The following is a 144,179-nucleotide window of genomic DNA, read 5'->3' as shown; positions in this document are numbered from 1 at the left end:
GCATGTATCGAAATTTTTGCAGCATCACAGACCGCATAAAGTTATCTGTCATATGCTAACTAGCTGTCTTGTGACGGTGGAATTGCTTCTGGTTGAAAAATGCGAGAGGTTGTAAATGATCGTTGCAACGCAGTTCCTATTGCACTCGATGATTCATCCACTCCCATGGCTAGATGCACGTGAGGTGATGGGTTGATTAAGAAAGCTGCATCTGCATTGGCGGCACGACCTGTATGAACACCATAGACTGGCCAAGGCGCCATCATATTTTAAGCCAACTGGAAACTTCAGACAGCAGCCTGTTCTGATAAGTATAAACCTGATGTAAACAAACACAAACGCTATGATTGGTCAGAAGCAGTAGCACACGTACAATAGTGTTGTTATGCTCTCGGAAGAAGTCCTACTTAGGTATTAGATATCTTGTTACTGACTTAATGTTAAATGAAAATTTTAAGATATTCTAATGTATTAACTTCCACTGTAGTGTCCTGCCCACTCGTCCCTTATAGGGTGCCTATAGGAAGCTGCTTTCTCGGATAGCTATAAAACAATTCAAGCAAATAACATTAATGTTTTTTTTTACAATAAAGTAGATTGACAATGCTTAACTTTGGTCGCTAGCTATGATTGGCCAGAAGCAGTAGCACACGTACAATAGTGTTGTTATGCTCTCGGAAGAAGTCCTACTTAGGTATTAGATATCTTGTTACTGACTTAATGTTAAATGAAAATTTAAGATATTCTAATGTATTAACTTCCACTGTAGTGTCCTGCCCACTCGTCCCTTATAGGGTGCCTAATAGGAAGCTGCTTTCTCGGATAGCTATAAAACAATTCAAGCAAATAACATTAATGGTTTTTTTACAATAAAGTAGATTGACAATGCTTAACTTTGGTCGCTAGCAAATGGCGAGATGCAAATAATCAGTGTCCTATGCTGTATACAATGGCCATTCTAGTTACCACACAAGGTCATATGAATCACTAACAATGGCTGTTCTAGTGCCACTCTTCTAGTGTGTGGTTTCTATTCCGGGTCTGCTAGTGCCTCGACTAGTGCGCGTCTTCTACTCTCCGCCCGAGGCTGGCAGGAGCGGCGCTTATATTCTCTTCGGCTGGAGGCCACTCGTGTCGTGGTTCGGCCCAAGTCAGTGAACTATTGGCTGACGTCGTCTCACAGCCTTCTCTGCTCTTGCGTTCTTCATCTTCGTATCTTCGTGCCGGCGCTTGTCGTTACGCCAGGACATTCCTCCCCCCCCCCCCCTCCCCCCCAAAGCGACAGACCGTCGTCGAGTAGGGAGTGCGACCACGGCGTGGGAGACAGGAGTGTGGGCGCATCGCTGGATTGGAAGCTGCGATTGCAGGGGACGCCAAGCTTCCGGTCGTACCCTGCCATCCGTCCTTGGCTCTGGCGGAAACGTCCCCCGGGAAACTATAGGGTCGTCCCGCAGTGTCGCAATGACACCCTTCGGCGGCTGCTTTGGCCGAGCTGTCCTCTGGTTCCGTGAATCTGGTGGAAGAGACACTGAAAGATCATCGTGCACATGACAGAGGCGAAGTTGATTTTGATTTTGGCGCTGCAAGCCATCTGGATCTGAAATAAGATACATGCAAGCGTCAAGTGGACGGACGTTCTCGCCTCGCGCCCACCGTCTGCTGCTGCTAAAAACCCTGTACAAGACAATTATCATGCGGCGCGAAACGATGCCTGCGGCCTTCCTTGGGCGCCGGTTGCTGAGGAGGGTGGAGCAGTCCGATGGCGGCGGCCGTGAAGCAGTTCCGCTGGCGATGGTCCACCTCGTGGGTGCGAACGATAGGAGGCGACAAACAGTTGCAATACTTGATCCCTGGTGTGTGCGGAGCGAAGTTTGGCCATCTGCTGCTTGAAGGTTCTGACAAACGTTTCGCTTCGCCGTTTGACTGTGGATGGAACGGTGCACTAGTCAGATGCTGTATGCCATTGGGTTCACAGAATGTTTCAGATTTATATGACGTGAATTGAGGGCTGTTGTCTGACACTATGACTTCAGATAAACCTTCTAGGTAAAAAATAGAGAACAAAACCTGAATTGTGCTACGTGTCGAGTTCATTGACACAGTAGAAGGAAACTTGCTATACGAGTCAACCACAATCACCCAACGAGTGTTCCAAAAAGGTCCCGCAAAGTCTATGTGCACATGTTGCCATGGAGGTTGCGACTTAGGGCAAGCAGAGAATTTTTGTGGCGGAGCGGACTGATTTTCCGCACATGGGTGAGACTGTGACGTCATCTGTTCTATTTGGGTTTCCAAACCCCCAGTGTCCTTGGTGAAGTAACTGCAACACTTCTTTTTGCAAAGCTTTAGGGATCAACACACATGATAGTCCACTGTCATTTTAAACAAGGATCACACCTTTCTGTACAGCGAGGCTATGCCGTATCGGCAAAGTATCGGCGCACGACTGAGTTCTTTGTGCTATTCAGTGAGTGAGGCCAAGATGTGCGGATGTATTTTAGCAAAACGTTCAAATCTGAGTCAGCTTCCGTGGCCTGTACAATTTTCCTATAGTTCAGCGGAAAAGATTGAATCAGTTCAGAATCCTGAGCACAAACGTGACAACAAGATGCATCAGAAGCATCAAAGTTTATATCAGGGCCAATCGGAAGACATGAAAGTGCATGTGTATTACCATGTTGAGCTGTCGGACGGAACACAATCTCGTACTGGTATTGAGACAGCAACAAAGTTCATCCTTGCAATTTTTGAACAGTTCGTACAGGAACCGGTTTCGTCGGATGAAACAAGGACTGCAAAGGCTTGTGATCTGTTACTAAGTATAATTTTCTGCCATACAAATAGTGGTGGAATTTGGTAACACCATACACAATAGCCAAAGCCTCTCTTTCAATTTGTGAATAGTTACACTGAGCTTTAGACAATACTTTTGGTGCGAAAGCGATAGGCCTTCACCAGTTCTGTGCGAAAGCATTGCACCGATTCCGTAAGAGCAAGCATCAGCTTGCAGTACAACTGGCTTGTCGGATCAAAGTGAACTAAGTGTCGATCACTGAGAAATGCATCTTTAAGTTTTTGAAAAGCTACTTGGCACTCATCTGTCCAAACAAAGGGGACATTTTTTCTAAGCAAGCGATGCAATGTAGCCGCGATTTGCGCAGCATTTGGTATGAATCGAATATAACATTTCATTATCCATAAGACTGTGACATTGCGATGAACTGGCAAATCGCGTATGGCAAACAAATGCGACAAAAGAGGATGTACACTTTGACTGTTTGTGACATGACCAAGATACTGCAACTCAGGTTTAAAAAATCACACTTGTCCAGTCTACACTTGATTCATGCATCAGATAACGCACGAAACAAAGCACGTAAATTTGCAATATGTTCTTCATGTGTGCGACCTGCTACGACAATATTGTCTAAATAGTTTGAACAGTTTGGCACTTGTGCAGTCAGCTGTTCCAAATACTGTTGAAAAACAGCGGATGCGGAAGCACTGCCAAAAGGCAAAAGCAAATATTGAAACAAGCCCAAATGAGTATTTACCACACATACTTTTTGAGATTGTTCATCGACCAGTATTTGAAGATACGCGTCACGACACGAAAATCAATTTTTGAAAAATAGCGTCCAACGCCTAATCTGTCCATAAAATCCTCTAGACGTGGCAATGGATAAATGTCAATCTCAGTTTGTCGGTTGACTGTGTACACTTAAAATCAACACAGAGGCGAATGCGACCTGGAGGTTTGGGGAGCAAAACCAATGGACTTGCCCACTGACCAGCTTGTATGGGCGCAATAGCTCCGCTATCTTGCAATTCTTTAAGTTCAGCCGCGACTTTGTCACGTAAAGCAACGGGAAAAGATCTGGCCCGGCAAAATTTCGGCTGAGCATTGTCTTTCAGGGTAATATGTGCAACAAAATTGTTAGTCTTGCCTAAACCTTCAGAAAAGATTTACGGGAATTCTTGTGGCAAGCTAGCTGCACTGTCATTTGCATGGAATGCAAACACTGACAACACATTGCCATGAATGTTAAAGCTAAACAAATCAAAAGAATCAAGACCAAATATGTTCTCACACTCGCGGGATTGTAGTACCGTAAAAGTCACTGTTTTCATACGCGAGCGATATATGGCAGGCAAAGTACACTTTCCGAGACCGGGAATTTCTTGTCCATTACAAGCCGTCAGTTTCATGCTAGTTTTCTACAGGCATGGGGAGCCTAACCGTTCATATGTGTGACGACTGAGCAATGTGACAGAGGCACCCATGTCCAATTGAAATTTCCCACGTTTCCCACAAAGAAGCAAATGAACAAAAAGTTTGTTTGACTAGCGTATCACTGAAGAAACTGCACGCTTGCTAGGTTTGCGAATGCCTTTTTGCAAACTTGGAATATACTGCATTAATGACATGGGCCTTCTGACCAGATTTTTGTGAGTGGGCCGAATTCTTATGTTTGTGCCATTGCAAACATACGGATTGTACACCTTCTTTCCTACTCAAGCATAATACTGAGCTTGTCGGGAGGGGCAGTTTTGGCGTTTGTGCCGTGAATAACACCGAGAACAAGCCTTTATTCTGTTCGCCTGTGTAGCTGCCTGTTAAGCGAACTGCTTATGCGGCGTGGAGAAGTGTTTACTCGGCGTGGCTGGCGCAAGCTGCCGCTAAATGGGCCGATTGCAAACAAGGGACTCAACCCAACAAATAGCTGGCTGCTCAAATTTAGCAACTGACTGGGTACCTGAATTGTACTGATCTAGTATTTGCACTTCCTGCTGAAATGATGAATTGGACTGTTTCAAAATCTTTTGTCTGTGTTTGACTTCAGGTACATTGTACACGATCGCATCACACAACATAACGTCTGAATATAAATCACCGCAAGCATATTTGCATTTGCATGTCCTTGTCATACCCTGCAAATCTGTTACCCACTCGTGATAAGTTTGTTCTGACGTTTTTTGCAGTTAAAGAATTGAACCCTAGCTGCTACCACATGCCCTTGTTGGTCATAATAGTTTGTTAGCGATTCTACAACTTGCTCATACGTCAGGCGTGCAACATTGACTACTAGCTGCTGCGCCATGTTGAGCAGTGTGGAGATTTGCTGCATATAGAACTGAAACATCTGCATTAGCTATGTGGCAGATAACGCTTGCGGCTGTGGCGCCTGAGCAGGGGGCGGGATAGGCGGGGTGGGCATACGACCAACAGACAAGACAAGCAAGCAAAATACGTACAAAAGCAAAGAAAATTTCTGCAACGTCCACCTGAAAACACTGATCGCCAAAAGCGAAAAGAGTCTGTTAAAGCAAGGAAACGCTTCTGCAAAGTACAGACAAGAAAGAATTAAGGCTCCAAAATTCCGTGGCCACCAGGCGCGTTGTTTGTTTGTAACTCCTCATCGCCAATGTGGTGTCCTCCTCACTCATGTCTTATAGGGTGCCTAAAGGATGCTGCTCTCTCGGATAGCTATACAACAATTCAAGCAAATCACATTAATGGTTTTTATTACAATAAAGTAGATTGATAATACTTTGGGTTGCAAGCAAATGGCGACATGCAAATAATCAGTGCCCTTTGCTGTATACAGTGTCCATGCCATTTATCACACAAGGTCATAGGGACCACTAATAATGGCTGTTCTAGTGCCTCTCTTCTAGTGTGTGGTTTCTAGTCCGGGTCTGCTAGTGCCTCTACTATTGTGCGTCTTCTACTGTCCGTCTGAATTGGCAGGAACGACGCTTATATTCTCTTTGGCTAGCGGCAAGACCACCTACAATACATCAGACCACAACACAGAAACCAAGATGGCGGCCGTCTTAGGCCAAGTATTTCAGCGCTACCCTAATACGAATAATTTACAAACTTCATAAATGGAAAGTAGATTCTAAATTGCGTAATAAATGTATTGTTATGTATTTTTCTAACTTCAAACTTAAATAAAAAGTTGTCACTAAAGCCACAAATTACGTAATAAGTACTATGACTAAGTAAAATTATGAGATGCAACTCAAAATCAAATCCAAAAAAACTACTACACAACACATATAAATGGCATATTTGGACACTAATAATAATTTGCAACATCGAAGCTACATAGCAATAATAAATGAAGCGTGTAACTAAAGCTCAAAATTGTATTATATAATATGCAGTTAATTCTAGTCACTGTCATTACGTAATACATTAGAAGTGGTTTGATTTTGAGTACCTGTTGGATTTATTTGCTGCTCAGCTTGGCCACTTTGCGTTTTGTTATTTTTGCTGCAATTTCTTCATGAGTTCCTCTTTTTTGTTTGACTGGTGTTCGAGCAATTTCCTTTGAAACACACTTTTCATTTAACAGTTTTGTGTAATTATTAATACAAATATTTGAAAGCACTTTAATACTTTACTTGATTATTGTCTTTAAAGGAATGCCACATTTGCATACATCACTGAGGTTACTAATGGCATTTTCACACAATTCAGTTCCTAAGGCAAGTACTGCATCTCTCTGATTTTCAAGTTTGAGAAATTCTGGTTCATATGTAATGCTAATCAGAACTTGAAAAAGTTTATATATATTACAACACAAGGAAACCATTATAGAAGAAGGACACTTCAATCCCCCACGATTCAGTTGGTTGAAATAGGAAAGTAGTTCTTTGGTTTCACACTGCAACAAAATTTCATCCTGTGTCTGCAACATTTCTTCACAGTCTGAACATTTTCCACCTTTTTGCAGCGTCTCAAGTACTGTTTTGCTGGTGTAGCTAGCAAAATTTCTAGTGCTGCTACATTTTTAGAATCAAAAACACTGAGAGCAAGGGTAACATTCTGTCTCTCAATAGAAGTTGGATACACTGCCTTTCTCACTAACTTTGGGGCAAGTTTCAACAGTTTATTTTTCTCAGAATGAAACAGGTTATTTAAATCTGAAAACTTTGCTTCACTGACTGTATATTCACACAAAGCATTCCCTTCATCACTGTGTGGAAAGGTATTGATGAAAGCAAATGTATCATCAATATTTGGCATTAAGAAGGATTCATTTTTTCCATTCAACCAGTTATTTCTGATACACTTAAGCGAGTGCACATTGTCAAACAGAAGAAAGAGAAATTTGGATGGAGCGACTGGATTTGTAATACACGGCTGCAAAGTGCCACCACACATAAGCTGATACATTTTTCTATTAGTGCTATGGTTATCTGTTACCAAGCATATAACGTCATACTGAAGATCATGCATTAACTTTAATACATCAATTGTCATTTTCAGTAGAGTATCAGAATTAACATTTTTTACAGGAAAGAGAGCTATTACTTCTTTGTAATCATAATGTAAAGATGATGTCATGAAAACGTGCATTGTACCTGCTGTTGTAGTATCTGAAGTACTCTCAGCAACACCAAGTATCTTTCCTGCCTTATAAGAGAATTTTGAATTAACATAAACTTCATCTAGCATCACTGAAATTACCTTGTCACTTCCCTGAAGAAATTTATTTTTCTCTGGTACTGGTACTGTGTGATAAGAAGGTTGATTAGGAAAGATGGTTGGAATTGCATCATTTGTTAGTTTTGGTATTTTTCGTGGCACACGTATTGGTTCACTATTTTCCACAGGAAAAATGTCTTCCCTAACCACAAACTTAGGCTCAAAATCCTTAATGCATACCACAGCTTAATCGTTCACTTCAAAATTATCTCTATGAATTAGTTTAATCCATTTGTTCCTCAATGCTGTTTCCTTGGGAAACTTAAATGTTGAGGTATCGTATGTTTTGCCGTAATTGGATTTACACCCTGGTACACAACAGCTATGACCCATCGCAAGAACAGTTTACACTTTAAATTATGCCAAACTTACTACAGAATCTAGAAAATAAAGACTAGCATAGCACTTGTGACGACATTCACGGCATATAGCATAAATAACAGCTAGTAATAAATGCTTTCGCTTCTCTTGAACATCACGTATACAATGTTACACACACGCGTTATGGAAACACAAGCACGCTGGTTTGTTTTCCCCCACGATTGCCGCCATATTGTCAACTATCGATATCTGCCTTAAGGTCTGATTTATTGTAGGTGGTCTTACTAGAGGCCGCTCCTGTCTTGGTTCGGTCCTAGTCAGCGAACTATTGGCTGACGTCGTCTCACAGCCTTCTCTGCTCTTGCGTTCTTAATCTTCGTGCCGGCGCTTGTCGTTATGCGGGAACAGCCATCAATGTTTTTCTTAGCTATGTAGTTTTTATTTCAAAAATCGTTTACAGTCACAGGCAGTCGGCCCAACCATTCTCGATCTGATGACAACCCAACTGATGGACAGTCAATGGACCCACCGACAAGATAACTTTCACTCCACCCGACCAGCACACAACAGGGAATTCAATGAAACAACATAGAAGGTATTGCCGCCCACAACCAATTATACATTGAGCTGTCAAACTACACACCATGCTGGACAGCGACAACATGATGAGGAAAATACACTGCCTGAATTTACGTCAACAGCCAGGACAGGTAACCGGAATGTTAACAGCCACAAGGCAGAAGATTCCGCTGGTGTACTTCAATTCAAAATAACCAAGTACAATTAAACTCCAGTGGAGAGTGGCTAAAATTTGCCAACTTGAAAACACACGTTGTTGTTCGCAGTAATGTTCCAACAGCCGACAACGAAATCCAAACGACACAATGTGAAAAGTCGTGACTTGTGGTAGATTAAGTCAAAACTCAACTTTTTTGTCCAGGATCGGTGAGCCATGGACCTCGTAGCAATGGGAACAGCGCGTGGATGCCGCCAGTGGCCTCGGCCAAACTACGCACTGTGGAGAATTCCTCGCAGTCCCACGCAAACCTACCAACTGATCGCACACTGCACAGCTGGAACTATAAGCACCTGGCCAAAGATACGAGGTGCATTCAAGTTCTAAGGCCTCCGATTTTTTTTCTCCAGACTGGAAAGAGATAGAAACATGCGCATTGTTTTAAAATGAGGCCGCGTTCATTGTCAATACGTCCCAGAGATGGCAGCACCGTACGGCAGATGGAATTTTACCGTCCGCGGCGAGAATGAGAACTGTTTTAAATACTTAAAATGGCGACGTTTTCCTTACTTGAACAGCGTGCAATCATTCGTTTTCTGAATTTGCGTGGTGTGAAACTAATTGAAATTATCGACAGTTGAAGGAGACATGTGGTGATGGAGTTATGGATGTGTCAAAAGTGCGTTCGTGGGTGCGACAGTTTAATGAAAGCAGAACATCATGTGACAACAAACCGAAACAACCTCGGGCTCACACAAGCCAGTCTGACGACATGATCGAGAAAGTGGAGAGAACTGTTTTGGGGGATCGCCGAATGACTGTTGAACAGATCGCCTCCAGAGTTGGCATTTCTGTGGGTTCTGTGCACACAATCCTGCATGACGACCTGAAAATACGAAAAGTGTCATCCAGCTGGGTGCCACGAATGCTGACGGATGACCACATGGCTGCCCGTGTGGCTTGTTGCCAAGCAATGTTGACGCTCAACGACAGCATGAATGGGACTTTCTTTTCGTCGGTTGTGACAATGGATGAGACGTGGATGCCATTTTTCAATTCAGAAACAAAGCACCAGTCAGCTCAATGGAAGCACACAGATTCACTGCTAGCAAAAAAATTTCAGGTAACCGCCAGTGCTGAAAAAATGATGGTGTCCATGTTCTGGGACAGCGAGGGCGTAATCCTTACCCATTGCGTTCCAAAGGGCACTACGGTAACAGGTGCATCCTACGAAAATGTTTTGAAGAACAAATTCCTTCCTGCACTGCAACAAAAATGTCCGGGAAGGGCTGCGCGTGTGCTGTTTCACCAAGACAACGCACCCGCACATCGAGCTAACGTTACGCAACAGTTTCTTCGTGATAACAACTTTGAAGTGATTCCTCATGCTCCCTACTCACCTGACCTAGCTCCTAGTGACTTTTGGCTTTTTCCAACAATGAAAGACACTCTCCTTGGCCGCACATTCACCAGCCATGCTGCTAATTCCTCAGCGATTTTCCAGTGGTCAAAACAGACTCCTAAAGAAGCCTTCGCCGCTGCCATGGAATCATGGCGTCAGCGTTGTGAAAAATGTGTACGTCTGCAGGGCGATTATGTCGAGAAGTAATGCCAGTTTCATCGATTTCGGGTGAGTAATTAATTAGAAAAATAATCGGAGGAGGCCTTAGAACTTGAATGTACCTCGTAGTACAAAGTGCGAATATCCATACACACCGCTGCTGCCACTCACGGAGAGAGAGGATAACAGCATAATCGCGACAACCGCCAGAGACTAAACACAGAATAGCAACCAACGCATAACATGAGCCAGCCACGGCTCAACCTCCCCCTCTCAAACTTAACACAGGGAGTGGGAGATCCAACCCCTGAGTTACCTGAACTTAACTTGGCTAAGGTGAACCCAATACTGCTTACCTGAACCGTTCTCCTTGACCAACAGATTTACCAGGCCTAAAATACGCACGATAGTGCAAGGCCCCAGAAAACGAGGAGTAAATTTACTAAGATTCCCGCCACTCACCCACGTCCCCGGGAAATTGCGGACATAAACTTGATCCCCTGGCTTGCCCTTGAAGGTTTCTAATTACGATTATGACGCTCAGCTTGTTGTTATGGGCTCTGAGTATATTACGCCTGGCCTGGTTCCAGTTTTCCTTGATAACACGAGGAATAATATCGGCTGCAATAAGATCTTGAATTCCCCACAAGTTCGAAAGAGGGTAATTAACCAGATAGGAAAGGATCAAGGAGGCGGGCGTAGCTCACAAGGCTTCATGACTGGCGGTATTGAAGGCAAAACTAAGCCAGGGAAGACTGGAGTCCCATTTACTAGGGTTTTTCTGATGATAAATAATCAACGCGGACTTAAGATTTCGGTTAACTGTCTCTGCAAAGGACCCCTGTGGATAATACGGGGTGGTCGTGATATTCTCGACACCATTCAGAAAACAGAAGGCCTTGACAGGAGCCGAGAGAAAAGCAGGAGCCTTATCGCTAACAACCTGCTTGGGTGGGCCAAAAACAATGAAGACATTATTTAAATGATAAATAGTGGTGGCAGCGTTAATGTTATGGCTTGAGAGGTGCTGAGTAAATCTGGAGAACCCATCGATAATAACTAGTACATATCGATGACCCTTCTTAGTACGAGGTAAAGGTCCTAAATAATCAATATAGAGCTTGTGCATAGGACAGGACTCCCGTTCAGAACTCAACTAACCCTGTTGAAGAGCTTTCTAGGGTTTGGCTACATTAAACAATCGGCATTTGGATATCATCTCTCTCACATCCCAGTCCATGGAGGCCCAAGTTAAATGCTCCTTGATTTTTTGGAGACTCTTATAGGTACCTAAATGGCCACCCACCAACAAATCATGAAGAAAACGAAAAATCGGGAGCACCAAAGTTACAGGCAAACAGATCTAGCACTGCTTAGCATTTCCCAGAGAATACCACTCTTAACAACATACCGGTACTCATCCAACAGCTCTCCTGCTAACACACGTTGCTTAATGGGTGCCCAAACAGGGTCCTGATCCTGATGCTGAGCCACATCTTCAAACAAGAGGGGAATTTCACCCAACACCATACAATTAAGACTGTCTCCCTCTACCTGCTGGTTTCTCTGACTAGGTGTAGTTTCGGCGAACATCCAACTGAGGACATCCACAAGGATATTTCCAGAGCCCTTCACATGTTTAACTTCAAACTGAAATGCCGAAATGCATACTGCCCACCTGGCAATACGGCCAGTTTTATGCGGCCTAGCCAACACCCAGCTCAAAGTCTGATTGTCGGTTTCTAATTGGAAAACCCGATGTCCAAGGTAGAAGCAGTACTTCTCTAATGCAAATAAAACGGCCAAAGCTTTGCACTCGTAGACAGAGTACTTGAGTTCGGCATCAGTTAACCGACAAGATGCGTAGGCTAATGGCTGTCTCTGCCCATAAAACTCCTGGAGGACAACAGCTGAAATACCAGCATTAGAAGCATCAGTTTGAACAACAAACCCTTTATTAAAATCGGGTACCCCAAGAACCGGAGGACTGGCTATTGCTGCCTTAATGTGCTCAAAGGCAGCCTCCTGGGTGGGTCCCTATTCAAAACGTGTGCCCTTCCGGCGTAATTGATTTAAGGGTGCCGCCAACTGAGAGCAAAATTGCCATGCCTATGAATTTAGCAATTCCCCGCTTATCAGTAGGCAGAGGCAAAGCCTGTAAGGCTTTAGTTCGCTCTTGGTCAATGCGAATACTCTGACCCGACTGTATATGACCTAAGAAAGCTACCTGTTGCTTGTCTAGCGTCATCTTACTAGGCTTAATGGTCAGCCTGGCTACCTGAAATCTCAAAAGAACTTGCTGGATGTGCTCCAAATAATCATCAAACGAACGACTATAGATAACCAAGTCGTCCAAATAATTATACACACAGACTAACTTCTAGTCGCCTAGGATATTATCCAACAAACGAGTAAGCACAGCCACTCCAGTTGCTAGCCCAAAAGGGACTCTGTTAAACTCAAACAAGGTCCAATCGGTACAAAATGCGGTAACATGTTTACATTCTTCAGCCAATGGAATCTGACAATAGGCCTGATTCAAATCAGTGAGCGTAAACCAATTAGCGCCGGCAAACGAAGTAAAAGAATTATGCAGATCAGGTAGGGGTACGGATTCAAGGACAACCTTAGCGTTTAAACGGCGGTAGTCAAATCACAGGTCTGAAATCGTGCCCCTGATCTTTAGGTACAAGAAATATTGGGGAAGCATAAGCAGATGTAGAAGACCTAATCACTCCTTGTTGGAGCATTTGAGATATTTTAGCCTTGAGTATCTTCACCTTAAGCGGGACTGCCTAACTGGAATATTGTCAGACAGACGGATACGATAATCAAGAACGCTAGTAACACCCAGCTTATCACTAAGGAGCTGAGGAAACCTGTGCAACAAATAGCTTAACTGAGAAGCCTGATGGGGCGAGAGGTGGGCCAGATCAAACTCATTAGCTACGGCCTCAACAGCCAATGCCCCAACAGTTCGATGCACAATAGGTTTAGTGCATTCACAAAGGCCAAACTTGTTTTCAAGAGCGGACTTAAAGGAAAAGGTGTGTCCAGAATAATCCAAGACCAACCAAGTTTTATTCATGAAATCACACCCCAAAATTAGATTAATGGACAGTTGTCTAACCAAGGCTAAGGACATAGGCCAGGAAAAATCGCCAACCGATATACTCCCTCAGACCCAAGCATGCAGAGGCAACACCTGGCCATTGGCCACCTGACATCTCTGCACGGGTGAAGGGACCGACCGAAGTTTCGTAAATTGCCCAAATTCCAAAAATCGCTCAAAGCTCAATAATGAAAAGGAACTACCAGAATGCAAAAGAGCACAAACTGGTTCGCCACCTACCTGAGAATGAACTTAAGGCAAGGGGGGTGATGAGGGAGCGACTACCTGAGTTCGCCAAGGTCTGAAAGCTTGAGCCCAAGTTCATGACACAACCCGGTATTATCTATTGGCTCCGGGTGCACAAGGCCAAACACAAGAGCACACCAAATGAACCATACTGCCACACCTGAAACAACACCAGGGCTCCCTTTTGATAACTTCAGCAGATGTAGATACTCCAGAATCAGTGCCAATGTTCTGCCCCTAAACCTCGTGTCGTACATGGTTCTCAAGTAGTAATGCGGATGCTGCTACGATCACATCACAGAGCTCTTCCCAGGTTGAAGGCTGCTTACAGAAGACAAAATGCAACTTATCTGCTGCACGCATTCCCCTAAGAAGGATACAGACCAATTCTTGTTCACGTAAATCAATAAACAAGGCCAAAGAGGCTGTCTGAACTCTGTTGACACACTGACATAACTGCTCCTCACCCCGCTGCACTTCCCAAATGTAACGACACTCAAGCTGTTTATGAACCCCAGTGGTCAACCTTTGCCTAAATATGAGCTCCCTTAATTGCTGCAAAGAAAACCCCTCCGCCACGGCTTGCGAGAGGAGGTTCTGCAACTCGCCTCTAGCTAACAGGTATGACAAAATTACTTGGTGCGGAATGCGAAAGGCGGTCAAGTGTTGTTCTAGGCGAAGCAATAACCACAATAACTTTTCCACCTGATCAAGTTGCTCCACAACCAATTCAGTAATACCTCGGAAGAAATAGGACAGAGGATTAGGCAACTTGGCAAACATAGCACCTAACTTGACAGAGGATGTAACAGTACCACCCCCCGGGCTGGCTCTCACCCTTTCCCTGACAGCGCAAGTCAATTTCTTCAACCTTCCTCCCATCCAACTCCAAACACATAAGCTTAAACTGTAATACACTCACTAAAGTTCCCAACTCAATGGTTAATTTTTTGTGATGATCTTCCAAATCTCACGTGATTAAATCTGCTATCCAATTAGTTAAATGTATTAACTGTGCCTGCATCCTATCCAGCTGACTGTCTCTAGACTGAGTTCCTTCCAAAAGACCAATGGTGTCCTCAAGGCCTTTAATAGCCTCAAACAAAAATTCAATTGCTGCTCCTGTCTCACCCACCCTGATATGACGTCAACCGGCTGAAGAACGACAGTGTGCAAACAGGCTACCAATTCCAGAACACTGCCCTCAAACGGTTGGTGCCTTATTGCCAACTCGTAAACAAGGTGGTCTTTTCTAAGCAGGCCGATCCCCAGACACTGTCTGACTGCCATTATGATAAGCACCTGAAACAAGTACAGCCAAAACAATATGGTGTCACAGAACACAAACGAAACAAGAGTGAAACTGACACCAACTAGAATGGCAAGCACAAGCGCAACCTTGCTCTGCTACCAGTGAGATGCCCTGCTAAACCCGCAGGACAGGACACGTAGCTTAAATTGTGGAAAGGGGCCAAAATAAGTGGCTGTCAGTTACACTTGAACATACAACTTTATTTATTTGACCAAACATTACAAGAATCAAGAAATTTTTTTTTTAAATTCAGAGCATTAATTTTTGGAACTTAATTACTGGCTTAATGCACCACACAATCTCATGCCTTAAGGCAAGACCACTTTAATTTAAAATCAGCTGAAAGCCAATAACTTAAGACTCAAACCAAAATTAGAAATCTAAAAGGCAGAAGGCCTTATCTTAAATCAGTTCTTCCAATTAGGCTGAAGGCTCAAACAATCTGACAGCTTAAGAGCAAAACAGCTTTGGTTTGAAAATTGGCTTAAGGCCCATCACTTAAGACTCAAACCAAAATAAAATTTTTCAAAGGCCAAAGGCCTTACCTTAAAACACTTTGTTAACTAGGCTGAAGGCCCAAACAATCTTACACCTTAAGGGCAAAACAATCTTAATTTAAAAATTGGCTGGAAGCCATACAAATACAAACAACAAGAACAAATAAGAAAAGGCAGTACACCCTATGGCGCTCAGAAGTTTCCGAGGGTCGGCCTGGAATTCAAACACTAACACTCACTTAGGTGAGACAGGCAGTCGGCCCAACCATTCTCGATCTGATGACAACCCAACCGATGGACAGTCAGTGGTCCCACCGACAAGATAACTTCCGCTCCACCCGACCAGCACACAACAGGGAATTCAATGACACAACATAGAAGGTATTGGCACCCACAACCAATTATACGTTGAGCTGTCAAGCTACACACCATGCTGGACAGCGACAGCACAATGAGGAAAATACACTGCCTGAATTTATGTCAACGGCCAGGACAGGTAACCAGAATGTTAACAGCCACAAGGCAGAAGATTCCACTGGTGTACTTCAATTCAAAATAACCAAGTACAATTAAACTCCACTGGGGGGTAGCTAAAATTTGCCAACTTGAAAACACACATTGTTGTTCACAGGAATGTCCCAAAAGCCAACAATGAAATCCAAATGACGTAATGTGAACAGTCATGGCTTGTGGTAGATTAAGTCAAAACTCAACTTTCATGTCCAGGATCTGTGAGCCATGGACCTCGTAGCAATGGGAACAGCACCACACACTACGACTGCACATGGACCCCACCAGCAGCCTCGGCCAAACTACGTGCAGTGGAGATTTCCTCACTGCTCCATGCCAACCAACCAACTGACTGCACAGCCGGAACTATAAGCTCCAGGCCAAAGACAGTACAAGGAGCAAATATCGATACACACTGCTGCTGCCACTCGCAGAGAGAGAGGATAACAGCATAATCGCAGTAACTGCGGGAGACTAAACACAGAATAGCAACCAAGCTTTAATCCAATGCATAACACTATTAATTTAACAATATTATGAAAAGATTGAGTGCTACTTACCATGTAGAGGAGATGTTTAGTTGCAGACAGGGACAATGGAAAGACTTCTATATAAGCATGTCTGGCCAAAGTGGCAAGAGACAGTACTCTTGTGTGTGTGAATGTGTGATTGTTTTTTACTTTGGAAGAAGGACTTTTGGGCAAATGCTTAAATGTCTTTCCATTGTGCTGTCTGGACCCCAACATCTCTTCTAAGTGAGAGTAGCAATCTATCGTTTCATGAAACTGTCATTATTCCATCTTGGACTTTCCACTTTTTGATATATTATTTCAAATTTATCAGAAATACTAAAAAAAATGCCTTTTTAGTCATTATTGCAATGGGTATAACAGCAGCATCAATAATCAAAAGTAAAAGTTCAGGCATCAACACAGAACATCAAAATATATGGTTGGTAGTGATGGTGAAACTGCTGAAACTGCCCACAGCCAGAGGAAATTCTCTGTGGTGCATGAGAAAATTTGAATTTTCTGCCCAGAACACTTTCAGCTAACCGAAGTTTCAGTTGATCAGCATTCAGGTAATCGATATTCTATTGTGCTGTCAATGATTAATGTGATAGCATATGTTCTTTGGAATATCATCACGTACTGCATTGGTTGAAATTTCTCACTCGCTCACTTGTCGATACTCTCATTACAAATGCTTCAGGTATGTGGAATGAGTCAATTTATACATTAATAGGCAAAATCAATCACAGCTGGCTACTACTGTAAAGAATCCTATACTAACATGTTACTACTAGTGCTAATCTGCTCAAACAGATAGTTGTGATAATTAGAAGAAAAACACCTACTTCGGAAAAGACCACTGCTCTTCCTCAAATACTACTCAGCTGCTGTTATTACCTAATACTTCAACACAGCATTTATGTAATTCCACACAGACCACCATCAGCTGTCTATGTGCTGTCAGAGTCAGGATTTATTAAATACAAAAGTCTAGAATTTACATTTGTGGGACCAAATATTCTGATAAATTGTGGAAGAAGCCTAATGACATATTCATGTATTTAGTTTTTAAATATTGCATTTTGGAGACTTTCAATTACCTGTCTGCTGTTACTGGCCACCTACCATAGACTTTGCACTGGAACATAAAACTCCTTTCTCAGCTATAGAGTCTACATGTAAATTATTTCTAGTTTTAGTATTGTAGTTGTAAATTGTCAAGTTCATCCTGAATTTACTCAGATTGCTTTTAACCACAAATACCACTAGGGAGTTTATGTATTGACATGAAAGTGTAAGACTTCCTAGGTCCCTGAAGGATCTTCTGCAGGCTGTTTGGTTATCAGCTTTACACACAGACTACAGAAGTCTACAATAAGTTGTAGACTTCTGTAGAATAAATGCTTTTTTCACTTCAGCTGCAACACCCCAGAAGATAAATGCCAGAGGATACAATTGAGTTGCATCATACCTGTCTGTTTTTGACAATGCAGCTAAGATATCATACACTTCTGTAGCTTTGTGTCCATTCAGACTGGTAACCACATAGCTGTACTTAATGCTGTCAGCAGTGATACGAGCCAGAATAAATTAACTTTCTAGCTAGGCAAATCATGACACAGGATTGTTGTGCTAAAATGGTGATGGTCTTTGTGGCAATGGGGATCGGAATTCTGCTGAAGATAAATAGAATAATTAGGATATCTGCCTACTGTCCTTCATTATATGGACTAGTAGAGACTTAAAATTACGAGCTGTCTCAGACAGCACACCTCATAACACAGGACAAACACTCTACCAATGGTCTTGCTCGTCATGCGAACAGCATAAAGATGCCATGAATGCAACAACCATAGAGCTGATCTATGGACAAATGTTATGCCTACCAAGATAATTTTTAAGATTATTTGTTTAAAACAGACTACAAATTGAATAAGACTTACAAAAACATGGTTCCTCACAGATATACCATTACAGACAATAGGTTCAGTTTTGTGACAGACAAGCACTCTCAGTTCTACTGTCCAAAGATTCAGTTGTAAACATATGAGGAAGACATGAAAAACTCGCATTACACAGATATTACAGTACATTTCATTTTTCTTTTAATATTGACACTTCCTCCAAAGAACAACAAAAGGTGATTACTGAATTTCACATGGATTTAATCTTCTGCACTCCAATTCCTTCATGCAGCATCTCGAATGAAACCCTTATTAGTGGCTTGGTTAGTAGATCAGCAAACTGGTTGGTCCTGTCACTGTGTTATAATTCAGGATCCCCATTCAAAAATCTTTCCTTGATGTAGAAGTGATGGACTTTTACATGCTTTGATTTTCAATGATATGTTTGGTTTTTGGACAGTTTTACTGTACTTGCAGTGTCAACATACAGTGTAGGAGGTTTCAGTCAATTCATACAACAACTTTTTTAACCAGATCAGCTTCTTTGCTCTTTCACTGGGTAATATTATTTCTGCTTCCATAGTAGATGTTGCCACTGTCATTTGTAACTGACTGGTCCATGATACAGACCCGTGACTAATAGCTGCGACAATACCTGTTGTTGAATGTCTCGTGTCCTTCCCATCAGTGTAATCAGCATCACTGTAGACTTTCAAACTCTCTTTGCTGTTGTACCTAATTCCAAACTCCACTGTATTCTTCAAGTGCCTAAAAATTCATTTTGCATGATTTCAGTCTTGAACTGTAGGTTCTCCCATCCCAGTAGCTGTTTTGTTCACTGTGAAAGCAATATCCGGACATGAGGGTGTAGTCAAAAACATCAGACAACCTACTGCCTCTTGATACAGAATTTTGGCTGTGATCTTCTCTTTGACATTATTTTCTTCAGGTCCAATTGGAGAAGAAACTCCATTAGACTCAGCCATTCCAAATCTTTTTAGAATTTACTTTGTGTAGTCTTCTTGGTTCACTTACTCTTTCTGTTCTCTCATCATGGCTGACAGCTTCTGATTTTTTTTTTCTCATCAGTAGTTTGATTAGGCTGACTCTGTTGAACAGTGTCTTCACCAACAACTTCAAATTCAGCAGCACTAGTGTGCAGATTGTATACAACTTCAGGCTTGAATTTTACATCAGGACTTAGTACACCTTTTCTTGGAGATGGAATCCAGAGCCTAAAGCCATCTCTGTCATTTACATGCCCTACCAGATGTCCTAGCACAACTTTGTCATCAAAATTTGGAACAAAATTCTTATTCACATGCACATAACATTATGTTCCACAGATTCTCAGATGATCCAAGTTGCCTACTGGTCATCCATACCACAGTTCATATGGAGGTTTGTTTTCAGTAGAGGACTTCCTGGTTTAATTTAAAAGATGTACAGCAGTATTGCAAGCTCCTGCCCACAGTTCCTTTGGCAATTTCTTGGTGTTCAACATAGCATGTGCACACTCCACAATAGTGCAGTTTTCTTTTTCAGCAACACCATTTTCTGGTGGTGTGTAAGATGGAGTGATGCAATGCTCTATGGCTCTGCTTACCAGCAATTCTGAGACTTTCTTGTTATCAAACTCTTTTCTTCCATCACACCTGAACTGTTTGACAAAATGACCATTTGTCTGGGCTTCATTGAAGAATTGTTCCAGGACTGAGCTTAAGAAACAAAATTTTATGGAAGTTGCTAAAATAATCTTTTAAACATACATAATAGGGATCTTTTCTGGGAGACTCTTTAGACATAGGTCCACTTACATTTGTTCACCTTTAACCATGAGTTGATTCATTCTATTCCTGAATGGCAGTCTATGCATTTTTTCGAGTGCACATCCATCACAGAATTATTCTTTGCACTCATCCACATCAATGTTCATCTGCTTCAAGACGCATTTCATTTGTTGTTTGTGTTGATGTCCTAATTTCTCATGGTAAACTTGCAGCGCATCTGACGATGTCACCAAATTCACTTGAGCTGGCTATACTGGTTTAATGGCATGTATGTCAAGAGCATAGAGACCATGGCTGACATGACCAGTCATCCTTGTTTGCCCAGTCACTTTGTCTTCAATTTCAACACTTGTGGCATCAAGTCTAGTGCAAAAACCTCTTTTCACAGCTGTTTTGACAGAGAACAAGTGAGCACTCACTTCAGGAACATAGAGTACATCTTTCAACTCAGTGATTTTTCTGGTATTATTCAACTGCATTTGAATTTTCACAGTTCCCTGTCCATGAGCAAACATGCTCACACCTCTTTTCACAATAGAAATCTTTTCAGAGATGGCAAATTTTGTATATGATATGAAATATTGTTTATTTGCAGTGATGTGATTTGCAGCACCACTGTCACAGTACCAACTGCTGATTCCAACACAGATATTGACTGAAGCACAACAAAAAATGCAACATTATTTTCCAAATTCTTTTCAGATTGATTGATGGAAATTTTATCTGTCTTTTTCGTTGGGCACTTTGCTGCCTAGTGGCCTGCCAAGCCCACATCTGTGAACAAGGAAATCTTCATTTCACATGTTCAATATTTTTCTTTTATTTTTCACTATGATATCATCACTTTTATTTCACTGAATTTTCTTTTTAGGGCAACTGTATGTAACGAAAGCAGCTGGTTCAACCATACTTTGATCACGCAATTCAATTGTGCACAATTTTTCAATCAAAATGTTCACACTTTGATTTTCAGATGGAATCGTGTCCTACAGGTCCTTGAAATTGTCATATTCTTTGCCTAGTGTGGAGAAACTTTGACCATTTAAAATTCTTTCAAACAAAACATTTTCAGTGTGCTTCTGCAATTTGTCATTCAAATCCATGAAAAACTTCTGCAGTTTCATGACATGTATGCTAATGTCCTCTTTGGCATCATGTTGAACACAAAAAAATGCTTCTATCGGCATATTCACACATTGTGTACTGCTTCGTTCAAATTGTGCATGTAACTTATACCAAATTTCACTTGCATGGGTGCATGTTAACACGAGCTTGGCAACGGATTTTCCTAATGCACTTGCTAGTGAACTTGCTGCTTTCTCATCATCTTTCAACCATTGCTTATGTGCCACCTTTTTCTCTGCAGTCACATCATGCGGCACTTCATGACACTTGATGCCTTCAAGCACATATGCTCACAACAGCATCAACATGTGCCATTTCCACTTCACCCAATCTTCAGGTACTTCGAGTTTTTCAATTTGTATTTTGTAATCACCAACACTGGCTGCCATTTTCATTGAACACACAAACAATGGGAAAATTCACATTATTTTAGTCACAAGCAAAAACAGCTACTTCGTGGCTGTTCACATGCAGTCTGGGCCCATAATCTTTTAAGATTATTTATTTAAAGCAGACTACAAAGTGCATAAGATTTACAAAAATGGGGTTCCTCATAGATACACCATTTCACACACACATTGTGGCAAAGTCGAGCACCCTTGGTTCTACTGTCCAAAGATTCTATTGTACACATATGACAAAGATATGAAAAAACTTGCATTGTACAGGTATTACAATACATTCCATTTTTCTTTTAATACAGACAATAATGTTTTGACACCATTCCAAATACTGACTGTGGGTTACAGTTACAAATGCAAATACACAGATTTTGTTCTGCAGTATCCACAAATCATAGTGTCAAGAGCCCAATCATTTTTCAAGATTTGTGATCAAGTGAGTGTGTCTATATGCATCATGAAACGACCTGGAAGTCATTACAGCTTTATATCACAGCCACTTTAAAGTCCTCATGTACTGTAAAAAGACCCTTGACATTGGCATATGTGCTTTACCTACCACAATCCCAGTTGATAGGTTAAAACCAGCTCTTACTACAGCAAAACTAACTACAAGAAAGACAAACATGATGCTCTCCTGCTCCTGGCCCTATGATGATGCTAGTACCACACCTTTCTCTCCATCAGCAACACTGGAGTGGCCCAACAGCAGTGCAGTGGTAACACATTCTGAATGTAATATACATTTTAACCCTAAATGCTATTAACAATTTGGGGTATGGTGGGTGTGGGGCATAGTGTTACTGGCAAATTATCCTTGGTTTATTTAAATGTGGACTACAGAATTTCATTGGTGTTGTCGAAGTGTGATAGTTCTTTTCCTTCTTTGGTTGTGAATGGTAATTGTGATTTCCACAGTAAAGTAGTGTTGTGAACTCAGCAACAGTAATAGACATATAGGTATAACTGTAGTATGTTTTAATTTATATGAACAAGGTGTTACCAGACTTAAAATGCCAAGGAAACCTCCAGTGAAAAAAACATTTATATGCCATATTATCGATTACCAAGATGCATTAACAGTTATCACTTAATAGGCCAACATCTGCACAAGATCTTCCAGAACATGGATTTAAACAAAGAATATCTGACTGTATAGCTGTCCACCAGTTCTATGAGATAAATTATTACATTAATTGCAATACAGCATTGTTATTTCCAATAACTGACCCATTGCATTTCTGTATATGTTAGTTTAACTTAAATGATATTTGCTTGTTGTTGTCTATTGCTTAATGACCTAATGACAACAGAATTATTATTATCATTGCCATCATAATCAGAAGACATGCTCAGATGGATCAGTGGAATGAGAACTAGCAACAAAAACCAGTTGAAGTCAATTCAGTACAGCATTTAACCTTTGTTTTATTGAAATGTAATCCAGCCACCTTGTTTTGTTTTGAACTGATTACTTTCTAAGAATCCTATTTACACAAAATGTGGGCATCTGTGACAACATAGCAGTTTTTATGAATCAGTCTATTTCTTTGATCCATCCTATCACAAGCTTTACTCATACATATGAGGTGCATCCAGAAAGTAAGTTCCCAGTGTTGTTTCCTTTAAAGTAGATGTATTTAGCTAGGAAAGTTGCAAATGGACAACAGACCAATGATGTGACAATCAAATGCCAGCCAGCCAGGTCCTGACTGCTGCCAGTACTGTGGCACCAGTGCCCCAAATTGGTGTCTTTTATTCATTCTCCCACCATCTCCAAGGTTCGCTTATTGATAAAGTTCCTTAATGTGCAAAACATAGCACCCATTGAAGTTCATCAATGGCTCTTTCAGGTCTGTGGGTAGAACATCATGAATAAACAGCTGTGCATCACCTGTGTAGGCTTTTTCAAAGGTTACCAAGTGTCCATAATGAAGAGCGGAGTGGGCAACCATCCCTCATCAATTTCCAACTTATTGCTCGTAACACATAATTATGTTCATTTTTAACTAAGTATAAAGTTTTTACTAGTACAACTTTTTTTGGTTTACATTATCTCTTATTACATTATAATTCATGATAAATTTAAGTTATTAGGGCATTTTTGGATAAGCCACTGCTTGACTCCATTTTTAAAAGTATCTCCTGTCAGTATCTTAACTCCATTTTGTAACAATTTATCAAAAACACCTCCTTTGACTTAGGGGCTTTTCCCTGTTAAAGTTAATCTTCTGTTAACCAATGAAAGTCTTTTCTATGCCTTGTTTGATAGTTCTGAATCTCTATGTTTCTCTTTGTGATCTTGGTGTCTTAAAGGCAAAGTTGCGCTCAAGCAGCGGGGGTGTTCGCATCACTGGTGAACTGCTCTACCTGTGCTTGGCCAGAAGAAGAGCTATGAAGCTGTGCTTGGACTGTGGCATGATGCTAAGCAAATTGTCTTGCATCGTTGTTACAGCACAGCAAAACTGTCATGTCCTCACATCACAGAATGGGCAGAAATGGGCAGAAGAAGAAGGCAGACACAGAGGAGAAGCCTTTGACACGGCTACCCACCAGGAATGTGGAACAGAAGCGCGATGAATGTCATACACCTGTCCCCCTCTCTGCACATTCAGTGCAGTAGCGGGTCATTGGCAGAGATGTATGACTTTATATCCAGCTGCTGCAGGGAAGAAGTAGGTGTAGAATCCCTCGACTCAGATGCCATCATCCAGCTGCAGGCAGCAAGTGTGGCCGACCACCACACATTGAAGAGTGCTGTGGCCACCCACAGTGTTGATCCACCTACTGTGAAGAAGATGACCGTGCCAAAACAGCATGAGAAGCAATCCGAGGCCCTGATCAGTGGGCTGCCTTGGATCTGTGATGAGAAGACGGTCCAAGAGGGGCTGTTACATGCTGGATTCTGGGGTGCAACTACTAAGCTGCACAACCAGATGAATAAGAAGAGGTTGCCACTGTACATCATCATAGTGCAAACTGCAATGGATGGCAGTGACATCTTCAGGATGAGTAGGCTCTTAGGCTTTCCTGGGATCATTGAACCTCTCCCCCTAGACATGGACCCTAAGCAACAGTGCTTCAGGTGCCAATCTGAAGTGAATTCACAGCCGTGTGTAAAGAGTGCTGGCACGCATGACACCCGCCCCTGTACCAGATGACGAGAAGAGGTGCCAACTTGTGCTTGCTGTGGTGGGTCCCATGTGGCAAACTGGCGTGGCTGCCCAGCTTTCACCATACAAGGCACAAACCGAGGAGACATGACGATGGTGCCGCAAGCACTGCCGACTTAAGATGCAACCGAAAGGCAGGCAGCTGGAATATTGTGCCAGTGAGAGTGGCATGGAGGACCGGCCGCCAGCAATTGCACAGCAGGCACAGCAAGTGCAGGAAATGCACGCCATGCTGGCAGCCACAACAGGGGAGGTCACTGCGGCCTTCAAAGCCGCCATGTACGCAGGGAGGGTAGTTTTTAAGGCCACCCTGTCTGCAGAGCCGGAGGAGGCATGCAGTCAACTGCAGCAATTGCACTCGCAGCTGGGACACAACAGCTGTGCAGATGTCACAGGTGAAAAGATGACACCTGCTGCTGCTCTCCTTATGGAGCACCCACTCTCCTTATGGAGCAGCCGGTGGAAAACTACATCGCAATGGACACACCAAAGAAGAACACGGGTGCCGCCACAGGAACACCGAAACCCATCAGTTCCAAGCAGCTCTGCTCCAATGAGTGGGCTAGTAGGGGGATCAGGACGCTCAAGGGCTTGGGCTACATCATCCACAACACAGAGAAGGCCCAACTGCAAACCTCACTGAGCCTGTCAGCACAGCCAATGAGTGAGGAGCGGTGCCGCTATGTAACCACACATCTCCGAGCGCTTGGCTTCGATGCTCAATCACCAGATGCTGATGGGCGACCTGGGCCTTCCCCCGTGTCAAGCCACCACTGATGCAACACGGCAGGGGGCTCTCACAGCCTAAACCGCAGCACATCATGCTGCAGCACCATCATGGACTGATCTCTTATGATGAACATATGGCTTGACATGGTATCCACTTGCATGATAGCCACTCCTAACTTAACCCATCCTTGCATGAGCTATCACAGTCAGCAAGACATCTGCTACTGCTCTTACTACCCAACCTAACTATCCCAAAGGTTTTTCCCCTTGGTGCTTGCCTTGGCACTTTTTTCCCTCTGCCCTTCAAATCGCTACCCTTTGTTCGACTTTCGACCCAATCTATCTCCAGATGAGCGTGTATTAATGGTTAACCTTAACCAGATAAAATTTTTTTTTTTTAATTTTAAAAAATGTACATGTCATACACTGTGAGAATATTGTGTCTAATGAATAGGGGTTTGCAATAAGTTCCTGGGCTTACTTTTGCAATGATCCTCAAGGCTTTCTTCTGCAATACAAAAGCCCTTTTCATATTAGTTTGGCATGTCTAACCCATAGTACTATTCCCTAAGACAAGAAAGGGTACACTAATCCATAATATGCAGTCCTTACAGTTTCAGAATTAAGATATGGTGATAATCTTCTTAATACATATAGACTGGGTGTTATTTTTTACAGACATAATCAGCTTGCTGCTTCCATGAAAGTCAGTCATCTTTGCATAAACCCAAGGATTTACAATCTGTACAGTTTTTGGTAGAATTTCATCAATCACAATATTTTGTCTGTTTGGGCCACTTGGTTTAAAATTCATAACACTAGTTTTTTCTGTGTTTACTTTTAGGTTATCTCTCTCAAAGAGAGCTCTTGCCTTTTCAATAAAGCTATGTATCTCTTCAACTAGGTTGGGCTCACTCTCTGTGTAGCAGACACCAGATGTATCATCTGCATACATAGTGATCAATTGCTTATTGTCATGAGAACTTGTAAAATCATTTACATAGCATATGAATAGGACTGGATCTACAATGGAGCCATGAAGAACACCTAAATGTATATTTCTATACTTGACTTTCTCCTCTCCAGTATTTCTCCATTAGTATTTCTCCATGCGCTGCTGTCTACCCTTTACATACGTTTCTAGCAATTGCATGAGTTTTCCAGTGATACCACTATTTGCAATTTTTGAGAAGAGCATGTCATGATGTACTCTATGAAAAGTCCTAGAGAGGTTGAGGAATATTCCTACTGCTTGGGAATTTCCATTTATTTTTTCAAGTTGATGATGCACAAATTGTACTGCTGCTGACAAGGTACTTCGACCTCTTCTGAAACCATGCTGGAAATCACCTAATATGTCAGCATTGTTCTAATGTTCCATGATTTTTTTTTAATTTTATTTACTCTATCAGTTTGCTGAAAGTTGAGATTAGGGCAATGGGTCTGTAGTTCTGTACATGCTTTATTTCCCCCTTTTGTGTATTGGTTCAACTACAGCCAGTTTCAACTTGTCAGGGAACACACCATCCTCAAGAACACAGTTTATTAGATGAACTTGTGGTTTCATTGGTTCATGTTTGCATTTCTTCAATAGATATGGGGAAATTTCATCTAATCCCACTGATTTTTTGTTTCTGAGGCTATCAGTAAGCCGCAGAATGATATATATGTGTACTCCGGGTAGTGTACTGCAGTTCTGGTTGTTACAGGACTCAAATGGGTGCTGCATATCCTGTTTCATAGAGACATCATATTCAATAGTATCATTGAAGCAATTATTAAAAATATTGCTAACTAGAAGGGCATCAGAGATATCATCATTATTCACAGTTAATTGTATATTATTAATTTTAGTTTCTGTTTCATTGTTTCTGATTTTATTTGCAACTGACCAGCAAGTCTTTGAAACATTATCTCAACCTCATATCTGTTGGCTGATTCTTTGTGCTTTTAATATCCTGACTTCTTTGTGGTAGTTATATTTGTACTACTTGTAGAGTACTAGCAAATGCAAATGAACCAAGCACTAAAAATACTTATAGCGAAAGACATTTTACTGCTGAAAATTTAAAACAGTTCTGCTGTAAATTAGAAGAGGTGGAGTGGCAAGTTGAAGATGATACTCCAATCTCTGTACAATTTAACAGGTTTCTAGAAAGTTTCTTACATGTATTTAATGGAATATTTCCACTTAGAGTATCCCACATACAGGTGCCAAATAAGCTAAATTGGATCACCACTGGAATAAAAATATCCAGTTGGAAGAAAAGACAACTGCACAAGGAGTTGAAATACAACAAAGACCCTGTTTTCATCAGTTATGTCAAACAGTATAAAGGCTTATTTAAAAGGCTAGTGAAAGTGGCAAAAGAAATGGTAAATAATAAATACATTTTGGTTCATGAAAACAAATCAAAGGCAGTCTGGTCTGTCATAAAATCAGCACTGGAGATGAGAACTAACAGCCAAGTTATATCCAGAATTAAGGTGGGAAATACAACTATAACAAATCCTCCTCTGGTTTCAGAATCTTTTAACAATTTTTTTAAATGTATCAAAATCAGTTGCAGATGTAAATGGTTATACTGAAAAAGTACGATTAGATCAGAAGGCGGTAGAATGCTTTAACAAATCTAAAAAAATTTCAGCCAAAGATGTAGAGAACACTATATTACAGCTCAAAAAGAAAAATTATGCAGGGTGGGATGACATACCTACTAAAATAGTTAAAGCAGCTGCCAGAATAATAGCTCACCCCCTTTGCTCAATAATCAATAAATCACTTGAAGAAGGCCACTTTCCAGACATCCTGAAGCATGCAGAGGTAAAACCTTTGTTCAAAAAAAGGCTCAAGAGAAGATATGGGGAACTACTGCCCAGTCTCTGTTCCCCCAATGTTCTCAAAAATATTTGAAAAAGTGGTAGTAATGCAAAACAAAATATTTATATAAAAATCAAACATACTGTCAGATAATCAATTCGGCTTTCAGAAAGGCAAAAACACAATAGATGACATAATGAGTTTGTGAAAAAACTTTGTTCAACCTTAGACAAATCTAGCAAAGTTGCAGGATTGTTCTGTGACCTCACAAAAGCATTTGATTATGTAAACCATCAATTACTCCTGTATAAAATGGAAAAATACAGAATTGGATGTCATGTTTTAGAATGGTTCTGGTCATACCTCACAAAGAGAAAACAAAGAGTAGTTATATCATCAAGCAAGGGAAATTTCTTCTCTGAATGGGTGATTATTTTACAAAGCATTCCACAAGACTCAATTCTGGGTCAAATTTTATTCTTACTTTACGTAAATGACTTACCACTAAACATAAATCCACACTCAATTTTGTTTGTTGATGATACGTCTGCCCTCATTGAAAGCAGTCATTCAGAACAAATTTCCTCAACTGTCACAAATCTACAAGACAGTTTAGAAAACTGGTTCCAACTAAATGGGTTAAAACTGAATATTGGGGAAACACATTTACTACAGTTTAAAACTAAAAACTCTAAGATAAATGAAATTCATATTACCTGCAGAAATCAGGAACTGAAAGAATCAGATTGTGTTAAATTTTTAGGAATACATTTAGACCATATGTGTAACGCAAGACCAAAAGAATTTTGTCACCCACTGTTAATAGATCTAAAAATATTAAGTGCCCCCTTTTTGTACATCTATGAACTGATTATTTTTGTATACAGTAACCCTACATTATTCACAGACAACAATTTTAAGCATCAATACAGCACTAGGAATAAGACAGACTTCATGCTTCCTACTCACAGGTTAAAGTTATATGCACAAACCCCAGAATATATGGGCATGAAAATCTACAACATGCTAAAAAAGAAACAAATAAATAGCATGGAGCTAGGGCAACTGAAAGCGAAGCTCCACAAGTTATTAGTGGAGAAATTTTATTACTCTGTAGAAGAATTTATGAATGATGATTTAGAAGTCTGAGCAAGGAAACATCACCTGTAAATTAAGCTTAGCAGTTTTGTGTCAAATAAATGATTGTAAAAATATGTACACTGCGTAAAAGCTGTTGTTATATATTACTTTGTAATACATGTAAACTGGAGTGTTGATGTATTGTTTTTGTAAAACTGTATATACAAACTGTAATTGTAATGTAAAAGTAATGTTGACGAGTCCCCAGTACATCAGATCTGTGATTTGACTTTGTATGTTATGGGATGATAAAAATTCTGATTCTGATTCTTTATATAACTCTTAAGTTAGTCAGTCTGTGTAAGCTATACATTTTTCAAACACCTTATGGGATTTCAGACAGGTAATACTTACAGTTGTAAATGTTACCTGGCTGATTTCCTGTAAGTTGTTTGAAACTTGTATAACCAGGAGAAACTCAGGTCTCACATAAGCTACACATGTTTTCCATTTTTTCTTACAGAACTTTTATTTTAAAAACTAATGGCACAGGTTTTGGTTTTAAAGGTTCATTTTTATGGATACTCACTTTTTTTTAATGAAATGGCTCTATTTTAGTGCTCAGTCAGAATTTCTGTGAACATGTTCCATTTATTGTTTACCTCAATGATAGTAATAACTGATTCCCATGATTTCTGGCTTAAACTATATCTTAGTGTAGCAATGTTGTTTGCAGATAGTATTTGCCTGTGCTCATACGTTTTTCTTGGTTTGAATTTAAAGAAAACAGAAAGTAATTTTAAACAGCTCGGATGAGTCAACGGATACCTCCGCTCAGTCTGAATGGACTTCTGTTAGTTGTGGTGTGCCTCAAGGCTCAATTCTGGGGCCACTGTTGTTTTTGATATTTATAAATGATTTACCATTGTGTGCAAGCCTGCCTTGCAAATTTACTCTTTTTGCAGCCAATACCACCATCTTCATGAGTGGAAAATCAGATGTTAATTTCGAGGAGTCAGTTAACAACATACACTCTGAAGTGATTAACTGGTTCAGTGTTAATGGTCTCTCTCTAAACTCAAGTAAGACAAATTTTATCCAGTTCCATTCAAAAACAAAAAAGTGAGAGAAATAAATGTTGTTGTTGTTGTTGTTGTTGTGGTCTTCAGTCCTGAGACTGGTTTGATGCAGCTCTCCATGCTCCTCTATCCTGTGAAAGCCTCATCTCCTAGTACCTACTGCAACCTACATCCTTCTGAATCTGTTTAGTGTATTCATCTCTTGGTCTCCCTCTACGATTTTTACCCCCCATGCTGCCCTCCAATACCAAATTGGTGATCCCTTGATGCCTCAGAACATGTCCTACCAACCGATCCCTTCTTCTAGTCAAGTTGTGCCACAAACTCCTCTTCTCCCCAATTCTATCCAATACCTCCTCATTAGTTATATGGTCTACCCATCAAATCTTCAGCATTCTTCTGTAGCACCACATTTCGAAAGCTTCTATTCTCTTCTTGTCCAAACTAGTTACCGTCCATGTTTCACTTCCATACATGGCTACGCTCCACACAAATACTTTCAGAAACGACTTCCTGACATTTAAATCTATACTTGATGTTAACAAATTTCTCTTCTTCAGAAACGCTTTCCTTGCCATTGCCAGTCTACATTTTATATCCTCTCTACTTCGACCATCATCAGTTATTTTGCTCCCTAAATAGCAAAACTCCTATACTCCTTTAAGTGTCTCATTTCCTAACCTAATTTCCCCAGCATCACCCGACTTAATTTGACTACATTCCATTATCCTCGTTTTGCTTTTGTTGATGTTCATCTTATACCCTCCTTTCATGACACTGTCCATTCTGTTCAACTGCTCTTCAAAGTCCTTTGCTGTCTCTGACAGAATTACAATGTCATCAGCGAACCTCAAAGTTTTAATTTCTTCTCCATGGATTTTAATACCTACTCCGAATTTTTCTTTTGTTTCCTTCACTGCTTGCTCAATATACAGATTGAATAACATCGGGGAGAGGCTACAACCCTGTCCCACTCCCTTCCCAACCACTGCTTCCCTTTCATGTCCCTCGACTCTTATAACTGCCATCTGCTTTCTGTACAAATTGTAAATAGCCATTCGCTCCCTGTATTTTACCCCTGCCACCTTCACAATTTGAAAAAGAGTATTCCAGTCAACATTGTCAAAAGCTTTCTCTAAGTCTACAAATGCTAGAAACGTAGGTTTGTCTTTCCTTAATCTTTCTTCTAAGATAAGGCGTAAGGTCAGTATTGCCTCACGTGTTCCAACATTTCTACGGAATCCAAACTGATCTTCCCCGAGGTCGGCTTCTACCAGTTTTTCCATTTTTCTGTAGAGAATACGCGTTAGTATTTTGCATCCGTGACTTATTAAACTGATTGTCCGGTAACTTTCACATCTGTCAGCACCTGCTTTCTTTGGAATTGGAATTATTACATTCTTCTTGAAGTCTGAGGGTATTTTGCCTGTCTCATACATCTTGCTCACCAGATGGTAGAGTTTTGTCAGGACTGGCTCTCCCAAGGCCGTCAGTAGTTCTAATGGAATGTTGTCTACTCCTGGGGTCTTGTTTCGACTCAGGTCTTTCTGTGCTCTGTCAAACTCTTCACGCAGTATCATATCTCCCATTTCATCTTCATCTACATCCTCTTCCATTTCTATAATATTGTCCTCAAGAACATCACCCTTGTATAGACCCCCTATATACTCCTTCCACCTTTCTGCTTTCCCTTCTTTGCTTAGAACTGGGTTTCCATCTGAGCTCTTGATATTCATACAAGTGGTTCTCTTTTCTCCAAAGGTCTCTTTAATTTTCCTGTAGGCAGTATCTATCTTACCCCTAGTGAGATAAGCCTCTACATCCTTACATTTGTCCTCTAGCCATCGCTGTTTAGCCATTTTGCACTTCCTGTCGATCTCATTTTTGAGACGTTTGTATTCCTTTTTGCCTGTTTCATTTACTGCATTTTTATATTTTCTCCTTTCGTCAATTAAATTCAATATTTCTTTTGTCAACCAAGGATTTCTAGTAGTCCTCGTCTTTTTACCTACTTGATCCTCTGCTGCTTTCACTATTTCATCCCTCAAAGCTACCCATTCTTCTTCTACTGTATTTCTTTCCCCCATTCTTGTCAATTTTTCCCTTATGCTCTCCCTGAAACTCTGTACAACCTCTGGTTTAGTCAGTTTATCCAGGTCCCATCTCCTTAAATTCCCACCTTTTTGCAGTTTCTTCACTTTTAATTTACAGTTCATAACCAATAGATTGTGGTCAGAGTCCACATCTGCCCCTGGAAATGTCTTACAATTTAAAACCTGGTTCCTAAATCTCTGTCTTACCAGTATGTAATCTATCTGAAACCTGTCAGTATCTCCAGGCATCTTCCATGTATACAGCCTTCTTTTACGATTCTTGAACCAAGTGTTGGCTATGATTAAGTTGTGCTCTGTGCAAAGTTCTACCAGGCGGCTTCCTCTTTCATTTCGGCTTCCTCTTTCATTTCTTAGCCCCAATCCATATCCATCTACTACTTTTTCTTCTCTCCCTTGTCCTACTACCGAATTCCAGTCACCCATGACTATTAAATTTTCATCTCCCTTCACTATCTGAATAATTTCTTTTATTTCATCACATATTTCTTCAATTACTTCGTCATCTGCAGATCTAGTTGGCATATAAACTTGTACTACTGTAGTAGGCGTGGGCTTCGTGTCTATCTGGGCCACAATAATGAATTCACTATGTTGTTTGTAGTAGCTTACCCGCACTCCTATTTTTTTTATTCATTATTAAACCGACTCCTGCATTACCCCTATTTGATTTTGTATTTATAACCCTGTATTCACCTGACTTGAAGTCCTGTTCCTCCTGCCACCGAACTTCACTAATTCCCACTATATCTAACTTTAACCTATCCATCTTCCCTTTTAAATTTTCTAACTTACATGCCCGATTAAGGGATCTGACATTCCACGCTCCGATCTGTAGAACGCCAGTTTTCTTTCTCCTGATAACGACTTCCTCTAGAGTAGTCCCCACCCAGAAATCCGAATGGGGGACTATTTTACCTCTGGAATATTTTACCCAAGAGGATGCCATCATCATTTAATCATACAGTAAAGCTGCATGCCCTTGGGAAAAATTACGGCCGTAGTTTCCCCTTGCTTGCAGCCATTCGCAGTACCAGCACAGTAAGGCTGTTGTGGTTAGTGTTACAAGGCCAGATCAGTCAATCATGCAGACTGGTGCCCCTGCAACTACTGAAAAGGCTGCTGCCCCTCTTCAGGAACCACATGTTTGTCTGGCCTCTCAACAGATAACCCTCCGTTGTGGTTGCACCTACGGTACTGCTATCTGTATCGCTGAGGCACGCAAGCCTCCCCACCAAAGGCAAGGTCCATGGTTCTTTGGGGGGGGGGGGGGGGGGGGGGGGGGGGGGGAGAAATAAATGAAACATGTGGAAATCAACCAATAGAAAGAATGGATGTGTCTAAAATTCTCGGAGTACATATTGATAGCAAAATGAACTGGTCCTTCCATATACAACAGACCCTAAAAAAATTGAGCTCGGCTATGTGTGCTATCAGAATGGTGTCTTCCATTGGAGATTTAACCACTATGAAGTCCGCAAACTACGGGTATTTTCACTCCATTATGTGTTACGGAATTATCTTCTGGGGAAATTTAGCTTTGGCAAAGAAAATTTCTGTGGCCCAGAAAAGGGCTATTAGAATTATGTGCAGAGTACCCCGTAGGACATCATGCTGTAACCTTTTCAAAAAGCTGCAAATAATGACCACTGTAGCCCAGTACATACATTCGCTGATGTGTTTTGTAATTAAGAACCTTGCACAATTTCCATAAAATAAGAACTATCACAAATATAATACCAGAGGGAAAGAAAATCCTCATTGTGAACTTAAGAACCTGACAGTTGTTCAGAGAGGTGTCAAATGGTCAGGAACAAAAATTTTAACCATCTCCCTGACCAGATAAAATGTTTAAGAGAATATGAATCTCTTTTTAAAGCAAAACTAAAGGAATATTTGTTAAATATGTCTGTTTATACGTTAGAAGAGTTTTATGATGCAAAAAGGGAAATAGCATTTAGATAGAATTATCCATCTTGTTAACAAAGAAATGTGCTTGCAATTTTTCTCCAAATTAAAACATGAAATTTTGTAATAACACCTAAAGAAATCTTCTGTTATATGTACAATATCTGTTTTTCCTCTAAACTTTGTATTAACTATATGCAGTTATGTAGAATATTTTTTATATATTTAATGAAGACTGTTTTGTATCTTTTTGTATGTTTGTTGTTTTGTATGTTTGACTCGTTCCACATCTCATGTAACGTGCTCACAATATGAGATCTACGGAACATGAAATAAATAAATAAATTACATTTCAGCACTAGTATTTGGCCTAAATGATCTGAGAGGTGACCATTTATGACATCTGTTGAGATGATATGGTCATAATTTGTGATAACATGATTAATTGAACTACTATGTCTGTTAGCTATTCTGGTGGGTACTAGTCCAAGAAGATCTTTATGCCCATAAGACAGGATACAATCAGTAAAACGTTTCCTATACTGACCATCATGTAAAGTGTTGATGTTCAGATCTCCCAATATGACAAGATTTACACTTCTACAACCTGACATTAATGTACTTAAAACTCCATCAAGTGATTTAGGAAGAAAAGCATCAAAATTTCCACATGGTGATCTATGTGCACCTATGGCATAGAAAGGAACAATGTGATGAGTGAGCTTAAGAATTGCAATTTCAAAATCTTTGTCAGTACAGATATTTTTCCCAAATAGTACTTTTTCTGTGGTTGTGATGAACTTACATTTTTTTGAGTAGATGGCAACACCACCACCTTTATTATGTGTTCTACAGTAGAATGTATCTAGGTTCTAGCATTTTAATTTGCAATATTGAATGTTGTCCACTATTTTCTGGTGTTCTTTAACTACTACTACTACATGTGGAGATGGTCCTGTGATAAAAGATTCAAAAGCACCTGTTTTGTTTTCTAAGCCCGGCACATTATAAGGCAAAAGTTATAAATTATTCTCATGTGGATTGAAGTCTGTTTGAGGCACATATGAAACACATACACTTTCATCTGGTGTTGCACTGGTGGAAAATTTTATTGTCCGAAAAATCATCACTCTTGTCCTGCCGATGTACTGCTGCACTGACCTGGCATTTTGTGGTTGATTCTCTCCAGTATTTGTTATTTTTGTCCTTCAGAGGGATGGCCTTTGTAGCACAACACCGCACATTGAATTTGCTGTTTACTACTTCTTGGTCCATGTTATAACTATGTCCTTCCCTAGTTCAGCTGGTGTGGTAGTGCATCCTTGAGAACAATTGCTTCATGATTATGGAGCTCAGCAGCCAATTTCTTTGATCCTGTGATCCTTGTTGCATGAAATTTTCACTAAACACCTGCTGTTCAAGTTGTGTATCAGGTGAGTGCCAAAAAAAACCTGACATCTGAGCATAAAATGAAACACTTTGGAGTAGCACTGACATTTCTGCAGACCTGATCTTGCTCTCAGCAATTTCCATCTTTTGTGCACCTCAAGAAATTCCTGTCCTCCAGCCAGGTTTTTGTCAACAATGGAGAGCTAAAGATGACTGTCACAAACTGGTTCCATTCACAGGTGGATGATTTCTATGACGCACGAATGCAAAAGTTGATCCCACAGTATGGTAAGTGTCTCATTTCTTTTTGTGGCTATGTCAAAAAATAGCTCAAACATTGCAGTACCTGTCGCCAATAAAATCTTTCATGTAACTGTTTTATCTTTTTTTAAAAAAATAAGGAAACTTACTTTCTGGATGCACCTCGTAGAAATATTCTGTTGAACTTTTTGTTGTTTACCTTTGCTAATTAAGACAGTTTCCACAGCTCATAGTCTTTTAGTTAAGCTCACTGTCTCTGTATTGCAGGACCTGAGTTCAATTCCAACCCTTGTTAAAGATTTTCTCCACTTGGCGACTTGGTGCTTATGTTGTCATAAACTTATCTTCATGAATAAAATGTTGTCAAAGTGGTGTCAAATACAAGGCATTGGCCTAGGTAGCCGAACAGTCCCAAACAGGTTCTATCAGCCACTAATGCCTTATGATCATTTCATTTCATTAACACAGCAGTCTTCCAGTGAAATTATATCTGTTGTAACTTGAACCAATATTTGTTCATTCTTCTTGCAGTTATAGTTGTGTGCTTCTGTGTGATTGTTTACATTATTTTCTGTAAAATAATATTAATCCATGAAACAACAGCCATAAACAGCAATATTTTAGGACTAATTTACATTTTTAGCCCTTTTCTGAAGTCATCATTGCAGATTGTGTAGAGTTTTCTGGAATTTTAACCTCTGACATGGGATTTAATACAATGTGTTGCCAATGTACTCACTTCACTATTGCAGCTCAGAACATATCTGTACATGATTGAGTTGTCATATGCTAAACATAATCACTGGTTTCTGTTTCACCTTGGCAAGATGTGTAACTGGTGCAGAAATCATACTGCAGTTACAAGAGTCAAAGGACACAAAAGGCAGACAGAAAATGAGAAGGGAGAGATACAGAGCCAGAGCCTGTCCCTCCTGTTATTCATTCTCTATTTTGACCAACCAGTAAAGGAAACTAAGCAAAAATTTGTAAAGTGAATTACAGTTCAAGCAGAAGAAGTAACAATTTTACAGTTTGCTGAAGACTTGGTAATTATGTTCGAAATGGAAAGGAATTGGTAGATCAGTTGAAGAGAGTGGATTGTTCCTCAAAAAGCTGTTATAAGATAAAAATAAATAGAAGATAGGTAATTAAGTATAGCTGAATTTAGTTAGATGACTCTCTGGGAATTAGATTAGTAAATAATTCACTGAAAGTAGGAGATGAGATTTACTGTTTGTCCAGCTACATAACCAGCAATGGTAAAACTATATGTAATATGAAATGCAGACTGTCAATCGGTCAATACCAAAAACAGCATTCCTGAAAAGGAGACAATTGTTAACATTAAATGTAAATTAAGTCTTAAAAAGATTTTTTCTGAAAGTATTTGTCTGAAGTGTATCGTATGTGGAAGCAAAACATGGATGATATAAAGTGCAGACAAGAATAGAACAAAAGCTTTCAAAGTGTGATGCTATAGAACATCGTTGAAGATTTGATGCATAGATCAGATAACCAATGAAGAGGTACTGATCTGATGGCAAGGAAAGAGCTTTATGGCACACCTTGACTACCAGAATGCATGGGTTATAGGAACCATCTAGAGGTAGCATGAAGTAATTACCTGGCTGGTGGAGAGTGGAAATGTCAAGAGTATCAGTTGTTGAAGGTGACTGGGGCTGGGGCTGTTTCAAATTAATGTAGGCCACAGTGATTTTATGAGTCATACACATGCTTGGAAACCACTTGGTATTGCAGCCCATAACTGCAACAATGATAAACATTTTTTTCTTTGCAATTTCTCGATTACATGATATAGAAAAATTTCATCAATTGATTCCAAAACACTTGTGACTGTTCTGGGGCAAAATAAGTAAGTTTAGTAGATTTGAATGTAAATTAGTTTCTGGGATAAGTGATTGGCATAAACTACAATTTTGTTTCAGTTAGGCTATACATCTATATATTCTTTGTTCAGTCTGTAATATATATGCTTGGTTAAAAAGACAGTTTGATAAATGTGTTCAACAAAAATAGTTCCTCAGTATCACGAGAAAACAGTATACTTGTAATTATTGATGCCCTCTGACATGAGTGATTGGTGATAAGTTTTCAATCAGACTTAACATTTGAGTACTTATTTCATACTATGGTATCAGGTGTATGTATACTTAAGAATAGAACAGTAAAAGCTGATCAGACTTAGTATTCAACATTTTGTAGGTATTTACCACTTTCTGTTTCCTATTATTTTCACTTTATATTGTAATGAACTTGTCTTTTTCAGAACAGATTTTCTAATGTCTCAGAAATTGTCCAAAAATGGCAAGTGGAAAATCTAAAACTCCAAAAGACACCAAAGTTGACAAGCAAATAGACAGTGAAAGTAAGTAAATACATAGAATACTAATATTTTATGGACTATAAGAAGCTGCAGACTATAAGATGCACCTTAATTTTTGGGTAATTAAAAAAAAATAACATTTTTACCATTTATGTTACTAGATTGCAAAGCTAGACTAAAAAAAATCTTAGTTTGTAAAGCCAAACAGACTTTTAAAGTCCCTGAAAATCATCATCTGAACTTTCTTCTTCTTCTTCTTCTCCTTCTTCTTCCTCTTTGTCATCATTGTTGCCCTCTTCATATATAAGGTCTTCACTGCACTTCTTGAAAGATTTAAAAATAACTCTGACTCTAGACCATGACTGTTTTATCCACTGGTGCACATGTTTGATTGTAAGTCATTTTAAAGCTCCTTTCAGCATGGTGGATTTCATCCATTATCCATTTATTCCATTCCTCTCTCATGTACACTTTAAATGGTTTACTTATTGAGACATCAAGAGGTTGCAGTTGTGAAGTAAGTCCTCCCAGAATAACAGCAAGCTCTGTATTTCCATGTCTCAATTTATCTTCCACAGAATTTTTCAAATGACTATTAAACTGATCTAGCACTAAAAGAGAACTCTTCTTCGATAAAGCACTTTCCTTATCTCTCAGACTATGTTAATCATAATTTTATACCAGTCTTATCTGTAAAACCCTTGTCATGTAGACAACCAACACCAGCAGTATTTCGGAAGGTTTTGGCATTGTTTCGTGCTTGAAAATGATCAGTGGATTAAGTTTAGTACCATTAGCACAACATGAAGTGCCGAGAGTGTAGTGCATTTTTTCATGCCCAATTGTTTTTATAGGTAGAGTGTTAGCACCTTTTGTGACAACAGTTCTGTTACTCGGCACATCAAATGTCAGAGGAGTTCATCCATATTCACTGTTTGGTTAAGTTCCATGTTGGTTTTCTTTTCTTTTTTTATGTTGAATAACAAAATGATGGAAAGATAATATACTCTCTTCATAATCTTGTGGCACTTTATGCAAAATTTTGATTTTGGTTTGCATGCTAAGTCCATGACACTTCATAAACCTTTATTTAACACCAACCAACTTCACCCTTAAAGTCTGTTAAGTTCCACTGTAGTGCTAGCTTACAAGTGTGTACATGAATCATTTTTGTATTAATTACAATTCCATTTTGGTGGTGTCCTTAATGCCATTTTAATATGTCATCTTCTAGTTTTGGTCATTTTGCATTCAGTCCTCTATTTGCACATTTAGTCTTCCTCATTTTTTTAATTCTTCTTTACAAGATTGTCAAGTGTGAATTTTTTTTTTCTGTTGGTGGTGGGCTGAAATGCTGCTCATCTGCTCTGTTTCCATGTTCCCCATAGGCTATTACTTTCAGTTTATAGCCTACATCATCTGAATACCTTTTATTTTTTTTTTCCATTACAAAACTAGCTCCTAACAAAAATGTACTACTGTTACTAATAATACAAATCACTTTGAATTCAAGTTCACTGGCACTGTAGACTGTGTGACGAAGCAAGCTGGGATCCTTTTACTTCCTCTCATGTTTTGCCATCTGCCTCCTTAAATTCATTTTATTTTCTTTGTACCCTAATTACTATTAACACACATGAGTATAATCTGCATTTTCATAAAAGAGAAAGGTTGGCCCTCAGTCTTAAGAAATATAGTACCAGATCTAATTTGTGCTTAGTTTTATGTATGTACTCAATTTACTAATTTATTTTGACTATTCCTAGTTCATATCTTTTGTTATAATTTAATAACTTAAATTCTATTGTTGAATTTTAAAGAAATATAAATTCTGTACTAATTATAAATATGTGGAATAACCACCACTAGGATTGTTCAAGTATTTATTTGACTCTATTCAAAAACATATTAGCAAAGCCACCCCTTAATTAATTCCAAAATAATCACCAGGTTTCTCAAAAGCATTGTTTGCATAAGTATACCGGTATCTATTAATTTCATTATCTGAACAAATAACTTGGCCTAACCTTTGTGGTAGAAAAATTGTTAGAAAGGAGGCATTTTTCAATGTATTCAGTTAATTGAATGAGTGATGTTTTAACTGTAATTTCTGTAAATTAAACATCAAACAATGTGTATCTTCACTATCTATTATTGTGAGAATATATAAAGGCCTGATTATTGGGACCAAGACAGTCAAGCCACGGCCAATTTTCAGACAAGAAACCGGTATTGGTTAGATCAACAACAATGCTTCAAATTAACTGTGAAACAAGTGTAACACAAGTAGGCCATGTGTTAAAACAATGACAGTGTCTGTTCAGTAGTGCCACACATACTGTATTATTCTGCAAGAACTGTGTGTTTAGATTTTTAATGCTTGTAGATGTTCAATGGTAAACTATTGTAGCTGTATGCTGACATTTACCTGCAAACTGGTAATGAGGCTTATCAAAAGTTAACCAATGGTGAACTGGCCATATTAACTGTGTAATATTGGTGGGTTGTGAACAGTGAAAGTAAAGAACTGTGAAAAGCAATTGTGCAACTGTCAGCTACATCATTTACAGTAGTCAGTGTTGACCTTCTGCCCCTCATTTTTCAGCCAGTATAACAACACAGTACATTAACACTGAGGACTATCAATGAAGAAATAAACCAGGTGAACATCACAACTGCAGTGACGCAACATAGGCTAGACAGTGCTCTGGGTTTGTTATATCTGGGTGGGAGGGAAACAGTGTTAGCAAGCATGTGAATCCCCAAAATTCATGTTTGTCACCTCGGTGCACTGTTGCTACCAGTTGAATCCAATGCCAGATAGAGATAGGTTTCCTGTGGCACCGAATATATGGCATTTTGGGTCAATGGTGCAGAGTTTATTTTGTGAGAGTGGCGTGTTTGTAGGTGTGGTTTTGATGTGATCAGTGGTGCTCTCTGGTGGTGTGTTTATGTGTTATGTGATGTTTTTGGTTTAGTTTGCATGTTTATAGGTGGCATATTGTGGTCAGTGGTTCTCTCTGTCAGTGTGTTTATGGGTAGCGTGTTATGTGGCGTATGGGGTTCACTTGTGTTGCGTGCTAACGTTGCATGTGTGTGCTATCGGTGGTGCTGTGCTTTCAGTGGAATATTTTTCAGTGAGTTAATGATTCTGGTTTTGTTATGTCAACGTTATTGTAGTTTTTTTCTGTTCATTGTGTGGGAATTTTGGTAAATTGCTTTGTTTATGTCTTTGGCAGGTATGGATATGACTGACAAGGTCAACAGTTTTTGGATGTCAGCGATGATGGGGGACAGCGTGTTCTTTTCTAATAAAATTTCTTCAGTTGTTTGGCCTGTAGGCTGAAGTCGTGGAGTGTTCAGTGTGTTGTGAGGAAATGGAGATGTCGTAAGGATAACAGGTCACGAGAACTGTTCGATTCCAATTTTGATTTTCTAGGTTTTTTTTATTTTTTATTTTTTTTTTTTAAGGATTGTGGTGGTGGTGAAAGTTTTGCAATTTATAGTGTGGTATCGGCAGTTTACGATCTATATAGGTCAAGGGAAGTATTTGATTCCAATTTTGAATTTCTAGGTGGTTTTTTTTGGTAGGATTAAGTATGGTGGTGGTGAAAGTTTTGAGATTTATAGTGTGGTACTGGTAGTTGCTGTTGGCCTATATAGGTGATTGATTCCAGTGGATTTTTGTGTGTGGTGGAATTTGGGAAGGTTGTGGGGTCTTGTTATTGTAGTGTTTTTTTCGTTTGGTGTAATGGCGTGTGTTTATACTTAATTTGTCCCCACCCAAAAACACCCAATTTCCCACGCTTAGTACCGTTAGTTTCATTAGGTTTTTTTGTGGAAGGTGTATGTGTTGGTTTTTCGATGTATTTTCATGTTTGTTGTCATGTTTTCGTAATGACGTCACAGGCGCCATATTGGAATCATAGTGGATTATCGTTACCGCCATATTTCCGGCATTTTTAATGCTGGTAGTAATTTTAGATCAAACTCTGGACATTTTTATATTAATTTTGAGTATAAGACAGACTTCCCTAACCCCCCCCCCCCCCAACCATGAACCATTTACCTTGCCGTTGGTGGGGAGGCTTGCGCGCCTCAGCAATACAGTTAGCTGTACCGTAGGTGCAAGCACAACAGAGGGGTATCTGTTGAGAGGCCAGACAAACATGTGGTTCCTGAAGAGGGGCAGCACTCTTTTCAGTAGTTGCAGGGGCACCAGTCTGGATGATTGACTGATCTGGCCTTGTAACACTAACCAAAACGCCTTGCTGTGCTGGTACTGCGAACGGCCGAGAGCAAGGGGAAACTACAGCCGTAGTTTTTCCCAAGGTCATGCAGCTTTACTGTATGATTAAATCATGATGGCGTCCTCTTGGGTAAAATATTCCAGAGGTAAAATAGTCCCCCATTCGGATCTCCAGGCAGAGACTACTCAAGAGGACGTCATTATCAGGAGAGAGAAAACTGGCATTTTACGGATCAGAGTGTGGAATGTCAGAACCCATAATCGGGCAGGTAGGTTAGAAAATTTAAAAAGGGAAATGGATAGGTTAAAGTTAGATATAGTGGGAATTAGTGAAGTTCGGTGGCGGGAGGAACAAGACTTTTGGTCAGGTGCATACAGGGTTATAAATACAAAATCAAGTAGAGGTAATGCAGGAGTAGGTTTAATAATGAATTAAAAAAATAGGAGTGCGGGTAAGCTACTACAAGCAACATAGTGAACGCATTATTGTGGCCAAGATAGACACAAAGCCCACGCCTACTACAGTAGTACAAGTTTATATGCCAACTAGCTCTGCAGATGATGAAGAAATTGAAGAAATGTATGATGAGATAAAAGAAATTATTCAGGTAGTGAAGGGAGACGAAAATTTAATAGTCATGGTTGACTGGAATTCGAGAGTAGGACAAGGGAGAGAAGGAAACATAGTAGGTGAATATGGATTGGGGCTAAGAAATGAAAGAGGAAGCCGCCTGGTAGAATTTTGCACAGAGCACAACTTAATCATAGCTAACACTTGGTTCAAGAATCATAAAAGAAGGTTGTATACATGGAAGAATCCTGGAGACACTAAAACATATCAGATAGATTATATAATGGTAAGACAGAGATTTAGGAACCAGGTTTTAAATTGTAAGACATTTCCAGGGGCAGATGTGGACTCTGACCACAATCTATTGGTTATGAACTGTAGATTAAAACTGAAGAAATTGCAAAAAGGTGGGACTTTAAGGAGATGGGACCTGGATAAACTGACTAAACCAGAGGTTGTACAGAGTTTCAGGGACAGCATAAGGGAACAATTGACAGGAATGGGGGAAAGAAATACAGTAGAAGAAGAATGGGTAGCTCTGAGGGATGAAGTAGTGAAGGCAGCAGAGGATCAAGTAGATAAAAAGACGAGGGCTAGTAGAAATCCTTGGGTAACAGAAGAAATATTGCATTTAATTGATGAAAGGAGAAAAGATAAAAATGCAGTAAATGAAGCAGGCAAAAAGGAATACAAACATCTCAAAAATGAGATCGACAGGAAGTGCAAAATGGCTAAGCAGGCATGGCTAGCAGACAAATGTAAGGATGTAGAGACTTATCTCACTAGGGGTAAGATAGATACTGCCTACAGGAAAATTAAAGAGACCTTTGGAGAAAAGAGAACCATTTGCATGAATATCAAGAGCTCAGATGGAAACCCAGTTCTAACCAAAGAAGGGAAAGCAGAAAGGTGGAAGGAGTATATAGAGGGTCTACACAGGGGCGATGTTCTTGAGGACAATACTATGGAAATGGAAGACGTTGTAGGTGAAGATGAAGTGAGAGATATGATACTGCGTGAAGAGTTTGACACAGCACTGAAAGACCTAAGTTGAAACAAGGCCCCGGGAGTAGACAACATTCCATTGGAACAACTGACAGCCTTGGGAGAGCCAGACCTGACAAAACTCTACCGTTTGGTGAGTAAGATGTATGAAACAGGCGAAATTTCCTCAGACTTCAAGAAGAATATAATAATTCCAATCCCAAAGAAAGCAGGTGTTGACAGATGTGAAAATTACCGAACTATCAGTTGAATAAGTCACAGCTTCAAAATACTAACGCAAATTCTTTACAGACAAATGGAAAAACTGGTAGAAGCTGACCTCGGGGAAGATCAGTTTGCATTCCATAGAAATGTTGGAACACGTGAGGCAATACTGACCTTACACCTTATCTTAGAAGAAAGATTAAGGAAAGGCAAACCTACGTTCTAGCATTTGTAGACTTAGAGAGAGCTTTTGACAATGTTGACTGGAATACTCTCTTTCAAATTGTGAAGGTGGCAGGGGTAAAATACAGGGAGCAAAAGGCTATTTACAATTTGTACAGAAAGCAGATGGCAGTTATAAGAGTCGAGGGACATGAAAGGGAAGCAGTGGTTGGGAAGGGAGTGAGACAGGGTTGTAGCCTCTCCCCGATGTTATTCAATCTGTATATTGAGCATGTAGTAAAGGAGACAAAAGAAAAGTTCAGAGTAGGTATTAAAATCCATGGAGAAGAAATAAAAACTTTGAGGTTCGCCGATGACATTGTAATTCTGTCAGAGACAGCAAAGGACTTTGAAGAGCAGTTGAACAGAATGGACAGTGTCATGAAAGGAGGGTATAAGATGAACATCAACAAAAGCAAAACGAGGATAATGGAATGTAGTCAAATTAAGTCGGGTGATGCTGGGGGAATTAGGTTAGGAAATGAGACACTTAAAGGAGTAAAGGAGTTTTGCTATTTGGGGAGCAAAATAACTGATGATGGTTGAAATAGAGAGGATATAAAATGTAGACTGACAATGGCAAGGAAAGCGTTTCTGAAGAAGAGAAATTTGTTAACATCAAATATAGATTTAAGTGTCAGGAAGTCGTTTCTGAAGGTATTTGTATGGAGTGTAGCCATGTATGGAAGTGAAACATGGACGATAACTAGTTTGGACAAGAAGAGAATAGAAGCTTTCGAAATGTGGTGCTACAGAAGAATGCTGAAGATTTGATGGGTAGACCATATAACTAATGAGGAGGTATTGGATAGAATTGGGGAGAAGAGGAGTTTGTGGCACAACTTGACTAGAAGAAGGGATCGGTTGGTAGGACATGTTCTGAGGCATCAAGGGATCACCAATTTGGTACTGGAGGACAGCGTGGAGGGTAAAAATTGTAGAGGGAGACCAAGAGACGAATACACTAAGCAGATTCAAAAGGATGTAGGCTGCAGTAGGTACTGGGAGATGAAAGAGCTTGCACAGGACAGAGTAGCATGGAGAGCTGCATCAAATCAATCTCAGGACTGAAGACCACAACAACAACAACAAGACACACTTTAATTTTAAGGCAATTTTTCGAAGAAAAAATTGCATCTCATGGTCTGCAAAATATGATTTAGCTACTTTAGATAGCAGTGCAAATATGGTATAAATCCAAAATGAGTTGGTTGGAAAGTTAGCTATTGTGTGATGAAAAATCACAGAGAATACTTTAAACATTACCTTTATACTATCATGAGAAATTATTTAACTAAAATGGCACTCCAAATGTAGATTGTCTGAAATTTCTTCTTCTTAGTAAGGCCAATATGTAATAAAAACAGACTTCTTGCAGCCAGGAATGGCCACTTTGCTTCTGCTTTCTATTTCCTTATTTCATCCTTCATTTCATATTTTACTTTCAAGATAGCAGAATTCATTGATTTTGTCTAATTTTTGGTCCCCAATTTTGATGTTAAGTTTATTGCTAATCTAATTTCTGCTACTATTTATTACTTTCATCTTTCTTCTGTTTGCTCTCAGTCCAAACCCTGTTCTCACTAGAGTGTCCATTCTGTTCAATATGTTCTGTACTACTTCTTCACTTTCACTGAGGATAGAAATGTCATCAGCTAATCTTAACGTTGATCTCCCTTCACCATGAAGTTTAACTTTACCATTGAACCTTTATTTTATTTCTATCATTGCTTTTCAGTATGTAGGTTGAACAGTAGGGGCAAAAGAGTATATAAATCGTTGTCTTACATCTTTTTTAATCTGGGCACTTCATTCTTGGTCTTCAGTTCTCATTGTTCCCTCTTGCTTCGTGTAATATTATACATTAGCTATCTTTTCCTATAGCTTATTGTTATTTTTTTGAGAATTTTGAACATCTTCCACAATTTTACATAGTTGAACACTTTTTCCATGTTGACAACTTATCTATTATCAGTCACAGTGTCAGAACTGCCTCTCTGGTGCCCTTGCTTTCTGATAGACAAACTGATCATCTACATCTACATCTGTGCTCTGAAAACCACCGTTAAATGCAAGTCAAAGGGTACATCCCATTGTACTAGTTATCAGGGTTTCTTCCCATTCCATTCACAAATGAAGCACAGGATGAGTGATTGTTTAAATGTCTCTGTGCATGCAGTATTGTTCTGATCTTATACTCACTATCCCTATGTAAGTACATGTAGGAGGTTGTAGTGGGTCATCATTTAAAACCAGTTCTATAAACTTCATTAATAGAGTCTCTTGAGATAGTTTATGTATATCTTCAACAATCTTACAGTTCAGTTCCTCTAGTATCTCTGTGATGCTGTGCCAAGGATCAAAGAAACCTGTGACCATTCATACCATACTATGCTTTTTCATTTTGTTTAGAGCACAATTTTACATTCCAAACATTTAAAGCAAGTTCCTAGTCTTTGCAACACTCTGAAACCTTATTAAGCTCTGACTGAATATTTATGCAACTTCTTTCAGACAGTGCTTCATAATAGATAACTGCATCACTTGCAAAAAGTCTGAGGTTACTGTTAACATTGTCTGCAAGATCATTAATATACAACATGAACTTCCAGGATCCCAACACATTTTGCTGGGCCACACTTAAAGTTACTTCTATATCTGACAATGACTCTTCATCCAAGATAACATGCTGTGTATTCCTCCCAAAACATCCTCAATCCAGTCACAAATTTCACTTGATATCATGCATGCTCATACTTCTGATAGTATGCATAGGTGTGGTACTGAGTCAAATGCCTCAGAATCTCAGATTCTACAACAAATCTGTGTCAAAGAGATTGGATGGTAGTTTTATAGATCACTTCAAGATCTGGACATGTCTTTTTGTTTCAGGGATCTATGGTAGATTGTAATTAGAAGAGGGGCTAACTCAGGTGCAAATCAGTATATAATGTAATAGGGCCCAGGGGCTTTGTTCTGTTTTAATGATTTCAACTGTTACTCAACATCACAGACACAAGTACTTATTTTATTCGTCTTTTTAATGGTGTGAAGATTAAATTGGGGCAATTCTCCTGCATTTTTATTTCTGAAAGAACAGTTTAAAATGGAGATAAGCAATCCGAGTTTTGCTTTGCTACCCTTAACTTCAGTTCCTGTCTCATTTTCAAGGGATTGGTCGCTAACTTCAGTGCCACTAACAGCCTTTACGTATGACCAGAATTTCTTGGGATTTTGTGAAAGATCACTTGACAATATTCTGTTACAGCAGTCACTGAAAGCATCATGCATTGCTCTATGGACAGCCAAACATGTTCCTTTCAGTATCTCTCTATCTATAGCCCTACACTTTGTTTTACACCTATTATGCAGTAATTTCTGTTTCTTTAGAAGTTTCTTTGCAGTGACTGTATACCATGGAGGTTCCCTCTCATTATGAACTGTTCTATTGGGAACATATCTATCCAGCACATGGTCAATTATTCTTTTAAACTTGAGCCATAGTTCCTCTATTTGCTCCTGCCCTGTGCTGGAAGTTTCAAGATCCTCATTTAGGTATGAAATTACTAATTTTTTATCTAGGTTACTGAACATATACATCTTTCTATTTGTTTTAGCTGTCCTTTGTACTTTTGTAATCATTGTTTCCTGGTGTCCTGATACCAGTTTTGATGTGGACATTCCCAAAAAGGTCAGGTCTATTTGTTGCCATTAGATCCAATATATTTTCATCATGAGTGGTGTTCCTAATTACCTATTCTATGTAGTCTTCAGAGAAGGCATTTAGTAATGTTTCATGGGATGTCTCTCACCCTTCACTAAAAAAACTGTAATTTTCCCAATTAGTTGTTGAATGATTAAAATATCCACCAGTGATTGCAGAATGATTGGGAAACTTACATACAAGTGAACTCGGGTTTTCTCTTAAGTTTTTGGTTACATCAGGAGATGAGCCTGATGGGCAATAGAACAATCCAGTTATTGTTTTATCACCATCCCTGATACTGAGTCTTGCCCAAACAATCTCACGTGCAGTTTCAGTTTGTAACTCCGTGGATTTGAGTTTCCTGTCTACTGGGACAAATACATCACCACCATTTCCCAGTTGTCTATCCTTTCTATACACACTCAGATTTTCTCCAAATATCTCACTGCTGCCAATTTAGGGTTTCATCCAGCTTTCTGTAGCTTGTATTATGTGAGCTTCACTGCGTTTCAGGAGCACTTCCAACACTGGCACTTTGTTGGAAAGTGTTGGCATTTAACCATTAGGATTTTTATACTCTCACCTGTGGCAGGCATTTCTGTCAATCTTACACTGATATTTCTGTGTTTCCTACAGCTATTGTTATCTGGATTGAGTGGATAGTCACCTAATCTAAAAAAAAAACCTTGTGTGCAGGCCACAGACAGTCAGCTACCTTAGTAGCACCCTCTGATGTATAGTGTATACCTGACCCACTTAGGGAGAACCTTCCTATGGTGCAAGTCCAGGAAGTCACAGCCTAGATTGTCACAGAGCCTTCTAAGTCTCTGGTTCAGTCCTTCCATTTCACTCAGAACCAGTGGGCCATTATCAGTTCTGGTGAGAATGCTGCAGATTGTGAGCTTCGTTGAAACTGCATGCACAAGGCTGGAATGACCCAAGTATGAGCTCAGAGCCCAGATGACAGGCATCATTTGTTCTTAAATGCACCACAATCTACAGTTGGTTGCACCCTCTTCCCTCAAAAGCTGTTGGAATAGCATCTTCAACATCTTGAATGAGGCTCCCAGGCATACACACTGCGTGCACCTGGTGTCCTTTCCTGTCGCTTGTTAACATTTCCTCACAGGGTACCATCATTTGGCATATGTTTGAGGTACTGAAGATTAATAGACCGCTACCATTTGGTGTTTGCCTCTTCTTGATATCTATAATGGGACATCCTCCTGTAGCATTATTTTTCCTCAACAGTAGTTATTGATACTAGTATTAATTTTTGAATTTTGGGCAGGTCAGTATTATCTTAGCTGCTTTTCTGAATGCTTTCATATAATTTTGTACACAGTATGTTATATTTCAAGCTAAAATTCATAAAAAGGAATTACTTTATAAAATATTTTAGTTTCAGTGTTATAACTAATAAGTACTAGTTCTGAATGTACAGTTAATTTTTTTTTTTTATTTGAAATTAAGAATTATTTGCACTCTTAAAATGTCTATTATTAATTATGCAGTCCTGTAATGTTTACTATGTTTATTTATGGATTCATTTATGAAATAATAATCAAAATTAATTATGTAACAAAAACTAAAAGAAATTTATTTGTTAAGAAAAATTGCAAAATGTTATTTCCACAGGGTGTGGGTCGTAAGCTTGCCTCTGATGTGACTGAGTGTGTTTCTATGTAATAGGTGCTTTGTTAATGTGAAAAATTGAAATATTGTATGATATATGTTGTACTAAAATGTGATAAAATCAGTGGAAAATATATTTATGTAAAAAATTCTGCAACAACAATCTTCCAATTTATTTAGGTTAAACCAACCATGAGGACTGATGTTAAATTTTCAGCTTCAAGAATCAGGTCCTGAGACATGAAGAACTGGAGCCATCTCAACATGACAAGCTAAGTAAACTGGAAAGTTTATTGTAATCTTCATTCCTCTCAAATCTTCATAAAGGACTTTGTTTATTAATTACTTCGACTGGCCATTATTTAATGTGGACAGTAGATGGAAGAAGGAAGGAGGAAGGAGATTACAAGTGTGGGTGTCATCCATGGTTAACTGACTAATAATGAAATTTTGTCTGTAGCAGAAATTGTTTTATTTCACTGATTTTTGAAATTTATGTCTGAATAAATTTTTGATCACATGGACCAAACTGAAGGCTACCAAACAAAGGATCTTTATACCAACAGTGATGGTGCATGACCAGTAACAGTGAATCAGATCTAATAAATGTGAGGAAGAGTTTACAACTGCAACCAGGGATATCAAAAAATGAAGATAAGTACAAAATATTTGTGAAGTTAATTTGTTTGTGGACTCCCTGCTTGTTAATCAAAGAATAGGGAAAAAAGCAAAAGTGAGGTAGAAATGGAAGCTGTAGGATCCAGTCAGGACATATTTGAGGCGAGTGAAATCATAGACAGTAAAGAAACAGGAAAGACTGATGTCTTGCAGTTAATTTTGGCAAAACTAGAGGAAATGAAGACAGATAACAATAGCAAATTTAGTGCAGTTAATGGTCAGTTAACTAAAAATAATGAAATGCTAAATGATTTGGAAACTTCACTACAAGGACAATTAAATGACTTGAAAACTGAAAACAGTAGCTAGATGGACATGTTACAAGATCAGATAGGTCAACCTAGTAATCAAGTTTCGGAGTTAAATATGGGCTGTTGGAGGGGTTAAAAAGTGTGAAAAAGTTTATGTTTAAGGAAATGAATTTATTGTTTAGAAAATGAGTTTGTAGCTGAGTCAGGAAAACAATTAAAGAATGTTGATGTGGTCAAAGTTGAACAAAAGCCTATAGCAGAAGAACTGTGTGAATTGGGAGCTACCACCCAATAAAATGTCGCCAATTTAAACCAAAAAATTTTAAATGTAGAATACAGTATGCAAATTGTTTTAGATCAAAAAATTTCAGCAGTTCTGGAAAGTTATATTAACAAAAATCTGTGTCCAGACAATGGTACTGCTAGGTCCAACACTTGTATCAAAAGTTTTCTGTCAGTAATTTGCATCCAGTGGATTTTTTGCACCACTGCCAAGAGAGCTAGAGAGCTTTGTGTCAGGTATGAATGACAATCAAAAAGTTAAATTTGTTAAATGATTTCTTGAAGGCAAAGCTCTGTCATGGGTAAATTTGAATTTAAGTCAGTGGGAAACATGTCAGAGTTTCCAGAAAAGTTGTTTAAATAAATTTGGCCGGAAGCAGAACAGGGGAGAATCAATTTTTGAATGGTCCTAATTATACAAATAGGGATTGCACTTTGAAAGAGTTTTGTAAGAACCAACTTAAAAAATTAGCACATCTTGACAAACCGTTTGACAAAATCATCTGGTGCACTTAAAAGGAGATCACCAGAAACATTGCAAAGGGATTTGGTACATGGACCTAACAATTGTCTGGAACAGTTTTTACAATATGTGACATGATGGATAGGGCAGTAGAAGGAACTACATACCATAATAATAGGAATGATGGAAATCACAATGGGAGTAATCACAGAAACAGAGATAATGGCAACTTCCATCAGGATCAAAGTAACAACAGAGAGAGAAATTCTGAACAGCAGCATTATAGGAATAATGGGAATAACCATCACAGAAGTAACTACTTGGGAAACAGCAGTTCCCCTCAGTGAAGGTCCATAGTTTTGGGGCAAGAAATTATAACAATCACAGGACCCCTACATTACACTTGCAATTAGACAGTAATAAAACTGTTAATGTTATAGCACATGTATCTGAAATATCAGGCTTCTCATTTATGTTTTGATCACAAGGCTTGGGATACTATGTTTAATTAAGGTGATGTAATTCTTAATCACAAACCAGAATATGAGAGTTGTGGGAATTTTGGTGTCTCATGTACTAATGATTTCTTCTCTTGGGTGGAAAACAGTGTTGATGTGTGGAAATCAGGTGATGACTGTATTGAATCTGAACTAGCTGGTATTTTTGATGCAGATGTGAATGCGAGCTGTGGAGTAACTGAGGTTTGTAAGTCAGACTGGTGATTTATTGCAAATTGACTTTGATGCAGATGAGACTTGTATTGTCCCTGATGTTGGAGTAATTCTGGAGGAATGTGGTGATGAGGAGTATCAGGTAACTGTGGAGTTTAAGAATAATGCAATTTCAGAATTGTTGGTAAATGATGACAATACAGGTATGGTAAGTGATGTACATGATATTGTAAGTGAGGGTCATGGAATGTCAGTCAAGTCAAAACAGTTTTTTTTATTAATGTCATGCAGAGTAATGATCCAAGCAGTGAAGGTACGATATCTGTGAGCCTGGAGGATAAAGGTGAAAACTTTTCAAAGTTTGTTTGGGACCAGATTGATGATAATATAGATAACAATGCATTCTGAAATAAGTTAACTGTGGTTAGATAGAATTTGTATCTCCATTGGTGGAATGAAGTGAAAGAGGATCTAAACTGGAAGTGTAATTTTGACAGTAATGTGTTTTGTGTTCCTTCTGTAACAACTGACCTTAGTTGTGCCATGGAATCTATTCATTGTGTTCAATCTTCACCTGACAACAAGAGTAATCAAAGCAATGCTATGATACCTGTGAAGTTGATAAAACCTTGTGAAGACAGTGTGGATGGGCATTTGAAGAAATTGAAAGTGATCTTTTGGGTGAAATGTCTGACAACAGAGACGATGATTCAGAATTTGGATGTCCTTACATTAAAATTAAGATAGAGTAGTGGGAAGACAACTGTTTGATTGATACAGGTAGCCTGATTTTTGGTATATCTGAAAAATTTAGAGAAAGGATAAAGTGTAGTAAGAATTTTGTGGAAATGCCCATTGTAGGTGTAAGATAAGAGGAGTGACAGGTAAGCGAAGCAAATTGATAAAGTGTCAAGTACTATTAACTTTTAGTATAGAAGACACGGCTTTTGAACATGGATGCTTAGTGATCTCTAATCTGGAAGAAAACATAATTCTTGGTTTGGAGTGAATAGTGAAAGTTGATACTTGTTTTGGATGAAGTGCTAAAGAATTGTTTATTTTGGAACCAGAAAGTAATACTTATGTGAAAACTAATTTCTGTATTTTAAACTGTGGGAAAAGTTGTAACTATTCGCAAAACATTGTGAACCAAAGTGACTTCCAGATGTTTTATGATGATATAGATTTTGATGAGACTGAGGATCACGATTTTGAAAGTGTAGTAGATTCTAAAGCACGGGAAGCTAAACTCTGAATGACCAACAAAAGGAATAACTTAGGAATATTTTATTGGAGTTTAGAAATGTGTTCAGTGAAAGACTAGGGAAAGTGAAAGACTATCAGTGCATACTTTCTCTTAGAGCTTTCTCAAGCCATATAGTATACCATTTTCAAAAAGGAATGATGTGGAGAAAGAAATTCAGAAAATGGAAACCTGGGGAGTAATTGAGAGAAGTGGTAATGCTTACAGTAATCCTTTGGTTGTGGTAAGTAAGAGAAATGGTGGACTGAGAATTGTTTTGGATTCTAGACATCTTAATAGGTTTCTTATCAGAGAGAATGACCATCCTGAGAACATGGACGAACTGTTACACAAATTTGGTTATGTAAAATTCATGAGTAATTTGGACTTGACCTCTGGATTCCACCAGATTCCACGTGAAATTAATTCTAGAAAGTATACTGCATTTTTGTATGGAGATAAGTATTTTCAGTACTGGGTGGTGCTATCTGGGCTAAATGTATCTGAGGCTGAATTCATAAGAGCTCTGGATTCTGTCTTGGGAAGTGAAGTGAGTTCAAAATTAATTGTGTATGTTGGTTACATTTTGGCCACTGAAAAGACTGGGGAACAATATTTGGATCTGTTAAGAGCTGTGTTTTCAAAATTGGAACCAGAAGGTATGACTTTGAAAATATGTAAGTGTAAACATGGTGTTGAAGAAGTAAAATTTTTAGGACATGTTATATCTGAGAAAGTAATTGTACCTGATATAGAGAAACTTGACACTGTTGCTAATTTTCCTGCTTCTTGCAACAAAAAACAGCTTAAATCATTTTTTGGGTTAACAGCATTCTATGGAAAATTTTGTAGCAGCCAAGCATTAAATGCTTCATGCCTGCATGAATTTTTGAAAAATTTGGAGTTGGAATTGGGAATATCAGAATGCATTTGATTAGATCAAAGGACACTTGCGTCAAAGTCAGATATTGTTCAGACCAGATTTGTCTGTTCCCTTTTGTATTATGACAAACAGTAGTGGTGTTGGTTTGGGTGCTCATTTATGTCAGGAGGCTGAAGCTGAAGGTGTTATTGAACATAGATCATTTGCATTTGCTAGTAGAGTATTGCAGAAGCATCAAAAGACATACACTGTAAATGAGAAAGAACTTTTGCTGTACATTGGGCATTCAACAAGTTTAAATACAACAAGAGGGCTCGTGAGAACATGCACGAGCAGAAACCTCACGCTGTGCCAAAGTGTGCAACTTATAATTGAAACAGTCCTGTCAAAATCGTGGTGCATGGTGCAAATCCTATGTGCACTGGCAGAAACTGTGTGAGCAATAGCAGGTGGGCTGTATTACCTGCTGTGGAGGCAGGAAAATTTCAAAGTTTGCCAGACAATGTGCTTCCTGTCGAGCGAAGAAGGTGGATTCAGACTGATCAACGTCAAGACAAAGTGCACAGCACTGTTTCTGTACTGAGAGCTGAAAATTGAAAAACAGCCAACTGCATAATGTCCAGCCTGCTCAGTGCCTACAAACCACAATCTGGAGGGCACCAATAGACACTGCCCACATTCCGTTTAAGTTGCAGCACCACAACAGCTCGCAGTCAACAAGAGCTATACAATTGTGGTTGTTGCCAACCCACAACAGAGAATGGTGAGGAGGATGTACAGCACCCTGAGAGGGAAGACCCATAAATCCAAAATAAAGATGAAACTTCCAGACCATGACTGACCACAGGTCTGGAAGAACAACTCTGAATGGTTACTACCAGAGCATACCAGGTACAAAATCCTTCACCTGGCAGTGCCTACAAAAAAAGACTGGCACGCATCAACATGTGGGGATCACCAAATTGTGAACTCTGCAGCCAGACTGACACCACTGAGCACCAGTTCAAATGCAGAGGGAGTGGGGAACTATGGATGGTAGCCAGAAAAATGATTACCCACATCAACAGAAGTGATGAAATTTTTGAAAATATTGGACAGATAAAAAATCTACTTAGCATTCGACAGCAGGTGAACACACGTACAAAGATATTAAAATTTGCAAGCTTTCAGAGTCAATGGCTCCTTCTTCTGGCAGAATAGTTGAAGGGGAAGGAAGAGAGGTGAAGGAAAAGGCTGTTGGGGGTTAGGAAAAAGGGGAAAAGTTTGAAAATGTCACCCAGAACCCGAGGTCAGGAGAGATTCAACAGATGGGATGAGAAGGAAAGATTGTCGGGCATTGCACTGGACAAGATTTGAAAACCTGAGAGCTTAAAGTGGAAGACAGGGTAATACACAAGACAGAGATTATTGCCAAAACTTCATGCATGAATTAATAGAAGCAGAATGCTAAGTGCATTGTACTCGATAGAGGTGAGATGGGGTGGGACAAAAAATAGACAGGTCAGAAAATGAAAGGTATAGAAAACTAAAAGGGAGTGAAGACAAGAATAGTTACTGTGAATATGTGCTGAGGCCAAAGAAGTTAAATTAAGGCCAGATGGGTGGCGGAAAACAAGAAAATGTTGTAGCACCAGTCTCATCTGTGAAGTTGTGAAAAACTGGTGTCTGGGGGAAAGAATCCAGATGGTATGTGTGGGGAAACAGGCACCTAGATCATGACTGTCACACTGTAGAGCGTGATCTGCAACAGGATAGCCTGTGTTGCCAGTATACACCCTCTACCTGTGCCCATTCATTCTAAGTGATAACTTGGTGATAGTCATGCCGAAGTAAAAGGCACAAGAGTATTTACATAACAACTGATATACAACATGTGTCATTTCACAGGTGGCTCTCCTTTTGATAGTATATGTTTTGCTGTTACAGGGCTGGTATAGGTGGTGATAGGAGGGTACATAGGGCAAGCCTTACAGCTGGAACAGTCACAGAGGTAGAGTCATAGGGAGGGAGGTGGATGCAGCAGGAGCATTGGGTCTGACAAGGATATTGCAGAGATTGGGAGGATGTCAAAACGTTATTTTAGATGTGATGGCTAAAATGTTGGGCAGGATATCATTTCAGGGCATGATTGTAGGAAATCATAGCTGATTAAAGCAGCTGTTTAATACAATGAAGACCAGGATAATACTAAGGAACAAGTGGTGTACACTTAAGTTGTTTTTTGGAGGGATCAGCAGTACCAGATTGGATGTGAAGGCCCAGGAAATCTGTTTTTGATCTTGGCTGGTGTAGTAATTAAATCCAGTGAATGCTGACATGAGAATGGTGGTTTACTGCTATAAAGAGTCTGCATCTGAACAAATAGATTTGCCTCAATTACCAAGGCTGTATGGGAGGGAAGGTTTGACAATGAAAGGATGGCAACTCAAAATGTATGTGCTGTTGTTTGTTGGTAGGTTTAATGTGAACAGAAATCTGCAGCTGACCTTCGGTGAGGATACATCAACATCAAGGAAAGTAGCATGGGATCCAGAACAGAACCCTGTGAAATTTAATTGGGATAATGTATTTAGATATTCCAAGAATTTTAACAGGTTAGTGTCAACGACAGTCCATATGACAAAGATGTCATCAATGTATCTAAAACAAACTATGGGCTGAAGGCTTATGGATCTGAGGAAAGCGTCCTTCAAGTGACCATGACTAGGTTAGCATTGGACAGAGCCATCCTGGTTCCCACGGCTGTGCCTCTGATCTGTTTGCTCCTCAAAGGTAAAGTAGTTATTCGTAAGCGTAAAGTTGATTAAGTTGAGCATGAAGGATGACATAGGTTTTTAATCAGATCAACACTGACTGTGGAAGTGTTCTGTGTTGGATATGATAAGAAGTTCTATTGATGGAGTTGCTAGGCCTTATGAGGGGCCTGAGGTTTTAAGGAGGAATTGCAGATCAGTTTGGTTCACAGGGGTGGAATCTGGATGGCAGATGCTGTATGTAGAGGTGTCAGTCAGCTTTTGAGCTTCACTCATGTACTCCTATCAGTCTGTTGGGAGGATAATAATGAAGTCTTCAGCTTTTAGACAATGAAGAGCTTGAAGTTCTGAAGAGGATATGTTAGGGTCATGGTATAGGGATCTCTGGAAGGGTTGTGAAGTAATGCTGAATGTGAGGAAATCTTGGAAGGCTTGTAAGGAATGACTTTGAGGTAGTAGTGGTGGATCAAGTTGGAATTGTGGTCACAACTGTAGGATTCAATGTCACATTTGCTGTTGGAATGGTTTTGGGACTGGGTTGAAAAGCAATATTTCCAGTTAATATTACATGTGAAGCAGCATGTTGAAATGTAGGTTTAGGGCTGAAAGTGAGATCCTTGAATGATACAGATAATTCAGATTGGGATAGTCCTTTAGAAGGGAGGTTGAGAATGCTATATTGTTGTGACACGAGGGCATTAAGGAGGTTGGCCAAGATTGGTTTGTAGGAGAGAAGTGGTTGTTGATGGTGTGGCTGTTTAGGGAGCTGCAGAGTGATAGGAAGCTAGTTTAGGAGAAGGTGGGATAGCAGTTTGAATCAATCAATTGATTCAATCAATCAGTTACTTTTATTTGTCTGAAGACAACATTGCTGTTGCATAAGACATCATCAAGTATAAGTTATTTCTTTGTGGACAATAGAATATAATGTTACATATAACTTACATAAATTTTAATTTCTACTTGTATAAGTTATTTCGTTGTGGGCAACAGAATACAATGTTACCTATAAAACTTACATAAATTTCAGTTTACACTTTTACATTACCCAGTTTATAATATACATAATTTAGTTCACATTACAGTTAAATCATTTACAGTATTACATAAAAATCCCTGAACATTATAGAAAGCCTTTCTTTTTAGCCATGATCCCATCACCATTTCAAATTTATTGTATGGCAGTTGCTTAATACTTTGTGGTATTTTGTACAGAAACACCTTGCCACTGTGTGTAAAATTGTTTTTGGTCTTGGATAGTCTAGTCCAGAGGACATTCTTCAAGTTTCTGTTCTTGGTTTCATAAGTATGGACATTAGCCCTAGTTTCATATATAAGACCATTCTCTCTGGTGTAGCCAATAACTCACAGAATTTACAAGCTGGGAACAGTAAGTATTTGGTGAAGAATTTTTTGCAGAAAGTTGTGTTTTGTAGACCAAAAATGAACCTTACTACTTACTTCTGCCACAGGAAGACATTCTTAGCCCCAGCAGAGTTCCCCCAGAATATTATCCCATAGTTCAAATGTGTGTGAAAAAATGCATAATAGGCCATAAAGTTGAGGTCTTGATTGACCTTGATTGACACAGCTTTTTAATTTTCTTATCAGGTGCACTACTCTTGATAATTTATTACAAACTTTTTCTGTCTGGGAATTCCAACATAACTTACTGTCAAGATGGATGCCTAACAATTTCACTGACTTTTCCTTGAGGTTGTGCAGGTCAGTATACGGGTTCCTGAAGGAGAAAAGTATGTGTTCTGTTTTATCATCATTTAGCTTTAATCTGTTGTCCCTGAACCACTCACTAGCCTCTTCGATTGTTAGTTCATTCATTTGTATTGCAACCTTTTCATCTGTATGAGATAAGATGAAAGTGGTGTCATCTGCATACATAACTACTTTACATGGCACCATACTTGTCAATTCATTTACATATATAACAAACAGGAAGAGTCCCAGCACTGAACTTTGTGGGACCCCATACATAACATTCTGAAAATCAGATTTTTTGTTTGGATTTATGATCACTATTTGTATTCTGTTAGATAAATATGATCTCAAAAATGCCAGTTCATTGCCTTTTATTCCCTAATGTTCTATTTTGTTTATTAAAATATTATGTGAAATGGTGTCAAAGGCCTTGCTAAGATCCATCAGAGTGGCATAGGTATGTTGTCTATCTTCAAAGCCATGTAGAGCAGATAACATTTTGAATGACCTTAATTGTAGACAGCCCATTTTGAAACCCATACTGAACCTTGTTTAAGAGGTTATTACTTTCAAAAAAATCATTCAGTTGGTTTTTACTATAGTTTCAATAATTTTTGTTATTATTGGGACTATCACAATTGGCCTTTAGTATTTAGGTGTGTTTCTGTCTCCATTTTTATGCACTGGCAATATGGTAGTTAACTTCAAGCTGTCTGGATAGTGAATAGTGTTTTATTCATCTCATAACATACAATTTCTAATCATATGATTAGTGTACAGGAGACACGTCAAAAAATGGATAACACAACTTAGGCCTAATTGATACAAAGAATTTTAACATTAATATAAACTTTTATAATTTCTTTCCTCCCTTTTGTGAAGGACAGCTACATTTACACACAAGACTATATGTAAATTTATCCTGCTCAAATGTTCAGTTCATCCTTCATGAACTCCTCAACAGTGCAGTAGCAGCATTTGACAAGTATATCATATAGCTTTGTTTTCAGTGTCTCTAGCTTCATACTCAGAACATTCTTTCCTTTTAGCTTGTTATGGATTTTCATTGCCATATACTGAGGAGACTGTGCATATAGGTTTAACCGATGAGTGGGAAGCATAAAATTGTCTTTGTTTCTTGTGTTATATGAGTGACTGAAACAGTTTTTCTCGAATAACTCTAAATTGCTATGTAGAAAGATGATAATATCATAGATGTATAAGGAGGGAACTGTTAATAACTGTTGTTTTTCAAATAGTGGGCGACATGATGTCCTCGGATGGGCGATACACATGTTCCCTATTATTCTTTTCTGTAGCTTTAGTATGCGCAATATATTGCTTGAATTTCCCCAAAAAATAATACCGTACCTTACAACTGATTGAAAGTAGCTGTGGTATGCAATTTTCCTTGTATTCATGTCTGTTGCACCAGCTAATATTTGCATAGCAAATGCAAAGCTACATAATTTGTTTAACAGGTAGTCAACATGTTCATTCCAATTTAAATTTTTATCTAAGTTTAACCCTAAAAACTTTACAGAATCTACTTCTTCTATATCCTGATTTTTATGAGTTATTTTAATTTCTTGGGGCTTTGACTGTTTTGTTCTGAACTGGACTATGTGGGTTTTGGGGATGTTCAATCTTAATCCATTCAGTTGGAACCATGTTTCTAGTTTGTTCATTGTGTTTATTATGTAGAGAGGGATGTTTTCTGACTCCTGGTTTTCAATTAATACAGATGTGTCATCTGCAAATAAAATCGATGGAGCATTTATATTGTTCGGTAAATCATTAACATAGAACAAGAACAAAATAGGTCCTAGAATCGAGCCTTGAGGGACACCTTGGGCTACTGTTTTCCATTTTGAATAGTAATTTGCTGCATTTGATGAGACAATCACTCTTTGTTTCCTATTTGATAAGTATGAAGTAAGCCAATTTAGAACATTACCCTTGATCCCGTACTTGTCAAGCTTATAGATAAGCAGTGCATGATTTACACAGTCAAAGGCTTTTGTGAGTCACAAAAGATTCTGCAACTTTATTATGGTTGTCTAATGATGTGCTGATCTTGTCGATAAACTTGTTAATTGCATCAGTAGTACTTTTGCCACGCTGGAAACCAAATTGGTTTTCCGTAATAATATCATATTTCTCGATAAAATTTCGAATCTGCATAGCAGCAGCATTTTCAAAGATTTTTGAAAGGACTGGAAGGAGGGAGATGGGACGGTAATTCCCCATATCCTCTCTTGACCCTTTTTTGATCAACGGTTTTACTTCCGCATACTTCAGCACCTCTGGGAAGCTTCCTTGTTCAAAGGATTGGTTTATTATTTGAGATAGTGGGTATCCTATTATTTTACACACAAATTTAAGGACTTTTGCTGGTATTCCATCCCAACCTGCAGAATTTTTGTTTTTTAGTTTTAATATAATTTTTTCTACATCTATTGTTGAAACTGTTTTGAATTTTGTGAGGCATTCAGAATTATGATTTAGTCCAAAGGGACATACATTGTTCCCATAATCTGCAACATTAACATCTGGTTTCACTACATTAATGAAGAACTCATTGAAGCATTCTGAAATTTGAGCCGGATTTACAATGATCTCATCTTCAAGCTTAATTGTACTAATTCCATGTCTAGGGTCTTTGATACCTAATTCGTGTTTTACAACTGACCACACTGCCTTTGATTTATTCTCCTGTTTTAAGATTAATTTATTATTTGTCATTTGCTTTGCTGCTTTGACAACTTTCTTAAATGTACTTTTGTATCGTTTAACATATTCAATAAACTCAATTTTTTTATTATGTCTTAGTTCCTTATGTAGCTGCCTTTTCTTAGCACTGGAGATTTTTATACCTTTAGTGATCCATTTTAATTTTGTCATTTTATTAAAATAAGTTTTTTGTGGAAACATTTCATTGAAAACACTTAGAAAATCCCTTAGAAATGCTTCAAAATTTGCCGTGCATGAAATATTTTTATCAAAGTGCCATTCTGTCTCCTTGAGCTTATCATGGAATAGAGTCAAAGTTTCTTGGTTGAAGATCCTTTTTACATAAGCTTTTTTACATGGGACTTCTCTACCTGCTCTGGGTAGCTCAATGAATAATGCTAAATGATCAGAAATTCCTAGATCTAAACAAAATTTATATCCATTTTCAAATACGTAATTTGTTAAAATATTGTCAATGCATACGGCTGACTGAGCACTTTCTCTTGTAGATTCAGAAAAATTTAATTTGAAGCCATATTTTTTATTAAGTCTGTAAATTTTGATACCTCACATGTTTCATTCAACACATTGATATTGAAATCAGCAGCAACCACAATTTTTTTCTTCTTTCTTTACTGAGGTATTCTAACAAACTCTGAAATTTACGTAGGAAATGCTCAGTTGTCACCTTCCCTGGGATTCTATAAATTGATATTAGAACAACATTTAAGTCCTTTAACTCAACACAGCAACTTTCAAAAATACACTCTTCATTAAAACAATTGAAGTCACATCTTACATGGTAATCTAAATCAGAATGAATGAGTATGCATGAACCTCCTCGTGACTTATTTATCCTACAAAAGCTGGTAGCTACCTTGAAGTTTTCAACTTTATTTAAGATTTTTATGGTATCACTACTAAGCCAGTGTTCATTTAAACAAATTACTTTAACACTTAGAAATTCAGATAAAAAAACTTGTAGCTCATCCAACTTAGAGCTTCTGTCACATGAGTATTCAGCACTGAAACCATTTATATTACAATGCATTATATTGTTACTACTAAGATCATCAATTTTATTTTTTAAAGACCTAATATTTAATAATGAGCCATCCTCACAAAAGGGTACGTTTGGATTCTTCTGTAGCATCCCATCACCTTGCTCACTTGGCTTGTATATTTCTTTGTCACTTTGATGTTGTGTACTTACATCCATAGTTAGATTCTTGATGGCACTGGATCTGGATGGTGCTGAAGTGATTTCCCTGGTGCCAGCCAAAAAAATCACTCTTCCTCTCTGGAGCTTTCCTTGTTCTGGAAGACATACGTACAGCAGCTTGTTTGTCTTCCATATTTTTGGAGCTTGCAAAATTTGTGCTTCATTTCTTTTTGGCTTGAACCATTTCGTAATTTGAGTTTGTTTCCCAGCTTGAATGTTACTTTCTGGCCTATTGGTTTTAAACCATTTCGTGATTTGACACTGATTGATGGCTATATTGTTCGCTGCATGAAAAGAACGCTTTGTTACTTGCGATTGATTTCCACTTGTCCTGGGTACTTCATTGCACCGCGAGATGCGAGTAAAAATTTTTTCCGTAAGTACCTCCTTTCCTAATGCATTCAAATGAAGACCGTGAACTGTATGGAGCCTTTGCTCCAAACTGTTTATGTCAATAACGTCTGTATTTACAAAGTGAGAACATATTTCACTGAAACTCTTGTTTGCGGCATGAATTTCACTGTTTACACACGACCACCTCGGTAAATCGTGACGATGCGGAATATTTACAACGAGTACATTCGTGTGAGATAAAGTATTGAGGCATTTTCTCAATTCTGTTGTAGCCTTGAACGACTCATTTCTATATACGTCATTTGATCCTCCCAGCAATACAACAAAGTCATCCTAACACAAACTAGTTACTTCACGTAATTTTGTAAGGTTTTTCAGTTCACTTAATGGAGCCCCAGGCTTCACGAAACCGTTTGCCCTGTAATTGTATTTTTCCGTTAGCAATGCGGCAATTCCACGGCCGTGGCTATCGCCTAACACGCATATTTTTCCGTATTTTACAATGTTAACAGTCGGAAGTTCACCATGCAACGGTTTGTTTACTTTTTGTGGTTCATTTCAAAACTTTTTGACTTCGGCTGGCGTGTTCATTGAATCTTCAGTAGTGAATACTCCCACAAGGTCGTTATACGTTCTAGTTTGACAGTTTTTATGCATTAAAGTTTCACCGTTTATACACATTGAAGTTTCACTGCTGCTTTGAGATTGTACTTTCTGAGTGCAGTTTTTATGCATTAAAGTTTCACTGTTTATACACATTGAAGTTTCACTGCTGCTTTGAGGTTGTACTTTCTGAGTGCAGTTTTTAGGCCTTAAAGTTTCACTGTTTATACATACTGAAGTTTCACTGCTATTTTGGGATTTTACCTTCCGAGTGCAGTTTTTTCCTGTCATTGTTTGCCACTTGTGTGCAGAGGTCGAGTCTTCTTGCTTCTTCAGCGACTCACGTTTTTCTGCATGAAGTTTCTGTATGTCCAGTTTTAAAGAACCGGTTATCATTTGTAAACTGGATATTCGTTCGTTTAGCTTCGAGATCTCGCCCTTACAATTTACACACGCATTATTTTTACTACCGAAATTTACTTTTTTTCGCGGGGATACACGAATTACTTTTACACTCGCCGCCATCATTTTCACTAAAATGATGCATTACACCTCAGTAGCCGGCACCTAATAGCATCCCCGATGTGTTCCATAGGGTTCATACCAAGTGACTTTTGTGGCAAAGACAGTAACATGAGATTTACAAGGAAACTCATAGGGTGACAGATTGTATTTACAATATTTTTAAGGATAAAATTGGACAGACCATAGACATCCTCTGTTCTAGAGTTGCTCATCTTGGATACATCTATTATTTCCTTAGGGTCAACAGTTTTCCACCAAAAAGTTTCTAAACTAGCATTAGATCCATCTTTCCATAAAATGGGCAGTCTATCTGCATTTCTGTGATTATTACTTGCCTTGACTTCATCTGTAATAGAAAATTTTCCAACATTTATGAAGTAATTATTAAGATCTTCTGCACTTAAGGGAATGGGTAATTTTTCTGTGGTAGTCCTAGTTTCTGTTTTAAATACATTCCATGCTGCTTGGCATTTGTTGCTGGAATTAATAATGTAATCACCATTGGCCTTTTTTTTGCTTCATCAATCTCCTTCCTGTATATCTTTTTTGGTTTATCATAGGCATGTTTAGAGTGATTGTCTCTGTGTGATTTTTCATAATACACTCTTAGTAAGATCCTTAATTTATGGAGATAAGGTGTATACCACAACTTCTCTTCTGCTTCTTGGTATGTAACCAATTACATTTTGTTTGGAAGTCTGGCATGTTGTTGCAGTTTGAAGTTTGCTTGGCAGATGATGACACCCAAGGAAACATGAACGGCAGTTAACTTCAGGTTTTTATAGAAGGAGAGTAGTCTTGTGGAGTGGAAATTGGCAGATGAGGCATATAAGTCAGAGATTAGTCATATAAATTCAAGAGACTGCTGTATTTGCAACTATAAAAGAAGCTGGTGTAAGTTAGGATTACATCCAAAACAGGGAATTGCAGCCTTTGGAAATAACTCTCAGGCCCAAGCAAGTTTCAAGAACCATAATGTGGTAGTTTAGGTCCGACAGTGCAAAAGCATATTTTCGAAATTTTTGGCTGTAATTTATGATGGGGTTCGTCATGGCAAGATAGGAGGGTTTGGAGTGTAAAAGATAGCTGGAGTGGCATAAAAGAAGCAGAGAATGGAAAAATATAAAAAAATCAAGAAAACAGATCAGAAAAATCTGAAAAATTCATACAAAAATCATGAAAACTGATGAAGTTAGCAATGGGTAATGAGTGGCAAGGATTTATCACCAGAAAAGGGGCGTATGCAATATGAAAAAATTATGAATGGGGAAATCTATGCTTCCTTTTTTTTAAAGAAACACAGACAATGATACACAATGAATAACCGCAGGGAAGGAAAAACTCTAATATCTATTGGAAATTGATTGAAAATTTGCTACATAAATAATTAAAAGGTAAATTTTGAAAGAATAATTGAAAAAAATTGGAAGGTACACACATCCTGAGTGAACTTTAACTGTCACTAATATAAACAGACCTTCAGTATTCAATACATTTAAGATCAACATTCACCATTTATATTTACATACTTCTCACTATCGCCATTGTGCATAGAGCTGGTTATGATGATCGCCCCTCCTCTGCTTGTGCAAATCCCTCTTCTTTGGTTCAATCTTCTTGATGCACGATTCTCGGCATATCACCAAATGATGAACAGATGGTTTTTTAATAAACTTCATCTCCCAAATAATGTTTATAATGCTTCTTTAATGTCCAATTAGAATACACATTTTTGAACAATATTAACGCAGCGGAACTCTTCATATGTCTTCCTGCTACCACTTGTAACCTCCCCCTCACTTATCAACCTTAATGACAGTGAAAAATTAAACCGTGTGTACCTAATGGAAATTTGGCAAAAGCAGTCGTCACCAAAGTTAATCTGTCGATAAAGAGGGAGGAAAGTGTTACATCTAAATGAAAAGAAAAATGCAAATGAAACTGATGGAAATTAATTTTGAAAAGGGGTAAAGTTAATAAAGAAAGTAAATGTGCCATCATTACATTAACAATTAACTGGCACTAATTATATATTTGAGATTTGGGGAAAATTACAGTCGCCAGTCCTATGGACAACTACTATAATAACTGCAAAAGAAAGGTTATTGCACATATAATTAGCACTAAAAGCTTGGCAACTGAAGGTTGACATGTGTTGTGTGAAAACTGAATGTTTGTCAGAAGTAATAAATTTCGCTACACTCTGACTTAATTTAGCTAAGGAATTAATAAAACCGGAAAATTGAAAGTTAATTTAGTGACTGAAATTAATAGTGAGCTTTGTTTCTGAAGCACTACGAAATTCAGTAAAATAAGGTTAGTCTTGGGCTACCTCAACAATCATTTCAAAAGCTACTTTAGAAATAAGAGATTTAACTTTGAACTTGAATTAAATGATTCTGAACAATTAACAATAGTAAAATTTAGTATGTACCAAGCTGAGCTGCAGTCACAGGTAAGCTAAAATATGGGAACAAAACTCGCACTCTTAATTTGTGCTTGTGTAATCTAAATATTGTAGCCAGCTATGAATACTTTAACTGAACTTTGAAATTAAAGCAGTGAAATGGAATGATATCACTTTAATGCTGGCGTTTGAATTTCAACAACACTTGGGTTCATTCCAGAAAAGGAAGGGACCCTGCTTGGTAATGCAATTGGGACAATGAGCAACAAAGGTTCATGCTAAGTTGCTGTAATTTTGTGAGGCAAATGGAACAATTTTAAAAGCTGAGGTCTGCCATACAGTTCTAAAACTTTACACGCTTTCAGTCTTCCTTGTTGGTTGATTGAAGGTTTGAAGTCGTCAATCGAGGAGGTGGCGACAATCACTTATTGTCGGCCGTAGCTGTTGCAGAAGTTGGATGTTGGCGCGCCTTCTTCTCGACAAGGTCACCAGGCGAAACGGGCTCTTGATGTGTGCCTGCTAATGTTTTCCGTTCGCGACACTGTGCCAGAAACTATCATAGCAAGTCCAGCACAATTACATGCTGCCAAATCCCAAAAGCGCGGCAACCCGCGTGAGCGTCACTCAACACACCTGCTCCACCACCCTACTCCAGCCAGACTCCGCTCTGCCCGCACTCCACACAGCAGAGTTAACACTACCAAAGATCCTAAACACTTTGATTCTCCACACGACCTATCGATGTAATCGTTCGATAGCATAGTTCTACATCTACATAACATCCACACTCCACAAGCCACCTGACGGTGTGTGGCGGAGGGTACCCTGAGTACCTCTGTCGGTTCTCCCTTCTATTCCAGTCTCGTATTGTTCGTGGAAAGAAGGATTGTCTGTATGCTTCTGTGTGGGCTCTAATCTCTCTGATTTTATCCTCATGGTCTCTTCGCGAGATATACATAGGAGGGAGCAATATACTGCTGGACTCTTCGGTGAAGGTATGTTCTCGAAACTTTAACAAAAGCCTGTACCGAGCTACTGAGTGTCTCTCCTGTAGAATCTTCTACTGGAGTTTATCTATCATCTCTGTAACGCTTTCGCGATTACTAAATGATCCTGTAACGAAACGCGCTGCTCTCCGTTGGATCTTCTCTATCTCTTCTATCAACCCTATCTGGTACGGATCCCACACCGCTGAGCAGTATTCAAGCAGTGGACGAACGAGTGTACTGTAACCTACTTCCTTTGTTTTCGGATTGCATTTCCTTAGGATTCTTCCAATGAATCTCAGTCTGGCATCTGCTTTACTGACGATCAACTTTATATGATCATTCCATTTTAAATCACTCCTAATGCGTACTCCCAGATAATTTATGGAATTAACTGCTTCCAGTTGCTGACCTGCTATTTTGTAGCTAAATGATGAGGGATCTATCTTTCTATGTATTCGCAGCACATTACACTTGTCTACATTGAGATTCAATTGCCATTCCCTGCACCATGCGTCAATTCGCTGCAGATCCTCCTGCATTTCAGTACAATTTTCCATTGTTACAACCTCTCGATACACCACAGCATCATCTGCAAAAAGCCTCAGTGAACTTCCAATGTCATCCACCAGGTCATTTATGTATATTGTGAACAGCAACGGTTCCATGACACTCCCCTGTGGCACACCTGAAATCACACTTACTTCGGAAGACTTCTCTCCATTGACAATGACATGCTGCGTTCTGTTATCTAGGAACTCCTCAATCCAATCACACAATTGGTCTGATAGTCCATATGCTCTTACTTTGTTCATTAAACGACTGTGGGGAACTGTATCGAACGCCTTGCGGAAGTCAAGAAACACGGCATCCACCTGGGAACCCGTGTCTGTGGCCCTCTGAGTCTCGTGGACGAATAGCACAAGCTGGGTTTCACATGATCATCTTTTTCAAAACCCATGCTGATTCCCCAAAGTAGATTTCTAGTCTCCAGAAAAGTCATTATACTCGAACATAATACGTGTTCCAAAATTCTTCAACTGATCGACGTTAGAGATATAGGTCTATAGTTCTGCACATCTGTTCGACGTCCCTTCTTGAAAACAGGGATGACCTCCGTCCTTTTCCAATCCTTTGGAACGCTATGCTCTTCTAGAGACCTACGGTACACTGCTGCAAGAAGGGGGGCAAGTTCAAATCGTACTCTGTGTGAAATAGAACAGGTATCCCATCAGGTCCAGCGGCCTTCCCTCTTTTGAGCGATTTTAATTGTTTCTCTATCCCTCTGTCGTCTATTTCGATATCTACCATTTTGTCATCTGTGCGACAATCTAGAGAAGGAACTACAGTGCAGTCTTCCTCTGTGAAACAGCTTTGGAAAAAGACATTTAGTATTTCGGCCTTTAGTCTGTCATCTTCCGTTTCTGTACCATTTTGGTCACAGAGTGTCTGGACATTTTGTTTTGATCCACCTACCGCTTTGACATAAGACCAGAATTTCTTAGGATTTTCTGCCAAGTCAGTACATAGAACTTTACTTTCGAATTCATTGAACGCCTCTCGCATAGCCCTCCTCACACTACATTTCGCTTCGTGTAATTTTTGTTTATCTGCAAGGCTTTGGCTATGTTTGTGTTTGCTGTGAAGTTCCCTTTGCTTCCGCAGCAGTTTTCTAACTCGGTTGTTGTACCACGGTGGCTGTTTTCCATCTCTTACGATCTTGCTTGGCACATACTCATCTAACGCATATTGTACGATGGTTTTGAACTTTGTCCACTGATCCTCAACACTATCTGTACTTGAGACAAAACTTTTGTGTCACGCCGTCAGGTACTCTGTAATCTGCTTTAGTGTCACTTTTGCTAAACAGAAAAATCTTCCTACCTTTTTTAATATTTCTATTTACGGCTGAAATCGTCGATGCTGTAACCGCTTTATGATTGCTGATTCCCTGTTCTGCGTTAACTGTTTCAAATAGCTCAGGTCTGTGTGTCACCAGAAGGTCTAATATGTTATCACCATGAGTCGGTTCTCTGTTTAACTGCTCAAGGTAGTTTTCAGATAAAGCACTTAAAAAAATTTCACTGGTTTCTTTGTCCCTGCCACCCGTTATGAACGTTTGAGTCTCCCAGTCTATATCCAGCAAATTAAAATCTCCACCCAGAACTATAACATGGTGGGGAAATCTACTCGAAATATTTTCCAAATTATACTTCAGGTGCTCAGCCACAACAGCTGCAGAGCCAGGGGGCCTATAAAGACATCCAATTACCATATCTGAGCCTGCTTTAACCATGACCTTCACCCAAATCATTTCACATTTCGGATCTCCGTCAATTTCCTTCGATACTATTGCACTTCTTATCGCTATAGACACGCCTCCCCCTTCACTGTCCAGCCTGTCTCATTCCAATCAGAGTTTAGGATTTCATTACTGTTTACGTCTGGTTTCAGCCAACTTTCAGTCCCTAGTACTATATGGGCATTACGACCATTTATTAATGAGAGCAGTTCTGGGACCTTTCTATAGACACTCCTGCAGTTTACTATTAGCACATTAATATTGTTATTTCCTGTTGCATTTTGCCTACTCCTACCTTGCCGCGTCTCAAGAGGCGTCTTGTCGGGCCTAGGGAGGGAATTCTCTAACCTAAAAAACCCCCATGTGCACTCCACACGTACTCCGCTACCCTTGTAGCCGCTTCCGGCGTGTAGTGCACGCCTGACCTATTCAGGGGGACCCTACATTTCTCCACCCGAGAGCGGAGGTCGAGAAATTTGCACCCCAGATCTCCGCAGAATCGCCTGAGCCTCTGGTTTAAGCCTTCCACTCGGCTCCAAACCAGAGGACTGCGATCGGTTCTGGGAACGATACTACAAATAGTTAGCTCTGATTCCACCCCGCGAGCGAGGCTTTCTGCCTTCACCAATTCCGCCAACCGCCTGTACGAACTGAGGATGATCTCTGAACCCAGACGGCAGGAGTCATTGGTGCCGACATGAGCAACAATTTGCAGTCGGTTGCACCCAGTGCTCTCTATCGCCGCCGGTATGGCCTCCAGCACATCTCGGATGAGGCCCCCCGGCAAGCAGACAGGGTGAACACTGGCCTTCTTCCCCGACCTTTTCACTATTTCCCTAAGGGGCTCCATCACCCGCCTAACGTTGGAGCTCCCAATAACTAATAAACCCCTCCCCCTGTGTACCTGCTCAGACCTTGCTGAAGGAGCAGCCACATGTCCACTCATAGGCAGAGCGGGCGATGCCACACGGCCAGCCTCCACATTTACCCTCTACCTCGTGCGCCACGAACGCCGCTGAACCCACCACTCCCCTTGGGGAGAGGGTGGCCCAGCCGCGCCTGGTACCCGCAAAGATGTCTCGACAGCAGGGACAGTGGGTGAAGCATGTAACACCTGGAGTGTACCTTGCGACGCAGCAGACTCCCCACTGCCGCTACACTCTGAGGCAGCAGCCTGAAGACGGCTGACCGCGGCCATCAACACGTTCAGCTGTTCGCGAACAATGGCCAGCTCCTCCTGCGTCCGTACACAGCAGTCACACATCCTATCCATCCTAAGGAATCAATTTACTGAAGAGAGTTAATAAATTTTTAACTAGACTGCTAATTCACTAAAGGCGGCTGACTATTGACTAACCTGTTTTCCCTAGGCAAGACCCAGTGTAAAAATACAAATAGTATTTACAAAACAAACCAATTATACATCGACATAAATGCATGAGTATATATATACAAATAGTAAAACAGTTACAATATATAAAGACACAGAAATTTCATATCTTCAGGTAACAAAATAAGGAAAAAATTTATGGTACAATAGATGTAAATAGGAGGATATGCATTTCCGGCGTTACACACATATAGAGACAAAACAGATTTTTTAACAATATTAACTCAGCAGAACTTGTAATATATCTGCCTGCTGTTACTTATAGAGATGAACAGATTTTTTTAAAAATATTAATTCGGCAAAACTCATTATATATCTGCCTGCTATCAGTTATAGAGACGAACAAATTTTTTATCAATATTAACTCAGTGGAACTCGTAATAAGTGCACCCGCTATTACTTATAGAGTCAAACAGGTGAATATAAAGAAATTAAAAAATTGAAGAGTATATCTCTACTTTTTTTGCTTCTATGGCAATGTTATCTACAGTACAAAATTTTATATGTATACAGGGTGTCTCACCTAACTCTGCCACCTCAGATATATCGGGAATAACAATAGACATTCAGAAACAGTTTTCACCAGCATGAACGTGCAGCAGGGGCTTAGCAAACCAAATACTATGTGAAATTTTAAAACATAAACAAATACTATTTTCAACACAAACTTGTGCAGTTTTAAATGGACAACCCCTATTATTTCATATGCAATGAATAGCATGAAAAATCACAAAAATAATGGCATTGGTTGCATCACAATATATCAGTTACATCTCGAGAAATTGCGAAGCAAAGTTGACGCATGAAATAAATGAAGCTCACAACTAGTGCACTTCCTGAGACTCAAGCGTGCACTTCACGCTGAAGGTAATTGTGATGTGATTGATGTACTACATCAGTGGTGTGTTAATGTATGGTGTGGTATTGTATGACAGCACATCATTGGTCCATATTTCATTGATGGAACTCCTAAAGGGGGACAGTTTAGCCCCATCTTGAGCTCTACCTTACTTGAACAGGTCCACCTGTTATAATGTGTCATATAATGTGGTATCATAAAGATGGATGTCCTGTCATAATATTTATGAGGTACAGTTAGTGGTAACACACTTGGTTTCAAGTTTTTAAACCTCATAAGTTCTGAAATATGTGGCTTGTAAACGATTGAAACAGTGTCACAGTTTCTGATGTAATGCATTGCATGTATTACTGCACTCCGAGCAGGGGTTACCTGGACTGGCACCTGTATACTGCCGTAAACATACCAATATCACCACAGCATGCTCTACCTTCAGTGTACATGTGTCTCCTAATCAGGTCTGCTGAATTGCTCTCATACTGTAACATAATAAGAAAAACTAGATATTATTTTAATTCATGGTGAATGTCACAGAAATGTAACCACAGCTGTGACACTGTATGCTGAACGCTAGCCAGATCAGTGGTGTCCATTATGTCGAACCATTGGCAACATCTGCAAGACATTCACGGAAACAGGAAGCTGGGCTCCCACAAAATGTCGTCGTGCAATGCCAGTCTAATGTTCTGACGACTTAAAGTGTGAGTGTGGATCTGGGTTATATTGGCTTATTCCCCCAAACTATCTTCCACTTCTTTGCGAGATGACTTACTTGGAATTTGCAGCCACTCTTCTTTACTGAATAGCCAGCTGCTGGAAACCCACTTGACTTCTTCTCCATTGAATAATGCTAGGTACAGGAATTTTTAGTCTCTTTCTACTTATGAAATAAGTAGACATACAAACTTTACTTTTCGTCAAGTAACGATTTATTTGACCTCCATACACAATAAAAGTCTCACTTTCCACATGAATATGTAACTCCCTGAAAGTCTCCTGTACAGTAGGACATTAGAAACAAATAGAGTTATAGTTAAAAGAAAGTTGGCTTGGATACCGTGACTTTTATTAACATGAATCATAAAATGAGTCTTGCCTCTAACAAGGTTGCATCAAGAGTCTACAAGGGTACTTTTTCAACTGTTCTTGTTTTAACAATGATAGTCAGTGACACAATAAGCACAGAGCTGCATATAGACTCCTTGGTTCTTCCTTACACATTCACTAAAACATCTATGGATTGCCCAACAGGTACTTGGTGGTGCCATCCGACTGCGGCATCTACTTTCTTCCCGCAACTGACTTTAAACCTGCACACACAAAGATGTGACACACAGTAGGTAGGATTCTACCATCCTATACTCATATCCAGAATATCGTGTGTTCAAAACGGTAGAAGGCTGAGTGGTTCTAGAATTTACACAGAAATTCGCGAATCACTACACCAGTGACTGGCAATGAAAGCAAAATTGCTGTTCTGGCTGCTGTAGCACACAAACCTCAGGCAGGTGTACGAGAAATTGCACAAGGTGTAGGAATAAGCTGCAGTAGTGTCTGCAGAATATCGTATTGGCATTGGTTTCATCTGTTCCATATCTCACTGCACCAAGAACTGTATGGGAGTGACTTGGAATCCTGCATTGCATTCTGTCATTTTGCACTTCAGCAGTTGCAAGGTAATCCAGTATTCCTAAGCAATACATTGTTTACGGATGAGGCTTAATTTACAAATCATGGTTACGTGAATCTGCGGGAGATGCACTACTGATTCATGTAAAATCCTCACTGGATTCGTCAAGTTGCTCATCAGCAACAGTGGAGTGTCACTGTTTGATGCAGTATCATAGCTAACTGGATTGTAGGTCCCTATTTTTATCATGGAACATTGAATGGACAGCAGTATGCATCATTTCTTCAACACACACTAGCGCACCTCATGGAGGATCTAGGATTTGAAACTCATCTATCAGTGTGGTTCCAACATTATAGATGTTGTGCACACAATGCAAAAGTTGCCAGAGATGTTCTAGATGTGACAGAGATGGCCAGCACGGTCTTCGTGACTTGATGCCATTAGACTTCTTTCTCTGGGGTGCAGTGAGAGACAGAGTATATCAAGAACCCCCAATGACAATAGACGATATGCAAAATTGTGTTACTGTAGTGTGTGCGGCAATATCTGTAGAAACTCTACAATCTGTGCAACATACTCTCATTACCCATCTGCAAACATGTATTGATGCAAACAGAGGGCACTTTGAACAGATGTTGATGTGACAAAGTTTCATTGGTCAAGATGTGGGTGTATTTTCTGTGCTGGATGTAATGCACAGCACTACAGTTTCTGTGGGTGATGAGGCACTAGTAAATATGTTTAGCAAAGTGAATTCAAGTGTGTTATCTCTAATTGTAGATCTAGTTGTCATTTTGCTAGAATAAACATACATTTACAATTTGAAAAACATAACTTTGTTTTGGATGTGTTACTTGATTATTTTTGTACATTGTGCGTACCTTCCCATTGTATGAGCCCCTGACATAGGCAGTGTGAGATGCACACTCGAGTCTCAGGACGTATGCTAGCTGTGTGCTTCATTTATTTCAAGCGTCAACTTCTCTTCGCAATTACTCGGAATGTAATTGACAAATTGTGATGCAACCAATGCCATTATTTTTGTGATTTTTTTCATGCTGTTGATTGCATATGAAATAATTGTGAGTGTCCATTTAAAAATACACAAGTTTGTATTGAAAATAATATTTGTTTATGTTTTAAAATTTTGCATAGTGTTTGGTTTGCTAAGCCCCAGCCGTATGTTCATGTTGGTGAAAACCGTTTTTGAATATCTATTGTTGTTCCAAAGACATCTGAGGTGGCAGAGTCAGGTCAGACAATATATATATATATATATATATATATATATATATATATATATATATATATATATATATATATATGAATATAATAGAGGGAAACATTCCACGTGGGAAAAATATATCTAAAAAGAAAGAAAGATGATGAAACTTACCAAACAAAAGTTACCAAACAAAAGCGCTGGCAGGTCGATAGACACACAAACAAACACATTTAATACACACAAAATTCTAGCTTTTGCAACCAATGGTTGCCTCGTCAGGAAAGAGGGAAGGAGAAGGAAAGACAAAAGGATATGGGTTTTAAGGGAGAGGGTAAGGAGTGTTTGTTTGTGTGTCTATCGACCTGCCAGCGCTTTTGTTTGGTAAGTTTCATCATCTTTCTTTCTTTTTAGATATATATATATATATATATATATATATATATATATATATATATATATATATTGTCTATTATGGGTATACAGGGACAGGGCAGAGGGTGAATTATATACAGATTTGCCAAAGTCTTTATTTGCAATTTCACATATATGGTAAGTCCTGTAGGCGATAATGTCTCTATCCACAAAACTCTCAAGTCCAGATACATTAGGCACACCAGTTCCACCACGTACACCGGCGACAGTTAACATCCATTACCATGTGAAAATGAGTCGTTGAGATCAATACTGAAATTCAACCGACATCCACAAAAGACAGCAGGTCCATCAAGTAGGGAGTGTGCAGCGACAGACTTGATGGTGTTCTTCTTTTTGTCAGCGGCTGAAGTGGTCATTTCTATGTCTTCAATTGTCCTGTAAATGGTCTGTCTTGCACGACGACGACATCTCCTGTACAGCATCTTAGCGGCGTTCAATGCAGTTGCCTGTGCAGCAGCAGCAGCGCGAATGATCGGCTCCGCCGGGATCGCTCGCTTATATGGACGCTGACGCGGGACTTAGAATATTTCACAATGCCAGCCGCGCGTTATCCCGGACGCGCGCACTAGGTGTTCTAGGCGCGCGCGTCCGCTGCTTGTCGGGACCAGAGCTGCGGCTGGCGCGCCGCCAAGATGGCCTTGAGCCGCCTTATCGGCGGGGTCAAAGGTCAAGCGCTCAGAGAGCAGTGTCAGCACAGGACAATTGAAGACATAGAAATCTTACTCCCTACTTGATAATAGAGGGAAACATTCCACGTAGGAAATATATATATATATATATATATATATATATATATATATATATATATATATATATATATATATATATATATATAAAAAAACAAAGATGAGGTGACTTACCGAACAAAAGCGCTGGCAGGTCGATAGACACACAAACAAACACAAACACACACACAAAATTCAAGCTTTCGCAACAAACTGTTGCCTCATCAGGAAAGAGGGAAGGAGAGGGGAAGACGAAAGGAAGTGGGTCTTAAGGAAGAGGGTAAGGAGTCATTCCAATCCCGGGAGCGGAAAGACTTACCTTAGGGGGAAAAAAGGACAGGTATACAATCGCACACACGCACATATCCATCCACACATACAGACACAAGCAGACATATTTAAAGACAAAGAGTTTGGGCAGAGAACATCTCTGCCCAAACTCTTTGTCTTTAAATATGTCTGCTTGTGTCTGTATGTGTGGATGGATATGTGCGTGTGTGCGATTGTATACCTGTCCTTTTTTCCCCCTAAGGTAAGTCTTTCCGCTCCCGGGATTGGAATGACTCCTTACCCTCTTCCTTAAGACCCACTTCCTTTCGTCTTCCCCTCTCCTTCCCTCTTTCCTGATGAGGCAACAGTTTGTTGCGAAAGCTTGAATTTTGTGTGTGTGTTTGTGTTTGTTTGTGTGTCTATCGACCTGCCAGCGCTTTTGTTCGGTAAGTCACCTCATCTTTGTTTTTATATATAATTTTTCCCACGTGGAATGTTTCCTTCTATTATATATATATATATATATATATATATATATATATATATATATATATATATATATATATATATATATATATATATATATGTGTGTGTGTGTGTGTGTGTGTGTGTGTGTGTGTGTGTGTGTGTGTGTGTGTGTGTGTGTGTTTTAAAAGAAAAGAACGAGGGAGAAAATAAAAGGAAAATAATAATAATAATTATATGATACATTATAATTGCCCCCCACTGTGCACTGACATCATACAAAGGTGCACAGTGTCTAAGCTTATTTCTCTTTTTATGGGTTGATAACTCTGGCCAGTATGGGAATAGCCTTAATTTTTCAGCCATTTGGGTTATCCTATATGGTTACCAATTTATGCAGGCATGTCAGCTCCATTAATACACACATACGTAAGTTTTCCTTCATAACAAAGTGGTTGCTGTAAGTGCATAGTCCCATTATTGTCAGTCAGTATCTGCCCAGTGTTTAGTTTGCAAAGCATGTGCGCACAGTTGGACGTCTGTTACCATCCCTGCTCACTCTGTGTTTAATACAAAGTCAGAGTGCCCATGTCATGCATTCATATAGTGTGCACAACACAAATTCAGGAAACTCGTGTTCAGCGGCATGGTCCGTTGTGAAATCTTTGATGCAGTGACAACTGTTTTCCATATCAGTGGCCCAAGGAATGTGTTTCAACTCGTCGCTCACACTTATTCAGTGAGGACACCAGCCATACATCCAATATCTGCCGAAAAGGTAAGTTTCTTGCTGCTCCTATGACATTGTTGAGCACAGAAAATTCATGTTTTTATGATGCTGTGGAGCATGGAAAATTTATGTTTGTATGACATTGTCAAGCAGAGAAAATTCATGTTACACAAAGTATTTTCATTTTTAGTTCATCACGCGCACACTCACATATATCACACACACACACTTAACACTTTGCAGGCAGGTTTCATATGTTTTTGTGCTTTGTTTTTGAGTGTCTTTAATACCATTGCATTACACAAAAATTCTGCAGTGTCCTTTCCACATACTATACACGTAACAAAAAAATAAATAAAAGTACAACTACAAAAATAAACTTATTCTATTCATTTGCTGACATGCCATTATCGTTGCTTATATACATTACAGTCTGATTGTCAATTTGTTTAGCATATATTGTTAAACTGTAATTGTTTTACATTGTTCAATTCCAGTTATATGAGTACACTTTTTAGATTCTTTACATAACATTCATACAATAATAGATTCTTTTTTCCTTTATGGCATAAACTGACACGCATTTCATTTCAATTTACAGTGACTTCTTGTCGGAGCATATTTATCAAGTTCATAGGCTTAAAGAAGTAAACAAAAGTCGCTACAACAGATTCAGTGTGCTGCTTAAATAACTACATGTGGCCTTGTCTCTCTAGCATTCTCCAGGAAGGATCTACACACTACAGGGTTGAGGAAATTTCACAGAAAGACATTTATGTGCTCAGTTATGCCTTGTTGCTAGTCATAATTGTGTTCCCAAGAACAAAATAGTTTGTTGTTTATAAACACAATGTGAACCTGATGATACCAATTGTATCGAATACTTATTCATTATTTAAAGTGCACCTCCATATTTTCTTGTTATGTTCATTGTATAAAGGATAACCATTTCATATGCTGAGGTATAAAGAGTTGCATCATCAGTACCATATGTTACGTGCAATGAGTGTAAAACAGTGTTTATATAAGTAGCAAAGGTGTTTGACGCATTCATGCATAGTCAACGCTCACAATAGCTAGGTTTCAACCCCTTGATTATTTGGTAGTGCTCCACCTTAGTTCAGCATCATGATATGCAACGTACTGCAACTGCACTCTCCTACACATATTTTCACATCATCACATTCATATATATTATAATCTTACAACTATATTTACTTGGGGCATGGTCCTATGTTTGTATGGTTCCTAACACTCAACAAGCATTTATCCTTTTTCACTTTAGGATGTGTTAATGCATCATTCCTTGGAAGAAAAAGACTTAATACTAATTTAAAACTAAATCTTCATAGATAAGTGTACAGTGGCTCAATGGCCACTAATACCTCTTTCATATATTCAACCATGTATTCATTTACTTCAGTGTGCAGTCATGCTATCGAAAACTCATTTAATGCCATGTGTGCATCTCTACTTACCTTGAAAATCTAAAAGATAATGTGTATTATAGGCATGATACAACATCTCATTCAATTTGCTACTCATATTGTACTCACTTGTTAAGATGCAGCAAGGGTTTTCTGATCCCTTAATTGTAATTAGTGCATGTATTCTCAATACAATTTGTAAATATATAGATATAATGCACATAGTAGTGTAACTTTAGTAAATTCCCTTTCCATGTATACAATCCCTTAGCTTATCTTTGTGTGTTTATGTAGATAGTTTATGAAATAGGCTTTAAAAATGCTAGTGCAGGCTGTAGCTCATAGGGTTTGTTTGTTTTGGATGCTGCAACACTTTCAACTGTGTGTGTCTGGTGTGCACGCATTTGCGGTTGGTTGACTAGCCTTCTTCCCAATGCACGTGCACTCTATTACCACTAACAAAGCAGCAAGTTGTGTATTGCATTGCACACTACTGTGTGTTTCACAAGTTTGTTTATTCATTTACAACTTGGCTATGCGCAAATGAAGCATTGTTTAAAGTAATGTCATCTCTAGACACATAAAAGTAAAATTCTTCCTAGTTATATTCACTTACCTTATCATTTATACATTTGACATACAAGAAAAAACATAAACAAAAATTTTCCTTATCAACTAACAACATAAATTCTGGAATGTGATTTTCCAGCATCCTAAATCTAATATTATTCTACATATGTACAACTTGGATCGTATACCTACCTTGATCTAATAAAGCAAGTGTTGATCAAGCTCGTGCCCCCACTCCACTCCCCAGTCACACAATTGGGGCCTACTGTGACTGGTTCAAGTTTTCCGGCGTTACGGTAGCATCGATCTCTGGTTAGGCATAATTTCCACTATGTTGACCCTTGGTGTTTGGTTATGCCAATTAGTGTCCTGCGTGGCTCTTGACTGAAATTCTCTTTGTCTCTGTGTGTTATTTGGTATATGTGTGTTACTTTGCTGGCCAAATTACACTGTCTGTGAGTTATTCAGTTGTCTGTTATTGTTTTGCATTTGCCAAGCGATCGGCTGATTATTGCCGGTGGCTTGTGTCTGTATATATTGTACAGGCTGGCCATACGCTACTCACCCATTGTAATTGTTTTTGCTAAATTTTTGCCCATTTCTTTTACATCCACATTTCTATTTATGGTTTTCTCCATTGCTGTTGTGATTACCATTACTGTTACCATAGGTCTGTGTTGGGTAAGGCTGCCATCCGTGTTATTTACTTGTCGGTCCATAAATCTCTGTGTTGCTATTGGCATATTAACAGGCTCGGGTTGTACTGGTCTCTCTTTGTATATTAAATCTATTGAGTCCAATACAGATAGAAAGTATCTGGTGTCATATTCCGGGATATTAATGAGTTTTTCCCTAATGTGGGCAGGAAGACAGCTCTTTAAATTTTCAGCACATCTCTTTGAAATTTCAGGTTCATCCAGTATCTGGTTTTATTCAAATGTTTTTCAAAATAGCCCCTTAAGCTTCCATACTTGCTACTGAACGGAGCTGGGTTGAATACTTCATGTCTGAGCCTCTCTTGTATGGCCTCAGACCAATACATATCCAGAAATACTCTCTCAAACTATTCATAATAGTGACAATGTTCCACCATGTCTGTAGCCCATGGCAGAGCGTCACCCTGTGTGTATTTACAAACAAATCTAATTTTCTGGGCTTCAGTCCAGGTACAAGGTAAAACATTTCAAAATTCTCCCTTCAGATGTAAATATCCCTTAACTCAGTTTTATTTGCATATTCATTAATGAACTTGATTATCATGTGATACAGTCTTACAGAATCTGAACAAATTAATTTGCATTATGATGTTGACTTTACACAAATTTTCATTTTTCCTATAGAAATGCACTTTCCGTAAAGGATTTTAATTAGAAGGAAAAGAGATTATCTATTGCAAGAGAGATGGCACCAAGTGTGGCCATATAAGCATACAGCGTAGCAGCTTCCTACCTTAACTGCTGAAATCCGCATACCCAGTGCGTCTCGTCTGTAGGCAGAATTTAATTTTAATTTGCTCCTTCAAGTTTTTATTAGTTCCAACCTCATAGACATGTGACAAATGCAACAAAGGCCTCATTAGTTTCTTCTAACAATAAAATGGATCATTTATCTCAAAAAAGTGGGTGAGCCCAATGTCAATTTTTATAGTTCCTGTACCTAGCAACAGATGGCAACACTTAACTCTAAGCTTTTACATTTGTGGGTTAGCTTGTTTCTCCCACCATGTCTCATTTTCAAATCCTCATTTCTACTAGACACACCACCTATCTGTCAGACTTTCAGGAACACTGTCCCCTTCCCCCCTCCACCTGGACAGCCATACTTGCAACTCCTTTAATGCAAATGACCCTGAGGGTGATCACGTTACACCCTTTATATACTTTTGCACCAGAATATAAAACTCTGATCTAACACCAAAATTGGAAATTATTTCTATTTCTGATATTGTTGTGAATTGGTTGGATTTGCCTTAAATTCACTCTTGTTATTAATCACAAAAAACATTAGGGAGTATACATTTCAGCATGTAAGTGACAAATGCAACAAAGGCCTCATTAGTTTCTTGTAACAATAAAATGGATCATTTATCTCAAAAAAGGAAAAGAGATTATCTACTGCAAGAGAGATGGCACCAAGTGTGGCCAAATCCCAGAAGGGTCTTCTGCAAGATGTTCAGTTATCAATTTAATATTATATTTTTATTTCTTGCTTCTGTAGAATCAATAATTATTGTTCCATGATCCCACAACAAACTGGCAGTAGTAAATTAGTCTGAAGTTCTGTTTATATTTTCTCCCAACATTGCTCTGCTCCTATGGTCAATTGGAGAATAGGGTCCAGTTTTTCATTTGATCAATATAGATTCTGACAAATACTCTGTGTATTTTTCAAACATTGTTTTTTTACATTATTAGCACAAGAAAATGAATGTCTTTTTATGTCTAATATTGTAATATCATATCATATATCTACTTAAAATAGTCTCATGTCTAAGAAATGCAAACACTCTTTCATTAAATGTAATTTTTGCTTTGACCAATGCAGCTGTTCTGAATACTTATTTTCATATTCTTTGCAGACATTCTTACATATGAATTATCAGATCCCAAATTTATTGAAATGGGTTGGACGGTTCTGTCAAAGGACAAGGAGAAAGAAAAGATTGTTACATACCAGGCAGAACCAGCTAAGATACACAATGTGTGGTATGTGTTCTGCAAACCAACAAAAACCAAATGCAAACATTGTACCACCAACTTCTGGTAAAATAATTTTAAGTGCTGGTAACAAGTATGCATTCCAAAACAAGAATTAATATTTATTATGTTACCAAGATCTCTCTCCCCCCCCCCCCCCCCCCCTCCCCAGTCTCCCTCTCTGTCCCTATGTTATTAGTTATAAATCAGGAAATTGCTTACTTACAAGCAATCGAAACCAAACAGTAAGAAAAACATCAATCAAAATTGATAGTGATTATTTTAATAACCAGGTTATACAGGATGGGATTTTGGTGTGTATAGGCCTACTATATTTTCTTCAGTATACTGTACAAAGATATACAATTCCCATTCAAATTATATTAATTTTTACATCTTCAGCTATTTACATAATGACAGGTTTGATATATTTATCCTCAACTTTGATGTGATTTTATAATATTGCCACAACATATGAAACCTTTCAAAGGTGTCTGTCATAATTGCTATTCTTTTCCCCTTACTTGGTAATTTCAGTTCCTGTGAAGTTGCCAGATTACTTCATGCACTTAGACATTTTGAAATATTGATGCTAAAGTTCAAAAAAATCTTGTGTGTCATGTGGGTTGTAATGTAAGGGACAGATTCATCAACTGAACAATATGATACACATTTAATAAACAATTTATCCATCCAATTAAATTATTTTGCCAAAAATTGACATTTTATAAACAGCACAATACACATGTATATTTCATTTTTTGTAGCAAATATTTCAATTCTTACAATGATTCACAGGATTATATTAGTGCTATGCAGCGTCCATCTCTCTATGATGTTTATTTATTTGCATTGATTATTCAGTGGATAAAAGAATTGACCAGATAAATCAGTGATAAGGGTACTTAAGACATTGAATTGTTAATGTTAGATAATTCATGGAATGCCAAAAAAAGACAGTGATTTTGGAAAAGTTACAATTATTTGAAGAGTGGTAATAGTGATTGTTACTTTGGTTCTTGTGGTTCATATCAAACGCCGGGGTAAACAGGAAAAAGAGTTGAAATATTTAATGTGTGAAAACTCCAGTAATTCCACCAAAAAGGAAACACTTGATAAAAAACATCATTGTAATTATATTAACTTAAAATTTTAAGTAAATTTTAACTTGAATGTTGAATCAAAATCGTTTGGGTCATGAAATTGTAATTCCATCTTAAGTCTTAGATGTAGATCAAAGAAGTGAACACTTTGATTGTTGTTAAGCAATTGTGGGGAGATAGCCAGTCAGGAGGAGTGCTGTAGAGTTCAGACCGAGCAAGGTAGTGCCGTGGTTAGCACTCTGGACTCTCATTCACGAGGTCACTTGTTCAAACTCACTCAGTTCATGTTCTCAGTGGTTTCCTTAAATCAGCCAAGGAAAATACTAGGATGTTTCCAGCGTCTTCCCTAGTCTGAGCTTGTGCTCTATCTCTAATAATCTCATTGTCAATGGGACATTAACCCTAATTTTCCTTCCTTTTTTTGAATTCATGTAGTTTGTGTGAATAAATGAAGCATTTTGAAAAAGAAAATGAGTTGTTGGAAGACTTTTCATGAAGCACAATCCTTGAAACCAGATAGGTTTTTGAAAAAAATCCAAAGAATCACTTCAAGAAGTAAACTATCTTTAAATATGATCAGCAACCACTAAAACCTTCAGTTCAACCAAATAAGCATACAAGTATTTATGTAACCTTTCCTGCTCTAAAACCCAATTCATCATTTTACAAAAAAATTAATATTATGATGTCGATACTGTAAACAACTAACATTTTAAAACTGAAGTTTTGTCTTCATTCTCATCCACATTGTGAGTAGGATTGTTACAGGTAAACACTATGTTGCATAAAAATGTTCCCTCAGAACAAAACAATGAAAGCCTTGGACAGAGAAAGAAATCGTTAGCTATCTTCTTTTAACAATGTACAGCAATTACAATCTCTGGGGAAATTGGTTGTTGAAAAATTCCTCCTTTTGATGAGCGCTACCACACAGTTACTGATTCTATTTGCAGATTTTAATTTTACATAATTTCCTAAGCTCTGTTAATTCTTCCTGTACAGAAAACAACTAAACCCAAGTGTCCATCTGGAACCTGTATGAGACAGTTTTTTAGTTCTCAAAAATTATAAGTATTTCAATAGAAAATTCAGTAGTAGCTGGTGCCTAAAATGACTGTGGGGCTCACTATTTTTACTATGTTATGGAATTTACCTTTCCATCTAATTAAATCTTCTAAATTACTTAAAATACTTCTGTAGCTCTAAAATTACCTTAAACTGGGCCTGAAAATGTTCATGTGGTTGAATCTCCTGTAGAGGTATATTTATAGAGATAGTGCAGTCTCCTTTCCTTTTTCATGATGAATCTATCTGTGACCATCTCGTTGAAATCTGGAAACCTTTGTATCATTTTCTTTTCAGTAGATAGAATAGCAAAAACAGACAGTCTGTCTTCATTGGTGGTACTTCTAAGAACTATTTTTATCCCTTCTAAGAACCATTTTTATCCCTGACTATCTGGAGAAACATCTCTCTGCTTCAGATGTTGTCATTAGGATAGTAGTTACTAATTTCAGCAATTTCATATTGTCACCAAAAGATTATTGCAAATTGTTCTCAATTAAAAACCCCAGAACAACTATTGCACTTTATATTTCTTGAAATCATTTCGGGTATAGCTCAGCTTTATTTAAAAATGGGTAGGACTGCACAACAACAGAAAGAATATTTTCAGGAAATTTATTTTTCAATGAAGGGAAGGAGTGTTGTCAAGTAAATTAGAGGCCAATAAGCCAGACAATTCAAACCTCCATTTGTTCTGCTGAATTATTATCTGACATACTTCCTTTGCTGCTACACTCCTTGTTATTCTTAAATGTGATGTTATTAACATTGTTTCTAATTTTCAAAATTTAATTTTTGGATTATGCTATTGCTTGCTTTATTGAAATGCAATCAGTAATTTTGTAATTGGCTGAGCAAGACATCTGCATGGGGCATTATTTTATAAAATACTTCTAATCAAAAAAAAAAAAAACTTTTGGCTGTTGCATTTTCAACCTTAGACCATATGCTTGATTCACACTTGTCATCTGGTTGTCGGTATCTTCAATGTGTTAAAGCCATTTTATTCCCATGGACTGTAAGGACTATTCTCACTTTTAAGTTCCACCTTGTGGCTGGCCCAGGAGGTACTCTTCATTTCATAGTTGCATTTAGAACAGCCATTCTTTGAGGGGAATGAGAGAAAAATACTGGTATCTCTGCAGTAGTACTGAAAAAACAGTTTGACTTGTAACTGGCAAGAAATAAGTTCATTTGGCGTGCATAACAACAAACATAACCCATACGCTTCTCTTATAATTGTTTGGATCACTTCATGTTGACTACACATGATGCAAGCATCATCATAACTTTATAAGATATTACTTTTCTCTCTATTTCTGGATGAAATTGGGAAGACAGTTTTTAATGCAAGTTGCTAAAGAGGAAGTATCATTACCAGATGGATTTAAAAATGTCCACAAATCATTCAACAAAATACTAAAACTTACTGAAATTGAGAAGATTCATCGGAAGTTTCAGTTGCTCTCACATATACAAAATCTGTCTTAGCTATTTCAGAATTAATTTCCTCATGACACACAGGTGACACACATTCTAGTAAATCATTTTCTTTGTCCTTGGATGAACCCTTAAAGATTATAGCATTGTTCATGTTATCTTTTACACCTGCATATTAAGACAAAGTGAAATTTATTAACAGTCTGAATATTCCAGGATTTTTACATTTGCTGTTTCATCATGTCCACATAAGGCAAGTTCAAACTCACTGCAGAGCCTAATGCAATCAGTTATTTTGGAAAGAACTTCACAATTTTTCCTGACATTTTCTCTGTATCTTCATATATTTTCTATAAAAACTGAAATATGCTATTGCCTAATTTCTGTATCTCCAAAAACAGATATATCTATATAACCACTCATATGATCAATAGATTCCTTGTGCTTCTTAACTTTCTGTGTTAGATGACGTAGATCTGACACACCAGTGCATGTCCACCTTGTATCTTTACCATTAGCAAACAGGAAGCATGGAAAACAAAATAGCTTATTTGTAGAAATGCAGCTGCAAATCCAACTATTTATTTTATTTACACATACATTAAAAGACCTGATAAATTTCTTGCCTTGAATTGTTTGTTCTTGTTTTAACTTGAGATGAGGCAATGGCCTACCAAACTTCTTTGTTTCACACTTTTCCTCAAAGCTTAAAGCTAAGAAATTTGTTTCTAAAAGGTGCTGAAAACTGTTCATTCTTCTTTGAAAACAAACTCTGTGAACAGTAAAGCACAGTAAATAACTCAATACACTGTGAAGCAGACACGCAAGCCAGTGAGAAGAAGTTAGATATGCTACTTTTACATGGAAAATTGTGGTAGAAGACATATTTCCATGGAATTTGTCAAAGCAGTGTCTTTCACATCCTGTGTGGACATAATTTCCACCCTTATCATCTGTCACTGCATCAGGCACTCGGAGGACATGATTTTGAAAATTGTCTCAAATTTTGTTGGTTTGCTGTGCATCACTATATTTCTCCATATGCTCTTTTTATTTATTATTTATTTTTATATCATTTCATGTTCCATAGATCCTGGTAGGGAGTGAATAGCAAGGATATGGAACATGTCAGATTCTACATAGTTCAAATATAACTTGTATAAATACAATAAAAAGATAGAATGAACATAAAAATCAACATGTTAAAGATGAGTAATATATTTATGATATGGAATGTGTCAGAGTGTACACAGTTGAAATATATCTTACATATATAAAAGATACAACGTAAATAAGATATCAGCTAAACAACAGCACATTCAGTTAACAGAACATTGTTTCACATGTTAAGGATGTGTAATATATACAGGAGTCAAGATAAACTAAATATTCCAAAGGAAGTGCAGGATTACCAATAATAATTGTCATGTGCCTATGATAGTACTCAAAATTAATTATACAAAGTTTACAACAATTACAAATTTCGTGATTATATACATTTTCTTTCACTTATTCATCAACTGTATAAAAAGATTTCTCTATCAGGGACTCCTTGAGAGTTTGTTTGAATGCTGGCAATCTTTTGTAAAGGGTGGGAGAGCATTAAATAGCTTAATGCTGGAGTAATAAGCTCCTTTTTGAACCATAGTGAAGCTTTTCAGTTCAATGTGCAGCCTGTTATTGGTTCTTGTGTTATAGTCATGAAACTGGCTGTTATCTTCGTAGATAGAAGGGTTTTTACAGACAAAGGTCAACAAGGAAAAGATATATTGTGATGAGGTGGTAAGGATCCCCATCTTCCGAAACAAGCACCTGCAACAAGAGTAACTGTGATGGACACCACTCATTATTCTAATGTTTTTTTTTTTGTTTTTTTTTCATGCAGTGAAAATTTTCTTTGCGAATGGTTCGTTCCCCCAGAATATAACAGCATATGACATTAATGAATGAAAATAGCCAATGTACGAAGTCTTAATGGTGTCTACTTCAGCCACTGAAGAAATAACACATAGTGCAAATATTGCTGAGCTAAGTGTTTTATAAAGATGAAGACTGTGTGCTGACCAGTTACATTTGCTGTCTATATAAGCACCCAGGAATTTTGTAACCTCAGCTTTTTGTATTTCTTGATCTCTATACTTAATGTTAATTTCTTCCAGATATCTTTGTGGAGTATGGAATCTCATGTAAAGTGTTTTATCAGAATTGAGTGGGAGACCAATTGAAGAAAACCAGTTTACAATAGCATTTAAAACTTTATTCATAGTTTGTTCAAGATTGTTGTCTGTAAAATCATCAATTGGAACTGTAGTGTCATCTGCAGAAAGAGTAAATTTACTGTTTGTATCAGAACAAAGTGGGAGATCATTAATGAATTGCAAAATAGCAGTGGACCCAAAACAGAGCCTTGTGGCACACCATAACTTACAGAGCCCCACGCAGATGAGACAGGTTCTCTGGATGGGCCATTCAGCATTACAGTCTGCTTTTGGTCCTTTAGGTATGATTGGAGCCACGAATCAACAGTACCATCCAAACCATAGTATTCTGCCTTTTTCAAAAGGATTAGATGGTTTACACAATCAAATTCTTTTGAGAAATCACAAAAATACCTACAGGAGACATTTTTTTTTGTTCATGGCTTCCAGAACTTGATTGGTGAAACAGAATACTGCTTATTCTGTAGAAAGACAAGCACCAAATCCAAACTCATTCTTGTTTAGAATATTGTGGAAGCTAAGATAATTGACAGTCAACCAGTGAATGAGTTCCTCAAGGATTTTTGAAAAGATGGTTAAGAGGGAGATTGGGCAATAGATTGTAACATTGTTTCTCTCACCTTTTTTAAAGAGTGGTGTCACTACAGCTAGTTTTAGCCTGTCGGGGACTATTCATTCTTGCAGTGATGTGTTGAATATGTTGCATAAGACTGGACTTACATATTTATAGCAATATTTCACTATTTTACAGGAAATATTGTCCACACCAACAGACTTTTTATTTATTAATGAGGTAATTATTCCTTCAATCTCTTCTACTGTAACATGAGGTAAGGATAATTGTGGGGGTCTATTACTGATAGCTTTCTGTAGAAGAGCCAATGACAGAACCTTTACAGCCTGCCTTTTCTGGTGCTGACAAAATTGCATGTTGAAGATTTGTGCAACCATTTCAGGTTTCTTTACAATAAAGTTTGTAGTGCTGACATTTATTTGGACCATTACAAGTTCTGACGGAATAATACAGCATCCTCTTCGTTCTGCAGGATGTTTTATTCCTGCAGTGATCCATGACTTATTGACAGTGCTTACATGTTACATGACTGTTTTTATATACAAAGATTCAGTAACTTACCAAACGAAAGCGTTGGTACATTGATAGAACAATAACAATAACAAACACACACACACACACACACACACACACACACACGAATTTCAAGCTTTCGCAACCCACGGTTGCTTCATCAGGAAAGAGGGAAGGAGAGGGAAAGATGAAAGGATGTGGGTTTTAAGGGATTAAGGGAGAGGGTAAGGAGTCATTCCAATCCCGGTAGCGGAAAGACTTACCTTAGGGGGGGGGGGGGGGGGGGAAGGGACAGGTATACACTCACACACACACACACACACACACATATCCATCCGCACATAACTTGTCGTAGTAATTATAGAGCAGAAAACTATGCTTACGTAAGCAATATTTATCTGAAAGAGTTCAAGGATGGTGTTGATCATTGATCATGTTTGTTCGCTGCAAATGTTCTATGTTCATGGCTTTTTGGATCTGACTGGATTCTTTAACAAATCTCATGAGTTAACTTCTTGAAATAAAAATCCAACATACATATAGTATCAATCTCCTTCATTTATTTGTTTAAAAAAACTGCAACTCACAAACTAACTGCCACTTTATACTAACAAAACTAACTGCTTAATGTCATTGCAGTTGCAGTCACAGTACCTACATATATATCAACATGTCATTCAGTTGTAGGAATTCTTACAATTTATCTAATGTATTGATTACAATGAAAAAAGCTTAACTAAAATAATTTCATCTGTGACATAAAATTCAGCAGATAACAAAGATATTTTAAATAAATTGTTTCAAAAAGTGCGGTTTTACAATAATAAATTTGTAACATCAATGTTTTTAGCAGTTGATGTTATAGCTTCTTAAATTTTCATTAAAGATAAAGTAATATTCTAATTATTTACAATAGTGGTAGTTCAGTCCTAAACTGGTGAGGATCCAGAAATTTTGGAGCTTTGGTGTGAGAAGATTCCCATGAATCTCTTCTTTGATATAAAATTTCGGTATTCTTAGCAGTAGCCACACAGAGTGGCTGTGGGGTTAGAGGCACCATGTCACTGATTGTGTGGCCCCTCCTGCTGGAGGTTCGAGTCCTCCCGCAGGCATGGGTGTGTGTGTTGTTCTTAGCGTAAGTTAGTTTAAGTAGTGTGTAAGTCTAGGGACTGACGACCTCAGAAGTTTGGTCCCATACGAATTCACACATTTTTGTATTCTTAGCAGTAAATATGAATGAATAAATATTCTCTATTGGAACTTTGATGCAATATTAATAACCATTACATAAGATTTAGATTTTGATAAACAATGATTTATTTATGTAACATGTACTAGGTTAAGCTTCTGCTTCTGTTTCATAATTTCTGTTTGATGTGTTCATTGAGTTTCATGTGGTGTGGACACATCAACAGATGTAACAGGGATACCTACCCCAACACTGCTCAGTGTTCCATGGAATACTTCAAGAAGAGGCCTTCCTTTGAAAAATGTTAACTGTATTGCACAAGGGAAATAAAATGTGTTTAAGGCTAGGTGAGAAAGTCAGACATTTGAGATCCTTTGAGTTGAAAAATTCAATGTATCTGAATATCACGATAAAATCTCTCTCTCCCTCTCTCTCTCTCTCTCTCTCTCTCTCTCTCTCTCTCTCTCTCTCTTTTTCTTTTTTTTTGAAGTCCTCAGTTATTCACTGAAGTAAGCTTGAGTAACATAAGGATGTCTGCACTTAGATGAATAAAATGGTTGACTGCTCTGCAGGACCAAAAGACATATAATTTTATCCTTCTGAGCCCTCATGAATCTTCATAATTTCATACAGAGTATGCTGTTCCAACTCATTATAAGGCAAGCAAATTAAACATTATGAACAAAATGATTTCATAATTTAGTAAGTTTGCATTGAGTTATTACACTTTGTGACATGAGGCAATGATTGGTGTAGGTTGAAAATTAGAACATGATCATACACACATTTTTATGTAGCAAAATTAAAATGAAATATATGAAAAGAGTGTATCATGTACCACTGTCAGTAAATCTTGGTCCATTGCATCTGCCCTATCCCCCCTGTTTTGCAAAATTTCATGCATAAAAGTTATGAATGAGGTTCTGCCAGGACATGTAACAGAAGAAAAAAAATTGTTAATTATCAGAACCATGCAGACACTGGCCAAACTGTTTGTGACACATGAAAATAAAAATACTAATTTATCTTCATTTTTCTTGCTCTTAGGATCAGTCATCTGCTTTCACACCCTTTGCTTGAATCTTGCCTAATTCCACACCAGAGGTCTCTTTTTCTCCTATGAATCAAACAGCAGAATTAGTGCAGAATCAAACCCAAGGCCTAAACGTTACATTGTACATGAAGAAAACAGTAAATGTAGGATAGTTAGATAAGATAATACATGTAGTAGTAATAGGAAATGTGTTCATAACAGTAACTGTATATATACAACACTAAATATACAAGTGTAAAAACAGTATAAGCCGAATGGGCCAATGATAAAAAACAAGCTTTTTTAAAATTATTACTGTTGTAATCTAAGTTCTTGATTATGTAATGTTCAAGTTACAAATACATCAGTTTTAAGCACAGGTGGCTTACATGTGAAAAATTAACTCATAACCAAACAAATTACATTTTTAAGGAAAGATATGGATATTACCTACAAAATATTATAATGCTCAAAGAAATTCATAATTACTACAGAAGTTACAAAGAATCTAATTACTACAAAAGTTACAAGGCATCTTCATACACAGATTATTGTGCAAGGATAAAATTACTAATTAATGTGTTAATTATGTTGGCCATTATACATTAAATTCATTGATACCCCTCTCTGCTTTATTCATTTCTTTTCAAAAACACTCCATCTCTCATTATATTTCAAGTTTGTTCTTCACAATACCAGTGAATACCGTATAATGATTTTCATATAACAGTCATAAAATTTCTTCATTGTTTGTGTACTTATTGGACCATGTAGTCTACCCCTCCCTTAAGCCTGCCTGGCTAGCTGCATGGTCTAACACGCTGCTTCTCGAGTGGGAAGGCTTGCCAGTCCCCAGCAAAAATCTGACCAGTGGATTAGTGTCAAGGTCCGGTGTGCTGGCCAACTTGTGGATGGTTTTTAAGGAGGTTTTCCATCTACCGCGGCAAATGCAGGCTGGTTCCCCTTCTTCTGCCTCAGTTACACTATGTCACTGATTGCTGTACAAACACTGTCTCCACGTACATGTGCACCGTAATTACTCTGCCATGCAAACATTTTGGGTTACACTTGACCGGTATGAGATGTTCCCAGGGGGAGGGAAGGGGTAAGGGGGGGAGGGTCCATTGGGGTCTGGGGCCGAACCGCACAATAACCCCGTAGGGTAGGTGGACTGCTGTGGCCTGTTTTGGGGTTGAAAACCACTGATGAAGCCTCTCTGTCATTTCTAGGTCCCCAGTTTACGATAAACTTTTTACTAATCTTTTCTCACACAGTTGTTCATGTCTTCATGTCTTGGGGTCTAATTCTTGACGCTGAGCTTCTCACATTTTAGCTTCTCATGGTTCCATTGATCTAAATAATTTTGAAGAATGTCTTTGCAGAATTTTTGTTTAACGATGAATTATTGTGTCACATTTTACTATATCACTCTGTCTCTTGAATTTTCACATTAACAAAGCTGAAATAACATTGTTCATCCAAACAACAAAAATACATCCAGTCAGATCAGAGACTGACTTACTACTATTTCACTCTGCAGTAATAACAATGTTCTAAAGTGCTTACAATTTTTCTTAACAAATGAATTTCTAATAGTTTAGATTATTATTTTATAAATGAATCCAGATATAAACATAATAAACAGTACTAGATAGCATAGTTAATTACAGAGATTTTAAGTGTGCCAAATAATTCATAAATTCAAATACTTCTAAAAAAAAAAATATTTTAACTATGCATTCAGAGCTAGTACATTTCAATTGTAGCAACAAATATTACTTTTCATAAATTTTAGTTTGAAACATAACATATTGTGTATAAAATTATATGAAACATTTTCAGAAAAGCAGCTGAGATAATATTGACCTGTCCAAAATTTGGAACATATTTCTGGTATGGACTACTACTGTTGAGGAAAAGTAATGCTAGAGGAGGGTGCACCTTTGCAATATCCACCTCACAAGATATTGAAACAATGTGTTTGCAATATTTTGTGACCTACTATAAGGTTTGCCAAACGATGTACAAAGTGATGCTAAAAGATAGGATACAAATGTAGAGAAGTCTCTTATACATAACATATTACAGAAAACATGAGAAAAATATCTACTATGCAAGTGATAATCTATACATGTATGAGGATATGGCATTCAGTTTTTCAGGTCTGTGGAACATACTGTCACAGGACAAATGACACAAAGTCAAAACAGCAACATTACAGCAGTAAAGTGTAGAAATAAGTGCAGTGACAATGTAAATTACTAGGATTACAAATTGCAAGTTTACATCTATAAAGTCACACCTTCAAAATCATCAAAAGAGAAGAAAAATATTCAAAGCCTAAGTGTACAATGAGTGAGATGACTCAAAAAACTCACAACAACGGGTACAGACCAGGAGAATGTACTCAATCATGAGTAGGAATACAGCACAAAATCAACCAGCCACAGAAACCAGAGTATGTAAGGATATATTGACTCATGAAAGGTGAAAAAAATGAAAAAATATTAGGGTCTATGCTTATGATGTGGGGACTGACCCATGAGTCCAAACCACACCTGGTACACACCAGCAGAAATGTTTGACACAAAAACATGAATGAAGTTCATAATCATATATCAATAAGTTCAACTATATGTAAAGAGTAATTATAGGAAGCATCTAGCCTCAATCAATAGTTGTACACTCTCCTTGAGTACACACACACACACACACACACACACACACACACACACACACACACAGTCGCAATGACCAGTGGTACCCAAAACAGAGTTAAGTGTGCCAATTGTTTGGCACACTTAAAAGCTCTATAATTAATTATGCTATCTAGTACTGTTTATTATGTTTATATATGGATTCATTTATAAAATAATAATCTAAACTACTGGAAATTCATTTGTTAAGAAAAATAATGCCCACAACTCAAGTTCCAATGAGATACAATAATGGAGTGCTCAGGATAAATACAGGTAATCAGAGTCATTGATAACTTTGAATGATAACATAACTGACTGGCTTAAAGATCAAAATTAGTGTGTGAAATCAGAAATGTATAATTCTTGTCTACACTCGTAAATGTCTTCCACACTATTTGCTAATTGTTCATATGAACTAACCTATATACATAGAAGACTAGAAGATTCATTTAAAATTGATAAAAAAATACATACGGAATGCTGAGATAAAAAAATTCATTGAAATGTATGACTACTAAGCTAATAGTCCTTAATTTTATCTGATTCCGATAATTATTTACAACATGGTTCATAGAATGCACTCTTGAACTTCTTTAAGTTTTCACATAAAAAGTCATCAGTCATAGAACATCAACTTTCCACAACATTATTTAAGTTACGTAATGTATTGGGAAGTTAATTCCCCTACTTGAAAAAACATACATTTATGTGGAATAACACTGTCCATGACAGTGACTCCTTTTCTAAAGAAATAGCTCCACGAATTCGTCATGTAGGGTAATTTCTTGGCTAACAATTTTCAGATTCCACTAGTCCTTAGCCCTAACCAACATAGTCCTGCAAAACCATATCAACCAAGCCAAATCCTCCTTGCAGTACCTTCTCCATCCACAAAATTCTCCTGCTATGTAATCCCAGATTCCTGGAACCCTTAACACACATTGAAACTCTTTCCCTGCAGGAACTTGAGCAACATGCACAATGCCACCTCAAAAAGCTCTCCATCCTGCTCACTTCCTACTCCCGCCTAGGAGTACCACTGCCCACCACTTCTACAACAACCTCCAAACCTCCACCACCCCACCTCATAGCTGACAAACCTTGTCTTGTAGACCTACTACACTTACCCCACCCTCCGAAAATCCCTCCCACCACCACACAGAACTCAAATCCTAAACAGACTGACAACACAGTCATGAACCTTTCCTCCAGAAGCCTTAGTCCCACAGAAATATCAGTGCTTTCCAAAGGCCTCACCTTTTGCCCCACTCCCAAATTCAACCATGCAGGACTAGTTAAAGACCTTCTCTCCTTCTCCTGGTCCCTACAGTGGAAACACGTTTTTGCCACTAACCCGACCAATCAGACTCAACCAAAGACCAACATTGAACCTTGCCTAACTCATTTCACTCCTCCATCCAATTGTGATCCACCCCCACTGCCTTCAAACCACCCCCTGTTAACTTTCCAGAATTTCTTATCCTTGAACCTTGCCTCACCATCATTCCCCAAATCCCTCACCATGCATACTAACCTTACATCCGCAGAAATAACTGCAGTCCACTATCTAAAAACTGATCCCGATCTTATAATCCTACCTGCAGACAAAGGCTCCACCACCGTAGTTTTGAACCGCAAGGATTATGTGGCAGAAGGACTCTGACAGCTGTCAGATACTTCCACCTACAAACCATGCCACAGTGATCCCAATTCAGCAAGATCTCCAGTCATTACTCAAATCCTTAGGCCCATCCCAGAACCTCTCCCTAGAGTCCACCTCTCTACTTACCTCTACCACTCCCCACACTCCCACCTTCTGCATGCTTCCGTAAGTCCATAACCCAACCACCCAGGACACCCCATTGTGGCCGGTTACTGTGCCCCCACTGAGAGAATGTGCCCCCACTGAGAGAATCTCTGCTCTTGTAGACTAACACCTTCAACCTATTACCCGGAACCTATCCTCCTATATAAAAGATACCAACCATTTCCTTGACAGACTCTTCACAGTTCCTCTTCCTTTACCACACGGTGCCCTGCTCATCTCTACTGATCCCACCTCCCTGTACACTAACATTCCTGATGCCCATGGCCTTACTGCTATCGAACACTACCTTTCCAGATGCCCTATGGATTCCAAACCAACAACCTCCTTTCTAGTCTTCATGACCAACTGTATCCTCACCCACAATTACTTCTCCTTTGAAGGCATTACCTACAAACAAATCCACGGTACGGCTATGGGCACCTGCATAGCACCATCCTATGCTAACCTGTTCATGGGCTATCTAGAGGAATCCTTCCTATAAACCCAGAATCCTAAACCTCTGCCCTGGTTCAGATTCATTGATGACATCTTTGCTATCTGGATTGAAGGTGAGGACACCTTATTCACATTCCTCCAGAGCCTCAACAACTTCTCCCCCATTTGCTTCACCTGATCCTACTCAACCTAACAAGCCACCTTCCTAGATGTTGACCACCACCTCAGAGATGGCTACATCAGTACCTCTGTCCATATCAAACCTACTAACCACCAGCAATACCTCCACTTTGACAGCTGCCACCCATTTCATACCAAGGAGTCCCTTCCATACGGCCTAGCCACCCTTGGTTGTCGCATCTGCAGTGATGAGCAGTCCCTCTCTAAATATACCGAGGGTCTCACTGAAGCCTTCACTGAACGTAATTATCCTCCCATCCTTGTACAAAAAAAAAAAAAAATCTCCCGTGCCTTATCTTTCCAGTCTCCCACCACCTCCCAAAGTCCCACTGTCCGGCAACAGAGGAGTATTCCCCTCATAACTCAGTACCATCCAGGACTGGAGCAACTGAATTACATTCTCCGCCAGGGTTTCGACTACCTCTCGTTGTGACCAGAAACGAGAAATGTCCTACCTACTATCCTTCCTACCCGTCTTACCATGGTATTCTGCCGTCCACCAAACCTACACACTATACTCATCCATTCTTACACAACCTCTGCTCCCAATCCCTTACCTCATGGCTCATACCCCTGTAATAGACCTAGATGCAAGAACTGTCCCATACATCGTTCTACCACCAACTTCTCCAGTCCAGTCACTAACATTACCTATCACATCAAAGGCAGGGCTACATGTGAAACCAGTCATGTGATCTACAAGCTAAGCCGCAACCACTGTGCTGCATTCTATGTAGGAATGACAACCAACAAGCTGTCTGTTCACATGAATAGCCGCCGACAAACTGTGGCCACAAAACAAGTGGACCACCCTGTAGCTGAACACACTGCCAAACATGATGCCCCTCATCTCAATGACTGCTTCACAGCCTGTGCCATATGGATCCTTCCCACCAACACCCAGCTTTTCTGAATTGCGCAGGTGGCAACTTTCCCTGCAATACATCCTGCATTCCCGTAACCCTCTTGGCCTCCGCCTTCATTAGTCACTGTCCTCACCCATCCAGTCCCCTCCCTGTTCCCATTCCAGCACTACACAGCCATCATTTCACCGCCCCCCCCCCCCCCCCCAGTCTTTTAATTTCTTTTATTTTTATTTCTCTCCTTGCCGCTTCTTACCCCCTCCCCCTTCTGCACCTTCCCTCCTACCCTCCGTCTAAACTGCAACACTTCACTGTCCGCCACTCCCAGCATATTATCCCTCCCCACCCCAGCCTCCTCCTTACCCCCACCCAGTCGCCACTCCCATCATGCACTGGTGCTGCTGATCGCAGTGTAGTTTTAACTCTCTGAGACAGCAGATGTGTGTGCAAGTTGCGCTTGCGTAAGTGTGTGTGTGTGCGTGTGTGTATGTTTGTCTACTGCTGACAAAGGCCTTCATGGCCGAAAGCTATGATTGTGTGAATCTTTTTATTGTGCCTATCGCAGCTCAGCATCTCCGCTATATGGTGAGTAGCAGCTTTCCTTCTCTCGTACTGTCACATGCCATCCTGTATTTTCCATTGTTTAGTTTTCAAATTTCAGTCACAACACTGTTGGGGTTGACAGATGCTTGAGTACATTACCCAGCACCTATGATCTCTTGTAAGTCGACTGGACCAGCAAGGGTGTAGCCACACAGGAGTGTGGAAGTGGATCCACCCACATCTTTCCGTTTCCTCCCTAGATTTCTCATCACATTCTCCAATGGATACACTGTTTTCTGACCATGAGAAGAAATCATTGATACATACTATATCAAAATTCCCACTACTGTCACATTCTGGTTTGTGATTAGCACCTACATCACTATAATTAAACACAGTATCCAAAACTTTTGATCAAGATATAAATGAGAAATCTGATATTCCTTTGGTTAAATTTCAGATACATGTACCATGTCATTAACACTGTTATTATTGTCTAATTGCAAGTGTAACTTGGGAGTCCTGTGCTTGTTATGTTTCCTTGCCCCAAAACTGTGGACCTTCATTGAAGCAAACTGCCATTTCCTGAGTAGTCACTTCTATGATTGTTTTTTCTATTACAATGCCCATAGTTATCCCCATTATTTGTATCCTGCTGATGTTCAGAATTGCAGTAGTTTGGGGCAGTGAAATGCATGGTACAGGGCTTGTGGCTTGGAGATATTCTTGAAGTAACCAATTTGTGACAGTTCATTGTGACACCGTGGTGCCAACTGCTGCTCAAATGGCTGCTGCAGATGCAGTATGATGTGCCAGAGCCATATGCTGAGCATGATGGTCTTCCCTCTCATCAGTACCACATTGCCATGTGGAACCCAGTTTTCTTGCAAGCGTACATTCTGGTGATTGTCACTGCCGGGAGTCATGTACAGTGGCTACCAAGTCTTTTTACAATATAACAGAAGGAACATCCAGCTTCTTGTAGCCCTGTTACATGCATTCACTCAAACTTAGTGAGGTGTTGCTAATAGTGTCTTTTTTGCCTTCAAGGAATTCTTGACTAACATCAACTTGCCATGTCCAATCTCAAAGGTAACCTACGCTCACTACTGCTATAGAATGTATTTAAAGCAAATCCAATTTTCCTTCTCAAAGTAGTGCTACTAGCACCACTCGTATGTGGCTGGTGTGAAATGTGAATAGACATCATATTTCGTACGTAGAAACTTGCCTACCAACTATTGTTTATGTCAAAATGCTCCTTTTTTGTGTTGAGATTTTTTTTCTGTCATTGAATTTCAGTACTCACAAAGCATGCTAAAACTGGTAATAGTTTTTTACTATACACTGTAACTTATATTTAAGTCTTCTGAGTTAATTTACAAGACAGCACCAATAAAGTTCCTGTAATTAATATCATAACTTGCATCTTGTGCTTGTTCTAATTTCAAATTAACTAGCATCAGTTTACTGTAAAACTTGGTATGTTCACTCTGATATTTCTTAGCTAGAGATTCAATATAGTTTTCCTGACTAAGAGTAATTACATGCTTCATATCATTGTGATTAATATTTATCCCAAGGTAACTCTTCACTTAAGTCTTTAATTTGAGATTGCTTGGACAGCAGAGTCTTGATTTCTTGTGTTTTCCTGTTACTTTTACAGTAAACTAGCAAATCATTAACAAAAACAGTTATTTAGAACAAATAATTTGCAGCTATCAATCATATAGCAATATTGTATTGTATTGTATTGTATTTATTGGTCCAGTAAATCTTACATGTACAGTACAGCACATCAGATATTGGACAGGTCAAAGTATATCTTATAATTAAAACACTTTAGAAACTAGAAAATTATGTTCACAAAATTTTACAGCACTTCATATACTGGGCAAGTCAATGTGTAAGTTATAATTAAACCACATTAGAAACTTGAAGTTTACAACTGAATACATGTATAAGCCAATATTAACGATTAAAGTATTTGCATGATCCTCACTTAAGCTCTAAGGATTTTTGAGGAACTCTTCTACACTATGAACTGACATGTACACTAGAGAATTACATTCACAGAATTTTGCTTCATATACTGGGCAAGTCGCTATACAACTTATACTTGAACCCCATTATAAACTTGAGAATTACATCTGAATGTATTTATAGGCCAATATTAATGGTTACAGTATTTGCATAATCATCACTTAGACTCTCGAGGATTTTGGAGGAACTCTTCCACACTATAAAAGCAATGTGTCAACAGATATTCTTTTAATGCTGCTTTAAAATTTTTTACATCTGTCATTACTTTAATTTCTCTTGGCAATTTATTGTAGATAATTTTTCCATGGTGTAATGTTCCTTTTTGGCACAAACTGGTTTTTGTATGGAGTACATGAAAGTCAGTTTTCTGTCTTGTATTATGATGATGAACATTTTCATTTTTGGGGAGGATACTAGGATTTGTTATTGTATATTTCTTTATAAACATTGCACTTTCAAATAGGAAAATACACGGAAGGGGAAGAATCCCCATCCTTTTAAATAATGGTCTACATGATTTGTTCCTTTTTATTCCAGCCATGATTCTCACTATTCTTTTTTGCATCCTGAAGAGTTTTAGGCAGGATGGCGAGTTACCCCAAAAAGTGATCCCATATTTTAGGACAGAATGTATATTAGAATAGTAAACTGTCATTAGACAGTCCTTATGACAGCAGTTTTCTAGCACTCTCATTAAATAACACATGGTACTTAGCTTCTTTAATATGTTGTCAATGTGAGTTTCCCATCTAAGATTATCCTGTAGCCAGACCCCCAGAAATTTTGTATTAGGCACACTTGCAATATCCGTGTCTGACATTTGAATTTTTATATCCTCTTCAATGTTTCTCTTGATATTATGAAAATTTAATGCTACTGTTTTGCTTTTATTTATTATTAGTTTGTTTTGGTTGAACCAGTTTACAACATTTGTTAATGCTTCAGACAGTCTTGTCTGTAGTATCTCTGCAGTCTTCCCGCTGACTAATATGCTTGTGTCATCTGCAAACTGGATAGTGCTATGGTACTGGTTGGCTGATGTTAGGTCATTTATATATATCAAAAATAGGATAGGGCCCAGTACCGAGCCCTGCGGTACTCCATATTTTACTGCTTTATAATCAGAATAGTGTCTTGTTGATTTATTTTCTTTGTGAAAATGTATTTCTACTACTTGCTTGCGGTCAGTAAGATATGATCTAAGCCAGCTGTTAGGCATACCTCTGATACCAATTCTTTCAAGCTTCTGCAGCAATAGAGTGTGGTCTATGATGTCAAAAGCCTTAGACAGATCAAGGCATATGCCAGTTACTTTTTGTCCACTATCAATTTTTTCGAGTACTTCACCCAGAAATTCATATATTGCTGTTTCTGTTGATCGGCCTTTCCGGAAGCCATGTTGGGTTGTGGATAATATTTTGCACTTTTCTAGAAAATCTAGCAACCTCTTATGAAAAATTTTTTCTAGTATTTTAGAAAATGTAGATAGCAAGGCAATAGGTCTATAATTGGCTATGTCTTCTTTCTTACCCTTTTTGAACAGTGGTTTTAGTTTCACTGTCTTTAAGCAGGAAGGAAAGACTCCATTTGTTAATGAACTGTTGAAAATGTGGGCTAATGGTATTGCAATGAGGTCCCCCACATTTTTAATGACATAATCTGGAATCTCATCCACACCTGTTGAAAATTTTGTTTTTAACTCTCTTATTGATAGTATAATTTCCTTAGGGTTGGTTGGAGTAAGAAATAGAGAGTTGCAGTTTCTATTTTGATTGGATGGTGTTGTAGCAGGATTTTTATTTGAAGATTTTATGTCAGATAGTAATTTTTCACTAATATTTGCAAAGTATGTATTAAAAGCATTGGCTACTTCTTCTGGATTTGTAATTTTTTTGCCATCTTGGATTACCTGGAGATTTACATTTTGGGAGGTCTCGTTTCCTACTTGTTCTCTGACTATCTTCCACATGGCTTTCATTTTGTTCCTGGCCATTTTTATATGGTGATCATTTGTTGTTTTTTTAGATTCTTTTATGACTTTGTGAAGCACTCTCTTATAATTCTTGAAATGCACCAGAAATTCTTCTGTAACATTTTGTGTTTTTGAGATTTCATAAAGTCTCCTCTTTTCAGCACATGATATTTTAATGCCTTTCGTCAGCCATGTAACATTTCTTTTTTTAGTTTTTAATGTTTGGTTTTTAACTGGAAAAGAAATATTGAAATAATGGGAGAATATTTCCATGAACATGTCAAACTTTTTACATGTGTCCTCATAGTTGTCTATATCATTCCATGTTTCTTTTTTCAGTAAGTGCCTTAAGTGTTCTAGGTTGTGCTTGCTAAAATTTCTACCTTTTCTTGTCATTTGTTGTTCAGTATTTCCTGCAGTGTCTACTGGGAATTCAATAAACTGTGCATAATGATCACTGAAACCTGTATTCATATTTCCAGATTTGTATAAATATTTATCTGTATTTATTAGTATCTGATCTATAGCACTGCTTGACGATTTGGTGACTCTGGTGGGGGATTTGATAGTTGTATGTATGTTGTATGTTTTTAATAAGGCCTCAAGGTTTAATCTGTCTTTTGAGTTCTTATTGAAATCTATATTAAAATCACCACATATGATGGTTGTTTTACTAACTATTTTTATACTGTTAAGTGCCTTCTCAAGATTTTCAATGAAAGTAGTTACGTTTCCATCTGGGCTTCTATATATGCAAATAACAATTATTTTTAAATTTGTCAGTTCTGTAGCAGAAATTTCGAAGTTTTGCTCTTCCCCTAGCTGGTTAGTGAACTTTAAATTTTCGTGTTTGACGTCCTCTCTAACATATATGCATGTTCCTCCATGCATGGAGGTTATCCTACAAAAAAAAGATGAAAGGGTAAAGCCCTCTATCCTTGTGTGATGTAACATATTTTCGGATAACCAGTGCTCACTAACACATATAACAGACACTTCTTTTAGCTCATCTTCTAATAATATTTCTATCTCACTAACTTTATTTGATAAGGATTGTACATTTTGGTGCAGGAGCATAAATTTCGACGATGACTTATTTACTAGGTTGTTTTGGCCTACCTTATGTTCGACAGCTGCACATGACATATCATTTTTAACACTTTTACAATTGAAGTTTTCTTTCCAGAGCGATGTTTTAGAAGATGAAATCAACATTTCTCTGGAACCACTTGCCACAAAAAACGTTGTGGTTCTTTCCTGTTTCGTGTTGGGCGAGTTGACTTGTAGTGTGATGGCGTTTCTGCTGTAATTTTTGGAGTTGTAATTTGAGGAACCGCAACCAGGCTAGATGGGGATCCTCTTCTTGCCGCTTCAACACTTCCTGAAGTCATTGGAGTGATATTCTCTTTATTTGAAATTGGTGATTCCGTTGCTGCTGCTGCTGCAATTGGAGGCTGTACTAAGCCTAGCTGATTTCGGTTTAATTGTTCCATGATTGCATCGCACAGTGCTACTTTCCCTTTCGTGTTTCTGTGCAATCCATGGGTAGTGAAATTCTCTCTTTTTTGACTGTCTGCATTAATATATGTCACATTGCTGAAGAGCTTACATATTTTCTCGAACTTTCGGTTGGTTGCTTCGATTTCTGTATTCACACACGATGTTTCGATGAGATCATGTCTCATAGGGATGATTATTACGAAAACTTTCATGTCCATAACTTTTGCCAATGTTTCCCTTAAAGATCGCAAAGCGAATTTTGCCTCGTTCTTGTAGACATCGTTTGCGCCAGCTAAAATAATGCAAGAGTTACAACTTCCATGGTTACTGTGTGTGTCAATATGCTGAGTAACTTCTCGCAGTGGAGCGCCTGGCTTCACAAATCCTATAACACTTTCATTTATTAATTTTTCGTTCATGATCTTTGCCAGTTCTTTTCCATGACTATCAGAAAATAAATAAATAATGCCAGCATCTTGTTTTTTACGTTGACTGTTTTCGTTTGTTGTTTTCGGTTCCGAAACTTTCGTTTGTATATCTGCTTCACTTTGTCTGTTCGTTTTTTCTGATAGCACACTGACTCTGTTTTTGCACACGATATTAGAATCAGTCAATAACTTTCTTTGAGAATTTGACAGTTTACTTTTCACTACCGGTATGTTTGGAAGTTCGCGATTTCGAGGAAAGTTTGATCTGTTTTCATGCTTTTCTGCTACCATGCTATAGTTATTTGTTTGCACACGTTTTTGTTTACTTTCAGTTCCTTGCAACAGTTTTTCTTCAGATGGCTGTATTCCATGATTTACTACACTCGATTTTTGCACACTGTTTTTTTGTATTAAAGTTACACTGCTTCTTTGAGATTTATCTTCCTGGATAGAGTTTTCTTCGGTCACTGATTCCCATTTTCCTGTGGAGGCCGTGTCTTCTTGCTTCCCGTATTTTCCCGATTGAAGTTCTTTTATATCCTGTTTTAGAGTACCGATTATGAATTGTAGACTTTTTATACGTTCATTTAGCTTTGATATCTCGTCCTTACAACTCATACAAGATTTCTTTTTTCCATCGAATTTTACTTTTTTTTGCGGAGATACACGATTTACTTTAACACTAGCCGCCATCTTTCCAAAGACAATAGTCATATTTACTTCCTTTGAAACCTAGACGTTTCAAAAACTCACCAAAAAAATCATACCACATGGGAGGAATTTCTCTCAATCCATATATTGCCCTAAATAAGTTGCAGACTGTGTCTATTCATCATTGTATCCAGTAGATTGCTTTACATGAATTTCTGAGAAAAATTTACCTTTAAAGTCTGTACATTCATTTGTTCTACAATTAAATCCTTTTGCCCACAGTATGACAGCAAAAATTTCAATGTTTGCTTTTTAGCAGCTGTTGAACAAATACCATCCATAATTTCTTTTTGGTGAAAACACCTTACAAATAATCTTCCTTGCAAGTGTTAACTGATTTTCTTGTAAAAACCCACTTTACATTAAGAACATTAACATTCACTGGTTTGATTATTAGTTCCCAGGTTTTGTTTTTGTTTAAACATTCTATTTGCTTATCCATTGCATGGTTCCAAACTCTTATCTCATTACTATTCATCAGCTCCTAAAAATTTGCTGGGCAAACAACACTACACAGTTTACACAAATGAAGTTACAAATGACATAGTCATTAAATGTATCAGGCACTCTATTTTCTCTAGTTGACATTCTCATCTCAGATTCTTGTTCTTATTTATGATTACTTTAACCACCTTTGATATCCTCTTCTTCCATTTGCTCATTTACAGATCCATTTTCTAAGCTTTTACACATAGAACCACTAAAATGTTCACTCCCTGAATCATAGTCCTTTAGATCAATGCACCTGATGCCCTCTTCCACCATATCAGTGTGTCTGGTAATGATGACTTTATTTTTACTCAATACTCTGTATCCAACTTCACTGTAGCCTATTAAAATTCCCAAGTCTGGTTTACGATCCTGCTTTTGATATTCTCCATTGTTTTGGTACACATACAAAAACTCTAGTTCCATACAACTTTAAATGTTTAACATTGTCTTGAGGGGCGGCGGGTGGAATAATAGAATAAATGTTTTGTATTTATGCTGTTTGCTGTTCTCAACACTGGCTCTCTAACTACAATATTGGCAACCAGGAAGTGATTAGCAAAACGTGAAGCCTGTAATTAGAATTCCTAGTGCCCACTTCATCTGAGAAATACATTTATAGCTACAGCTTATAGCTCTGAGGAATTAGGAGATTGTCTGGGATTCATAATCAAAAACCATTCTCTCTAAAATGTTCACTATATTCTGAAAGTCACAGACCCAAAAGAATCCACACAATCCAACTAACAGAGCAGCTCAGAGTCTAATGCGCTAATGCCACTATAACTGTTCAAATTAAATGTTTAAGTGAATGCTCACCATAATTTGATGATAATGTTCATCAAACGCCACGCTAATAGTGGTAGAATGTCTGTCCTGCGGCGGCACATTAAAATACGACATACACAAACCTAAGATAGATCACTAACATCATCCCAAAATTAACACTTCACTCGAAAACGATTTCATGGTTACGTGTAATCCGAGTAACTTATTACTGCATCCAAGGCTGTTTATATCAACGATACCGACGCGACGTGACTCCCGGCACAGGTGGTGCGCTAATCAGCATCTGGAGAGAACTGGGGTCTTCCTTTTCTCGCGCAGCATTCTTACATATAAAGCCGCGGTGCGGATGGTTAAGGGAACGCCTGATCAAATCTGCTCTCCCGACTAGCTGCTGGGCTAGACGTGCACCACTTTAAGTTATCGAATAAATCATTGCTTCCTTTGCTGATGGCTGATGAAGCTCTCAATTTAATTGTGCAATCAGCACGCAGGTAAGTAATCATAATAAAAGTCTGACATGGCTTAGTCAAATATTTTGGACGAGATAATTAATTTAATTACACTACACGCAGACGAGCTCTGAACTTGCCCTTTGGAGATACGCTATCACTATAGTTTTATAGTTATTCAGTTGAAATGTCTCTCATCTTTATGATTATAGTGGATCTCCATTCTACTTAAATTTAAACATCCTAGCTTTGGTTATTCGCCTACTTAATCTATCTTGCTTCCTTAATTTCTACGACAAAAACCAGAAAATCATGAATTTCAACTAAAATTTTAATTTGTGAGATCCAGAATACTGTTTCTACTAAATGATTATGCAAAAGAAATCTAAATATAAATTTTTAAGTTTCTAGCTCTTTTCTGTTGCGCCAATGATTTTTACAGAAAAACGTCCAAATTTCGAAAATGGTTAAAGTTATTGAACTGATATCCAACACATATTGATTTTGTATTACTCCTGACATGCTAGAAACGTTTCAGGTTATTTACTTCATTTTAAAGTGTTGCGCAATATTTATGACGTCAGAGCTAGTTACAGCGGACTAGGCTGGCACACAATGGAAAGAGTGATGTGAATTTTATAAGGCGTGAGTATGCTGCTTCCCTACAGTCTCTCCCTAACAATAACTCAATAGTAAAGTTTTGTTTTAAGGTATGCAGAGGCACAAACAACTTCAGGCCAAAATCTCCTGTCTACTATTGTTTCAGCTAAAAGGTATCACCATGTATCCATAGCAAACCTGTTTATTTGTTTAAACGACTAGTACCATAGGCTCAAATTGAGAAACAAATCTCCAAAGTCATGTAACGTGTCAGTACATGAAATTACAACATAAAAGTAATAATAGATAAAATAAAATGCTTATGAACCTAAAAAGAGTCAAGCAATAAGTTTAAGTAAACACACTCAACATTATAACAATTTTTCAAGGACCTCCTCAACAGAATAGATGGAGTGACCCATCAGGAAACTCTTCAGTTTCAATTTAAAAGTGCATAGATCGCTGCCAAGATTTTAGAATTCTTGTGATAGCTCATTGAAAATGGATGCAGCAGTATACTGTACACCTTAATGCGCAAGAGTTAAGGAAGTGTGATCCAAATGCAGATTGGATTTCTGCCTAGTAATAACTAAATGAAAGCTGCTAATTCTTGGGGAAAAGTTGATACTGTTAACAAGAAATGAAGGTAGAGAATATATAAATTGAGAGGCCAGACTAATGAACAGGATTCGACAAGAGGTTCGCGAACTTACACCACTTATGGCCTGAACTGCCATTTCTGAGCCAAAAATATCCTTTGAGAATGGGAAGAGTTACCCCAATATATAATACCATACATCACAAGCAAATGAAAATAAGCAATGTAGACTAATTTTCATGTCAAATGATCACTGACTTCATATACCATTTGAATAGTAAAAATGGAATAATTAAGTCTTTGAACAAGACTTTCCATGATAGTTTACTAACTATCTGAACACCTATAAATCTGAACTGTTCAGTTTCACTAATCATTTGCCCATTCTGTGAGAATTAAAACATCAGTATTTGTTGAATTGTGTGTTAGAAACTGTAAAAAAATGAGTCTCACTGTGATTTATTGTTAGTTTATTTTCTACAAGTCATGGACTTATGTCATGAATTGCACTATCTGAAACATATCCAAAGTTTTACACGATATTCTTTACTACCAAGCTAGTGACATCAGCAAACAGAAATATTTTAGGATTAGCTGTAATACATGAGGGCATATCGTTTGTATAAATAAGGAACAGGACTGGCCCTAACATTGATCCCTGGGAATCCCCCATTAGACCATGCCCCACTCATACCCCACATAACAGCCATTCTCAACAATGTGAATAATGACCTTTTTCTGTCTATTGTTTAAGTAAGACGTGAACCAATTGTGAGCTACTCCCCGTATTCCATAATGGTCCAATTCCTGGAGCAATATTTTGTGTTCAACTACCTCACAAAGAAAAGAGAATATAGCATTTCAGTTGTTAAACCATTTCTAAACCTGAATTGTACATTTGATAACAAATTATGTGATACAAAATGATCAGTTATCCTTACACAGCCTTTTCAATAACGTTAGCAAACACTGGTGGCATAGAAATAGGTCTAAAATTGTCTACATTACCCCTATCACCATTTCATAAAGTGGCTTTACTGCTGAGTACTTCAATCGTTCATGAAACTGACCATGCCTAAAGAAAAAATTACAGATATGGCTAAGTACAGGGCTAACATGTGCAGTACAGTACTTTAATATTCTGCTAGGCACTCCATCATAGCCATGATAGTCTGTAGTTTTCAGTGATTCAATGATTGACTCAATCTCCCCCCTGTCAGTATCACAGAGGAGTATTTCAGACATCAATCTTGGAAAGGCATTTTCCAAGAGAGTTATATGATTCCCTGTAGAAACAAAGTTTTTATTTAATTTACCAGCAATGCTCAGAAAATGATTCCTAACCACTGTACATACATCTGAATTACCAGAAACAGAAATATTTTTACTACGAACTGACTTTATATTGTTGATCTTGTGCTGCTGACCAAACACTTCCTTCACAACTGACCATGTTGTTGTTGTGGTCTTCAGTCCTGAGACTGGTTTGATGCAGCTCTCCATACTAATCTATCCTGTGCAAGCTCCTTCATCTGCCAGTACCTACTGCAACCTACATCCTTCTGAATCTGTTTAGTGTATTCATCTCTTGGTCTCCCTCCACGCTGCCCTCCAATGCTAAATTTGTGATCCCTTGATGCCTCAGGACATGTCCTACCAACAGATCCCTTCTTCTAGTCAAGTTGTGCCACAAACTTCTCTTCTCCCCAATCCTATTCAACACCTCCTCATTAGTTACGTGATCTACCCACCTAATCTTCAACATTCTTCTGTAGCACCACATTTCGAAAGCTTCTATTCTCTTCTTGTCCAAACTATTTATTGTCCATGTTTCACTTCCATACATGGCTACACTCCATACAAATACTTTCAGAAACGACTTCCTGACATTTAAATCTATACTCGATGCTAACAAATTTCTCTTCTTCAGAAACGCTTTACTTGCCATTGCCAGTCTACATTTTATATCCGCTCCACTTCGACCATCATCAGTTATTTTGCTCCCCAAATAGCAAAACTCCTTTACTACTTTAAGCATCTCATTTCCTAATCTAATTCCCACAGCATCACCCAACTTAATTCGACTACATTTCATTATCCTCGTTTTACTTTCGTTGATGTTCATCTTACATCCTCCTTTCAAGACACTGTCCATTCCGTTCAACTGCTCTTCCTAGTCCATTGCTGTCTCTGACAGATTTAGAATGTCATCGGCGAACCTCAAAGTTTTTATTTCTTCTCCCTGGATGTTAATACCTACTCCAAATTTTTCTTTTGTTTCCTTTACTGCTTGCTCAATATACAGATTGAATAACATCGTAGAGAGGCTACAACCCTATCTCACTGCCTTCCCAACCACTGCTTCCCTTTCATGCCCCTCGACTCTTATAACTGCCATCTGGTTTCTGTACAAATTGTAAATAGCCTTTCGCTCTCTGTATTTCACCCCTGCCACCTTTAGAATTTGAAAGAGAGTATTCCAGTCAACATTGTCAAAAGCTTTCTCTAAGTCTACAAATGCTAGAAATGTAGGTTTGCCTTTACTTACTCTATCTTCTAAGATAAGTCGTAAGGTCAGTATCGCCTCACGTGTTCCAACATTTCTACGGAATCCAAACTGATCTTCCCCGAGGTCGGCTTCTACCAGTTTTTCCATTCGTCTGTAAATAATTCGCGTTAGTATTTTGCAGCTGTGGCTTATTAAACTGATAGTTCGGTAATTTTCACATCTGTCAACACCTGCTTTCTTTGGGATTGGAATTATTATATTCTTCTTGAAGTCTGAGGGTATTTCGCCTGTTTCATACATCTTGCTCACCAGATGCTAGAGTTTTGTCAGGACTGGCTCTCCCAAGGCCGTCAGTAGTTCCAATGGAATGTTGTCTACACCCAGGGCCATGTTTCGACTCAGGTCTTTCAGTGCTCTGTCAAACTCTTCACGCAGTATCGTATCTCCCAATTCATCTTCATCTACATCCTCTTCCATTTCCATAATATTGTCCTCAAGTACATCGCCCTTGTATAGATCCTCTATATACTCCTTCCACCTTTCCGTTTTCCCTTCTTTGCTTAGAACTGGGTTTCCATCTGAGCTCTTGATATTCATACAAGTGGCTCTCTTTTCTCCAAAGGTCTCTTTAATTTTCCTGTAGGCTGTATCTATCTTACCCCTAGTGTGATAAGTCTCTACATCCTTACATTTGTCTGCTAGCCATGCCTGCTTAGCCATTTTGCACTTCCTGTCGATCTCATTTTTGAGATGTTTGTATTCCTTTTTGCCTGCTTCATTTACTGCATTTTTATCTTTTCTCCTTTCATCAATTAAATGCAATATTTCTTCTGTTACCCAAGGATTTCTACTAGCCCTCGTCTTTTTATCTACTTGATCCTCTGCTGCCTTCACTACTTCATCCCTCAGAGCTACCCATTCTTCTTCTACTGTATTTCTTTCCCCCATTCCTGTCAATTGTTCCCTTATGCTGTCCCTGAAACTCTGTACAACCTCTGGATTAGACAGTTTATCCAGGTCCCAGCTCCTTAAATTCCCACCTTTTTGCAATTTCTTCAGTTTTAATCTACAGTTCATAACCAATAGATTGTGGTCAGAGTCCACATCTGCCCCTGGAAATGTCTTACAATTTAAAACCTGGTTCCTAAATCTCTGTCTTACCATTATATAATCTATCTGATGTGTGTTAGTGTCTCCAGGATTCTTCCATGTATACAACCTTCTTTTATGATTCTTGCACCAAGTGTTAGCTATGATTAAGTTATGTTATGTGCAAAATTCTACCAGACGGCTTCCTCTTTCATTTCTTAGCCCCAAGCCATATTCACCTACTATGTTCCTTCTCTCCCTTTTCCTACTGTCGAATTCCAGTCACCCATGACTATTAAATTTTCGTCTCCCTTCACTACCTGAATAATTTCTTTCATCTCATCATACATTTCTTCAATTTCTTCGTCATCTGCAGAGCTAGTTGGCATATAAACTTGTACTACTGTAGTAGGCATGGGCTTTGTGTCTATCTTGGCCACAGTAAGGAGTTCACTACGCTGTTTGTAGTAGCTTACCCGCACTCCTATTTTTTTATTCATTATTAAACCTACTCCTGCATTACCCCTATTTGATTTTGTATTTATAACCCGGTATTTACCTGACCAGAAGTCTTGTTCCTCCTGCCACAGAACTTCACTAATTCCCACTATATCTAACTTTAACCTATCCATTTCCCTTTTTAAATTTTGTAACCTACCTGCCCGATTAAGGGATCTGACATTCCACACTCCGATCCGTAGACTGCCAGTTTTCTTTCTCCTGATAACGACATCCTCTTCAGTAGTCCCCGCCCGGAGATCCGATTGGGGGACTATTTTACCTCCGGAATATTTAACCCAAGAGGACGCCATCATCATTTAACCATACAGTAAAGCTGCGTGCCCTCGGGAAAAATTACGGCTGTAGTTTCCTCTTGCTCTCAGCCGTTCGCAGTACCAGCACAGCAAGGCCGTTTTGGTTAGTGTTACAAGGCCAGATCAGTCAATCATCCAGACTGTTGCCCCTGCAACTACTGAAAAGGCTGCTGCCCCTCTTCAGGAACCACACGTTTCTCTGGCCTCTCAACAGATACCCCTCCATTGTGGTCACACCTACAGTACGGCTATCTGTATCGTTGAGGCACGCAAGCCTCCCCACCAACGGGAAGGTCCATGGTTCACAACTGACCATATGGTTTTAATTTTATCCTGTGAATTAGCAATTCTATTTGCATACCACATACTCTTTGACTTCCTAATAACATTTTAAGCATCTTACCATACTGTTTGTAATGAGCTACTATAGCTTGATTGTGACTACTTCTAACATTTTGATATAATTCCTACTTTGTTCTACATTATATCCTTATCCCACTAGTCAGCCATCAGGGCTGCCTTTTACTACTAGTATCCTGTTTAGAATGTTCTAATGGAAAGTAAGTCTCAAAGGGCGTGAGAAATGTGTTAAGGAAAGCATCATATTTGTCATCTATGTTATCGGCTCTATAAAAATCCTGCCACCCTTGTTCCTTAATGAGAGTTAAAGAACTCTCTATTGCCATATATATATATATATATATATATATATATATAAAAACAAAGATGATGTGACTTACCATACGAAAGCGCTGGCAGGTCGACAGAAACGCAAACAGACACATACATACACACAAAATTCAAGCTTTCACAACAAACTATTGCCTCATCGGGAAAGAGGGAAAGACGAAAGGAAGTGGGTTTTAAGGGAGAGGGTAAGGAGTCATTCCAATCGCGGGAGCGGAAAGACTTACCTTAGGGGGAAAAAAGGACGGGTATACACTCGCACACACACACATATCCATCCAGACATATACAGACACAGGCAGACATATTTAGAGACAAAGAGTTTGGGCAGAAATGTCAGTCGAGGCGGAAGTGCAGAGGCAAAGATGATGTTGAATGACAGGTGAGGTATGAGTGGCGGCAACTTGAAATTAGCGGAGATTGAGGCCTGGTGGGTAACGGGAAGAGAGGATATATTGAAGAGCAAGTTCCCATCTCCAGAGTTCGGATAGGTTGGTGTTGGTGGGAAGTATCCAGATAACCCGGACGGTGTAACACTGTGCCAAGATGTGCTGGCCGTGCACCAAGGCATGTTTAGCCACACGGTGATCCTCATTACCAACAAACACTGTCTGCCAGTGTCCATTCATGTGAATGGACAGTTTGTTGCTGGTCATTCCCACATAGAATGCATCACAGTGTAGGCAGGTCAGTTGGTAAATCACGTGGGTGCTTTCACATGTGGCTCTGCCTTTGATCGTGTACACCTTCCGGGTTACAGGACTGGAGTAGGTGGTGGTGGGAGGGTGCATGGGACAGGTTTTACACCGGGGGCGGTTACAAGGATAGGAGCCAGAGGGTAGGGAAGGTGGTTTGGGGATTTCATAGGGATGAACTAACAGGTTATGAAGGTTAGGTGGACGGCGGAAAGACACTCTTGGTGGAGTGGGGAGGATTTCATAAAGGATGGATCTCATTTCAGGGCAGGATTTGAGGAAGTCGTATGCCTGCTGGAGAGCCACATTCAGAGCCTGGTCAGGTCCCGGAAAGTATCCTGTCACAAGTGGGGCACTTTTGTGGTTCTTCTGTGGGGGATTCTGGGTTTGAGGGGATGAGGAAGTGGCTCTGGTTCTTTGCTTCTGTACCAGGTCGGGAGGGTAGTTGCGGAATGCGAAAGCTGTTGTCAGGTTGTTGGTGTAATGGTTCAGGGATTCCGGACTGGAGCAGATTCGTTTGCCACGAAGACCTAGGCTGTAGGGAAGGGACCGTTTGATGTGGAATGGGTGGCAGCTGTCATAATGGAGGTACTGTTGCTTGTTGGTTGGTTTGATGTGGACGGACGTGTGAAGCTGGCCATTGGACAGGTGGAGGTCAACGTCAAGGAAAGTGGCATGGGATTTGGAGTAGGACCTGGTGAATCTGATGGAACCAAAGGAGTTGAGGTTGGAGAGGAAATTCTGGAGTTCTTCTTCACTGTGAGTCCAGACCATGAAGATGTCATCAATAAATCTGTACCAAACTTTGGGTTGGCAGGCCTGGGTAACCAAGAAGGCTTCCTCTAAGCGACCCATGAATAGGTTGGCGTACGAGGGGGCCATGCTGGTACCCATGGCTGTTCCCTTTAATTGCTGGTATGTCTGGTCTTCAAAAGTGAAGAAGTTGTGGGTCAGGATGAAGCTGGCTAAGGTGATGAGGAAAGAGGTTTTAGGTAGGGTGGCAGGTGATTGGCGTGAAAGGAAGTGCTCCATCGCAGCGAGGCCCTGGACGTGCGGAATATTTGTGTATAAGGAAGTGGCATAATGGTTACAAGGATGGTTTCCGGGGGTAAGACACTGGGTAAGGATTCCAGACGTTCGAGAAAGCGGTTGGTGTCTTTGATGAGGGATGGGAGACTGCATGTAATGGGTTGAAGGTGTTGATCTACGTAGGCAGAGATACTTTCTGTGAGCGCTTGGTAACCAGCTACAATGGGCGGCTGGGATGATTGGGTTTGTGGATTTTAGGAAGAAGGTAGAAGGTAGCGATGCGGGGTGTCGGTGGGGTCAGGAGGTTGATGGAGTCAGGTGAAAGGTTTTGCAGGGGGCCTAAAGTTCTGAGGATTCCTTGAAGCTCCGCCTGGACATCGGGAATGGGGTTACCTTGGCAAACTTTGTATGTGGTGTTGTCTGAAAGCTGATGCAGTCCCTCAGCCACATACTCCCGACGATCAAGTACCACGGTCGTGGAACCCTTGTCCGCCGGAAGAATGACGATGGATCGGTCAGCCTTCAGATCACGGATAGCCTGGGCTTCAGCAGTGGTGATGTAGGGGATTAGGATTAAGGTTTTTTTAAGAAGGATTGAGATGCAAGGCTGGAAGTCAGAAATTCCTGGAAGGTTTGGAGAGGGTGATTTTGAGGAAGAGGATGTGAGTTCCGCTGCGACGGAGGACGGAACTGTTCCAGGCAGGGTTCAATTTGGATGGTGTCTTGGGGAGTTGGATCATTAGGAGTAGGATTAGGATCATTTTTCTTCGTGGCAAAGTGATATTTCCAGCAGAGAGTACGAGTGTAGGACAGTAAATCTTGGACGAGGGCTGTTTGGTTGAATCTGGGAGTGGGGCTGAAGGTGAGGCCTTTGGAGAGGACAGAGGTTTCGAATTGGGAGAGAGGTTTGGACGAAAGGTTAACTACTGAATTAGGGTGTTGTGGTTCCGGATTGTGTTGATTGGAATTTTGAGGTTTTGGAGGGAGTGGAGCTGGAAGTGGGAGATTGAGTAGATGGGAGAGACTGGGTTTGTGTACAATGAGAGGAGGTTGAGGTTTGCTGGAAAGGTTGTGAAGGGTGAGTGAGTTTCCTTTCCGGAGGTGGGAAACCAGGAGACTGGATGGTTTTTTGAGGTGGAGGGTGGCATGCTGTTCTAATTTACGGTTGGCCTGTAGGAGGATGCTCTGAACAGCCGGTGTGGATGTGGGAGAGGAAAGATTAAGGACTTTTATTAAGGATAGGAGTTGACGGGTGTGTTCATTGGCTGAGTTGATGTGTAGGTGAAGAATTAGGTGGGTGAGGGCAATGGATTGTTCAGTTTGGAACTGGTATAGGGACTGATGGAAAGAAGGGTTGCAGCCAGAGATGGGAACTTTAAGTGTGAGGCCTTTGGGGGTAATGCCAAATGTCAGACAAGCCTGAGAAAATAGAATATGGGAGCCTAATCTAGCTAGGGCGAAGGCATGTTTGCGGAGAGAATGTAAATAAAACTTAATGGGGTCGTTGTGGGGTTGTTGTGAGGGTGACATGGTATTAGAAGGTGGAAAGTGTAACATGAGGAAATGAAAATGAAAATAAAAATATAAATATATATGGGGAGGGATAAAGGTGGACTGGAAAGTAACTGGAGATCTGCTGTGAAAAAAGTCGAAAATGTGTTGGACTTGGGTTGGTAGACAACGATGTGCACAAAGCTTAGGTGGTTGTGTTGCCGCCAAAACAAGCTAGAGGACGGAGAAATTCGGGAAAATTTCGAAAAAACGGCGTGTAATATATTAAAAGGAGTGGTTTTGTGGTGGCAGAGTATGAAAATAAGGCTAACAATTGTCTGACGAGGAAATAATGACGTTAAAACCTGTGGGAAGCGGCTAAAAATTATCAGTGATATGGGAAAAACGGAAATGGAAATAAAGCGAAAGTTATTAGAACTATCCGAAATGGTTGTTTAAAAGGTGAAAGGAACTGTTTGTGAACTAGAAATGGTGGATTTTATAGCGGCGGTAGTTTTGAAAGCAGCTAAAGAATTTTTTTCGTTATGGTTTGGAAGTGGGTTACGTATTATTGAGTATATATAGGCGGGATAAAATTGTATAGCAGATTACGGTAAAAAGGAGAAGGTGAATACAAAGTGAAACTACCGGTAAAAACAGAAAGAGAAAATAAGACGAAAGAAAAGATTTCGAAATGCAACAGTGACAATAACAAACGTAATTCTTGGGTTCAAATTAATGATATCAATATAATAGAGGGAAACATTCCACGCGGGAAAAATATATTTAAAAACAAAGGTGATGTGACTTACCATACGAAAGCGCTGGCAGGTTGATAGAAATGCAAACAGACACATACATACACACAAAATTCAAGCTTTCACAACAAACTATTGCCTCATCGGGAAAGAGGGAAAGACGAAAGGAAGTAGGTTTTAAGGGAGAGGGTAAGGAGTCATTCCAATCCCGGGAGCGGAAAGACTTACCTTAGGGGGAAAAAAGGACGGGTAAAAATATAAATATATATGGGGAGGGATAAAGGTGGACTGGAAAGTAACTGGAGATCTGGTGTGAAAATAGGCGAAAAGGTGTTGGTTACAGCTGGGCTATGTTGGACTTGGGGTGGTAGACAACGATGGTCACAAAGGTTAGGTGGTTGTGTGGCCGCAAAACACGTTAGAGGACGGAGAAATTCGGGAAAATTTCGAAAAAACGGCGTGTAATATATTAAAAGGAGTGGTTTTGTGGTGGCAGATTATGAAAATGAGGCTAACAATTGTCTGACGAAGAAATAATGACGTTAAAACCTGTGGGAAGCGGAACTGGTATAGGAACTGATGGAAAGAAGGGTTGCTGCCAGAGATGGATAGGTTGTGAAGGGTGAGTGAGTTGACTTTCCGGAGGTGGGAAACCAGGAGATTGGATAGTTTTTTGAGGTGGAGGGTGGCATGCTGTTCTAATTTACGGTTGGCATGAAGGAGGATGCTCTGAACAGCCTCATCCTGACCCACAACTTCTTCACTTTTGAAGGCCAGACATACCAACAATTAAAGGTAACAGCCACGGGTAACAGGATGGCCCCCTCGTACGCCAACCTATTCATGGGTCGCTTAGAGGAAGCCTTCTTGGTTACCCAGGCCTGCCAACCCAAAGTTTGGTACAGATTTATTGATGACACCTTCATGATCTGGACTCACAGTGAAGAAGAACTCCAGAATTTCCTCTCCAACCTCAACTCCTTTGGTTCCATCAGATTCACCTGGTCCTACTCCAAATCCCATGCCACTTTCCTTGACGTTGACCTCCACCTGTCCAATGGCCAGCTTCACACGTCCATCCACATCAAACCCACCAACAAGCAACAGTATCTCCATTATGACAGCTGCCACCCATTCCACATCAAACGGTCCCTTCCCTACAGCCTAGGTCTTCGTGGCAAACGAATCTGCTCCAGTCCGGAATCCCTGAACCATTACACCAACAACCTGACAACAGCTTTCGCATCCCGCAACTACCCTCCCGACCTGGTACAGAAGCAAAGAGCCAGAGCCACTTCCTCATCCCCTCAAACCCAGAATCCCCCACAGAAGAACCACAAAAGTGCCACACTTGTGACAGGATACTTTCCGGGACTGGACCAGACTCTGAATGTGGCTCTCCAGCAGGGATACGACTTCCTCAAATCCTGCCCTGAAATGAGATCCATCCTTCATGAAATCCTCCCCACTCCACCAAGAGTGTCTTTCCGCCGTCCACCTAACCTTCGTAACCTGTTAGTTCATCACTATGAAATCCCCAAACCACCTTCCCTACCCTCTGGCTCCTATCCTTGTAACCGCCCCCAGTGTAAAACCTGTCCCATGCACCCTCCCACCACCACCTACTCCAGTGCTGTAACCCGGAAGGTGTACACGATCAAAGGCAGAGCCACATGTGAAAGCACCCACGTGATTTACCAACTGACCTGCCTACACTGTGATGCATTCTATGTGGGAATGACCAGCAACAAACTGTCCATTCGCATGAATGGACACAGGCAGACAGTGTTTGTTGGTAATGAGGATCACCCTGTGGCTAAACATGCCTTGGTGCACGGCCAGCACATCTTGGCACAGTGTTACACCGTCCGGGTTATCTGGATACTTCCCACCAACACCAACCTATCCGAACTCCGGAGATGGGAACTTGCTCTTCAATATATCCTCTCTTCCCGTTACCCACCAGGCCTCAATCTCCGCTAATTTCAAGTTGCCGCCACTCATACCTCACCTGTCATTCAACATCAACTTTGCCTCTGCACTTCCGCCTTGACTGACATCTCTGCCCAAACTCTTTGTCTTTAAATATGTCTGCTTGTGTCTGTATATGTGTGGATGGATATGTGTGTGTGTGCGAGTGTATACCCGTCCTTTTTCCCCCTAATGTAAGTCTTTCCGCTCCCGGGATTGGAATGACTCCTTACCCTCTCCCTTAAAACCCACTTCCTTTCATCTGTCCCTCTCCTTCCCTCTTTCCTGATGAGGCAACAGTTTGTTGTGAAAGCTTGAATTTTGTGTGTATGTATGTGTCTGTTTGTGTTTCTATCGACCTGCCAGCACTTTTGTATGGTAAGTCACATCATCTTTGTTTTTAAATAAATAAATAAATAAATAAATATATATATATATAACATTTGTTTGAGTAAAAAGCCTTTTAGTGTTAAAATTTGTGCATCATGGTCTGAAAGGCCATTCACCCTTTTACCAACAGAATGCCCATCTAGTAATGAAGGATGAATAAAAATATTGTTTATGACTGTGCTGCTGTTCCCCTGCAGCCTGGTTGGAAAAAATTTAGTGTGCATCAGATCATATGAGTTTACAATATCCACCAACATCCTTTTTCTTGATAGTTACATAAAAAATTAATATTCAAGTCACCAGATACAACTAATTTTTGGTACTTCCTATAAAGTGAACCAGGAAACTCCTCTAGCTTGAGCAGAAATGCTCTGAAGTCAGAGTTAGGGTACCTATAAACAACAACAATTAGAAGTTTACTTTAACTGAATTTAACTGTCCCTACACAACATTCAAATACCTGTTCAGTGCACTGCCTTACATCTTCAGACTCTAAAGGAATACTGTTTTTTACGTACATGGCCACTCCCACACTCTGCAAAGAACTCCTTAGGAAACAGCCAGATAATCTGTAGGAATAAATTAAGCTTCTGAGTAGTCAATTTCTTTTAGTGGTGCTTTGACATACCAATAACGTCAGAGTCAACATCTATAAGCAGCTCACTAACTTTATCTCTAATATCTCTTGTTGTTGTTGTTGTTGTTGTTGTTGTGGTCTTCAGGCCTGAGACTGGTTTGATGCAGCTCTCCATGCTAATCTATCCTGTGCAAGCTCCTTCATCTCCCAATACCTACTGCAACCTACATCCTTCTGAATCTGCGTAGTGTATTCATCTCTTGGTCTCCCTCTACAATTTTTACCCTCCATGCTGCCCTCCAGTGCTAAATTTGTCATCCCTTGATGCCTCAGGACATGTCCTACCAACCGATCCCTTCTTCTAGTCAAGTTGTGCCACAAGCTCCTCTTCTCCCCAATCCTATTCAATACCTCCTCATTAGTTACATGATCTCTTATATTTTAATTAAATATGCTAATTCCTTCTGTACTGGGTACCTGACTACTTCTGAAGGTGATTCCTTTGTTAGAGGGACTTTTAAGCAGGTATACTTATCAGCTGACTTTAACCTAAAAAAGGTGCAGCATGCAGCATTAACACCATGTACTGCAGCAATATTTCCATGAGTGATCCCACCACCACCCACTATACTGTCACCTATAAGCTTTGCCAGCCTCCCCTTCCCATACTGTTGAGGCACAGGCCATGCCTAGGGAAACCCGATCTATTGATACACTCAACTGGCACCACTGCAATGTGAGCCATGCCCACCACCATCAGCACCTTCTCCAGCCTCATGTTAACATGCATAACAGCAGTTGCATGAAGTGTACAATAGTGCCACCAGTTTGAGTAGCTATCTTTACCAGGTCACCACCTACATCATATTCCCTGTCCCTATCAAGACTATTCCCTGCTCCACCCACAATCATTACCTGATCCTCTTTCATAAAATTCCTACATAACTCCCCTATGCTATCAGTCACCTGAGCAAACCTCTGCACTAGGCTTCACAATGCTGGTGACCTGGTACTCACTCACCAACACTTCCTGCAACTGCTGGCCCACACCACAACAGTGTGAACTGCATAGCAGCAGAACATCCTTCTTTCTGTTGGAATTTGCAACTGACTTAGGCTTCCTAGTTGTTGAGGACTGCTGTGTGTTTCCTACTCCTACACGTATGCCATAATTCATACACTTAGGGAGGACAAGAATTTAAAACTACTCTATTCTGTTTTATAAACTGATATTAACCGGAATTTAAATGTTGTTTTCATTTGCCATATCTCAGTTTCTTGATAGTTTTGTTGCTTAAGTTATCAGTTTCATTACAATATTCATAAAACAATCATGAACTTAATTTTTAGATATGATGCTGTGGATTCTAGCTGCTTTACTAATTATCTATAAAAGTAAGAAAATATCTTTCCTAAGCAAACCTTCAGTTGTGTGAGGCCAATTTCAATCTGTAGGAATAATCAAATAATGGAAACTCCAGGTAGGAATATCAACAATATAGGTTAAGTTGCAAACAGGCATAATTAAAAGACACTTATTTAAAGCTTCCACCATTCATACATACAAGAAAGCACACCTCGTGCACACATGACTGCCAACTCTGTCATCTTGGGCCGGAGATGTGTGCATGAAGTGTTTTTGCTTGTGTGAATGAATGGTGTTTGCCTCTCTTTTACTGATGAAGACTGTGGCCGAAAGTTTTATGCAAGTGTCTTTTAATTGTGCCTCTCTACAACTTAATGTGTCATCCTTAGGGTAAGTAGCAATCTGTCTTTTCCTACATTGTTGTAGGAGTAATCTCTGTTGTTTCCTTTGTTTCACTTCTGTTATTTTCAAAAGTTAAATTATGCATTTTATTTTAAGTATAAACTTTACATTTCATAAATACTGATTCTAAATTCGTCTGCAATCCTTCTGCTAACTGACTTCTACACGATGTACCCAAATTGTGAAAATTTACATGTCCAAGTGTAAGCACCATTTCTCCTTTGCTAACAACATACTATCCTTACTACTTGCACAGTTTACATTAATCACTTTCTTATAAATTCTCCTTGTCATTTTATATTGTTCATCATTCTTCAGACAATCACAATTTAATTACTGCCTTTATCAAAAACCTTTGAGCTAATGCCTACAGATACAGTTTTGTGTTTTTCTGTTTTTTAGCATAAATAATCAAATTTCTACCATGCCTTTGATGTAAAAAAAAATTTCATTTCCATTGGAATCATTACCTCATAAAACAGAAAATAATTAATTATATTCTGTATTTCTGCAGCTTGAAAACTTAACCATCAGCTATGTTTACAATCACAAGCTCTTTTAAAGTTATGAGCTCACAGAAATAATTTTCATTATTAACTACATGATCTGTCCAACCATTATCCAATAACCAATCAGTCTGTATTTTGTTACATGACTCAACAGAATTTCACACCATCATAGGTTATACCTCAATTATAGAGCTGCTCATGCCAGTTCTGTTGTTGCAAGCCTCAGCAAGCTTTATGACAAGCACCTCTTGAATCATACTGTTGACTTTGGACATTTGACCAGTTGTTATCCTCATTATGCTGATCGTTTTACCCATATTACCAATTGCGACGAGTGCGTCCTCAGTAATGTCCATTATATGACCATGGATCTCTGCTTGTTCCTGACTGGTGGCAGCCTCTTTTGATATGTCCTTGTTTGGCACATCCATAACACAACTTTTCTTGATAGCTCCTACTGGATTTCTTTACAGCTTGAAATGCATTAGATTTTACACCTTCACTTTCATCCTTGTGTTTCTCAACTCATCATGTCAATTTTACCTGTAATGTATTTGACTGTCTGATCTACTTCTTTCAAAATGGTAATCAAGTACCCAATATAGCTTAAAGATTTTGGAAAGGTTCTCAATACATAGTTTAGTTTCTTCTTTTCCATTACTTTTTAGCCTGCTAATTTTAATTCATTCATTGTTGTTTTCAAAAATACTGAAGAATGTTGCTCTCTTACTACTGTCTTATAAACTTGGTTTGTCCAATTTGTTCCTGCAAGCAGTTAGCTGTGCTGTGAATTCCAATATTTAATTCGTTGAACTTTTTCATTATCTGAAATGCGGTTTTTGTATCACAAATTCTAGTAGCTTGTTTGGAATCACTCCATATATTTAGTTCACTGCGACCAGATTTTCTTCGTCTCAAGTATTCACCTTGTCCAGGCTTAGTTTTGCTCTTAAAGCCACTGTACAGAATTTCTTCATTTTCAGATGCATTTTCATTCCCCGTTTCCAAATCCCATAGTTCTCTCTATCAAACACTGGTATCTTAATTTCAGTCATGTCTGCTTCCACAAAGCACACTTTCTCAGGTAACAATGTAATTTTTAGTTAACACTAGTCATTAATTTTCCAAATATCAACTTCTTTTAAGTTAAAAACAATGGACTACTACCATCCTAAGAATATTTATTAACAACAATGTAAATACCCTGTACACCAATTTTTACACTATAAACACTCTCATGGAATGCAGTTACCTGACTATTGCACAATAAGCATACATACACTTATTGTTGAGTATCCTCTTGACACTGTTGATATTCTCAGTATAAATGTACCACACTCCAACAGAAAGTATAAGTTACATATAAATACATTAAATTTTATATAAGCTTTAGTGCCTTACTGATGAAAATTTAATAAATTGATGTGGTATATGAAACAGGTTGGAAGAAAGAACTCAAGAAGAGAAGAGATATTATAAAAATGGGAAGTTATTCGTAATATTTAAAACAAATGGAACAGGAAGAGTGCTTTACCCAGATGGTCAGTTAGCAATTAAAGTCAGTAAACATGATACAGGTAATGAAAATTGGTCTAATTCTATATAAATTTTACATGTAGATATTAGTTTAATGTGTAACACCACATACTTATAAAGGGTAAATCTTAACATCCCAAAAATAGTGCTTTTTGTAATGAAATAAATACCAGTGGGTGACTTCTATAACAGCATGATAATAACTTTTTTTTTTTTTTTTTTTTTTAAAAAGTTTCACATGCCTGAGTTCTAGCTTCAGTTGTGTGTGCTTGAGACCCTTGAACTTCTGCTGTGAATTAATATTTACAGTTGCTCTGAATAAAAGACGTACACATGTCGTCCAGAGAAGTAGCTTTACATGCCTTGAACTTCCAACAGATACAGTTGTCATACATGATTGCCCCAAAACCAGAAGCTATCACTTTTGTGCATAGTTTGTAATTATATGGTACAGTATCATCAAACTATATTTAATATTTATTTACTTATATTATTGATAGAAGATGTTGAGTGTACTCTCAGAAGGAAAAAGTGTAGGGTTTAATGTTGTATCAGTGTTGAGGTTAGTAGAGGCAGAGTGCGAACTTTGACAGGGGAAGATTATCAGATGTGCCCTTTCAAAGAATCTATTTCAGTATTTACCTTAAGTAATTTTTGGAATTTATGGGAAGCCAAAATCTGAAAAACTGGCAGGGGATTTGAGTAATTGTCCTTAAAAATATGACTCCAGTTGAAGTGGTTCTGCCGGCTCTATTTCTTCATTTGTAGTCCTCAGTGTCGACGTACTGCACTGTGATACTGGCTGAAAAATTGGGTTTGTAATTTCGACACTGACTACTGTAAATAATGAAGCCGACAGGGCACAGTTGTGTTTCACAGTATTTTAATTTCACTGTTCACAACCCCGCAGTATTACACAGTTATATGGCCAGTGCACTATTGTTTAACTTTCGGTAAGCCTCATTACTAATTTTTAGGAGAACCTCCACATACTGCTACAATAGTTTACTGTTCTATATCTATGAACAGTAAAAACATAACCACGAAGTTCACATTTCCTGAAGAATACAAAGGTATGTATACAGCAGACACAGTCATTGTTTTTACACACACAGCATATTTGTGTAACACCTATTTCACAGTAAAGTTGAAGCATTGTTGTTATTCTAACCAACACAGGTTCCTCGCCTGAAACTCGGCTGTGGACTGACTGACTTGTGACCAAAAATTGGGGCCTTATATATCATCACAGTAATAGGTGCTGAAACTAAACATTGTTCAAAGTTTAATTTACAGAAAGTACAATTAAAACTTAACTCATTACATTAACGAATACATCAAAAAATTCTGTCTTTTTAACAGTTTCTTCTACTACAAGAGTTAGGCCAAATTATTTGTTTAAGTCATGAAATGTAAACAATACTTTAGACAAAACTGTGAATTACTTTGGAATTCATTAAGGGCTGGTTTTGCTAACATGTTTTCGAATAGAGCCAAATAAATACTTAAAGAATGCTATTGTTTTGTCTCCCAAATGTTTCTAAGTAGTACACAATTTATATTTGTTTATAAGTCAAAAATAGAATTTAAGTTATGAAAAAATTACGGATTTCACCCTATAATAAAAGATACTAACTAGGAACAACATACCACCTCTCCCACAGTGGTATTCCACTGCCTACCAAACCTATGCAAAATACTCATCCATTCCTACACAACTCCTGCTCCCAACCCCTTGCCTTATGGCTCAATCCCTGAAACAGAAATACATGCAAGACCTGTCCCATACATCCTCCTACCACCACTGACTCCAGTCTGGGCACAAACATCACCTATCCCATCAAAGAAAAGGCTACCTGTGAAACCAGTCATGTGATCTACTATCTAAGCTGAAACCACTGTGCTGCATTCTACATGGGCATGACAACCAACAACCATCTTGATTCTTCTCACCAACATCAGCTTTTCTGAATTGCACAGATGGGAACTTTTCCTGCAATATATCCTGTGCTTTTGTAACCCTCCTAGCCTCTGCCTTCATTAGTCATTGTCCTTACCCATCTAGCTCTTCCCCTGTTTCCTTTCCAGCACTACACAGCCCTCTATTTCACAAATGTACCTTCAGTCTTTTTACATCTCTCCTTTTCCACCAGTCCCCCTCCTCCCCCTCGCCCTCTGTCTAACCTCCTGACTGCAACCTGCAACTAGGTGCCCTGCCTTCTCTCCACCTTGACCTGTACCCTCTGACAAGGAGCACTTTACATTCCCTCACCCTACCCTGCTATCTCTCACTCTGCCCCCCCATCCCCCCCCCCCAGCTTTTTCCTTACCCCCACTACCCAGTTGCCTCTCCCATCATGCACTGTTACTTGCAGTCTCACTTCAGTTGCTAGAGACAGTGGTCATGTGTGTGTGTGTGTGTGTGTGTGTGTGTGTGTGTGTGTGTGTGTGTGTGTGTGTGTGACGTACACATTTTTCACAACGCTGACACCATGATTCCATGGCAGTGTCGAAGGTTTCTTTAGGAGTCTGTTTTGACCACTGGAAAATCGCTGAGGCAATAGCAGCACAGCTGGTGAATGTGCGGCCACGGAGAGTGTTTTTCATTGTTGGAAAAAGCCAAAAGTCACTAGGAGCCAGGTCAGGTGAGTAGGGAGCATGAGGAATCAATTCAAAGTTGTTATCACGAAGAAACTGTTGCGTAACGTTAGCTCGATGTGCGGGTGCATTGTCTTGGTGAAACAGCACACGCGCAGCCCTTCCCGGACGTTTTTGTTGCAGTGCAGGAAGGAATTTGTTCTTCAAAACATTTTCATAGGATGCACCTGTTACCGTAGTGCCCTTTGGAACGCAATGGGTAAGGATTACGCCCTCGCTGTCCCAGAACATGGACACCATCATTTTTTCAACACTGGCGGTTACCCGAAATTTTTTTTGTGGCGGCGAATCTGTGTGCTTCCATTGAGCTGACTGGCGCTTTGTTTCTGGATTGAAAAATGGCATCCACGTCTCATCCATTGTCACAACCGATGAAAAGAAAGTCCCATTCATGCTGTCATTGCGCGTCAACATTGCTTGGCAACATGCCACATGGGCAGCCATGTGGTCGTCCGTCAGCGTTCGTGGCACCCACCTGGATGACACTTTTCGCATTTTCAGGTCGTCATGCAGGATTGTGTGCACAGAACCCACAGAAATGCCAACTCTGGAGGCGATCTGTTCAACAGTCATTTGGCGATCCCCCAAAACAATTCTCTCCACTTTCTCGATCATGTCGTCAGACCGGCTTGTGCAAGCCCGAGGTTGTTTCGGTTTGTTGTCACACGATGTTCTGCCTTCATTAAACTGTCGCACCCATGAACGCATTTCGACACATCCATAACTCCATCACCACATGTCTCCTTCAACTGTTGATGAATTTCAATTGGTTTCACACCACGCAAATTCAAAAAAACGAATGATTGCACACTGTTCAAGTAAGGAAAACGTCACCATTTTAAGTATTTAAAACAGTTCTCATTCTCGCCGCTGGCGGTAAAATTCCATCTGCCATACGGTTCTGCCATCTCTGGGATGTATTGACAATGAACACGGCCTCATTTTAAAACAATGCGCATGTTTCTATCTCTTTCTAGTCCAGAGAAAAAAAAATGGAGGCCTTAGAACTTGAATGCACCACGTAGTGTGGCAGAGGGAACCATCAGCTTGTAGGTCCATGTTCCATGGATGGAACACTGACCGGACACAAGTATTGCAACGTCTTAACAGATCATCTTCCATGGATGCTAGAAGATGCTCCTCTATGGACTATGAGGAACCTGTGGTACCAACATGATGTCTGTCTAGCCCATAGTGCACAAAGTACAACAGTATGTCTTCATGAATTGTTTCCAAATCATTGGATTTGATTTAGAGGACCTTTACCTTGGTGGCCCTGTTCCCCAGATTTGGCCCCTGTATGGTTTTTTCTGTGGGTAAAGCTGAAAGACGCATCTACAGGGCACATCCAGAAAGTAAAATTCTCCATTTCTTTGAACCAAAGACAACTCTGTTCCAAAAAAAAACTTTATTGGCAACAGAAACAGCAATATTTGAGCTATTTTTCAATATAATCACCAAAAGAATAGAGAGATTTGTCATGTTGTAGGATAATCTTTTATATTTCTGTATCATAGAAGTCTGCCACCAGTGAATGGAACCGCATGTGACAGTCATCTACAGCTCTTCGTTGTTGTCAAAGTGCTGGTCAGAGGCAGGAATTTCTTGGGGTGCAAGAGAAGATGTAAATTGGTGGGAGCAAGATCAGCACTGAATGCTGGATGATCAAACAGCTCCCAGCCAAAATTCTGCAAAACAGAAACTGTATGCTGAACTGTATGGGGTCAAGCATTGTCATGGAGAAGCACATCACCTGCTGTAAGCATTCCACACCACTTGTTCTGAATGGCACATCACAGTTTCTGCATTGTTTCACAGTAATGATCAGTGCTCACTGTTCCACTTCTGGGCTGGAAGTCAATGAGCAGAATGTCCTTCCTGTTCCAGGACACCATGCACTTCACTTTCTGCAGCGACACAGCCTATTTGAATTTCATCTTGACCTGAGATCCACTGTGATGCCAATGCATTGACTGCTGTTTGGTTTCTGGGGTCAAGTGAGAAATCCATGTCTCATCACCCATGATGATCCTTTCAAGGAACTCGTTGCTGTCATCATGATACTGCTGCAGAAATGTCAGTGCTGCTCCAAAGCATTTTGTTTTGTGGTCAGGTGTCAGGTTTCTCAGCAATCACCTGACACCCAATTTCTTGAACAGCAGGTGCTTAGTGGCAGTCTCATGCAACAAGGATCACAATATCTGTGAAAAATGGCTTCTGTTTTCCGTAATTGCAGAGACAGGCTGGACAGTGAAGGGGGAGGCGTGTTTATAGCGATAAGAAGTGCAATAGTATCGAAGGAAATTGACGGAGATCCGAAATGTGAAATGATTTGGGTGAAGGTCACGGTTAAAGCAGGCTCAGACATGATAATTGGATGTCTCTATAGGCCCCCTGGCTCAGCAGCTGTTGTGGCTGAGCACCTGAAGTATAATTTGGAAAATATTTCGAGTGGATTTCCCCACCATGTTATAGTTCTGGGTGGAGATTTTAATTTGCCGGATATAGACTGGGAGACTCAGACATTCATAACGGGTGGCAGGGACAAAGAATCCAGTTAAATTTTTTTAAGTGCTTTATCTGAAAACTACCTTGAGCAGTTAAACAGAGAACCGACTCATGGCGATAACACATTAGACCTTCTGGTGACAAACAGACCCAAACTATTTGAAAAAGTTAACGCAGAACAGGGAATCAGCGATCATAAAGCGGTTACGGCATCGATGATTTCAGCCGTAAATAGAAATATTAAAAAGGGTAGGAAGATTTTTCTGTTTAGAAAAAGTGACAAAAAGCAGATTTCAGAGTACCTGTTGGCTCAACACAAAAGTTTTGTCTCAAGTACAGATAGTGTTGAGGATCAGTGGACAAAGTTCAAAACCGTCGTACATAATGCGTTAGATGAGTATGTGCCAAGCAAGATCGTAAGAGATGGAAAAGAGCCACTGTGGTACAACAACCGAGTTAGAAAACTGCTGCGGAAGCAAAGGGAACTTCACAGCAAACACAAACATAGCCAAAGCCTTGCAGACAAACAAAAATTACGCAAAGCGAAATGTAGTGTGAGGAGGGCTATGCGAGAGGCGTTCAATGAATTCGAAAGTAAAGTTCTATGTAATGACTTGGCAGAAAATCCTAAGAAATTTTGGTCTTATGTCAAAGCGGTAGGTGGATCAAAACAAAATTTCCAGACACTCTGTGACCAAAATGGTACAGAAACAGAAGATGACAGACTAAAGGCCGAAATACTAAATGTCTTTTTCCAAAGCTGTTTCACAGAGGAAGACTGCACTGTAGTTCCTTCTCTAGATTGTCGCACAGATGACAAAATGGTAGATATCGAAATAGACGACAGAGGGATAGAGAAACAATTAAAATCACTCAAAAGAGGAAAGGCCTCTGGACCTGATGGGATACCAGTTCAATTTTACACAGAGTATGCGAAGGAACTTGCCCCCCTTCTTCAGTGTACCGTAGGTCTCTAGAAGAGCGTAGCGTTTCAAAGGATTGGAAAAGGGCACAAGTCATCCCCATTTTCAAGAAGGGACATCGAGCAGATGTGCAGAACTATAGACCTATATCTCTAACATCGATCAGTTGTAGAATTTTGGAACACGTATTGTGTTCGAGTATAATGACTTTTCTGGAGTCAAGAAATCTACTCTGTAGGAATCAGCATGGGTTTCGAAAAAGACAGTCATGTGAAACTCAGCTCGCGCTATTCGTCCACGAGACTCAGAGGGCCATAGACACGGGTTCACAGGTAGATGCAGTGTTTCTTGACTTCCGCAAGGCATTCGATACAGTTCCCCACAGTCGTTTAACGAACAAAGTAAGAACATATGGTCTATCAGACCAATTGTGTGATTGGATTGAGGAGTTCCTAGATAACAGGACGCAGCATGTCATTCTCAATGGAGAGAAGTCTTCCGAAGTAAGAGTGATTTCAGGTGTGCCGCAGGGGAGTGTCGTAGGACCGTTGCTATTCACAATATACATAAATGGCCTTGTGGATGACATCGGAAGTTCACTGAGGCTTTTTGCGGATGATGCTGTGGTGTATCGAGAGGTTGTAACAATGGAAAATTGTACTGAAATGCAGGAGGATCTGCAGCGAATTGACGCATGGTGCAGGGAATGGCAATTGAATCTCAATGTAGACAAGTGTAATGTGCTGCAAATACATAGGAAGATAGATCCCTTATCATTTAGCTACAAAATAGCAGGTCAGCAGCAACTGGAAGCAGTTAATACCATAAATTATCTGGGAGTACGCATTAGGAGTGATTTAAAATGGAATGATCATATAATGTTGATCGTCGGTAAAGCAGATGCCAGACTGAGATTCATTGGAAGAATCCTAAGGAAATGCAATCCGAAAACAAAGGAAGTAGGTTACAGTACGCTTGTTCACCCACTGCTTGAATACTGCTCAGCAGTGTGGGATCCGTACCAGATAGGGTTGATAGAAGATATAGAGAAGATCCAATGGAGAGCAGCGCGCTTTGTTACAGGATCATTTAGTAATCGCGAAAGCGTTACGGAAATGATAGATAAACTCCAGTGGAAGACTCTGCAGGAGAGACGCTCAGTAGCTCGGTACGGGCTTTTGTCAAAGTTTCGAGAACATACCTTCACCGAAGAGTCAAGCAGTATATTGCTCCCTCCTACGTATATCTCACGAAGAGACCATGAGGATAAAATCAGAGAGATTAGAGCCCACACAGAGGCATACCGACAATCCTTCTTTCCACGAACAATACGAGACTGGAATAGAAGGGAGAACCAATAGAGGTACTCAAGGTACCCTCTGCCACACACCGTCAGGTGGCTTGCGGAGTATGGATGTAGATGTAGATGTAGATGTAGATGATGGTTATCCAGGATGTGTTGCCGCACCAGCTCAATCAGGTGACCATTGATGTGGGACAGTTGCCCATTGCACTCTTCATCATGAACACTTTGATGATCTTTGGAGAAAAACCTGCACCAGCAGTGCACCATCTGCTTGCTCATGATGTTCGGCCCATCCAGCTAACAGAGCTGACAATGAATTTCAATAGGCACAATGTTTTGTGACTGAATCTTGCAGGCAGTGAGAGAATGAATAAGAGGGGCCACTTCGGGGCACTGCTACCATGGTACTGGCACCATGCAGAACCTGTCCAGCTGGCATTTGATTGTCACATCATAAATCTGTTGTGCATGTGTAGTTTTCCTGGCTATATACGTCTACTTCAAAGGAAACAACATTGGGAAACTTACTTTCTGGATGCACCTCATATGGCAGCATACCAGCTATACCTGATGATGTGCAACACCGTATTACTGCAGCCTGCTCAGACATCTCTGCTGAAATGCCAGCATGTGTGAAGCAGTCATTCCTTTAGACTTGAAGTGTGTACTGCTGCTGCTGCTGGTGGTCATTTTCAACACAACCTGTGACAGTCAGTAGTCTCGTTACTGGTCAGAATCCACATAACTAGTGTTGCACTTGTGTTGTTCTTTAGTGTGAGCTACCAGAGATATTGCGCAAGTGTTGGTGTGGGAACTTATCGAAATATGATACCTCATAAGTGGCTCGCATTAGAATCATGCAACAAACGTCACTGACATTCTAATTTACCCTACTTTTAGTTTGTTAATTTAAAAGGCATTGTTCCATTTTTTTTTTTTAAGTGTATGTTTGCACAAAAATACACTTTCTAAGTTAATATGATTGTTTATTGGCTGAGGAGACAAGCCTCTAACTATTAATCCATTCTGTGAAAACCGTGCAGCAGTAGCATTCTCCATCTCTTCGACAATATTTGCATGCAAGTTTTAAGTGTTTCAACCAATACACATTAAAACACATGCCAGACCACTCACTTCTTGTTAGCTGTCAGTGTGGAACAGTCAGGCTGAGACTTGCATTTAAAAAAACAATTATCAGTGCAGAGCACACACTTTGATACTAACGTGGTATTGTTCTCCACCAGTGAAATAGCAATATATGCCCTAACATTGATGATGCTGTTCAGTGGGATACTGTTGATGATTTTCATTCCAGTGACTAATTTACTTTGAAGAAATATTATGCAAATGTCACTCATGTATGTAAAAACAGTGTGTTGTGATTTTGTGAACAAATCTTCACGTAATCAAAATGTATGATAAGAAATTATTGAAATAAAGCTGTCAAAGTTAAATCTCAACAAAGTGCTTCAGTATTTTATAACAAGAAGCCTAACTGAACTTGAACATGATGAAGGTTTTTATCTGTAATTTTCCCCAAGATGCTGACACTGAACTCACTGGAAGTGCATGCATGAAGTTTTAGTGCTCTAGGCAAGAGAGAGTGATTATAACCAAAATCAAACAGTTCAGATTACAAAAGTGAAAGAAATAACTCAAGATTGATACAAGTATTTTTGCATTGTGAAGATATTAGTGTATACAGAATATTTTAGGACTTCATGTACAGTCAGAGGCACTACTTTTCTTGAACACGGAGCACAACACACACTTTAACACTACTGTTCTGCTCGCTCCAGAAAGCAGTAAACAAGCAACTGGGACATCACCAGCTATTCCCGCAGTCACGCCCCCTCCTGTAACCGAACCTGCTGTGACCACCGAGCCTCGGCCTCCACCACTGGCAAAGAACTTTCCGCAGGAAATGCAACCGCACTACCCGTACTGTTACTTCCACACACGGTTTGGTGAGGCGGCACGGAACTGCAGATCACCCTGCCACTTCCCAAATGCCAATCGCAGGTAGGTTCAGGTACTGCCTTCTGCAGACAACATGACAGGCACCCCCCAGTGCTCCATTCTGTCTGGGAACGACCGGATAATTGTGGATGACTTTACATTAAAGACATTTCATCGGGATACATTTTCCTAGTGGACACAGGCGCCAATGTTTCACTGCTGCCCACGTCCTTAGCATTGTTGAACATCCACCCTCTTCATACTTCACTGCAAGCTGTGAATTCAACTAAACTACAATGCTCGGGTTCAACTTCACACATCATCTCACTCTCCGCAAACTGCAAACTCGAGTGAATTTTTTTAGTGTGCGATATTGAGGAACCTATACTAGGCATTGACTTCTTGCAACACCACAAACTATCACTGGACCTAGTGTGAAACACCATGTTTCATCACCCATTGAGAACTCACTTCCCCTGTGCTCCGTCGAGCAAACCCCCCACCCCCGTGACACATCGGTCCGGGCTCATCTCATCGGTACATGCTCGTCTCTGTCGACGACGTTACAAGAAACAACGCACAAGTACCTTGTCGAGCTTCAAAACGTCGCTTGCCTACGCAAGGAAAACTTTGAGCTCTCCCTCCGGCTCCACGAAACTCAGCTCCAGCTCTCCAATGCAGCAAAGGAATTACAGACACTGCAGCAAGGACAAAGCAAGGTCAGTTAGTGTGCCGAATCTGCTTCTAGTCCCCGCAATCGAGCGTCCGTGTGCTTACCTCCTGCTACCCCTCGCAACTGTGGTATCAAGTCTGCCATAATGTGTTCTGACAGTTCCACAGGGCCACACCCCCCTAACACGGCAGCATTTGACACTCAGCCAGACACGAGTGAACATGCACAACGAACGTCACATTTTCCTGAACTGACAGCTCCTACCTCACCCCTTGTGGGAAGCACCTAAACTGTGCAACTTCGGCTCCTGCGGGCCACCATGTGACCGTCACTGACAACACAAAGAGTGCACTCGCACCTAGTGCTTCACCCGCAACCATGCTGCCACAGGCCACGCCCTCAGACAATGGACTCACTAATGGCACACGAGCTCTAATGAGCTCACCTGACCTTGGTGCCACTGCTTCGGGCTGGCAGCCATCTTGTTGCATTGACTCCTGGGACACTTTGCCGCCTCGGCTCCCATAGGCTCCGCCGAGTGGCTCCGAACACCACGACCACGCCTCCCCCGCCCCGCCTGCCACACATTGTAAAGAAACCACCACCCGCACTGCTTGCAACATTTCTGTCATCACCAATGGCATGGCTCACAAACTTTGCCTCACACCAGGCCCTCCGATCTCAGTAAACCATGTTGACTTTAGTCCCGAGTGCCTCTCCAACCTTAAAAAGCAGATTTCTGAACTCCTAAGCTCGGGCATCATAGAACCCTCTGCATGTAGCGGGTCTATGCCAATGCATATGATGCCCAAGAAAGATGGGTCCTGGCACATGAGAGGAGATTACCATCGACTAAACGCACGAACAATTATGGACATATACCCCATACCCAACATTGCCGACTTTACCAGTTCCCTCGCAGGTGCGACCACATTCTCTGTCATTGATTGCAAACGGGCCTACCACCAGATCCCCATGGCACCTGAAGACATCAAGAAGACAGCAATCACCACCCCAATTGGGTTATTTCAGTTTCTATTCACGCTCTTCGGTCTGACAAACGCAACCCAGACCTGGCAACGCTTCATCAACGAAATGCTATTCGACCTAAAATTCTGCTTTGCATATCTTGATGACATTCTTGTGTTCAGCTCCTCCATCGAGGACAACATTCGACATGTGCACACTGTTATGAACACTCTCTCAGCAGCAGGCATCAAGACCAACCAGGACAAATTGCAGCTACATCAACCCGCTGTCACTTTTCTTGGTTTTCAGGTCTCTGCCGCCGGCATTTCACTGCCCCCTGAGAAGGTGCAAACAATACTAAACCCATCCAGACCTGCGTCTTTCAAAGAGCTCCGGCGCTTCCTGGGGATGGTTAATTATTATTGCCAACATCTACCTCAGGCTGCGGAGATTAAGGCTCTACTGACAGACACCTTCGGAGGCACCCACACTTCTGGATCTCGATTCGTTCCATGGACCCCTGCTATGACTGACTCTTTCACCGCCCTCAAAAGTCTTCTCGCCGAGGCCTGCACCATCGCGCATCGTCATCCCAATGTGAAGCTTTTCATCACCACAGACGCAAGCAATACTGCCATCGGCGCTGTCCTTAGCCAGACCATCGACAGCCAGACTTCACCTCTGCAGTTCTTCTCGTGCAAGCTCACCAGCACACAACGGAAATATTCCGCGTTTGACAGGGAGTTGCTCGCAGTCTACGAAGCGATCAAGCATTTTAAGACTGATGTTGAGGGATGCCCTTTCTATGTTTTAACGGACCACAATCCCCTGGCTGCGGCCATTACAAACCCGCCAGCTGACCCACCTCCTCGCCACTTCAGATACATGGACTTCATATCTCAGTTCACCACCAATGTCAGACACATAAAGGGTGCTGACAGTATTGTTGTTGATTTCCTTTCACGAGTCGGTGCCGTCCATTTGCTGTTAGACCTCTCTGATCTGCCTAGCCTCCAACCCGCTGACGAGGACACACAAAACCTGATCTCAGACTCTACCTCTTCACTACACTTTGTCCGCACCACCTTCCCTGGCATTTCTGGTGAGATCTGGTATGACGACAGTACGGGTACATTATGCCCCTTCATCCCAACCTCGCTCCGTCAAGCTGTCTTCAATACATTGCATAATTTAGCCCACCCTGGTGTTCATGCATCTGCCCACCTTGTAGCAGAGTGCTTTGTGTGGAGAAATATGAACAAGGATTGCGAGCAATGGGCACGCTCCTGCATCGCGTGCCAACAATGCAAAGTACACAAGCACACTTCACCCCCCCTCAGCGCCTTTTCGATCCCTCCTGGGTGTTTCCAGCATACTCATATTGACATTGTCGGCCCTCTACCCCCCCTCTAACCGCCCTCGTTATGTTCTCTCGTCTGTCGACCGAACAACTCGCTGGGTCGAGGCTGTGCCCCTCCCCAATATTACGGCAGAAACTGTTGGTTGATCTTTCATCGAGTCATGGGTATTGTGTTTCGGATGTCCAGCTATCATCACGACCGACCAGGGCAGACAATTTGAGTCGGCCCTGTTCAACAAGATTTTTAACATTTACGGCATCCACCGCATCCATACCACAACATATCACTCGCAAAGTAACGGGCTAGTTGAGCGCTGGCAGCGCACTTTCAAGGCTGCTCTTCAATGCCACGACTCTCTTTGGATGGAGGCCCTTCCCCTTGTGCTACTCGGCATTCGTGCAATCTATAAGGAAGACCTCAATGGCACAATAGCCGAGTTCGTATATGGCCAGAACATTGTTCTCCCTGGTGAACTCGTGAACCCTTCTGCTTCTCTCCCTCAGTCTGACTTACCTTCCTTCATGAACTGCGTCAGATGCCACTTCATGAACCTCCACATCACTCCACCCGCCAGCCATTCCCGCCCTAAGGTTCACGTCCCGAAATCTCTGGACAATTGTGAGTTCGTCATGCTCCGAGATGACACTGTTCGTGCTCCCCTCCAACCTCCATATACTAGCTTGTACCAAGTTCTCCGGTGCTCAGTCAACACCTATGACATCCAGATGAAAGATACAGCTGCCACAGTCTCTATCAACAGACTTAAGCCTGCTCATGTCGAGCCTTCTTCTACCCCCCTTCAGGCCATGACCACACCACTCACTATCGTGGCTCACGACGCTCCGACCACTCCCTCCAGGTCAGACTTACACACTCAATCGAGTGACTTCCAGCTCCAATCATCGAGCTCTCCTCCGACCTCGTCCCCTACTCCAGTCTCACGCACTCCATAGAGTGACTCCATGCTCCCCACGTCGAGCTTACCTACGATCATGCCCTCACCGCCGGGCCCTTCGCCGTGCACTTCGCCGGTCCCTTCGACCTCTCCTTCGTTGCCTGATGTGCCCTGTCGAGGTTTCTCACACCCCCCCATTTTGAACATGCCCTCGCTCGAGGTGTTTGTGCCTGTTCCCCCGGACATAATCAATAACATCTCTATAATACTACAAGATGATACACTGTTCATCGTGTTTCCCTTCATCCGGTGCTCATGATACAACCTCCGCCATTCCCTGTGTTTCCCTCTCGCCCGACGTCAACCTGAACATGCTTCGTGTGTTCACCACACCCACCGGAGACACTGTCATCGTCGCTCCGTTCCACTCAGAAACCGCCGGCCTACCTGCCACCATATGACCAGCATGCCCAGCACGACGCCTGGCATGCTTCAATGACTTCCAGTTTTGGTGGCCAAACCTTCCTTCACGTCATCTACCCACGCAACTCCCCGACGATGCTGTCAAGCTGACCGTGGTCCAGTTCCTGCGGACCACCCATGCCGACACCTTGGTCACACCCTCCCCCTCCCCGCCGGCCTCTCAAGAGTACTCCATACTGTGGGGGGGGGGGGGGGGGGGGGGGCGTTATATGTGACGCCGATGAGGTCGACACCAGCATCGATATATGTTTGTCTCTAGACTCCGACCATCATCTTTGGACGCTAATCTAAGATTATCTTTGCTCTCTTCTGCCATAACCAGTTCTTTGTAAGCCTTGTTTGTGTAAAGAGGAGAATAAATGAGCTACTGCAAAATGGGAGTGTTGTTTGGTGTATTTGACACGAACATCCTCCTCACTACCATGGTACTGTTCTACAACAGCAACATCATGACATACTCTTATAACCTTGCTGACGCTGCGCAGTGGTATATGGTTGATCACTTTCATTCTAATGCCTATTTCTTCATCAGGATAAAGCAAATACCTTAAATACTGCTCAAAATGAAGCAACTGATAGTGCAACATAAAGAAAACTGGTTCCTAAACAGCAACTGTTACACCAATTTGTATTCAAACCAACTGCATATAAACTCACAGCTTTCCTGGTAGTGACAGACAGAGCCATACCAAGGTGTCCTTTGTCCTGGCACAACTGTTAAACCTGTACTCTGTTAAACCTGTACCTGTACTGTTAAACCAACTGTTAAACCTGTAACCCTCCCCCCTTTTCATCACCCATAGAACTACCAGTCCACAATTTTTTATATGTAGTTTTAGCAAATTTTGTAAGTACATTTACTAAAACGGAAGTATTATTGAAAAATATTACTGAATAAGATAAATTGATCATAAATCTGTATGTATGGTTATAGAACTTAAATTATGAACTACGTAAACATTTTAAAAAATGAAAGTAAAACAAAATTGTATCTTATTGTTTATGATAACTCACCTTCAGCCCCACTCCCAGATTCAACCAAACAGCCCTCGTCCAAGATTTACTGTCCTACACTCGTACTCTCTGCTGGAAATATCACTTTGCCATGAAGAAAAATGATCCTAATCCTACTCCTAATGATCCAACACCCCAAGACACTATCCAAATTGAACCCTGCCTGGAACAGTTCCGTCCTCCGTCACAGCGGGACCCACCTCCTCTTCCTCAAAATCACCCCCTCCAAACCTTCCAGGAATTTCTGACTTCCAGCCTTGCCTCTCAATCCTTCATAAAAAACCTTAATCCTACTTCCAACATCACCACTGCTGAAGCCCAAGCTATCTGTGATCTGAAGGCTGACCGTTCCATCGTCATTCTTCCGGCGGACAAGGGTTCCACGGCAGTGGTACTTGATCGTCGGGAGTATGTGGCTGAGGGACTGCGTCAGCTTTCAGACAACACCACATACAAAGTTTGCCAAGGTAATCGCATTCTTGATGTCCAGGCGGAGCTTCAAGGAATCCTCAGAACCTTAGGCCCCCTACAAAACCTTTCACCTGACTCCATCAACCTCCTGACCCCACCGAAACCCCGCACCCCTACCTTCTACCTTCTTCCTAAAATTCACAAATCCAATCATCCCGGCCACCCCATTGTAGCTGGTTACCAAGCCCTCACAGAACGTATCTCTGCCTACGTAGATCAACACCTTCAACCCATTACATGCAGTCTCCCATCCTTCATCAAAGATACCAACCACTTTCTCGAACGCCTGGAATCTTTACCCAGTCTGTTACCCCTGGAAACCATCCTTGTAACCATTGATGCCACTTCCTTATACACAAATATTCCGCACATCCAGGGCCTCGCTGCGATGGAGCACTTCCTTTCACGCCGATCACCTGCCACCCTACCTAAAACCTCTTTCCTCATTACCTTAGCCAGCTTCATCCTGACTTTTGAAGGCCAGACATACCAACAATTAAAGGGAACAGCCATGGGTACCAGGATGGCCCCCTCGTACGCCAACCGATTCATGGGTCGCTTAGAGAAAGCCTTCTTGGTTACCCAGGTCTGCAAACCCAAAGTTTGGTACAGATTTATTGATGACATCTTCATGATCTGGACTCACACTGAAGAAGAACTCCAGAATTTCCTGTCCAACGTCAACTCCTTTGGTTCCATCAGATTCACCAGGTCCTACTCTAAATCCCATGCCACTTTCCTTGATGTTGACCTCCATCTGTCCAATGGCCAGCTTCACATATCCGTCCACATCAAACCCACCAACAAGCAACAGTACCTCCATTATGACAGCTGCCACCCATTCCATATCAAACGGTCCCTTCCCTACATCCTAGGTCTTCGTGGCAAACGAATCTGCTCCACTCCGGAATCCCTGAACCATTACACCAACAACCTGAAAACAGCTTTCGCATCCCACAACTACCCTCCCGGCCTGGTACAGAAGCAAATAACCAGAGCCACTTCCTCATCCCTTCAAACCCAGAACCTCCCACAGAAGAACCCCAAAAGTGCCCCACTTGTGACAGGATACTTTCCGGGACTGGATCATACTCTGAATGTGGCTCTCCAGCAGGGATACGATTTCCTCAAATCCTGCCCTGAAATGAGATCCATCCTTCATGAAATCCTCCCCAATCCACCAAGAATGTCTTTCCGCCGTCCACCTAACCTTCGTAACCTCTTAGTTCATCCCTATAAAAATCCCCAAACCACCTTCCCAACCCTCTGGCTCCTACCCTTGTAACCACCCCCAGTGTAAAACGTGTCCCATGCACCCTCCCACCACCACCTACCCCAGTCCTGTAACCCGGAAGGTGTACACGATCAAAGGCAGAGCCACGTGTGAAAGCACCCACGTTATTTACCAACTGACCTGCCTACATTGTGAAGCTTTCTATGTGGGATTGACCAGCAACAAACTGTCCATTCATATGAATGGACACAGGCAGACAGTGTTTGTTGGTAATGAGGATCACCCTGTGGCTAAACATGCCTAGGTGCACGGCCAGCACATCTTGGCACAGTGTTACACCGTCCGGGTTATCCGGATACTTCCCACTAACACCAACCTGTCAGAACTCCGGAGATGGGAACTTGCCCTTCAGTATATCCTCTCTTCTCGTTATCTGCCAGGCCTCAACCTCCGCTAATTTCAAGTTGCCGCCACTCATACCTCACTTGTCTTTCAACAACATCTTTGGCTCTTTACTTCCGCCTTGACTGACATCTCTGCCCAAACTCTTTGCCTTTACAAATGTCTGCTTGTGTCTGTGTATGTGCAGATGGATATGTGTGTGTGTGTGAGTGTATACCTGTCCTTTTTTCCCCCTAAGGTAAGTCTTTCCACTCCCGGGATTGGAATGACTCCTTACCTTCTCCCTTAAAACCCACATCCTTTCGTCTTTCCCTCTCCTTCCCTCTTTCCTGATGAAGCAACCGTTTGTTGTGAAAGCTGAATTTTGTTTGTATGTTTGTGTTTGTTTGTGTGTCTATTGACCTGCCAGCGCTTTTGTTTGGTAAGTCTCATCATCATGTTGTTTATGGCAGTACATAAATTATGTATTAGAATTAAAAGAAAGGGGTTACGATTAATAGTTGGGAAAATAAAACATAGGAAGAATTGTGCTTTTATTATAATTTGTACTTTGCATTTCCTTCTTTCAGTGAAGAAAATTCACTGATTATAAAGGTTCAAAAATTTCCCGTTGCAGTGGTTGTGCTTTTATTACAATTTTTACTTTGCCTTTCCTTGATTTCAGCAAATAAAAGTCACTGACTGTGTCACTGAAGTCAAGTCCAGCATCTATGCCGTATTGTATCAACTAAATAGCTAAATTTGACAGCCTCTTTTCACATGTACTCAACCTGAAGTAATCTAATCATAGTTAATTTACTGAACTGTGTTCACAAAATGTCTGTGATCTCGTACTGATAAGTTGGCTCATACTGGTAAGTTCTTCGAAAATTTGACTCTATTTTGTTATCATTGAAATACCACATACACTCTACACCCATGAAGTTTCATTTTGTTTCCTCCTCCTTTTCAGAGCGCTTGAGATTTTTTTGTCAGGAGTGTAATTTCCTGTTACATGAATTCATGTGACTGGCCAGCAATATCAGCAGTGCTCTCTCTGGCTGCACCCTCACCATATATGGGGAATGTTATAAATATCAATACATCTGTATCTTCCAAATGCATTTCCAGTGAGGTTACTAAACAAAGCTGTCACTGAATTAAGCAGTTGAGGTTTTTCTTCTACCATTAAAGTACTTTATAACTGCACCTTTTCCACATTAAAGCTTGATTTAGTACTGTCTGTGAATAATGACACAAAATCTGATTATACTATGCTGCCTTACACTATGACCCCCTGAAAGATATCCTCTCTACCCTTATCAGTTGCGTTTGGTAGTAGAAGACTTCATCAACTCTTGGATGTAAGGAATCTTGGCACTATCTTGAATAAGAAGAATTACCAATCAGTCACACTACTTTGATGTTGAATGCAGTGGAAAAGCTTAAGTATGCAAGAACCACAGCACACCTCTCTCAAAATTAGGTAGTTAGGCAGCCTCGATTTGAACTTGAAAGTTTCTCTCCACAGAACAAGTTATTTTCTCCATTTACAAATTAGACTATAAAAAATTTAAATTACAGAATATTGTCAACTGGTGTTTAGCGTGACTTGTCAAAAGCATTTAACTGTGCAGTTTATAGCACTCTCCACGAGAAGCTAACATATTATGTTATCAGTGATCTTGCTGATAAATGCTTTCCATTCTACCTACCTAAGAGGACAAGAAGTGTCTTGCATCTTATGAAGAAACCAGAATTGATATTGGGTCCAGTGCCATATATAAATAACCTTTCATCATGTACTGAAGAAACTGATGATGGAAGTGTTATAAATGGACATATGGATAAACCCCTAAAAATGTAAATAAGACTTTCTTGAAAATTAGTAACTGCTTATCTGTAAAAGGGCTGTCACTGTACTCATATATAAAACAATACATGCAATTCTGTACTGCTCAAGGCCTGATCACACCATTAAAAGTGAGAGAATAGGATATAGTTGTGGGTAAACAACTAGGAATCTCTCAGATACAGATTTATTAGCATTTCGCTTCTACACAGATACAAGTCCATAGGCTAACTGCTGTTAGCGGCCAACATCCTCCCCAAAGCCCTCTCCTCAAAGATAGCACACTTATACACTGAAATATCAATATTTATGGTGCTCTATGCCACATTGCGCCCCCCGCGCAGTATGGAGTACGTCCCTGTGAATGGGAGGGGGGGGGGGGGTGAGAAGTTAGGAAGGTAACATACAGTTGTTCCATGTCAGGCGGAAGCAGTCAACTGGTAGGAGACCGGGGGGTGAAACCCGGTACTTCGATGGCGAAGTCAGTAAGCAACGCTGGCGGCTGAAGACGACGTCCCGTCCTGGAGCGGAGGTGTAGCACTTCGTCAGCAGGCAGGCGGAGAATCACCTTGCCAAAAGGCCTAACAAAGGCATGTAAATTGCCACACGCAGCACTTGTGCTCAATTTAAAGTGTCGCACCACACGAGTTTCTGCACTTCCTCCCTTAACATTGTCACACGTGAGTACCACACACACCGTATCACCATCTACGACAACAGATAATTTATATATGTCATCAGGGTGTACATGTGTTGTGAATTCTTGGGTGGAACCTGTACAAGCAATGGTAGGGAGGCAGGGAGGTGTGGGAAGGCCATGGCAGGGGGAAGCATCTGCGAAGAGGTGGGTGGCAGGTCCACTGGACTGCGCAGGCGACAACCTCGGGTGACCAGCTGACGGACGAGGGAGCGTGACGAAAGGCAACGAGGAGCCAGCATGGATTGAACGGCATGACAAAGAGCTGTCACATGAAGATGGTAACACAATGGTACAATCTGAATGGTTGGCATTTCGACTGCGAGGGCTGCGAGGAGTGAAACCTCAAAAAGATTGGCCACTCGAATTAGATGAATGCGGAGAAGAAGCAGTGCTCAGCAGAGAAGCATGCTGTGGAGAAACAATACCCAGATGTATGGTATGAGAAGATAGATGGCCGCTCGAAGCAGGAGTGGATAAATAGGGGCAGAATCAAGGAGGTTCACCTGAGGCTCAATGAAAGCTGGTTTCACTCGGTTGAGTGAGACCTTGGTTACAGAGTCTTTTATGAGGAGATCCATGTTATTCTCGGAGCGTTTGATGACCTTGTGAGGACCTGTGTAGGGTGACTGAAGCGAGGCTTTGATTGAGTCATCTCTCAGAAACACGTACTCACAAGAGTCTAGCATTCGTGGTACGTACACGTGCGGAGGTGTATGAGTAGCCGGAGGTGACGGCTGAATTTTGCTGCAGTGCAAGCGAACTCGCTCGAGAAGTGAAGGGAGTTCAGAGGGCCGTGGAAGCGGGGTGGGAGTGACTAATTCTCCAGGCAAAACCAGAGGTTGGCCATACACAAACTCGGCTACAGAATCCTTGAGGTCTTCCTTGAAAGTCACACAAAGGCCAAGAAGCACGAAGGGCAGTGCTTCTGTCCATAGTGAGCCATGGCAACGCAAGGCAGACTTTAAGGTGTGATGCCATTGCTCGACAAGCCCATTGCTTTGGGGGTGGTATGCAGAAGTATGAATTTTGACAATACCACACATTTTACATAAGTCGGAGAAAACTGAAGACTCGAATTGTCATCCCTCCCTGATCAGTGGTGAGGTAAACAGGTGAGCCAAATCTAGAGATACAGGAATCTAAGAATGCTCGACTTACTGTCTCAGAGGTAATGTTCGGAATAGGCACAGCCT

This window comes from Schistocerca serialis, chromosome 1, assembly GCF_023864345.2.
Source record: "Schistocerca serialis cubense isolate TAMUIC-IGC-003099 chromosome 1, iqSchSeri2.2, whole genome shotgun sequence".
NCBI lineage: Eukaryota > Metazoa > Arthropoda > Insecta > Orthoptera > Acrididae > Schistocerca > Schistocerca serialis.
The sequence above is the reverse complement of the archived record's forward strand: the minus strand, read 5'-3'. Positions refer to the sequence as shown.